We start from the raw sequence: 117,377 nt of genomic DNA, 5'->3' as shown, positions 1-117,377 counted from the left end.
GAGAGAGACCAGAATGTGTTCGTGGGGAGGGGGCCAGCGGCATCCGCAGTTTTCCATCTGTTTCCCGAACTCGGTACAGAAAAGCAGGTGCCCGGGACACGGACCGGCGCTCAGGGTCACGGGGGTCGGGAGAGGGGTCGAGAGAGGCGATTGTCCCGGTGAAAGGCGAGTGCAGACGCCACATCACAGTGTTGTCTGTGGCAGAGAAGGAGGCTGCTGCGGGCACGGCGGTGACGGCGGTGACGGGAAACGGACAACCCGGCATCTCTCCCCGCAGTGTCCCAGGGTGTCCAGCCTTGTGGCGTCTCTGGGCCACACAATAAATACACTACAACGTGGAATCACAAAAATGTCTCGTAAGTTTTTAAGTAACTTTGCGACTCTGCAGTGGGCCACATTCACAGCCGTCCTGGGCCGAGTGCGGCCCGTGGGCCAGGTGCCGTTTACACAGTTTGAGCCCAGCCCTGCATATGCTCCAATGACCGCGTGTTTCTGCCCACAGGTTTTGGCTTTGCTTCCGCCGCCCTTACTCTGTCTGTTCTCATTCATCTGCCTTCCCCCGCCACGAGCTCATGTCCCAGACTCGAGGCCCAGGTCCCAGAACCAGATCAGCTGCAGCTTTGAAAGCTTCCTAAGCACGTGCAGCGGAAATACAGACACTCGGAGCTCTGGACGGCAGAGGGACCTGGTGCGGTGACCGGGGGCAGCCCTTTGGGCAGGAAATGCCGCCCAGCGGTGACCGGGGACCAGCGAGGCAGCCGTCACTGTCCCTCAGGCTCAGCGACCTTTTCTGCCGGAAGGGAAGGACACAGTGAGGCCGCAAAGTGCTGAAATGAGGACAAGTTGCAGGCAGACCCGGGGGAGACTCTGCGCGTGTCTGCTAACGCCTTTTACTCGGGTCCCGGCTCAGTGGCCCGTGATGTCCTCAAGCCTGGCCACAAGCGGCACGCCTCCGGGACGGGGGCAAACGAAACTGCCTTACTCCTGCACCCTGACTCACTCCTGGAGAGAAAGGGAGGGCAGGGGGCGGGGGAAGCCGCAGCCTTGCACCGTCTTCCGCCGGAGGCAGATGCTGATTCGGCTCCTCACAGACCCAGGGTCCCCCGTCGGGTGCTGGCATTTTGAGTCACATGCGGCTCCATCTCGAGCCCAGGGCCGCCTTCCAGCAAGGGCAGGGATGGGCTTCAGCCGGTGGCCACGTGGCCAGCCTGTGGGAGGGCCTGAGGCTGGTTCCTGCCTCTGCAGCCAGTTGCAGTTCAAAGGTCACCCGAGGGGTCTCAGCCGCACCCTCAGGGGCCGCTGCTCCTGTGAGCACAGCTCAGGTGCTTCTGACCGAGAGCCAACACTCCGTCTCCCCGAATCATGGAAACTGTTGTCCTCTGAAAAAAAGTACAAACTTCTGTGTGCAAATAATCATTCAATAAATACTCATTAAATTAAAAGTCATTAAGTAAAAAATGATCACTGAGTAAAATTATAAAAATAATAACAAAGAAACTGTGTCACTTATTTCACACCTTAGAGGAGGGAGCTGAGTTGCCTCCAGGGGGCACCAGGTGTCAACTAATAATTAACACCAATTCAATTAGTTAATGAGTCAATTCCATTAATGCTGGAGGTTACAGCCAGAACCGAGGCCGGGGCTGAGCGGCAGGCTGCAGCTGCCCTGCTGGGCACCCCGTGAGCAGGCGGGGTTCCTCGGGGAAGACAGATGCCAGGGACAGGGCAGCTGCAGGGAGAGGGGACCCGGTGTGGGATGGGCTCCCTCCGTGAAAGAAGCCACAGGCGGAGTCTCCGGGGCTGCGTGGGGCTGGGGGGACAGGACCCTGGGCCCGTCACCCATTCAGGGGTTCACCCCGAGTCCGGCCGACTGAGCGGCACAGGGCACACCCCTCGTTCCGTTTCAGGAGGTCGGATTCGTGACCTTAAGGCCCCTCCCGTTCCTGGGTGAAGCTTTCGATCTGTGCGGATCACGTTTCTCTGGAGTTGCCAGAGCCGTGACCTTCTCTCCTCTTCCTCCTCACTCATCACCTCCAGCCAGAGCCGGGCTTGTCCTCACCCGGGCTCTCACTTCCAGAATGTTCTGCCCTGCTCCCGGGCAGACCTGCCTCCTTAGCACCCACCTGCTCCTGTAGCGGCCCTTTCTTCTCTGCTTTGACCGGGAGGTGTTTGTGTGAATGTGACGGTGTCGAGGCCGTGGCAGCGCATGTGGTGAGTGGGGGTGGGGGTGGGGGTGAGGCTGGGGGGCTTCCTGCCCGGGCGGAGGGTCAGAGCAAATGCCTTCCGACATCCAGTCGGGGTCTGGCGTTGAAGTCGGGGCTGCTGCCAAATGCGTGAGCCTCTGGTGCCCTCTGGTGGTGAAGGAGGGGTTTGCGCCTCCCCCTTTTAGGCCCTGTGGTTGGGATGCTGACCTTGGACACAATCTCGTCTAGAGCTGAGATTAGGACAAAATGGAGAAATTCTTCAGAAAAATACTTTAAAACTGGCTGAGAACAAAAGGGAAGGCAAAGGAGAGGCAACTTGCACTGTGAGGAGTGTGTGTGGAGAAGGAAACAGACAGCAGTGTGCTCCCCAGTGGGTGGGTGGGTGTGTCGCTCCTGCAGGGTGGGGGGGGGGGGCTGCTCCAGGTCTGGCCCGCGGTCCCGGACGTGGGCTCGGAGGCTGCGAGGGGCACCGCGGGGGCCGGTGGGCACGTCTGCCGCCCTCCACAGCCCACCTTGGTCGTCTCGTCACCACCGCATCTTGGGGACCAGGGACTAAGTTCTAATGAGTGGCAGACCATTTTCTTGGTCTAGGTTTCCATGTTACATGTCCACGTTTAAGCAGAACAACCTGCCCAGTAGTGAGGTCTCTGTGTTTCACTGAGCTCGGTCGTGCTTCCGTGGAAGTTGTTGCCGCCACAGCTGGACTGCTGAGCACTCACTCGGGGCCGGCTGCGTGAGCACCGTCAGTCACACTTCGTTCCCGACGTCCCGTTCCCGGCTTGCCCGCGGTGACACTGAGGCTCAAGAGACGGAGGGACCGGCGCAGCCTCCCAAAGCCGGCCGGCGGCAGAGCCGGGCTTCCGGCCCCATCTGGCTCCCGAGTCCCCGTTCTTCACAAAGAGCCTGTGCTCTGCAGAACCGCGCTGGCTTTGCAGAGGGGTGCGCTGCTTCTTGTAAAACTTCCAGACGGTGGGTTTATCGCCAACACCCTCACGTCTGTGGTGGGTGGACGACGTGGAGATGCACTTCTTTAATCAGCGTGGAGAGGACAGTCCGGTTTCCTGGGGCAGCGTGAGTGTCCCCTCCTTGCCCCGGGGCGGGAGCTGTGGGCGCATCGGCACTGCCACCTGTGTGGTTAACGATGCCGTGTCTCTGGTGAGACGGTTCACTCACGGGTGCTGTGATTCCTGTCAGTGACTCGGCAGAATTGATACAGAGGGTTGTTTCCCCGTTTCCTTACTTGGTCTCTCGGACTGGGGTGGCCCTGTCCCTGGTCTGCACAGTGACTCTCTACTCACACGACTGGACTCGAGCCGCTGTGTCTGTGCTTGTCATCCAAGCCGCAGCTGTCAGAGGTCCCCGCTGCGGGCATGGAATGTTCTCTGTCCCCCAGTGCACTGGGGTCACAGTAGGTCATAGTGACTTACAACCGACTACTCCCCTTTCTGTCTTTGGGGTTTTCAAGTTCAAAGAGAACCTGGTATGTGCCTGCCCATTCTGGAATCTGAGGAAATGTAACTCGAGTGTGCAAATACCCCCTTTTCTAGCGGTCGGGGCGTTCGGGCCGTCAGTGAGCGAGCAGAAGCCCCCTCGGACGACACGGAAACAGATCAAAGCAGGTAAACCGAGGCTGAGCAGACGCACCTCGGGGCCTCCCCCAGCAGTTGCTAACACACCCGCACACCAAACTGCCAGTCACAGCTGCACTAGCAAAACGTTCAGGCTCAGTCTGCGCATCTGAACTGTTTCCACATATTATTCTCCTGCTTCAGTTGAAAACATGTTTGTTTAAGGAATGATTGTTAACTTTAAACAAAAAGGGCTTAAAATGTCTGCAATGTGATCAGTTCTCTTTAAAAACTTGTATTCTTTTAATTAAAAGAGGCCATTTCCGTTCAGGAGGCAGAACATCTGATTTCAGTTCTCTGCTCTTCACATTTTTCTCTTTAAAGGAAACAAACAAACCTCAGCTCTTCATGATTCTTGGGACAAGTCTGTCACCTAGAACTTCTCGGTTTTCTCTGCCCGGTAACAGGGGATTCGGGTAGGTCACCAGGAGCAGGGGGATTACTCCGTGACATTCTCAATTGCCGGAGTCTGTGTGATTTAGAGACCCGAGTGTAGCGGGTTCAGTTTTAATCTGTTTCATGAGAAAGTGACACCGTATATCATGTGAAAAATATGCTTTCTCAGTTGGAACACAAAGCATGAAAATGCTCCTTTGAAGCTTTCAATCCATTTCCTGGGGTGAAGACGAAACCCCGTCTTTGCGTGTGTGTCTCGCGGCCCGGCCTTCCCGCACGCTCCACCGGGGGTGAGCCGCCTCTGAGGCCCCTGGCTGTCGCCTCAGTGCTCACCTGTGATGCCGACAGACCCTCTGTGTTCTGTACGAAAGTCAAACTCAGCTCTGCTCAGGACACACCGAGCATACGCTCATTTCCAAGTCAAATAGTCTATGTTTTCTTTTTTTTTTTATATCAGCAGGACTCATCCAGAGCTGGCGGCCCAGGCACGTGCTGGAGAAGCCTCCACGGCCGCTGCAGCTCCGGGTCCCGGAGACTCGTGCAAACACACATCGCAGGTTAGGGCCTCACGTGGGGAGCGGGGCTGACGGGAGCACCCGTCGGCATCTTCCGCGGGCACAGACGGGCGCAGCTTCTGCGGCTTCCCCGCCCCAGTGCGACCACTGGAGGCAGAGCAGAGAGTCTGGGGCGGGGCCGTCCCCTCCGCCAGCCAGCGCCCCTCCCGCTGTGGTCGGTAAATTTTCCCTCTCCCCGTCGGTCCCCCGAGAGGGAGGAGCCGGTTTTGGAATTGAGCTGATGACGATGAATAGTCATCATTGGAAGCTGTTTTCACAAAGGATTGTAAGCAGTTTGCTTTTAAAGAAGAAGTGAGGTTTGAAAGAGGGTGGCAGGCTGAAAATTAAAAATAAAGTGGTTGTAAAATGGAAATTTGTATATTATTTTTTATTATTTTAGAAAACATTTTATTTTTTAAGATTTTATTTATTAATTTGTTTAGAGAGGGGAAGGGAGAAAGAAAGAGAGGGAAGAGAAACGTCAATGTGTGGTTGCCTCTCGTGCGCCCCCTAGTGGGGGCTGGCCTGCAACCCAGGCATGTGCCCTGACTGGGAATCAAACCTGCGACCCTTTGATTTGGTTCTCAGGCTGGCACTCAGCCCCTGAGCCACACCAGCCAGGGCAGAAATTTTTAAAGGAACTTGACAAACTGTTGCTCTGTCCCTCTGGCCTGTTGGTGGTGACACCGCACACGGGTCTGAGAGGACACAGACCACCACTCCCTCCACGGAGTCTCCAAGGTGGGACTTGTGTTTGAAGACATTTAAATCCCGCACACCGCACGACGACTCTCTCCCTTTCATTCTTTTAAACCCTTGCTTATGAGCATTAAGGAATTGATTATCTTAATCCTCCAAAGACAGCAAGCAAGGACAAAATAAACGTGAGCCCTGTAAAAAGTATGTGCTGTGTGGAAGGGAAGCGTTGAGCATTTCGACCATAAACCCTTGGAAAATACCCTAGACATATATTTGGGACATTTACTTAAATCTAGTCTTTCACCACACACAAAAAAAAGACTTTTATTACTATTCAGGAAAAATTTTAAAGGTTCAGTGACATTTTGAATTTTCAACACACGAAATTCAGCACTCCAAACCAGTTCCACCTTTTCCATCAAATCGGCTCAATAGGGAACATATGGGCATCATTCGCGTGCGTCCAACCCAGCGCTCAGGCCCGGGCATCGAGTTCTTCCCAACAAGAGCGCAGGCGCCCACGACGCGCGTGCAGGGACCCAGATGTGGCCTTGGCTCCGGAACAGTCTGGGTCAGAAGCTTGTGTTTTTCCAGCCTCTACCATCCGGAAGCCCGAGTTTGGGTCGTTCGAGTGCATCCCCCTGACGATGCACGTGGGCTCCGGAAACGGGGACAGGTTTCAATCTCGCCGCTGGAGAAGCGTTTCACCCAGAGGCGTCAGAAGTGCAGCGTCCTTCCCGGCACAGGCGCCGCCGGGTGGGGGTGGGGGGCTGCTGAGTGCGCAGCCGCGGCAGCGGGCTGGGGTGCAGACTTAATCACACACTCACCCATCCCACGTGCGCGAACTGCTCCGCAGGTGGATCCGCTTTCTCGCGGCGCCCTGACCCTCGGGCGAACTGCCCTCCGCCGCTGCAGGCACGGCCGGCCGCCGCAGAGGGCGCTGCTCCGGGAACCGGTTCGGGCCGGGCGCTCCGCGTCCTGGCGTCTGCGCGCCCACAGACAGAAGCCTTGTTTCTGATGAGCGCGCACTGCTCCGCCAGGGTTCACGTCGTTGCTCCGCCCCAGGCGTCCGGGCCTGCCTGTCCGTCCTGGATGAGTGGGACGGCTGCTGCGTTTGGCCCGGAGAGGCCTGACCGGCGTGAGCTCCGGGACCAGTGTCCGAGGCTGCGGTCCGGCAGGCACCGACGAACGCCGGCACAGACGCTTTGTTCCTGGGCTTTCCACAGCCACATTCTGAGACTGCATTTCTGAGAAAACTTGGAGTATACGTTTTAACAGCATAACAGTCCCCAAAGGCACAGCACCAAGGCGCAGTGTTTTCCATCTTGTAACTAACTTCTAGGCGCCTCTTTTTCTGTTGTTACTGCTTTGTTCTTTAAGAACTTTTATTTTTGCTTCACCATGGATTTGTATTGTTGGATTTTGGGGTCTATCACTGTTATAGTATTAAACGAATGCTGTATTTGCTTATGTTTCATGGCTTGAAATATTAGCCGTTGTGGTTTCAGAGTGTAAAACATTTGATGTTTGCGTGGGTGGGCGTTGTATATAGCTCGCGCTTCCCAAGTTGAGCCCGAGGGAACCAGGCCGCCTGCCGGCACAGCTGCGCCCCCTGCGTTGGCGTCTGGATCTGCACGTTCGATGTGGGCGTGGTGGGTTCACCGTGGCCCCAGCACCCCGCCGTCGCAGCAAGGCTGTTAAAAGGTGCTTTCATGTCAATATTACACTCAAGCTTTTTCAAGTTCTGCACGCTACAATAAAAAATGATATAGGGCTAAAACCTTACTTTCTATGTATAATTTTATACAAAAGGAATTAAATACACATATAGAAAAACTGAATAATTTAATGGCGTTTTAAATTATATTTTGTGTATAGTGCAATTCCATGTAAAACCTTAAGAGGATTCACATGTTTACCTACTGTCGTCCTGGCACTGTAAAGTAACTGAACAAGCACCCCGTTTCTGTGAGTGCCGTTCCCCCTGAAACGGGGCTTGTGGGCGGGCAGCATGTGGGCTGGAGAACCCTTGGCACTAACTTCAGGGGAGATGGGCAGGCCTTCGGACCATCCGGCTCCTGGGGGGCTGCTGACCTCCAACCAAAATTGTCTGACCAGACTGGGGTGGCTCGTGGGGAGATCCCTCAGCAGAGGGCTCCCACGCCGCCAGCCTCCCACCTGGGACCCTTCGCTCTGCTTCCCCACTCCGTCCTTGTTGGAGCCTCTGCTGTGGGGAGACGCCGCCATGCCCTCTGGGGTGAGCGAGCCCCTCCTCCCGGGCGTCCGGCCTGGGAACAAACCGCCCTCCCTTTCCACCGGCACCTGCCCCAGGGTTTGGTTTGCGCGGCGGCTGCGGCCAGCCTGGGTTCCGCCGCACACTCACTTCCGGGGCTCTGCCCTCATTGGTTTGAGCAAAAATACTTCACCAACTGCCAAACTAACCTTCTTGTTTCTTTGGAAAAATATTTAAACATATGAAAATGGAGAACTGGATTTTTAGCAACTTTTCATTTGTATTTTTCACTTGTTTCACTTACATTGAAATCCCTTCAAATTATCAGTTGCTAAATTATGATGTAATGAGTCATGTATGGGAAATAAATGTCACCTCCCCCAACTAAATGAATGTCATTTGCTTCATCAGGTAAGTGCTATGTTTAATCTTGTTGTGGCTTTCATTATTTTACCAATACGTTCAATGATTTCAGTTCTTTTCCCTTCCTTATCTCAATTGATACAAAGACCCCTGCGGCAGAACTAGCCTCTGGGACAATTAGTCAGCGTCAGTGTGCCTGATGGTAGGTCCAGGCCACCCTTCCAACTCCTCCTGGTGTCCTCGGCAATGGTGGGAAAAGCAGCCCCTTCCAGAACGTGCCAGCTGAGCACAGGCAGCCTGGCCTCCACACATGGCCTCTTCTTCTCCTGTCCCCTTGGCCTCTCAGATGCCGCCTACAGCCCTGTCCCCCCCCTCCCCCACCATAACCCGGGGCTGCGTCTCCTGGAGCTTCTGGAGCCAGGGACCCACTGGCCAGGTGGCCGAAGGCCCTGCTCTGCTGTGGCCCCAGGGAGTGGCTTGCTTCTGTGCGGCCCTGTTCTCCTGAGCCAGTTGCCTATAGGCTTTGGGAGACCAGCCCGGGTGCGATCTGTCCCACACCCCCATGGCCCCCATTTTCCCGGGCACACACAGGGTATCTGTCACTGCTTTGCTTTTGGGGGCTTTCCCGCCGATCCCTGGCTTCCAGAGACTTGGGGTGGATCTCTCCATCTCCGCCTTTAAAATCAGCGTAAACGTGGCCAGGAGACAAGGCACTGAGCACCCTCGCTGGGACGGTGGCTGGGGCTGCGGGACACTTGTGAAACCTGCCTCTGCGGCTCTGAGCTTTGAAACGGCCCAGCGACCCTGGACCCAGCACGGTCGGGTTCCTTGGGCTCCGGCTGTGAAACGTTCCTCGAAGAAGCTGAACCACAAAGGCAACCAGGAAGGAGAGGTGAGGTGGCGAGTGAGTGTCACATGGTGAGGAATAAGGTGCTACAAACAAGATGGAGGTATTTATTCTCAGCTTTTGGGAGGGAGAGAGCTCGAAAGAGATGCCCACGCTGCACTCCGGGGAGAAGTAAGTTTCAGTTCTGCAAACTCTGCCAGGGGCCGGCCCAGCTGCGTGCTTCCGAGCCCGTGTCCCTGTAGCGTGCATGCGCGCACACACACGTGTGCATTTATCTGTGTGCAGCTGTGTCTTCTGTACATAGAATACTACACACGGGACATATAACACATAGATAACTCGTGTGTTCTCCTGATGACTGGACTTGGGAATGACAATCGCTCTTCCCGAGAAGTCTGGGGCAGACACGAGTCGCATGCATCTTCCTGAGTCTGCAGGTGAGACCGACTTGTTGAGCTGCGTCACGGAGTAAAAGGACACAGTAACTATGGGGACAAAACTTTCTCCACGGACAGCCACTTAGCTGTCGTTCCCCGTCACACGGTGCATCCCCGCTTTCCTTTTCCCGTCAGTGTCCTCCTCTGCAGAGCGGGAAGGGGACAGGTCTGGGGCTTTAGACTGAATTGTCCACGCAGCCTGTCCTCAAACACCGAGACTTGGGGTAGTGCCTACACCCCCAGCAACTCTCGTGATCGCCCCATTTGTCACCCAGTTTTCTGAGCCCGGAGGCTCTCGCGAGACTCCCGCCGGAAGTGGGTGGCTGCGGGCCGCAGCGAGGCACCTGACCGGAAGGCGAGCGGTGCTGCGGGGCTGTTGCAGCCCTGAGCTCCCCCCGCTCCCCTGCCAGACGCAGCTCGGCCCGCGTGGCCTCGCTTTCGGCTCCCCCCAGCGGCGCACGCCCGCCTCGCCCAGCCCGCGGAGGCCCCGCCCCACCAGCCGCCCCTCCGTCTGCGCTGCGGTTCGGCCGCGCCCCGAGGCCCCGCGCCCCCAGGCCCCCGCGCCCCAGCCTGCGAGGACTCCGCGGGCGGCCCACGCGAGCACAGCCATGAAGAAGAAGGTGCTGCTGATGGGGAAGAGTGGGTCGGGGAAGACCAGCATGCGGTCGGTCATCTTCGAGAACCGCATGGCTCGCGACACCTGGCGCCTGGGCGCCACCGTGGACGTGGAGCACTCGCACGTGCGGTTTCCGGGTGGCCTGGTGCTGAACCTGTGGGACTGCGGCGGGTGGCACGCCTTGCCGGAGAGGTGCTCCGCCGGCCGGCGCGGCGGCTTCTTCCGGGACGTGGCGGCGCTGGTGTACGTGTTCGACGTGGGGAGCCGCGACCTGGAGGAGGACGCGCACCTCTACCAGTCGTGCCTGGAGGCCATCCTGCAGAGCTCCCCCGCGGCCGGCATCTTCTGCCTGTTGCACAAGATGGACCTGGTGCAGGAGGACCAGCGCGACCTGGTTTTCGCCGAGCGCGAGGAGGACCTGCGGCGCTTTGTCTCGCCCGCTGGAGTGCGCGTGCTTCCGCACGTCCATCTGGGACGAAACCCTCTACCGAGCCTGGTCCAGTGTGGTCTGCCGGCTGCTTCCCAACGCCCGGCAGCTGGAGGCGAGCCTGAGCGGTTTTGCCCGCATCATCGAGGCCGAGGAGGTGCTGCTGTTCGAGAGCGCCACGTTCCTGGCCATCGCCCACTACCAGCGCGGAGAGCGGCGCGAGGCCAGCGGGGCGGAGATCAGCAACATCATGAGGCATTTCAGGCTGAGCTGCCAGAAGCTGGCCGCTGCTTTCCAGAGCATGGAAGTGAGGAACTCCCACTTCGCCGCTTTCCTCCGCGCCTTCACGTCCAACACCTGCGTGATGGTGGTGATGTCGGACCCGTCCATCCCGTCGGCGGTGACGCTGATCAACATCCGCAATGCCGGGAGGCACTTCGAGAAGCTGGATAGGCCGGAGCTTCCCGAGCGCAGCCTCCTTGCGCGCTGAGATCGCTGGATGCTTTTGGAACACGCTGGACAGCCTTTTCCACGCCCCGCCCCCATGCTTTTGGTGTTCACTACTGTCACGTGCTTACGAGTGGGCTTTGGTGGGTGTGCTGCTCACTGCCTCCCCCACTCCTCCACCCCCGCCCCGGGTTCCCTGTCTCTGAAACCGTGGACGCCGTTTACTTGGCTCTCCAGGAAGCTTGGAGCCGCCTTCCTGAGAAGCTGGTGTGTGCGCGCACGTGCGCGTCCTCGTTACCTGGTCGTGACCGACGCACACCAGCGCCCGCGCCCGCCGTCCAGTGTCCCTTAAGGACTGCAGAGAGGGAGCCTTGCTGTCTTGTCAGCGCGGCATTAAGGTGCATTTATAAATTCTTGGCTTCAATCATGAATAAACATTTGCTGTTAAAAAGTATTTGTCTAATATTTAATAATAGAAAACTATCTGATAATAGGAAGTATTAAAAAGGAAATTTAGTTTTGTGCCTTCATTTGTGACAGATTCTTGAAACAAATAATTTTCCAGGTCCTACTCTTGGTCCTGCCCCCTCTGTGTCTCCCTGGTCCCCCCCCAGCCCCTGTGGGAACATCCTCGGTCGCTCCATGAGCTCCTCCCGTGTCTCAGTGTTGTTTCCCCTGGTTTTTCATCAAAGACCCGACACGGTGTCCCCGAGGGCCGCAGGCACGGACAGCAGCCCGGACGGCGGAGGCCGTCACGTGGAGCCTGCGCCGTCGTTTGGGGAGGCAGGCCGAGGACGAAAGAGCTCACCTACCTGGCAGCACCTGCGTGGGGCACGGGCGGGTCCCAGAGGGGGCAGAGGGAACAGGTGGCTCCTTGGGGGACGCGAGGGGCTGCTGGGGACCATGAGCCAGGAGGAGGGGTGGAGAGAGCGAGCGCCGGGCGGCCCTGGGGGACACGCGCAGAGGCTGCCAGGGCTGGGGCTCTCGGACGGGCTGCAGTGTGACCGGTGCGCAGGCGCAGGCAACGTGTGGGCGACGCAGGTTTGTGCGACAAAGACCGGGGTCGTGGGTTCCGACTGCGCACGTGAACTCGCCCTTGTGAATGGGGAACCTGTTTTCCCAGAAAGGGCAACGGCCCCGGTGGCTCTAATGTCAGCCTGGCTCCCCCTCCCAGCGTGACCCAGAGAAAGTCCCAGCCCTGGGTGTGGCCTGTTGGGCACAAAACTAAGCAAAGCAACCAACTTATCTGGCTTGGCTACGATGCACCCTGCTGATCTGGACCTGCTGAGCCCCATGGGCACGGATCCCATGCCACCTTGGTTGGGGGGGGCACCTTCACAGAGCACGTCGGGGTTTCACATTGTCCTGGGGGTCTGGGGACATTTGGTGGGTTTGGAGGTGTGTTTCACCTTGGAAAGGCCATCCCTCAGGAGTCTGGAGTGCGGCTCAGACGTGAGCGCTCCCGCCCAGAGCTGGTGGCAGAACCCCACAGGCAGACCGTGAGGCTGCAGGTGACAGGGGACCTGAGGTCAGGACTTCCGGTAGGATGGGGAGGCTCTCACATGCCCCGCCCCCCCCCCCCCCAGTTCCTGCCTACTCTGCTCCTGTGGGGGAGGGCGCCTGGCCAGTAATTGTCCCTGGGCAGTGGGCTGGGGACAGTCCCCGCTTCTCCCTGTGTAGCGGCCCAGCTCCCATCACATGCTCCGTGGGGACCGGGACCCCCCCCCCCGTAGTCCTGGTGCTGTTTCCCAGCCCTGCGGGTCACTCTCTCGGGGCAGCCCGTGTCACCCGGCCGGTGGGCAGTGTCATCATCTGGGGCCGGGTGCTGGGTGTCTGGCTGCCCCTGAAACCGTGGGCAGGACCCGCCCTCTCAGCGGGGTGTGGGGGGCGGGGAGGAGTGGGAGACGAGGCAGGAGCCCGGGCCGTCCAAGGCACTGTGGGCGGTGGGTGTGAGAGACACACCCAGCGTGAGCTCAGGATGTGAGGGCCCGTGGGAGCTCCACGGATTAGGTGTTAGAAGAGTGTTTTGGATACATTGTGTTCAGTAAAGTACTAAGATAAATTTCACCTTTTTATCGCTTTCTAACGTGGTGACTAGAAAACTTAATTGCACTTGAGACTCACGTGGTCTCTCGGACGCCGTGGGCTCGTGGAGACGGGCAGGAGCAGCTGCGTGGCCGGTGCTGGGACAGGGGTTCCCGGAAGGACCGAGTGCTGGGCCCGGGGGCAGTTTCCGGACAGAAAGGGGGCTCGGGGGAAAGCAGGGCCTCCGCGGGCCTGAGGCCAGTTCCACTGAGGACACGCTCGGTGTCGGCGTCAGCAGGCGTCCCGACCGGGCTGAGCAGGACGGCAGGTGACACGTGCATAGTGGATGGCGGGATGCGGGGCTGCAGATGCGGGCTGGGAAGTCCGGAGCACCCTGAGCAAAACACGCGGCGAGTAGGGCGGGGGGCGGAGCAAACGGGGAAGGGGCGGACTCGCAGGGGAGCTGGCGCAGGCCAACACAGTTCGACACAGTTCGGTGACTTCTACGGAGCGCCCGTGCCAGGGTTCGGTGCTCTGTGAGCTTCTAGACACAGGAGGACCAGTCAGAATTGAGTGGGAATTATTTACATAAATGTGTTACTTCAGGCCTGAAACACTGTGCATTTGCAACGATAAATGCAAGGAAAATATCTGATATATAGGTAAATAAAAACTACACTGACGTGTAATCAGATGTTTCACCTGTGGAAAGACCGCCCTGCGAGCAGGTGGAGCTAGAGGGAGAGACTTGTGGTGATGCCGGAGACGTGCCCTTGGGGCCCTCCTCACAAACGCAGGGTCTTTGAGAACTGGTTCGCCGTCACAGACGCGGGCTCATCACATTTGGTGACTTCCTCCGGCTCGACGCAGTTGTGGCTCTAGCCTGACCGTCCCCGTGGGGCCGGCTGGGCTGGGGGGGCGCTGGAGAGAGAGCCACGAAGAGAAGCGATGCGGGTGGCAGCCTGTGACGGCCCGGCGGAGACGCAGACGGAGGACGGGGGCGGACTCCCCAGTGGGGTGGACAGCGGCGCTGCCTGCTGGGGGTCAGACGGCGGCCAGGAGCTCGAAATTCACTCTCGGGTCGTGATGGGAAGACGGCTTCCCGTTTGGACCAAATACCATCAGCTGCAGGTTTAAGGTCCACGGGTTTTATTATTAAAGGGAGCAGGAGACATGCTCGTGTGTGGTGGAAGGAGAGCGAGCGGTTTGAACGCCACACAGCGCTTCTGCGACAGACCGGTCCCCGCACGGCCGCGTCAGGCGCTGGGCGGAGTCGTTCAGACGCGGCCGCGGCTCCGGCTGCCGGTGGCTGGAAGAGCGCGGACACGGTGCCTCTGGAAGTCCCCCTGCGCCGCGGCCACACGGCTGGGGAGAGGCGGCGCTGGGTGGGCGGCTCCTGGTGACCCTCGCTGTGCCCTTGGGACTCGGGAAGCGGGCACACGGTGGGCAAAGGTGGAGGGGAGGAAAAAACTCATCTGCCCGACAAAACCTTGGACCTAGAGGGAAGCAGCATCGCTCCGGTGGCCAGGCCGACAATGGCCGCCACCTAATGGGGGCGGCGACCGCGGCTGGCTCCTTCTGCCCCCCAGGCAGCGCCTGCTCGCGGGTGTGAAGGCAAGTAGGTGCTGCGGGGCTGTGCCGCGCTGCGCCCTGCGGTCGGACACGCCCTGAAACCCTGCCTGGTTTCAGAAGACGTCAATCAGGCCAAAGTCAGGAAGTGTGTACAACGAGTTACATTTTAAAAAGTCTGGCAGTGAATACACTGCGAGTTAGGTGAATGCTGCTTCCTATGAAAACACCTCCTTCCATCTGTAAATATATCTGATATCCCATTTGGAAAAAAAATTCTAGTTCTGGAAAGAAGGGCATTAGAAGACAACCCGGGGACACGAGAGACCAAACAGACGCACCGTCCGAGCGCCAAGCACACAGTTCCCGGGACCTCAGCGCTTCCCGGGACGCGGCCAAGGCCGCCGTCAGCCCGGGGACAAGGCCGGGGCCAGCCGTCCCCACAGACGGAGGGACAGCCAGGGAGGTGGGTGGTCTGCATCTGTCGTGCCCAAGGAAAACCTTACAGTATTTTTTTTTTTTAAGTTTGAGAGCCTCTAGACGCAGCGGGGAAGAGTAGGGAAGGAAAATCTTAATGACGTCTGAAATAAGACAGAAATTCTTGCTTCTTTTACATCGATTTTATTTACTTGCTTAAAAAGACAAAAATAAACAAAAATAAGATCTCCAGTTTCCTTTAAAGACATTGAATTATGTCAAGCATAATTTCTCAGATCCCTGGGAGAAGCGGGGTCCCCTCGAGCCCGCGGAACGCCCCCTCCGGAGGGAGGGGGGTGGGCCGGCCGCAGCGCCGCCGGGCGGACGTTCTGCCTCGAGCGTCCCTGAAAACGTCCACGGGCTTTCTGCGTCCTCACCGACAACGCAGGACGGGAACCCCACCCCCGTGGCTGCGGCCCCGGCGGGAGGGCCCTGGCGACCCCAGGGCAGGAGGGGCCGGCCTCTCTGGAAAGTCACCTTCCGGTGCCACGGCTGAGAGCAGGGTTAGCTGAGAACGGGTGATGTTGAAGAGGTAAGTTTGGATTACATATTTGTGTGTGTGTGTATATATATTTCTTTTAAATAGGCATTAAAACATCGTCTTCGGGGAGCGCCCCCCGCATGGCGCACGCAGGAGCCCCGAGGCCCCGCAGCCCCCAGGGGCCCGTGAACGCGGTGGCACTCCCGCCCCTGGCCTGTCTGTCACGTCTCTTTCTCCCGGGGACGGTGACGGAACGCCCAGGCGTGCGCACGGTCGGGGCGGGGCGGTGGCAGGGTGGCGGCTCGGACTGCAGTCTGCACCCCTGCCGCTTTGCCCAGGCCTGGGGGCGATGCTGCTGGAACCGCGGCGCACCGAGGACGCACGCTGCGGGTCAGCCCGCTCCGCCGGTGACGGGGAGTCACTCCTCTCCCGGCGTGGGGGGACTGACCGGCCCCGGGGGGCGACAGCGTCCTGCTTCCCCGGGCGTGGGCTGGGGCGGTCTCCCCTCACAGCGCAGGAGAGGGGGGCGCGGGGGCCCTGGCTCAGACGCCAGGCCACCACCGACCGACCGCCAGTGCGGTCCCAGTCCTTGCCTGTCGCTCGGGGCGCTGACTCGCCCCTCCCATGAAACCAGGGCTCTGGGTCCCAGACGGAGTGCCACCTGGCCGCTCACAGGGCCACGGGGCCGCGCCGCGGGCCCCGCCCTGGAAACGAGAACACGCCGCGGGACCCCGCCGCGAGCTCACACGGGCTCGGCGCTAGGGACTGCGGCGCGTGCGCACACGGGCTTCGTCGCGCGGACGGGCGGGAGCGGGTTTGTTGGCGCGATGCTCCCGGCCCGCTCGAGGGCCCGAGGGGCGCGGCCGGCGGCGGGGCTCGAGGCGCTGGCCTGGCCGGTCCCGGCGCTACGTCACCTTCTGCAGCTCCTGCCGCAGCCAGGCGGGCAGCGGCTGCCCGAGCCGGTGCAGCAGCCTGGAGAGCCCCACGTTGTGGTCCCGGTAGTAGCTGGACAGGAAGGCCCTGGACTGAGAGGCAGAGGGAAAGGAGGCTGAAGGGAGGCGTCAGCCGGCTGCCCAGCGCGCGCCCTGCCCTGCTCGGAGGTTCGCCCAGGCCGTCCCTCTGTCTGTCTCCGCGCTCGGTCCCCTGCCGCCGCCACCTGGCGGCCGCGCAGCCGAGAGAGACGACACCAGCTGCAGGTCCGCTGGACGCCGCTGGCGCCCCCTGAGGCCCCGAGAGTGCGGGGCGGGAGGGACCCGATGGGCGTGTCTAACGCCGAAGAAGAACCGTGCGCGGGTGGGGTCAGCAGGGCGCTGAACTGCAGGGCCCAGCTGGTGCCGGCTCGCCTAGGGGGCGGTGGGGACGCGCCCCCATCACGGGCTACTGCCCACCGCTCGCCTCAGCACCGCGTCCGTGCAGGCTCTGGGCGCGCACGCTTCGTGCATATTGTCGCGCTCACACAGCGCATCCCAAAGCGCCCGAGTACTGCACGTGTGGAAAGGGGTCGCTGTCTGCTGTTTACGTTCCGGTGCATCCCAACCACGAACATGGTCTGCACACACCTATGGATCGCTGTCTCTGTCGGCCTGTCGGCCTGTCGGTCTGTCTTCTACGCGCATAAAACCACTGACAGCAGCGCGAGAAACAGGGCGCAGGCTGCTCCCGCTCGTTCTGACGCGGCGCTCTGCCCCAGACCCGGAGCGCCTTACCTCGGGGTCCATCGGCGGGTACTTCCGGCCTTTGCTTTTCCCGAGGCATTTGGTCTTCCCGCCTTCCAGCAGCTGACACCAAAAGCCCTTCTGGGGGTCGAACCTACGAGAGACGGAGAGGGCGTGACCCTCGAGGATGAGTGACGGCGCGGAGTGCGCTGGGCGCGGAGGGAAAGGGCCACGGGCAGGCAGAGGGAAGCCGCGCGCCCACGCCCACGGCTTCCGCGTGATCTGATTCACTCCTGCGAGTGCGACCGCGTTGGCGTGAGAGTCTGTTTGACACTAAATAACTGCGTGTGTGAATACAGTTCAGAGCATCGCTGCTGCACCGAAAACAGACAGGCATCTTGAGCCCAGTCTGATGTTAGCATTGGGTTCCACGTTTCACGTATTCGCCCATAAAAGATCAAGGACTAACCATCAAAGCCGCAACCCACCATAGAGGCCCTTTAGAAGATTTATTTACTCATTACTGTGATTTCCTTGTGTAAACACACTAACAGGCTTCTGAACTCACTCAGGGGCATCAGGGGGACCCGAGCAGGCGCACCGTTGGGAGCACACAAAGCAGACTTGGTTCTCGCACTGTCGTTTGCTAGTTACTGCATCGTTTTCCGTATGAGCGGCTGCAGGCCTCCGTGGGCCCCACCCTGCACACTCAAATGACTGAATATAATATAAATGCGATTCTGAGAAGAGGAACATGAATTCACCTTTCCACTTTGGAAAAATACCGTATTGTCTTAGGCTACAGCTCGGGGGAACCTGAAAGGGTGGAACGGAACGTGTTGTTCTTGGCGGCGGCGGCGGCGGCGGGGGCGCCCCGCGCTAACCACACGCGGAGGCGCGAGGGCGCCTCGTTTCCGCGCGGGAGGCAGAGAGACCCCAGCAGACCAGCCCGGTCCCCGTGCTGTTAAACTCGAACGCCAGTTTGCTCCCAGGGTTGCACAAAGTCACAAAAACAAAAAATAAAAGAAGAGGTGTGGTCTAATCGATCTGTTTACACTGAGATGTCAGCAAGTCCGAACGAGAATCCCGCTCAGGACGCACAGGACCGGACGTGGGGAGAACGAACCGGCGGGAAGGGCGCCGCCAGGGGCCGCTCTGGGGCGGGCGGTGCGCGCGCGCGCACGCGGCGGCGGGAGGGGGGCCGCGGCGTCCGGAGGTGGGCGTGTGTCCGGCGGCTCCGCGGCGTTGCAGAGGCGCCCAGCCGACTGGGGGGCACAGTCCATGGGCTGCAGGATGTTTGGCCGCTGGGGACCTCGGCTCCGAACCTGGTGCGGTGCAGCCGCCTCTGCACGCCTGTGACCTCGGTCACGGGGAAACTTTCCTCGTGGTTCCTGCCCAGCCTATTCTCAAAGATGTGACCTTCGCGGTCCGGGTGGTCCTCGTCCGTGTCGTCAGTTAGTGTCAAAGCATGGCCGGTCAAACGGAGAAAGGGGGAGAGATCCACGCCCACCTGCTTTTCCACCTGCTCCTCGCCCGGCCCGGCCCTTCCTGGGGTTTCTGTTCATTCCCCGGGAGGAAGGACAGCTCCGCCCGCTGCGCAGCCGGGCCGGACGCCGGCCCAGCTGGGTCCCGAACCGCAGCTCTGCCTCGGGGGGAGGCCGCTGAGCGGCATGGGGGTGACAAGCAGCCCACAGAGTGGCTGTGGTTGCGGGCTGGTGGCTTTGGGGATGGCCCGTCACGCAACCGCAGATGGCTGGGCACTGTGCGCGATTAGGTCTGAGCTGGTGGCCTCAGGTAGTGAATGCGGGGCAGGTGTGCAGGTGTCCCTGCCCCCTCTGCCCAAAGTCCTGCTGCGGTCACGGAGCTGATGACATCGTCAGCACTTTATCGCTGACCGTCAGTCACCTGGGGGACGAGACCAGAGCCTCCCACCTTTGTAACCTCGCTCTGAGGACCCCTTCCGCCCAGAGCGGGCACGTGGACAGGCTCACACGGGAAAGCTCACAAGAGGCCGTTTGAGATGCGTGGCGTCAGGGGGGCGCCAGCTGGGGGATGAGGACATCACTCTGAGTGCCTCTGGGCCGCGTGATGACGACTGAACCCACAGCCGGCGGTGGGGAGGCTGCGCACACACATCACTCATGACGGCCCCCAGTGGGAGCACGGCCAGGTGCGGGGACAGACTCACGTGAGTGCAGCGGAGTAGTTGTAGTGCGGGGAGACCCCCAGAAACCTCTGGACTTCGTCCATCACGGTGGCCGGGTCCGACCTCAGCTGCTGCCCGTCGATGATGAGCAGCTGCAGAGTCACGAACAGTCGCTTTACGAACAACACCGAGCACAGCATCCCCCAGACCGAGTGGCCCCCTCCCTGGGACTCGGGGTGGCATCCGCAGCGTGGCCCGGAACAACGGGCACAGCAGGCGGCACACGCTGCTGTTCGCCGCCCTGGAGTCTCCCGGGAGGTGACAGCTGACACATGCCACGGCGTGTCTGCGACCCCCCCCCCCGGGAACCTGGCCGTAAACCGGAAATAAGCACAGGTGTGTTCTCTCGATGTGGCGGTCCGGCAGAAACCCGATTTCCCACCTGTGCGGCCAGAGAACCATCCCGCTCACGAAACCCCGAGAGCTGACCCGTAGAAATGGTGGGGCTCGCAGGGAAGCCGCCCCACTCTTCTCCCTGCGACCGAGACCTGGGGCTCCGGGCCTGGCCTGGGCTGGGGCAGGAGGGTGAGCAAGGCGGGCACTTCCCTCAGGTCCTTGCTGGCAGTGCTGCCCCACACCCCCACGGTGACCGAGTGATGCCCACACAGCCGCGCCCCTGCGCCAGCCCCTCCCCCCCCGGCGATGGCCTGCAGGGTGCGCACAGGGGCCTGCAGGCCACTGCCCAGCTGGCTCCTTGGCTGTTGGGAATCGCCCTGCTGGGCTCAGAAGCTGTAACCCCCGCCAAGGCCAAGGCTAAGGCTGAGGGAGCGACCTTGGACCATAAGCCACCAAGGAGATAAAAGCTTATCTCTCTGGCAGGGGCGCCGCTTCTGCTCCTTTTACTTCATTCATAACTGGTCCCCAATGCTTGGTCAGTTAGCCAATGACGGGTAAGATTCCCCAAGGGGGGAACGACTTAAGACAGGCACGATCACATGGGAGGCCCCCAAGGAAGGACTTTGGGGGCTACAGCAAAAGAGGGTGATGGACCCTTGCCCCTCAGCTTTGATATAGCCTGAGTCCTCATTGTCTGTGAGAAAATCTCTTAATCTCCTGGCTGCCTTACTTCCCTTGCTCCACCTAAGCCTGAAACAATGACAAGGGGTGGTGCAGCCCTGTGCTGGAAAGGGTGGGTTCCCTGGGGGATCAGGCCTAAGAAAAAACATGTAAAATCCTGTGAAACCTGCTTTGTTTAGAATGCTCTCAGTTGAATGATAATGGTCCAAGCAAGAAGTGAGTTTGTTCCTCAAAGTTTTATAGCTCTTTAGCTATCTGAACCTGACTCAAAATAGGCCCTCAGAGTTCTTTGTTTTCTATTGTTTGATCCTTACTGCCTGGCCATGAGTAATGAGCCTTACCTGAATTCCTGTGTAAAGGGACCCAACACAAGCCATTGAGGAACAGGCTCTTGGCCTCTCTCCTTTGAGAGATCGGCCACCTTTCCTCCCCAAGCAGACCATGTCTTGGTAGACTTATTCTTATCCGTGGCGGCCGGGGGAGCCCCCCCACTTGGCTCATGGCTGAGAGGGGCTGCCTGGCAGTCACGGGGTCTCGGTGTGAGGGCCACCCACGGGGGCCAGCTGCTGCCAAAGGGAGACCCCGAGAAGGGGCTCGTGGCACTGGCCCACGTTTGGACACCGTGGCTGGCACTGAACACGTAAGAACGGCATTCCTGCCGCAAGCACGGCCGTCTCGGATCCCAGGTCGCTACCCCCGGCCGTGCTGGCCCCCTTCCTGTCCGCCGGCGCGGTGCGGTCCTGACGGGACACGCAGACGCGGGCAGTTTCAGGACGTTACCTGCGAGGCCGCGAAGTGGGCCAGCCAGCGCTCGAGGTGGACGGCGTACCAGCCAGGCGCCAGGCAGCGGTGCTGCAGGGCCTTGAGGGCGGGCGGGGCCTGGGGCCCGGTGGTGACCACGTCGTAGAAGTTGAACCTCAGGGCGGCCGGGTCCTCGTGGGAGCGCTGGTGCTGCGAGGGGGAAGCCAGCGTGAGGCCGCGCCCCGGCGCCGGCGCAGGTCGGCATGGGCGTGCGGGTCTCCTTCACGCCACGGAAGTGACCCACGCGAGCAACGGGCTTCAGAACAAAAACTGTGGTGAGAAGGGCCGACACCGAACCCCGGGCTCCGCCATGTTGCAGGTGCAGAGCCAGGCCTCGCACAGACATGGGGGAGGGGACGGGACGCGGCAGGTGGCCAGCCTGGAGGGTGTGGGTGCAGGACGAGAGGGGCGCTGGGGTTCCCTCGGGGTCCGATCAGGAGTGAGAGGGTGTCTGGGACCCGAGGGACCGCTCTGACGGGAGGAGCTTTACATCAGCGGGGGGAGGCCCATGCATCGCTGGGCTCATGGGTCCGAGACAGGTGCCTCTGCACGGCCCCACTGCCGCGTTCCGCTCCGGATTCTGGGTCCCCCCCACCCCGGCAGACCAGGCGAAGCCCGGACGGGCAGGGTCGCTCTCGGAGTCGCTGGGGAGCAGCAGAATGCCTGCCAGTATCGGTTCGGGGTCACACGCGTTTACTGGGGAAGTGTGGAGAAGTCAAGAAAAAGAAAGAAGAAACATTTCCATGACCAGTTATCCTACTATGGTCTTTAAATGTTCCCCGTGGCCGTCTTGACCTTGGCGTTGCTTTCTACATGCCAAGAACATACACAAACATGCCTGTGGTGCTGGGATTTCAGTCCGTGTCCACGGTCACCCTGCAAAGCCCAGGTCACCAGCCTCCGAGGGGCCTCACCGCCCCCAGCTCGGCCAAGAGGGCCTTCACACCCCGTCCCCTGCGGCAGCTGCCTGCCCTGCTGCCCCCTGCTTCACCAGGTTCGCGGTGCTCAGCATCTCAGGAGGAGAGGCCGCCGCGGTCCCCCCACGACTCGCAGCCGCCTGGCGCTGCCGCACGCACCCGCCCCGGGCTCAGGCCGGTCCCCGTGGGGCCTGCTCCGGGCACTGGGCTGCGCGCAGCACCCACAGCCGCGGCCCCATGTCGCCGTCGCCGCAGGTCACAGCGACAGCCCATGCCCCGCCCCCCGCCCCTGTCGCCTGTGCCGTGACTTTTTCACGGGGACACAGAAAGCCCTCACTCAGCGGCGCCAACAGGCGCTTGGCCGGCGGCGACAGAAGGCAGGACCGGGGCGGTTTCGCCGGGGGCTGGCTGGCGCGTGCGCACACGCGGGCCCCTGCGCTGCTCTCCGCGGAGGGAGGAAACGCCACTGGGCGACGCGGGGGTGTGCGGGGGTTCGCTGCACTCGGCCACCGTCCGGTCACCACCCGGGACATTCCACTCACCCCTGACCTGTTCCCACCAGGTTCCGATTTCGACCCCTGACCGTCTCTCGAGTCTCCCTGCCCGCCCCCCCCCCCGCCCTCTGTGCACCACCTCCGCTCGCTCAACCCACGCCCACCCGGCCCCGCCGCCGCACCTGGTACCAGGAGTACGCCCTGTCCGAGGGGTCGATGAGGATGGTGATGATCTTGGCCTTGGGGACCAGGGAGGCCGCTCGCTTGGGCGCCTCCTCCGAGTGGAAGTAGTTCGCGCTCTTCTCAAACAGAAAGTCACCGGTGACATTGGACGGCGTCGGGAAAAAGTCCATATACCTGGGGGCAGAGGACGACCACCTGACGGTAAGGTTTCCCTGCCGCACGCACTGGGGACATAAAGTGACTTGCACATTTTCCATTCACTTCTGTGCATTTCTAATTATCGGTGTGAAAGCAGCAGCCGGAATGCTGGCTGCTCTCTGCACCGGGAGTGGTTCGCACGGGCCTCGCCGGGGAGGGGGCCGGGGGGGCCGGTGGGCCGCTGGGGACGCAGGGAAAACCCTTCAGACTCAGCTGATGCTCTGTGCCAGCACAGCCAGATCCAGAGAAATTACGCTTGCCCTTGGCGAACAGCGAACGGCCCCACGTTGCCTAGCGAATGTCCCGAAACGGTACACTTCTGTTTGCGAACTGAACGCAAACTCCTCCTGCTGAGCTGGGCATGCGGGGCAGGTGGGGGTGACGTCAGAGGGGCTGGGAAGTGCGGCCACCCTCCACCCCTGTGCGCGCACGCGGTGGGTGCGCCCCATGAGCGCGGGAGCGTCTGTCTGTCCGTCTGGTCGCTACCCGCTCCCCGTGTTCCTGCCTGTGGTCGACAGCCCTCAGCCGGCTCCCTCCCCGCGCGCGGTGGGAGCAGCCCCCGTGTGGGATCGGCACGTTCCGAGGTTACTGCCGGGGGGGGGGGCGGTGTGTAAGGCCGAGTGCGACCCTCCTGGCAGCCCACCACCTCCCTAGCCCCCGACGTTCCAGAACAGCAAGGAGCGAGGGTGGGTGCCTAGAAGACACTGTGTTCCTCTTCGGCGTTTGTTAGGATGTTTCCCCAACGCGAAGGGGTGGGAGATTCAGCCCCATTCCTGCCAGACACCCTGCCTCTCCCTGAGCTCACAGCTGCGGTCGTGGCCCTGCGTTCAGTGGCTTGCCTGCGGCTCCCAAGTCCACCCTCGCTTTTTCCGGTTCGTTCCCACAGTGAGACCCCAGGCGCTGAGCAGACGCCAGCCGGCTCCCAGGGCGCCCGCCCTCCCCTGTCCGCCGCGTGTCTGACGGGGCAGGTTCCTGGGAGGGGGTCACGGCTGTCCCACGCGGCAGCGGGGGCCGCCCTCAGGGTGCTCTGTGTGCCCGGGGCCTGGGCGCCGGGGCCCTAATCTCTTAGGATATCAGGAGAAACCGAGGAAAACCCCAGAGAGAAGGTCTGCTCGGTATAGGCTGTGGGGTCCACTCTATTCCGTTCCAGGAAGAATACTGTGATGTAAATATCTTTTCACAAGCGATCAAATGCAAGCTGATGCTCCTTCTGTGTGCTTGCGTGACCCGCATTAGTACGGTTTGGGAAACGCTCCGTTGTTAGCACGACAAACACCAGCTTCGCTGACAATCCGCATGGCCGATGAGGGCGCGAGTCCCGGACTGGGACATAATACAGCCTACTGATTGCTTTTACCCTGGGCGTCACGGTGAAGACAAAGCCTGTATTTAGTGTAAAAAAAATGCTAGGCACAGTGAAATAATAATATGTTTAAGGAGAATTTTAAACATCCTTATGAATAATTCTCGTGAGCAATGCTCCATAATCTTTGATACCCTACCGCATTAGCTGACCTGAAAAATATCGTCATCCCTGCACCGCCCAAATCAAGTCGCAGGCGGCACCGGTCAGACGCGCGTCACTAGGGGTTAACGTCTACCACGCGGCGGCGGGCGCAGGCCTAACACACACGCGCAGCAGCTGCACGGGGGCCGCATGCCACCGATACGGGCCGGCAGCGAGTGCCCGTGTGCCGAACGCGGGGCGCGCGTTCCCTCACCAGTCGATGCCCTTGTGGTAGTTGTTCCCGTTGAAGAACTGGACCTCCTCGAAGGTGCGGGGGCTGGGCAGGCTGCTGACGACGGCCGGGTGCATCAGGAGGAACAGGTACAGGGCCGTGGTCCCTGCCGCAGAGAGGGGGGCGGTCAGAGGGGAGAGAGTTACGTCGGCAGGACTGGCTCTCAGAAAGCACCGTTCGATTCGCCAGCGTCCCGGTGATTTCCTCAAAATCGGCCAGGTACCTTTCGTGTGACGGCATCCTGGCCGTTTTTCACTGGTCCGCATGATTCTATTGGCCACAACTCACGATTTAATGTCGCCACTGGCCCACGTAGGCAGGCTGGCGCTGCAGCCCGCGGGAACGTAGGGGACCAGGGCCCAATGCCCTCCTGGGGTCGGGCAGCCACAGCACTAAGGGCGTCCCGCACGACCCTGAACCTGGCGGGTCCCCAGGTCCATGAGATGGAACTCGACCCCCCAGCAGGGGGTGGCTGGTGCTGCTCTGTGCGCTCCCCACAGGGAGGGCCAGCGGCGACAACTCTTCGTCAGAAAGACACCTTTGCTGGCCTCCCTGCACCGAAGGGGTGTGGGTGGGCTTGGGTCCAGCCAACGGGCACTTACAACCCAGGGAGGCAGGTTCCTCCCACCGTGAGAGAAGAGCCGGGCGCTTTCCAACATGTGAGGAAGTGGGAACTCAGGGAGGGCGGGCTTCCAGGAGGAAGTGTTGTTTGAGGCTGCACCTTAGAAACGTAAGTGTTCCCCAGAAGGTTGAAAGAGAGGGGCGGGATTCCGGAAGGATAGGCCCTTGAGTGCCCTGCCCTGGAGCAGGGTGTGGCAAGCGAGTGTGAGGATGGAGCTACAGAGACCGGCCGGCAGAACGCTGAGGGGCCCGAGGCAGAAAAGGGGAGGCCCCTCCACCAGGGAGTGAGTGTGGGCTGGACATTTAGGTAATCAGCCGTCGGGGCCGGGGCCACACCTCCACACGGAGAGCCTGAGGGTTAGTGATTATCCTAGGCTTTCGTTCCTATTTATCCAGTGTCTGATACAAACACCCGGGGAGGAAGCGGGGGAGGCCTCCCACCTTCACGTGCTCTAGGGGAGACTTCGCTCTATGCACCGCTGACCCCCTCCTGGCTTTCTGGGGGCAGCCAGTCCGCTGTGGGAAGGAGCCTGGCCCGCGGAGGCTGGGACTGCCTTCTGCACGAGTCCAGGCGACGCCTCGTGCTCGGAGGGCCCCATGCTAAGTCTAACCCTTTGGGAAGTCCTCCCCCGCTCTGGTCATGTCGCAATCGGACCCGGAACCAGGCCAGGAAGGGTGCCTCTCTGTGCCCGGGGCCCCAGCGACTGGGGTCTCACCGAGCCCCAAGCCTGGCCTGGAGCAGGTCCCGCTGCCGGGGTCCTTCCCAGGGCTCGGCCACGGAGACGTGGGGTTCACGTCCATCCAGCTCCACCTGGCGGCCCGGCAAACGGCGGCCGGGGGCCACTTTGTACCTTGTGTGGTGGCACGGGGTGCCCGAGCCACGTGCGAGCTGACAGCTCGTGTGGAGCCAGGGCCTTTGCACTTGCCTGGGCCCACGCTCCTGGCCACCGCAGCCTCCAGCGGGGCAGCAGCCCCGCCCACCGAGGCAGCAGCCCCGCCCACTGGAGCAGCAGCCCCGCCCACCGAGGCAGCAGCCCCGCCCACCGAAGCAGCAGCCCCGCCCACTGGAGCAGCTCAGAGACCAGGAGGGCTCCCTACGCCGCGCCCGGCTGGGCTTTGAGAACGGTCGCAGCTGCTTTCCACACCGGGACGCCTTTTCATGGCGCATAGAATAGTATCGCCTTTTTTTTTTTTTTTTTTACTTCGTCTCGGGAAAGCCACCACCCGGCTAAAAGCTTCATCATTCCCACCCCGGTGGGTGGAATGTTAAAATCGAGACGCGCAAGCTGGCGCCTCCATAGACGCAGGCGAGGAGGGGACCAGACACCCACGCACGGACGTGCGGCTCGCTGGTGGAACTGACAAGCAGTCACGCTCCGTGACAAGTGGCGGAAGACACGTCTCTAAATTAAATTTCCGACACAATTTTGCAACACGGGACTGTTTTCTGTCTCTCGTGGTTGTTCCAGAGTTAGCCCCGCTGCAAGGGAGTCGGCAGCAAATTAATGCCCGTTTTCAACCACAGCGGCGGCCGCGGCGGCAGATGTGGGGGGGGGGCGCCGCGCGGGTAACGACCCTCCTGGTTCGATTTACGTCCCCGGGGGGAGGGGCTGCCGCGCCGGGCCGGCGGCCTGGACGTGTCTGCCCACGACCTCCCCGGGGCGGCGGGCCGGCCTCAGTCGTGGCCACCGCCGGCCGGGCTGCGCTCTCGCCGTGCTCACTGATGAACGCGCTTCTCGCTGAAGCAGGGGGTTCGGAAAACAGCAGCTCAGTGAAAACTTTAATTAGCCGGGACATGAGCAACGTGGATAAAACTGTCACACCCTGAAGAAAGTATAAAATATTCTAATTAAAAATGTCCTCTGGCTGCTGAAATACGTTCCCTCCCCTACACTCTTGTCCCTCTGCACACGAGGAACCCTGGCTGGTGGGAGCCTCGGGTGCGCCGGAAAATAAGCCCAGGCCGCACTTACGCTTAATGATTATTCACACACACACACGTGCACGCACACACACGCGCACGCACACACACACGTGCACGCATACACACACGCGCATGTGTAGAACATGGGAAAGCAATAACGACAGCGGCTGGAACAGTCACTGCAAGGCTGGTACGCCGGGTCACATTGTTCGGCTCAAGCGCTTTTTAAAACGACTGAACTCAGGAGTTAATTAGGCCAAGCTGCAAAAAGTGGAAGTTGAAAATCATAGAGCAGAACGTGAACTCAGAGTTGTCAAAAGTCAGACATCTGTCCGATAGTTTCGGCGTCTGCTGCTAAGACGTTCGTCCCTGAGTCTGGCTCCAGCGGCGCCCGGGCCCCTCCGAGGACCAGGCGGACGGAGAGCGGGTTCTGGGCAGGGCGGGCAGGGGGACTGCGCGGGTGCGGTGGGGGACGGGGTGCCCGCCTTTCCAGCAGCGGTCCGGGGACGCTGCCGGACGACCCGTTCACGGCAGGGAGCGGCGCGCCGGGGAGCCTCACCTGTTTTCTGCGGCCCGATGACCAGGAACTTGGGTAAGTGGTCGCACGTCTTCTCTCGGGACCAGATGTCCTTGTGCCGTTTGTCGTCACACGGGTTCTGCAACGAGGGGGAACGGTGAGGCCGCGGTGCAGGGGCTGCCGCCTCGGCCGCGGAACGGCTCACGGCGCAGCGTCGAGGCGCGCGCACCCTGGACCAGGGGCGGACCCTGCTCTGGTCGGCCCGCTCGTTTCCACGGCGCCTCCTGACCCTCCGCGTCCGGGCGGAGGTTGCCCTCTGCCGACTCTGGCGTGGCTCCGGCCCGGGGGCCGAGATTCCGTCTCTACTCCTCAGCCGTTGCGGGTCTGCCCGGGGCCTGACCGTAGCTCCTCCGCCCGGTCCTTCCTGTTGCCCCCAGAGGCTGGACGGCCCTGCTGCAACTCCGCACGTGCCCACCGTGTCTGCACCGCCCAGCTCTGCCCGCCTCAGCCCTCCCCGCCCTCCCCTCCCACCCGCGGCCGTGACCCTCAGGCACCACCCGGCCCGCGACACTTGGGAGGACTGAAAGGGCCTGAAAGGGAAGGGACACGGTGTTTGGGAACATTCACTGTACTGGCGAATTCAAACACGGTGCTCACACAGTTCTTCCTCAACAACACGTGCGGGGCACTGAGACGACCACATCGTTTATCCCGGTGTTTAAAACGGCCGCTCATTTGTGGTCCACAGTGGTGTGCTTTGCCGGCCCGTCACCCCCACCTCCCTCCAGCCCCGTGTCCCGGAAGGGCGTCTGAAGACCGTCTCCCGCGGGTGGGGTTCTCTCGCTTTCCCACGAGACTGCCAGCGATCCTCCCAAAGCAGCTTCTCGGGAATGAATCCTAAGGCTGGCACTTTCAGCCGATCTTCTGTACCGGCCGCGGAGGTTCCCGCTGGGGTGCTTTCGCTGTGGGGTCGAGGCTAGCTCAGTGTAGGTTCTGCCAATAGAAATATTTTCAATTTGATTTTTTTTCTATATTGAAATGTCTAAATATTAGGCAGCAATATCTTCACAGCAGTTTCCCATTTAGAATGTCTTTTTTTTCTGACAAGTAATTTTTGGAGGTGAAACCTGTCAAATAAGTTGTCTTTGATTTCAGTTCTTCGGGCCATTTTGTCGAATGCAGGCTCTGCAGAACCACGGAATTCTCCACATTCCATCCAGCTCCCAGTGGAACTGAATCAAATTAAACGTAGGAGACACACCAGCAAATGCTCAACGCAGGAGAGCTTCCCACATTCAGCCTCACGAACTTGCTCTCGGCCAGGCACCCCCGGCCTGCAGGCCCGTCTCCCCACTGAGCCGTCTGCTCCGGAGGCTGCTGGGCAGAGCATGCCCGGCCCGCGGACTTGGTAGAAGACGAGGACAGGCGTTTCTTCGTAACACGGGACGTGGGTAAACACCTGGTTTCTTAGGTGGACACTTGTCACCTCTCGGGGCCCCTCCCCGGCGGGAGTCACACTGGCAGGTGTGAACCGTCGGGTACAACCCAGGGGATGCTCGGAGGTCGCCATCCGGGCTGTCACACGTCACCAGCAACGATTCCGTTCACGTTTCTCCGGTCTCCCGGTCAGGTCCCCATGGTGGGGGCACCGGTACCCCCGTCTGGGAGACGCGCGGAGCACCTGGGGACGCAGGTCGTGTTTCTCGCTAACAGCGGAGGGTTAGGGCTCCCGCGTGAGGCTGGGCTGTTTGAAAAAGCGGTCCCGACTCTGGCAGCCCCTTTTATCGGCAGATCTGATCCCAGGGAAAGATTGGGTCGATTCAAAGGAACGCAAAGACACAGTGAAGACAGACTCCATATGAAGCAGCAGGCGAAAAGGCGCTTTGCAGTTTATTCACACCCTCCGTGCTGGACGCATCCGCCTTGGAGTCTGGTTCTGGGGTCTCAGGCGACAGCGCTTTGGTTTCTGCTTTCTAGCCCACCCGAGCCCGGCTGAATGCAAAAGTCCCCCCCCCCCCAACTGAACCAATGAACAACACCTCAGAAAGGCAAGCCAGCAAAGGAATACAAACAACCCATGGAACAATCCAAGTGTATCATCGGAGAGAATGAAACGATTGGACAAAGAAGAAACTCATGTTAAATGCCAGCTCCACCACCTCCAGTAGCGCCCTACATAGCTCCACCCTCTGGTCCCTTCTCTCCCCGCCCCGCCCCCCCCCCAGATGCCAGTCACCTGCCAGAGTGGGTCTCTCTGCTCCGGGAAGAGCTCGAAGTACTTGCGGGCCAGCTGCACGGGGGGCAGGGTCTGCAGCCGCAGGTTGGTCCAGCTCTGCACGAAGTTGGCCAGGTGCACGAAGGTGTACGGGCCCAGGCGGTCGTTCCCGTAGTTGGACAGGTGGGTCATGAAGATGCTGATCTGAAAGGGGGATGAGAACGACCGTGAAATATCTCAGGCAAAGGCCCCCAAGTGGCAGAGAAGCTCTGGGCAGTAGCTCCCCCGACTTTGGGATTTCGTGAGAAGCACAATCATCGTGTTGGGGGGTGTTCCGGGTGGAACTGTAGCCCCCCCGAATTCATGTGTGGGAACTGTGGCCCCCACTGTGACTGTGCGCAGAGGTATGCCCCTGAGGGAGGCCGTGGAGGTTGAATGGTGGCGTCAGGGCGGGGACCTACCCTGACAGGTCCGCTGCCCTTGTGAGAAGAGGGGTCTCTCGCTGTCTCTCTCCCCTCCTCCTGCCCCCAACAGCCTGTGGGCGAGCCCAGCGACCCCAGCCTCCGGGACTGGGGGCTGGCAGATGGCAGAAGATACTCGCGTGTGTTTAAGCCGCCCGGTCCGTGGGGCCTGGCTGGGGCCGCATGTTCATTCCCACTCCAGTCGTCTCTCCCGAGCTGACGCCGAGAGTCACGGCTGAGGCCGGCTGGGCACCCTCCCCTGCTCTCGGGACGGCACTGCTCTCACAGCCGGTAACCTCATCCCCGCCCGGCCAGCGGGGAGGCAGAACCACCCGGTCCTGACTCAGGCGCCTCTTGCAGACCTTTGCTGCTGCAGGCGTGCAGAGAGGCTCACGGAAGCTTGCTTCCTCCCGGTCTGTGAGGCATTTTTACTGCAATAAAGGGCCTGACTTCATGCAGCCACTCTTCCACGCTCATGATCCTCCTACAAGTTTTCTGACCTCAGTATTTTCCGATGTGTTTTCGTGGATCAGAGACTAGGAAACAGTGAAACCTAGATCGATGGCTGCTGAAGAAACAGCGCAAACGCGGAACCTGAATGGGATGTGACCCGGTGAACCACCACAGGGCGCGCGGTGGAAGGAACGACCGCTCCGTGCGGGGGACGCGCACAGCCTCCATCTGAACAGCAGAGGGCGCCGCCGCGGCTCACGGGCGGCTCGCAGGCCGACCACAGACGCAGGCGCACTCGTCCCTCAGTCCACGTTGGTGTAAGTGCTGAGATTCACCTCGTCACTTGTGATTGAGCTCTATCAATATTTCAGAGCGGCTATTTTATAATTACGTGCTTTATTAACTTCATTAGAAAAGCAAAAGCAATCAAATGTCACGAATAATGACAGCGCAGCAGACGGACCGCGTGACCTGAGCCCGGGGAAGAGCGGTCAGCGCGCGCAGGGAGGGCGGCGCCCCCGTTCCCGCCGGGCTCCCGTGGGAACGAAGGTGGTTTTCCGCGCCCGCGGCACGATGACGTCGTCGTCGCGGCCTGGTGGGGACCGCCAGCTGCTCGGCCAGGTCGTGCGCTCGGCAGGCAGCGAGGTTCCGGAGACGGGCCGGGGGCGCCTGTGGTCCGAACGAGAGGAAGCCCGGCCCTGCCCAGAGCCCGCGCCCGGCGCCCCCGAGGGCGCGTCTGCCGCGAGTGACGGCCGAGACCGCGCAGCGCCCCCTGGACTGCGCAGAGCCCCTCGGCTCTCTCTGCGCCCCGCACGCGGAGGCGGCTGCAGGCCTGTCCGGGAAACCAGTGCACTGACGCGAGACCCTCCGGCCGCGGCTGAAGGCGGGTCGGGGACACAAGATAGTGACCGGAGGCGCGGAGCGAGGAGCAGCGAGTCCGAGCCAGTCCCCGTGAAACACCAGGCCTCAGGACACCCAGGGGGCAGCACAGCCACAGACCGCGCCCTGGGGAGGCCCCTGCGTCCAGGCCTCAGGTCTCCTGGGCGACCCGGTGGCTGGAGAACCAGGTCTGACCGTCCTGTGCGACACCTTCACCCCAACAGCTTCAGAGAGGTTGGCAGCCGACGTTTTCCTTTCTGCCTTTTTTGAAAATAAAAGACAAAGAATATCTGTCTGCAGAAGAAAATATAAAACCCATGTGAGTATTAGCTTGGTAACTTAAAGAGTGTCTTCTTTTCAGTGGAAATGCCAGAAGATAGATTATTTGGGGACTCTCGCACGAAAACTTCTGGGACAAGGGATGGCAGCGTTTGAGGAGAGTCTTGCGGAGAGACTGCAAATCCACCTTTGAAGGCGGAACCGCGCCCAACCCTCTTGCAGCCCGTTTGTCTCCCTGGGCTGCACCCAAAGCTGCTTACTCTAAAGGTCAGAAGAGAAAGGCTATTTTTTAAAGTCTTTACACAGCTTGTTTAGACAGAAGTTTAGATTAAACGCCCCGAATGCCAGGTGATAAAACGTTCTTCTTGGGGGTTCACGTGGCCCTGCTTGAGCTAGCTCAGGGTGCGTGTGTCCCGAGTTTTACACTGGCCGGTGTCTGTCCGTCTGTCTGTCTGTGTCCTCTCGACAGGACTCAACCCCAGAGTTTCTAGAATGTAACGTGGTGTCCGTGGTTGATGGCCATGTGCCTGCAGTGGTTCTCACGAGACCTTCATAAGCACAAAGTAATACCCATTTGACCCCAGTAACTATGCATTTAGCTCACGTCACCACTATGATTAAGAACTAAGGCTGTAAGCCCTGGCTGGCGTAGCTCAGTGGATGGAGTGCGGGCTGCGAACCAAAGTGTCGCAGGTTCGATTCCCAGTTAGGGCACATGCCTGGGTTGCAGGCCACGGCCCCTAGCAACTGCACATTGATGTTTCTCTCTCTCTCTTTCTCCTCCCCTTCCCTCTCTAAAAAGAAATAAATAAATCTTTAAAAAGAAGAGTTAAAGATTTAAAAAATTAAAAAAAAAAAAGAACTAAGACCGTGTAAAAAGCAGTGTGCTCCGGGGTGATTTCAGTTTCTCAGGACTGAAGTTATGATGAAAACCAGGCTGCAGGCGGAGCTCCGGGGGAATACAGTGATAAACCTGTGGACACCTTCCGCCTGCCGGCTCGCGCTGTCCTTCTGAGACCGAAGGTTAAGGCACCCGAGCGTCTAAAATCCGCATCTAAAATCCGACAGAGGCGCAGATAAAACCACTACCTGGACAGAACTGCAAAGACCACTGTTAGACCCGGGCGGCGGTCTGGTTCCGCTTCATCGCGGCGCTAACATAACTCGGCCGGCACCGCCCGGCGCTAAGTCACGGCCAGAAGTCCGGAGGGCGAGCAGGCCGCGTTCTGCCCACGAGGCAAACCCAGTGCCGGGCGAGCGAGGGAGCCGCCGCGGAAGGACGCTCAGCCAGACGCTGTGGGTTCTCAGTGGAGCCCGCGTCTCCTCGGAGGTCCCCTCTCTGAGGACGGACGTGGGCACCGCGGCCGCGACGGTCCTGGGGATGGCCTGGCGGGTGGTCTGTGGGCGGCCCTGGGACACGGGTCTGCGTGAGAAGTGCCTCTGGGGCAGCCGGAGCACTGCGACCCGGTGTTTCTGGCCCAATGGCTTGTGTGAACTACGCGACCTGTACGAGGTGCGACCGATGAGGACAGGGGGTGGGCCGAGGCCTGAATATGGCGACGGCAGCGGTGGGCGGTGCCAAACAGCTCACGGCCATCATTCCTTTTCCTGGACGGGACGCACCGCTGCCTTTCAGCGGGCTGAGCGGGCCCCTCCGCTGGGCGGCCCCCGTATCTGCCGCGATGCCCAGTCCCCCAGCGCCGTCTGCGGGAGGTGTGGCCGTGCCCCGTGGGTGCCGTGGTTCGCGGACGCACAGCTGAGCCTGGAATCACTGCAGCGCAGACGGGCGCGTGGGCTCAGGCACGCGGGGCCTCATCCCTCCTGTGACCGAGACCGGCGGGGACACTGTGTCCAACGGGGGGGTTTAGGGTGGGACATCAGGGGCTGATCCCGGGGGCCACCGCAGCGGCGTCCAGGAGGTCCCCGAGTTCTGCCTCAGCAAGCAGACTGGGCTGCTGCCTACGCCCCTCCCTCGGCCCTCCACGCCCCCAGCTCCGTCAAGACCGACCCAGCTGGGGACACGTCTGAGTTTTTCTCTTGTCCTTTGCAAACACAGGAAACCAAACTCGAAGGCTGCGGAGTCAATTCTCCACGAGAAACACAAAGCACGATTTCTTAACGTCAGATGCAACACGCAGGCACCCAGTCCGTGAGGGTCATTACCCGTGGAATAAACTCACTTCATGATTGATCCGGAGGCCGAGGAGAAAGGAGCTGTGTACACAGTGATGTGCACACCATGATGGCCGGGAATTAAGTGGAAATGACTGAGCTCCTCGGAAATGTGGGGGAAGCGGTGTCATCGCAGCAAACGGGGTAGGGGCACGCAGTAAGCGTGGGTGAGCAGGTGCCTCCCCGAGTCCTTAGTTGCAAGTGAGACAATCACCAGTTTTGTGCAGACTTCACTTGGCCTCTCTGTGAAGTTGCTAGTGCACAAAACATAGGAGGGAGGACACGGGGAAAATAAAATAGAAAACGGAGGTCTCGTCTGTCCGCGGGTGCAGCATCAGCCCTCCGGACGGAGTGAGAACGTCTCAGGCGGCAGCGGCGGGGCAGCCCCCTTCCTGCGGGGCCAACACGGTCCTCGCCCGGGTGTGGTGCGGACAACCGCAGCCCGAGCGCCGAGCGCAGCGCCTTCCGCTGACATTTAAAATCGTCTTTCAGAGCCAGCGTCCTTACTTGAGGCACACGTTAAACGCCTGCAAACAGTGCCTTCAGAAAGGACCCCAGCGCATGGCCAGAGAGGGAAGGGCCGTTGGGAGGAACGGCAGCTGCACGGGCCGCGCGGCGGGCACTCCCCGGACGAGCAGTGCGCATGCGAGGCTGGTGGGCCTCTGCCCCTCGACGGCCCGCGGGCGGGCGGGCTGCGGCGCGGGAGTCCGTCGTGTTTAGAAAGATGCGCATTGGCTTGTCGCATGACTGATGAGGCTTTTGGTTCCCGTCACGCGTGAAGGTAAACGGAGCGCAGGGCGGCGCCCCTGGTGGCCCCTGGACGGCCCTGGCTTTTCCACTCGCATCTCGGCAGACGGCAGCCTTGCGTCTCCGCGGGAGCCTGAGCCCGGGCCGGAGGCAGGGGGAGCGAGCGGGCATCCCTCGGAGCTGCACCGGCGGGCGGCGGGGACGCGGGGACGCGGGCGCGCTTCCCGGCATACGGATGCACGCGGTGCTGGGCGAGCATTTGGGGCGCCCCAAGCACCCTTTCCTCAGTCCCGGGCCACCAGTATTTACTCGGTGAGTACACCCACCTGCGCCCTCAGGCCCCAGGAACAGAGGACGTTTGTTCGCCCCGACCTGCACGTCGTCCCGCCTGTCAGTCCAAAACCGCGTCATCCGCTCGGAACTCACCGTTGAGGGGGACCACGCGTCCTGTTCCGAGAACGGAGCAGAAACTGAGCGGCTGGTTAACGGTTGATCTTCCCCACCGCATCCACCATGGCACCCTGATGCCGACTTCCTTCCGCGACCCGGCCACGCGGCTTATGCTCACTCCTGTGCGCTGGCTGACGAGGTGCTAGGGGAACGCGTCCTCCTCCTGAGAACAGGGAGTGGGCACCGCCGGGTCCCAGCGACCTCCCTGACCGTGGGCAGGGGGTCCCCCGGTGCACTCCCAGGGGCGGGGGGGGGCCTGGGGGTCGCCCCCTGGGCTCTCACAGACTTCGCCGCACGCTGGTCTAACTGGGAAACGCGCTCCCGGGGACAGTGACAGCTGTGTCACTGTGTCACTGTGTCACGACGTGCCCGCTCTGCAGAGCCTGTTAACCCGGGAGCGCGCCGGCCAGGTCCCCGCGCAGCAGTGGCAGCGGCAGGGCGCAGCGCGGTTTCGGTGAGAGCTGTCTGTGGACCGACCCGCGGCATCACCCCCGGTCCGGTTTTCTCCCGCTCTGCCAGACTCGGGAAAGCAGAGCGAAGCCGAGACACGTGTCAACACGTCCACACACACGCGTGCACACACACAGTGACGTTTCGGGTCTTTTTTTCTTAGGACGATGAATTAATTCTCCCACGTCTGCACTTTCACCATTCCGAGGAATTTTGACCTAACGTGGTGTTCTATTTTTACAGTTTTAGCTAGAAAGCAAACCATGGACTGAAATAATGTATTTCAAAAACGTTGTTTAATTAGCTAACGTGAGATGTGTCCTGATCTTATTAAGCTGAGAGACAAAGGAAATTTTAGGAAAAACAGGTCACGAACACAGGGCTCGGGAAGGACCAGGTCTTCTTCTGTGCCCTCACTATCACGCCCGCTCCGAATCCTCACCCAAACGGGTGCTGGTTTGACTCAAGCAGTGGAATGGAAAATATTTCTATATCTACTGTTATTTTTAAAATTCACCTATCAAAAAATTGCCCCCTCCTATTCAGGGACTTCCTGCAATGAAAAGTAAACACCAGCTGGGACAATAAGAAGCGTCCTATTGGCCCGCGGTCGCTATGGTGACTGCGGAGGAGGCGCAGGCACGGGGAGGGGGTCCGTGGTCGGTCACTCCCGGGCCGACCTGGCCTCGGGGCGAGGGGCTCACAGCTTTCCCGCCACCCACCGCGACCTGTTCTCAGAGACCTGCGTGTCTGATGCAGGTCAGTTCGGTGGCCAGTCAAGAATGACTGAATTCAGACACTACCGATTTCCCGGGGCAAACCTTTACTCGTGAGTCAAGACGAGTTTATTAGCACGAAATCAAAAGCTTATCGAGAGGAGCAGCAACATGTAACACTGAAGTGCTGGAGGAGTCGGTCGTAACTCACTTGGAGAGCAGATTGAAAACATGTTGACTGAAGTAGTCCGGCGTTATGAGGGCCCGTCCTGGGCGGCAGAGGGGACGATCCCGGGGCTGTGGCAAGGAGATGATTCAGGGCTGTTTTCCTCTGCTCACCGCGTCTGCCAGCCCCGAGTGGGCTGGCTCTGTGTCCCCCAGAACGGCCAGGGGTGGGCCCGGCGCCGGAGGGCACAGGGACAGCCTGCGTCTGGGAGCGGTGACTGGGTCAGAGCAGGTTCCTCCAGAGCCACTCAGAGCGGGGGAGGGGGCGGGGGGGGCAGGAGCATCCAGGGGTCGCCCAGGGCACAGGGGCATCCGCTCTGGATCCCCCACGTCCTGGGTGTCTCGGAAGTGCCGTGCCAGGGCACGGGCGTCTGTCAGAACAGAGGGAGGCCCCGCGGCGTCGCCCTGCCCCCAGCGCATGACTCACGCCGGGAGTGGGATCTGCGGGCTCACGCCCAGCGGCTTGCTCTTTGCCCCGGGGCCGACGAGAGGGCTGTCCCCGCAGTGGCGGACAAGAGCAGCAGTGTCTGGGCGACATTTGGAAACACGAGAAATGAACTCTCTGTCGAGTCTGTTCTTCTGCCGCGTCGACAGGTCGTTCGGTCCCACAACTGCGCACGCCACCTCGAGGCCACCACGTGTCCCCCCTGGGGCTGGACTGCGGCGGACTCCCGCGGCCTAGTGACCAACGGCGTGAGCGCCTGAAGTGCAGCCCAACGCCAAGGTGCCGGTTCACCGACTCTGGAGCCCTCCCCCAGGCTCGCCGCTCCCGCCCCGCCCACCTGCTCCTTCGGGCTGCGCCATCGGGACTCCCCGGCCCTTCCCGGCTCGTCTGCCCCTGCCCCACCCCCGATGGGAATGTGAGCCGCTGTGGCTCCTGCTGTCCCTCCAGCACCGCACCCCCCACCCCCCACCCCCAGCCCCAGCCGCCCCGAGTCCCAGCTGGCCCGGCCCGGAGTCTCAGCCCCACGCACCCTCCTGGGCGCCGACTCTCCTCATTCGGCAGCCAGACCGTGTCTCTCCAGTCAGAATCCTGCTGCCTCAGCCCCTGTCCAAAACCGTCCACAGGCCTCCCCTGTGGACAGCCGCAGAGTCTTACAAACATGTGGAAACCACGCCGTGAACACGTCTGGAACAACGCGCCGAGTCCTCCCATGGCCTGCAGGGCACTGCGCGCTCTGGCCCCGCGACCCCGCGGGTTTTATCCCCGACCCGCTCTGCGTCCAGCACACCGGACTCCGGAAGGCTCTTGAACCCCTCTGTGGGGCCGTTCCACGGGGAGGGGTCCACACTAAGGACGATCACAGGGGTCCCCGGGCGCCGGCCGGCCGGCACGCCCCCGCCCCGCCGCGCTGCCTCCTGGCCCTGTGGCGGCCCTGGTGCAGGGAGACGGGAGTGCTGCCCCTCGCCGGCGTCCATCTCCCTGCGCCAGGACGTGTTCGCTGCCCACGGCGCCTCCCTCCTCCGGGTCGCGGCCGGCATGAGGACCCGCGCATTACGAGCGCGGGCCGCGGGGGAGCCAACCCCTCGTTCCCCTCCCACAGAAAACAGAGGAAGTCGATAAAAATACTGTGGGTGCTAGACACTCGTCTTCTCTTTGCCGCCTCAAAATGGTTCCTCCTAAAATGCCAGTTAACAAGGATTTTAAAAGAGTTCTCCAAGGTCTGCTGACATATGTCTGTCATCACATTCATTATAATAAGCATGCAATTATTATAGCACTTTAAAAAGCATATTAAAGTTACAGCCACTACCCCCTGTTCCCTTCCGTAATTTTAACGTTCTCTCTAGAGCTGTTGTGTACCTGGTTCTGGAATGGGAGCAAAGAGCGGTTGGAAGAATACTAAACACAAACTAAGCGCAGGCGGGAGGAGGAAAGGGTCCCTAGGCACCCGCTGTGGCCGGGAACGGTTGAGTAACACGCGTGTCAAAGACGCCCCGTCACCAGCGGGACGTGACCTTGGCTCTAAGCTTCTGAAGAGCCCGAGTGGAACGGGGGGACCAGTCCGTTGTGTGGGTCCCCATTTCACAAGAATAAAACAGCAACTGCTCAAGAGGGGCCGCACGGTTTTCAGTCCTAGGTTTTCTCAGGAATCTCTCCCAAGATCTCCCCAGAGGCGGCCCTACCCCCGCGGTAAGGGGCGAGGCCAGCAGGGTGGCTCTGAGAGTCGCGGCAGTGCAGGCACGTGGCTCAGAGGCAGCGTGAGCCGGGAGCCAGCAGGCCGAGGCCTCGGAGGGGTCGCTCAGCGGGGACGTAGACCCCGCCTGATGGCCCGACCCTCAGGTCGCTGTGGGGGCGTCCTGGGGGATGCGCGGACTGCCCGCCCAGGATGGGGCCCTGAGCCTGGTCCACACGGCAGGGGCCAGGGGGCCAGCCGGGCACTGGGCTTCCTCTCTGCACGGCTCCCCATTTCCCGACCCCGACACCAGGGGGCAGGCACGGAGGCCAGTAAGTCCCATTACAAGTTAACACAAAGACACCAGACGCTGCATTTATTCCTCCACTGGCAGCCTCTGACCTGCCAACAGTCCAAGTGTGCGAAGCATGGCCGCCTGCCTGCTCACGACCGGGATGGCTCGCTCAAAGACCTCATCCCTCCTTGCTTTCCTAGGGTGGGACCAGGCCGTAGGAACAGACAACCGGTTCCCTTCTGTTTTCCTTGGACACAGAGCACACGTTATCAAAGGCACTGAGTGGAGGGGTAGAAGCCTGCGTGTCTGTGGAAGTGCGCTCACTTTAACTCTCCTCCACGGTGGTTCATCGGAGACCGTTCTGACCGCCGGGCCGGCTGCGGGAGGCAGGGAGCGCAGGGCGCAGCGTTGCTGCCTGCTCCCTGCGGTCCAACGATGCGGCGGCTGGAGAGTGCTGTGCGAGGCCGCTCAGTACCGAGAACAGAGGGGGGAGGAGAAACGGGAGGGGGGAGGGAGGGAGGGGGAGGGAGGGGGAGGGAAGAGGAGAAATGGGGGGGAGGGAGGGAGGGGTGGGGGGAAGGCTGGGAGAAGGGGAGGAGAGAAGGAGAGAGAGGAAAATGCAGGGAGACACAGGGACTGGGGCGCAGAAGGGCGCCGTTGCCATGGCGACAGTTTGACAGTTGGCCGCGAAGGGCGGGCAGCAGGGGCCGCCCTCCCGTCTGCTCTGTGCTCCCCGAGGTGAGCCCAGGTGTCCGAGGTTCGAGTGACCGGCCCCAACCCCGCGAGGCCTGAGGAGAGGACAGCTGCGTTCCTCGAGGAGGGTCGCCATGCCGCGGGGACAGCAGCTGGAGGACGGGAGGGGAGGCGCGGGCTCTCTTTCCGGCCCGAGGCCCCACACTCCGCCCCCCCCGCAGTGGCGTGGCCCAGACAGGCAGGACCGAGCAGCCGGCCGCTCCCAGGCCCCTGTGGGCAGTCCCTCTGGCCCTCGGCCACAGTGCCCCCCCCACCAACACCCCCCCCGCCCCCCCCGCACACGGCCAGCTCCTCGCAGCCAAGTCGGTCAAGAGTCCGCACCCTTGCCTCACTCCAAGGTCACAGCGCCCTCGGCTCTTCTGGCCCTTGTGAGGGTGGGAACCCTTGTCCGCTTCCGCGGGCCGGCCGCAGGCTCCCCCATCACCCCTGGGCCCCAGTCTCTGTGTCCCCTCCCCCGCAGCCTGCGAGGGCTGTCCCTGGGTCCCGCTTGTCTGGTGGGCGATGATGACACCGACGACGGGGCGCTCACGGTGAAGGTCAGGCAGCCGCTCTCTGAGGAGGAGAGGTTTGACCTGAGACCCGGGGGCGGGAGAACCGGCCTCCCCGACTCCTGGGGGCAGCTGCTCGGAGCCCGGAGCCTGGGGAGGTCAGCAGGGCAGCCCCGGGGGCGGGGGGGGGGGGCAAGCGTGCCGTGTGTCTGGGGGCGGGACAGACGTGCGGGGTTGGCTGCAGGGCGGCGAGTGGGGGCGGAGGGGGCCGGTCAGTGGGGGGAAGGCAGCAGACGGCCGGCCCGGCCCAGAGCTTGAACCGGGCCCTGAGATCCGGTGTGGGCAGCCCTGCAGGCCTTCGGGACGGGCCGGGCATGCCGCCCTGCACGCCCCATCCCTCCCCTGGCTCCGGAGACGCTGCGGCCGTGGGGCCGGAGCGGGAGCAGCGTTGCGGGCAGAGGGGGCGCAGGGAGGCTTGCGCGTGGGGAGCAGAGCCGCCCCCTGGGGCACGTTTAGGAGCCGCGCCGCCCATGCGTCCTCAGAGTTCGTTCATCCCCGGGGCCTGCCGTGGGCACACACTCAGAAGGGGGCGGTGTCCAAGGTCTCCGAGGTGCCTGGCGCTGTGCTGGTCTCCGGAAAGTCACTTTGCAGCCACAGCCACTGAGCCCCGGGCCGCCGACCACCGGGCCCCACACCCTCCGGCTTAGAGATGGGCTCCTCTCCCCGAGTCCGAGAGGCCGGCGATGACGCCGGAGCCATTACAACCCCCAGCGTGCACTTGCTAACGGTGAGCTCAGCAGAAGGGGGGCTAACAGCTGCTTCCAGTCCGGGGCCGTGTGACGTGGTCAAGTTTCTTCCTTATGTCCCTAGATATGTTTGTGAGGGGGCACCCTGCCGTGCGGCAGGCCCGCCGACGCAGGTTCGGTTCCTGGCTCCAGCAGGCGGCCGGGTGGGCGGCAGATGGGCCTCTGGGGGGGACTGCGGGAGGATGGCGATTTCCAGTTCGCATCTTTCATGCTCACTGGACGTGACTGCAGACCTACCAGTGAAAGGGAGTGTGAGCGGCTGTGACAGCCACTTAAGAAGGAGTGAAATTCCGCTGCTTGCACTTACGCTTTGAATGGCACCCCTGGGTGCCCGGAACTGTGATAACAGTGACCACTGCGCATCTGGGGGGACCCCGTCCACGCAGAACCTCGTCTTCGCATCGTCGAAGCCCCCAGCTGCTGGGTGGCGGCGGGCCCCGTGCTCACAGGTGCGCGGCCTGCCCTGCGCTTGAAGTCTCGCTGCCGCTCCAGCCTGCGGCTGTCCTCGGGGACCGGCTGCGGGGCCGGCCCCCTCTGCCGGGCATCGGGCCCAGCGGAGACCGCCCCGTGGGCCCCGGGCTGCAGATGCACGAGTGTCCCCCCCCTCCCGTGGGGGCATCAACCCCGCCCAGACTTTTCTGCTGAGCGGGTGGGGTTGGGTTTTTAAAATTCCCACCAGGTTCAACTCACTCACCTATGTTACCTACAGTCACGTGCCGTTTGGGAAGGCCTCCCACCCACTGTTCACGCCGCCAATGTCTGTGTGCTAACCACGGCGCTCGCTCTGCCCGGGTTTATTCACATGCTGAGCGAGGCTCGCGCCACAGCCAGTGTCGACGCTGAGGCCTGGCCCACGTGTGCCCAGCAACCGCTCTTCTCATCAAAACGAAAGGGCACAGGCCTGGAGACCAGCAGCCGCCCGAGGAAAACAGCGACCTCTGACAGCCACCGCTGAGGGCCTTCGTCCGACAACGAGGCTGCGTCTAACACGCCGTCTGCGCTTGACGGCTCAATCTGTCTCCCGGGGGTAAACGACTACGACAGAAGTGCCGCCACTTAGAAGCAGCTCGGAAGGCACCACAAGGCGGCCCAACGGAGAACGTTTTCAGACGCACACGCACAACGAACCAAAGCCTTCGTCTCCTTCCCACGTCATTGATGGGCAGGAGGGAGAGAAGCAGGCGAGCAAACCCCAAACTCAAACTCTCCCAGAGCTTGTGGGCTGCAAACTCCCCACAGATGATAGAAGTGACATTGGGTTCCACTTTCTCAAATGAGAGTTCTGCCCAGGTTACTCACGTTTTCTCTGAAAAATCGACACGCTTTCCTCTGTCTCATCTCACGCTCTCGCCCCCTTTTGCAGACAAACCCTGATGTGCAGGGAAACTGTACGACTTTGTCTTCAGAATGTAGCCAGCCGGGAAGCGCACCCCCTGCACCCCGACTCGGTCACACCCACAGACACACACACGGTGACACCATCCATCGTACCGCGGCGGCCTCGTCCGAGGTCCCCGTGAGGAGAAGCCAGAGGCGCGGGGGAGGAAACGGCTGAGACACTAACAGTCACGCGCCCTGCACTCTGAGCAGTAGGCGGCATCGAAACAATTTATTACAGGTTAAGCACCAGGTTTCCGATTATTGTTATTATTTTAAAAATCCTCACCGGAGGATATGCTCATTGACCCCAGAGAGACCAGGAGAGAGAGAAAAAGACCGTTTTCCTCCCGTACACACCCTGACGGGGGATCGAACCTGCACCACTCTGGTGCAGGGGCAGCGCTCCAACCCACTGAGCCCACTGGCCTCCGCGATTTCCAATTATTTTTCCATTTAAGATTCATTAAATCTCAAAGAAAGATTTAACAAATAAATACCAGCACAAGCTAACTTGAGTGACAGGACCCTGGGGACCTCCCTCGACGAGACTGGATAGGTGAAAACACAAGACTTTTTAAAAAATTCTTCAAAGAATACCCGCAAATAAGTATTGACATAAATACTCCTTAACCTGTCAGCACATAAGCCAGAATGGCACATGTAAGACAAAATAACTCGATTTCCTGAAACACAGACGCGTGGACTGAAGCAGGCGCGGGAAGGAAAGGAAACGCGGCGCTCGGAGAGACTCCGGAGCCAGCAGAGGCCGTGAAAGCAGGAACCCCGCGGGGGCGGGGGGGCGCGCGGACGGCCCGCAGCCCCTGGACTCGCCGGGCCCCACTGGCGCGGAGCGCCCTCCTCCCGCCGCCGCCGGGAGTTCAGCGACCTCGCTCCCAGACTCCGCTCAGCGCCAGGAGCACTGGGACGCGCATTCATACCTGACGTCACTCAAAACTGGGGAAAAAGGGGCGTGTCTACCGACCGACGCCCACGGGGGGCGGAGGCCCGGCTTTGCGCTGCTGGAAGGTGCTCGTGCGCAAGAGTCGTTCCGCCGCCTTCCATAGCGCGCCCCGGGGAAACGAAATTATCCAGTTGCACTCCACGAAATGGACTTCCCCAGTAAAGCTCCGCGGTGTTCATTTATCGTTCTAGGGGAACGAAATGGAAAAAAACAATGTAATTTCCTGACTTGTTCCTGGTCTGGAGCTACGCAGGAATGCAGACTGCGCTCCCACAGGGCCTGGGGGGCCCTGCGTGGGGAGGAGGCCTCGCTCCCTGCTGTTCCACAGGGGGGCAGAGTGCGGTCCGCAGACAAACCCGCGCGCCCTGTGGGGGGCGCTCCTCACACCCCGCACTCCGCCCTCCGCAGGGTGGCGAGGCAAAGCCTGCGCAGCCCGGCACGCGGGGAGGGCCGCGCCGTTCCTCTGCGCTCTCCAGGCCGCCGTGCTCACGGTCCCCACCTCCGAGTGGACAAGAGGGACGCCCCCCCAGAGGAGGCCAGGATCCCTGGACCCAGACCACACAGAGCCCTGCCGGGAGCGTGAGTCACTGAGCGCTGGGGGCTCACGTCCTCCGGTGACGGGCAGGCCTGCGAATCTCCAAGAAAAATGTAAAAAACAGGCGATGGATTGAGGGCCGACTGCAAATCCAAGGATTGCTGGTTTGATTCACAGTAGGGGCACGCGCCTGGGTTGGGGCCCAGGTCCCCAGTAGGGGGCGCACGAGAGGCAGCCACAAGAAGATGTTTCCCTTGCTCTAAAAATAAATAAATAAAATCTAAAAAAAAAAAACCCAAACAGACCAAGGGAAAAGGAGAGGTGATGGGGTCTTTCAGTGGAAACAGGGTTTCCCACAGTCTGTACCCTCTGCGGGGGTCCGCCCGCCCAGGCGGGAGGGAGGGCTGCACCCGAGCCGGGGCCCCACCCCCGACACACCAAGGGCCTGCAGGTCCCTGAGCCGGCAGGAGGCAGAGCTCCCCTGAGGAGAGCGGCGAGACTGGCTTTATTTTGCGAACACACACACTTCGGGAGCACACATCCCAGCCTCCCGCGACCCAGTTGGAGATGCGACTGATGGGACTGATGGGCAGGGTCAGCGGAGGCCCGCAGCTGCCCTTACGGGGCGTGACGCAACAATGAACACGTAACAAAGGAGAATGGGCCCGTGTTTCACGTGCTCACGACTGCACACCTGCTCTGGGTTACTGTATGTAGAGGCGTATTTCGGTGGAATACATAGTTGCTTTTATCCAGTCGTTAGAATTTTCCGTATAGTGCACGGTGGCTACAGAAACTCGAAATCGAAGTCATCAGAGAACACTTGCATGCCTGGGTATCAGTCATCGGTGATTCCTTCTCACCTGCTCTGAGCAGACCTGGGAGGCTTCTTGCAATCCGATTCGCCCTGCTGTATGTGTGACAAGCTTCTGAGAATTGTTCCCGCCCCCGGCCCAGCGTCCGTGCACCGGGAACAGGACGTGGAGTGCGGCCAGGTCTGCCCACGCCGAGGTTCGCCCCACAGCCGCCCACTCTCCACCTGCCCACAGAGCCGCGGGGGTCAGCGTGCGGGCCTGCCACCAGACACGGGGCTCTGAGATGGACACACAGGGAGCCAGAAGCTCATTAAGGAGCCCCTTGTGCTCCAAGGTCAGCTCCAAGTTCAATGGAATTTGCCAAGGGCCCCAGACGGGCGAGCGCTGGGGGTCTGGGCCCTGCTCTGCACCTGGGAACACCAGGCAGGTTTCCTGGCCATCTTCAAACATTCCTGAGTCTGAGCATCTTTGAACGTGTCCATTAAGAAAACCTAGAAAATCCCACTTTTATATTGTTCTTTGTGCGGGAGAAAACCGGAGCGAGCTGGGAGGAAAATGACATCTGGTGGGGCTCATTCGTCTCCAGGTTTTATCACCACGGGCGCGCCATCTGACACGGCCCAGACTTCCGCGCCGCCGTCAGCTGCTGCATATTTTATGGCGCAGTGTCTGGACTTGACTGATGGTGGCTTACCTGGCATAAGCTGTTTCACCTCGCCCGTGATTAAATTATATTTCTTCCTGTCTGAACAAAGATTATATTGGAACTACAGGAAGGATTCGGCACCAGGGAAATGCACGGCGGAGTGTGACAGTGGGGGCGGGGCAGGGAGACATCAGCCTGTGATGGGGTCCAGAAGGAAGCCAAGGAGAGGGCGCTCCCTGAATGTTAAGTGACGCAGCCCGGCTGCTCTTTGGCAGTGCCACCCAACGGCCCCCCAGCGTTTAATTTTCGGCTGCACGGTTCATTTGGGCGGGGGAAGCTGGTGACCAAGGAAATCGAGAAGCCTATTCCTGACAGGTCTCTGAATCGAAAGATCTCATACGTGGCGGTAACAGTTCATATGTGAGTCAAGGTGTAAAACACATCCCAATTTGCATTTTCCGTCTCACGGTGCATGAGAAAATAATGACACCTTAAAAGGCACAAGAAAATAGGATCTCAGCAAGAGTCAAAGTTAACACACACACACAAAACTGTTGGGAATGGACCAAGAAAACGTATCAGAGACCTTCAGCCACAGCGGAGGTGCTGGCGTATTCAGAGGGGGCGGGCACTCACGTGAAGCTGACCCTGGCCGCGGGCGTGGGAGACTGTGCTGGTCTCGGGGTGGACGTGGACGGTGGAACCAGACACACACGTGCGACCTGTCACGGTTACTGGACCCCGTCCCCTCGTTCAGGTGGACGAGCTCCCGCAGCAGAAAGGACGATGCCGTCGCCGACCCTGCTTTCCAGTGCTCCGGGGTGGGGGCAGTGCTCCGGGACACCCCCGCGGGCCGTCGGAGCGTTGGGTGTCCTTCGAGGCACGGCCCCACAGAGGAACTCAGGGACGACCCGGAGCTCACCCAGCGGCCGTGCGAGCCCGGCTGCCCCAGCTCTGCCCGGGCCCTGGTGTGGGGCCGCTTTCTCCTGCGGAGTCTGCCCACCTCCTCTCGGTCTCGGGTCGCGTGGCCAGTGCGCCCCTCCTCCGATCCTGCAGCCGCAGCTCTTGCTAGATTCATCACATGGGTCTGTGGTATCTGAAAGTAAACCTGCCCTGTGTTTCTTTATGCCTCCCAGTTTCCAGGTCTGACTGGGTCGGAGAGGAGCACGGACTCCCGGCGTCAGGTGAGACGCTACAGCAACAGGGCCCACGTTCCTGCGACGTGTCCTCTGGGACGGTTTCCATGATGAGGAGGAGTGCATGGCCCCGATGCAGCCGCGACCGCCCCCTGCAGGTTTAACCCACCCTCAGGTAACGTTGGTCCCTACTGGGCGCTGCAATTATGTCGCCCGTGTCTTTGGGAGCAAGCCTGGGGCTTCCCTCTGCTCCCTGTCAGGTTTCGTCCCGCTGGGTTTGGCCCTCGTCCCAACGGGCTCGGAGGCCCTGGGTTATTGGCACCACCGTCGGGGTGGGTCCTACCGCCACCTCCTCCTCCGTCCGTCACCGGCACAGGCAGACCGGACACTGAGGACTGAAACGGACAGATCAGCCGAACTCCACAGGGAAACCCACCCCGTGGGAGAGCCGTCAGGACGCCTGGCGCCTGCAGGGTTTCTGCGGTGTGTGTGCGCGTGTCCGTCATTGGGCCTTCGGTCCTCAGGGCCCGGGCCAGCGCCGCTGACCACGTGCCCGGGGGCCAGCCGTCCCAGATGTCGCTCTGCTGTGGCCACGAGCGTCAGAACATGGGGAGAGGAGCTGGTCTCCCCGGAAACAGCGCGGCCACAGGCCTGCCCTCCGGGGACCAGCCCTGTCGGAGCACAGGTGTCCCCCCGGGTTCGGGGATTAACCGTGCCGGTAACTCGTCTTCCCGTCCGCGGGCGCACGGGTGATTCCCCCGGCAGGCTTCTGAGGAGACGCCGGGAGCAGCGGTTTCCTCGGGCAGAGACGGGAGAGGCGGCTGGATCCAAGGACATCCAGTGCCCGGAGACCGGGGCAGCATCGCCCTCACTGCTGTGGCTGCCCAGGCCCAGGGGCTGAGCGGCATCGCTGCGTGGTCCCCCGTCTCTGTGGACACCGCCCGCCGGGTCCAGACCTCGCTCCGGCCCGTGGAGGGTGTCCCGTGTCAGCCACTCTCCCGGCCCACGCCGCACGGCTCCTCGCGCTGGGTCTGCCCGGGCCTCCGTCCTTCACCCGTGGGCCCTGTCCTGAGTTCACCACCAAGTCATAGTGATGAGCAGGTGTGGTTCGTGGCCGGACACAGGAAGCCCCCGGAAGGTGCCCCTGCCACTGCGCCACTGCGCAGCTCCGCGTGCAGCTGCAGTCAGTCCGGGGGGCCCGGCAGGCTTTGGGAGGGAGGTCGGCGGTGGTTAGGGTTCGTGTCGCTTTAATGGCTGTGCAGTGTGTGTGTGTGTGTCGGGGGGGATGTCATTAGTTGTACCAAAGCATTTTCATCCCCCACCACCCCCATCCATTTTACAATATCCACCTCCACATGGGGTAGGTTTTTACTTAATTTCATCAGGAATCTGAAATACCATTAAATACCAAATATGACTGTATAAATAACCCCTTTCAGGTGCGCCTGGAGCCTCCCCCCCCCCCCCAGTGCGCTGCTGCTCTGCCGAACGCAGGAGTGACTCTCTCTGAGACACCGCTCCTCCCGCGCCCCTGAGCCCCGGGCTCGAAGGCAGACACGCCTCGTGGAGACCTCAGAGGAGGGAGCGCCCCGGGAGGGAGACAGACAGAGGGGAGACCGCCCCGCACGGCCACTCTTCCCCTCTCGCGGCGGGAAGTGAGGTGGCGGCACTTGCACGGAGGCCGGACGCTGAAAGGACCCGACCGCAGGGAGAGAAGGCCCGGGTTCCCGCTCTGACCCCAGAGAGAACGACCGGTGGAGGCGCTGCAGGAGGGGCAGGCCTCCCGAGGCCTCGAGCAGGAGGCCAACCCAACCGAGGGACTGAACGTGCAGCACCGACCAGGCCGGGAAGAGCCAGCCCCCATCCCCCCGCCCCCCCCCCCCCTACCCCGCGCACGCAGGTGGGCGTGGTTGCTGCCCCGGGAGAGCGGAGCCGCCCTGCGAGGCCCCTGTGCAGCCGGACCTCCGTCCGCGGCACCGGCTGTGCGCACGCCCGCGTCTCCCCCGGCCTGAGGTCACCGGGGAGTGGGATCATCGGGAACCGCAGCCTCGCTTCTCTCCGGCGGGGCCGGTATCTGCCCACGGCCGTGGGGAGAGGACTGGGCACAGACCCGAGGGCTGCGCCTCCCCGGAGCCCCCGGTGGCCGCGCACGCAGCGCCGCGGGCACGCCTACCGGGTTCAGCAGGACGGTGAGGAAGAGCTCCCCGCCGCGGATGCTCCGGTCCAGCTCCTGCGGGCCGCCCGGGTACTCGCTGTAGAAGATGGTGTGCGTGAACAGCCCGCAGGTCTGCCGCGGGAGCACCTGAGGGCGGGACACAGGGGACACGGCCGCGTTAACCGCCGCGCCGCCACCGGGACCCGCGGCTGCCCACCCTACTGCGCGGCCCGGCTGGGGGGAGCCCGGGGCTCGCTGCGACCCAGAGCCGACTTGGGTGGGACTGTGGCAGTGGTGAGGGAGCTGGCACTTCCGAGCTACAGGGTGTGCCCTGTGCCGCCCAGTCGGCTCCGACCCCGGGCGACCCCATGAACAGGCGACGTGCCCGGGGTCCGGTCGTCACGGTCCCTCGAAGCCCCGGAGACTCCGCCTGTGGCTTCTTTTGCGGAGTGGGCCCATCCCACGTGGGGTCCCCTCTCCCAGCGGCTGCCCTGTCCCTGGCATCTCTGTCTTCCCCGACGGGCCCTGCCTGCTCACGGTGTGCCCGGTGGGACAGCTGCAGCCGGCCCCTGGGCCCCGGCCACGGCTCGGAGTTAACCTGCGCTGAGACCTGCTGGTGCAGCGTCTTCTGGCACATACATGTGTGTGTGTGTGTGTGTGTGTGTGTGTGTGTGTATGTGGAGCTTTTCCACTCAGCCTTACCCACCACCGGAGTTGTGTTAAAGGATTGGCAAAAAAATAAAAACTTTCTTAGGGCTCATTCACTCCAAGCGGGAGACTCTCGGAGGTGACATTTCTCGTGGCGTTAGGCATCAGGCCCCTCGGTCCTGAGCGGCGGGGACCCGGCCCTCCGGCTCTGGGACTCGGACCCTGGGTCCTCGTCGCGCCCACCTCTGCCTCGCTTGGCTTTTCCGGTACTCTGAATTGAAAGTTTAATCACAGAAGTAGTTACACAATCTAATGATTGCTTCTGGCATGTTCTGTAGTTAATTCTGTGGTAGATCTGAATATTCAACAGAGAAAGCAAGTGAGTGATTTTATTCCAAGAACTTATTTTGACTAATAAACTGCTCATTATCTATGAGAAAGATGCATCCAATTGTACAGAGTAGCTTTAATTGTATTTATTCTTTGTTCAGTTCTCATACTAGTTTGTGTTAAATCCAAGGCAACGAACGCACATCGTGCTGGTTAAAAGGAGGGTTTTTATTTCTCATCTGTCGGACGGTGGTGGGGCCTGTGGCCAGCGGGGCCTGTCGGACGGTGGTGGGGCCTGTGGCCAGCGGGGCCTGCCGCTCTGGTTTAGGATGGCAGGACCCATGCCTCCTCTGCCTCCTCGTTTCGGTGACGATCGATGCCGCCATCTGCACCAGCAGTAGCTCCATGTAAGTCTGAGGCTTCCAGTGCCAACTTGTCAGAAAACATTGACATTTTACGGGGAATAACGGTTCAGCTGTTTTGCGTTTTCTTTGGTTTTAGACGACTGTGATGGTGCAGGTGGACAGGGGGTGACTCTGGGTCACGGGCACCTGAGTGGTGCGCTGGGGAGACGGGCACGCTTACTGCACGCTTAAAGCGGGGGGAAGGGTTAGCTCACCTCGCTGAGCGCTGGTGGCCCATCAGGAGACGGGCTGTTTCATCTCAGGGTGAGGGAGGCTACGCTTTCTTTCTAAGGCTGTGAGTTCCCACCTGAAATGCATTTGGCTTTATTCTCATGTAAAGGAAATGATGCATCGTTCTTACATCAGATTATTGTTTTTTTAATTACTGTATCTGAAACGGAAGCATACACCTTCACCTCCGCAGTGTGCCCGAAGGTGCCCTCGGAGGCTGCGTGGTGGCGCCTGCGGACAGACTGCAGACTGTGGTGGTGGCTTGGGGGGTGTTTCCTTGGCTGGAACCTTCTCTCAGTGAAACCACCCACCGGACAGGCGCAGAGGAATTCCCCGGAGGGGAGGTCCTCGGGCAAACCTCCGCCCCGGAACTGCAGCGCGCCGTCCACCTGAAACCCACTCCCGGGTTTGCACTGGTCTTGCTCTCGCCACAACCACCCACTGTTCAAGCAGCCAGTGTGCGGACGGACCACGTGCTCCCGCGGGGCCCGTCACCGCCGCGGGGCGGCAGGATTCGGGATGCGCCAGTGTGAGGGGGTCGGGAGTGACGCATGCGGCCGCCCCTGCGCCCCGCGCCCCGCGCCCCGCCCCCGCGCTGTGCTCACCATGATGCTGTTGTGGATGAAGCCCCGGCGGTGCCGCGCCGGCTTCAGGTGCGGGTACTCCTCCGTGCTGGTGACCTGGATGCCCCAGACCTTCTTCCAGGCCGCGTACAGCTGCATGTGCACCGGGTAGACGCCCGAGTGGTGCGGGGACACCGCGTACCCCATGTGGGTGGGGATCCCGTGCTCCTGAAAGAAAGTCAGACGTCCGCCAGGGGTCAGTGGAGCGCGGTGACCCAGTGGCCACGGCCGCGGCGGGGGGGACACTGACGTCTGTGCCACTGTGGGAAACAGAAACACTAATAGTCTCGTCTTCCAGCAGCTCACCACCTTGCAAAGCTGACGGTGTGGCAGGCACAGTGCAGGCTTTGGGCACGTGGTGTGTGTGGCTGACACTGATTCTGGATTTTGGACACACAGAGTCTGGGGGGAGACAGAATGGAACGCGGCCCTTGCTGAGACAGGTGCAGGAAAAATATAGAAGAAAGTGTCATGAGTCTCACTTAGACAGGAGAGATGGAAGAGTTGGTGCGAGTGTATCAGTGAGTGTGAGAGTGTGTATGGGTGTGAGTGTGTGTACGGGACTGTATATGTGAGTGTGCGAGCGCATGTGCACACACGTGTTACCACATGCATGTGCCAGTATGCAGGCGAGTGTAACTGCATGTGTGAAAGTGTGTTACTGCATGTATCAGAGTGTGTGTGATGCTGAACTCAGGCAGAGAAGTGAGAGTAAACCACGAAGCGGAGAGCTGTGGCTGCTCACCCGCGGGAGGAATCCATCCATCCATCCGAGTGGCGTCGACAGAGCGCTCTCTGAGCTCCTTCCCGCCCGGTGCTTTGGGGAGAAGGACTAGTGACCCGGCGCCGGGATGCCAGAATGCGCAGGGGCGGGGTGGGGCGCGGGGTGGGGAAGCTGCTGCGGCGGGCGGTGGGAGGGCCGGGCCCCTGCCCTGGGCGGGGGCGGGGCTCAAACCCCGCACCGGCTGTGCAGGAGGCAGCAACGTGATCACAGTGGGCGAAGGAGAGGGGACGTGTAAGGCACACCCCGCCCCCCCACCCTGCACCCCCGGTTTCGGACCTGAGCGGCTCACTTTGTTGTTACGAAGCGCACACTCGTGTGAGATGCTTGCTTCGGGTGAACACCAGTCAGCTCTGAGGGCAACGGGTATAAGTTTAAACATGAATATGAAAAAATTGCCAAAGAATGGTTTTATATTGCAAGGCCCATGCTTTAGACCTGCAGTTTTCTGATTTTTGTGTCTTTATAGTTCTCCCCTTTAAGCGCTTCCCGGCTTTATGAAGACTTCTGGCAGGGCTGAACCCCCTCCACTGGGGCTGTAAGTGACGATGCCCGGTGGCGCGTGGGAGCTGCCGGATCCACAGAGGGGCGGTGTGGCCTGCACGACTCATTCGCACTTCGGGCCACGCGGCCGCGTCTGGCAGGACCAGCCAGCCGGTGGCCAGCGGGTCCCAGGGCCCCAGCGCCCGAGACCCGTCCACACACAGCTCCAGGGACGGCCCGGGCCACCCTCATGCCTCCGTCACCCCCCCATCCAGGGAGGGACCTTCACTGCCCAGTCCTGCTGCCTTCCAACACCTGTCACGAGAGGTGACTCTGCAGGGAGACCCCGTCATGCGAGCAACACTGTGACGTGAGCTGCAGCCTCCCGCCCGGTGGCGGGGGGGACAGCTCAGCCCTTCGGGTCCGGCAGCAGCCGGGGGTCGCCCTCCTCCCGGGAGCCGTGACCGCGGGACCAGGCGCGGCCGGGAGGCCCGGGAACAAAGCCACCTGGAAGCCGAGGGCGGGGCGGCCACGCCTGTCCCTGACGTCTCACCGGGGCGGGTGCTGGGGCACATGTGTCACAGGCAGCGTGAGCGCCCGTGTCAAACAGAGCTCACAGGGGCGTCCAGTGACGCGGGGCCGCCCACGGGACACTTGGTGTCCACCGCTGAGCAGGACATGGGACACTGTGGTGGGTGGTGGGGGCAGCTCACTGCGGGGGACCCCGGGGCGGCAGGAGGAGAGGACGCTTCGCTGAGGCTGGAGGGGTCACGTGCCGAGGGGACGCGGGCGGCGTGTCTGCAGGGCCGGGCGGTTCCGCAGACGGTATACGTGCCCCGTGAGGGGGCGGCAGGGACCTCGAGGGTGTGGCCGCGTCGAGTCTGGTTCCCATTCGCCGTTCCCGCGCAGAGGCCCGGGCTGCGCCCCGACCGGGATGCCGGGCACAGCTCTGGGTCACACCGCTCTCAGCCGGGTTCTCGCGGGTGAGCGGTGACAGTGCGCGTCAGCAGGCTGGTCTCCCCGAGTGACCGTGACCGCCCGAGTCACGGGCACCACCCTCATGAGTGTGCCTTTCGGTGGGCGCGGTCCCGCGTTTCAGAGCCAGTGCGAGCCCCGGCCTCGGCCTCCGCTCTGTCCCCGCGTGCGGCCGCTGTGGTGAGCGTGGCTCCTAGCAACGGGGCTGCTCTTCAGGGAAGGAAGAGGGTCCGCCCGTGGATGGAGCGAGGTCCCTGCTCGCCCGCGGGAGGGGGCGGCAGGAAAGCGACCCAGGACCCGGCGTGCGTCCTGGTCAAACCTGAGGGACACCGCCCTTGCGCCAGCACCTTCCCCGCGCGTCGCCTCTGCTGCCCGGACGGACGGTGGAGTTCAGTTCCGTAGCGAGAGCGAAGGCGCCAGACAGGAAGGACTTAGAGCCCCTAACGGTGTCCGCTCTGGGAGCGAGGACGGCGCCCAGGGCTGGTGCGTGCGCCGCCGCCAGTCGGCGGGAGAGAGGGGAGCGTTACCCCTCCCACTGCGACGCCGTTCCCACAGTTACCGTCGCGGAACCGGCAGGGGAGGGCACTCGCAGGCCTTCTGCTCTGCGCGCACCGCGCCCCTCGCCCCGCGCGCGCTCTCCGCAGTCTGGCGGGCAGCGGGGCGGGGACAGCGCCGACCCGCCCCCACTCTCGGCGCCCGGACGTCCACCCACAGCACGGACCGAACGGTCGGTCTTCTCCGTCTTCTCCCGCCCCCGGTCACGGAATAAAGCCCTGGTGTCGGTCGGCGCAGCGGGGGGTGGGCGTGTGCGCGTGTGTGCGCGCGTGTGTGCGTGTACCTGTGTGGGGTCCCAGAGGGCGGCGGGTCCCTGGGGCGCTGGCTCCTGCGCCCTTCACTTCGGGGCCCGCCCCAAACTGTGGAGAGACCCCCGAGATCACACAGAGGATGGCTCGGATTCACCGATTTAGACGCATCCCTCCGCGGACCCAGATTTGCACGAACTACTACTTTCTCCGGGCAGCGCAATCGTTTCTGACAGTAATTTTGAGTCCAGCTGAGATTTCCCTTAAGACTCGTCTTCCCCCTTAATGTCAGCCGAGCGGTTTACAGAAAAGTGTCTTAAGCCCTCGGGGCCGGCGGGAGTCCCCCTCTGGTTGGCAGCCGCGTCCCCCAAACACTGGCTGCTGTGACCTTTTGTCCTTGAGGGACAGCAGGCCTCTCTAAGACGTAGAGTAATTCACATCTCCGGCCGTTTTTAATTTTGTGGAACCTTCATTACCAAATGAAATAGGTTAAATTTCATCCAACAAAATGTAATTTTAGATTAATACATTGTGCCTACATGTTAAAAAAAACACATTGTGCTCAGGTAAGTCACTGCCTACGAAGATGATTCGATTCCTGTCCTTGTCTGTGGACACGCTGACATGCGTCAAACAAAAGTCCTACCACACTTTACATTCCCACCTTGTTATCGGCGTGTTAAAGGGGCACCATGCCTGGGAATCCAAGTACCAGAGCAGATCTCGTCTCAACACGACTTCACCTGGAGCACAACCCCGCCGCCGGCATTGTTAACCTGCGCCTATGTGCTCGGGGACAATTTCTCGGGTTTTCAAATCGCTCCGGTCACTAGGGGCGCGGCTGCAGGGCGCTGCAGTGTCAGCCCTGAGGGGGGGACCGTGGCACGAAGCAATGGCACCCAGGATGGCCAAGGAGGAGACAGACAGTCAGGCTGAAAGAATCTTTCAAATTGACAAGTGCCAAAGAGAAAAGAAAAAGAAAAGTGTGGTCACTGGTGCGTTTGATGGATTGTCTAATTTGAAAGTGTATGTTTAGTGTAGCTGGGGTTAAGTTTAAAAAGTCTTGAAAATCTTGGCTCTTGACTATTTCACAGTCATTTAACACTTGAAAACAAGTTCGGTCAGTGAAGCCATGAAGGTAAAATCTGCCTGTGGAGGCTCGTTATGGTATTACTGACCCCTTTAAGGGTCTACCCACAGAACCGCCATCTAATGGCTGATTGACAAGTGGGCGTGAAGTCCGTCGACACGCCTGAGGGAGGGGTGGGCTGCTGTGTTCAGGCTGTTCCATGCAAACACGCCCTTTGTGGGCTACAGATTTCAGATAAGGGGCAGCGCGAACGCAGGCAAAACTCGCAGCAGCTTGAGGAAACACCGGGTTCGAGCCGCGCACCAGAAGAACACACGTGCGGACAGAAGCAGGGCACCAGAGGGGGCCCGTTTGTCTGGAGCGATGGTGAGTCAGGGGGCAGAGGGGCGGGTCCCCACGTCCGAGGGTCCCCGGAGTCCCCGACCTGGTTTTATGACGAATCCCGGCCAAGTCCTTAAACTGCACGAGAAACAGAACCACAGGCCACGGGCAGAGGGCGGGTCCCCGCGTCTGTCCGCCTGTCTGTCCTCCTTCCCTGGAGGCCACATACGCGGTGTAGGCTTCCCTCGGATTGGCCAGAACTGTGTCCAGTGCCCCAGCCGGGAATGAGAGCTGGGAAATCAGCTCTCCGACTGGACTCCGCACCAAGGCTCTGGGTTCATCCGGAGCAAACACAGGACAGTGGGCACGGCGGTCTCCCCCTCCCCTTGGGGGGCGTGTTCTAACCCCCAGGGGGTGCCTGACCCCGAGCACAGCACCAGGCCCCTCGTCTACAACCAGCGACCACGTTCAGGGCTGCACTACGCAGGGACGGAGGACGGCGAGGCGAACGCGACGTCTGGTGTCTGTTCCAACGTGCACGTCAAACACGCAAAAAGTCATTTGTCAGTTTTGTCAGTGTCATCGCCCTGTTATTTTGAAGGGAATGATCACATACTTCTTGAAGAAATAGGGTGAAAATTATGGCAGCCATGATGATGGGGGTGGTGGTGATGACGAGGATGATGATGGTGGTGATGAGAGAGATGATGGTGGGGATGGTGGTGACGATGGTGATGACGACGGTGACGATGGTGATGACGGTGACAAGTGCCTTTTGAACTACTACCAGCCAGCATGTTGCCCAGTGTCACACGCACACAGAGGTAGTTACGCCTCTCATCCACTCCCCACGGAAATACACGTGGTGGGAACTGCCATCATCCCCATTTTACACGTTTGAAAATCAAAGCACAGCAACCGTCAGTCTCGGCCTGAGGCCGCCCACCCGGAAACTGGGCAGGACGAAACCTGAGCCCCGGCAGCTCTGCAGCCGAACCCAGGCGCTGAGCCCGGGGCGGGGGCCCGCCGGGGGCGCACTCCCGTCACGGAAGGGTCACAGCACAGGCCCCGTGTTAGTCAAAGGAACCTGGCCTTTTCTTCTGGATTTTGAGCCCAGTTCGTTGTTCTGTGTATTTTGAACAAAACTTAATGTTGAGAGGGAACGTTTATTCACCTTGAAGCAAGTGAACGAAACGCAACGGCCCTAAGCCACTATTAGCTCACCTCCTGGGGGGCCTCTGCCGTGGTGGGCTGGCGCCAGCTCCTCCGGCTCGTGTGGGAAGGGGACTCCGCGCCCAGGAGCTATGGAGCAGGAAGGACGTCTTTCCGGGCTTCACGCTCCACGGAAATAACGGCCTCGGGCCCCGGCGCGGCCGGGTGCGAGCCTCAGCAGGCTGGTCGCAATGCGCTCTAAGTGGTGCGGCCAGTTCCCTTCCGTCAGTTGTGGCTGCCGGGTATGGAAGTGCATTTCGCCGGTGGCGTTTAGTGCTCTGAGGTTAGACACGGTCGGCAGTGAAATCGCTGCTCGGTGGGGGAACGCTGCTCCAGATGAAATGGGGGTGTGGGGGTGGGGGTGTGGTTTGCCCTCTGCCAGGGAAACCGCATGGGGGAGTCGGGCTGTGGAGCTTTGCCGTGCGAGGGGGCGTCCCCCCTCTCCCCACCAGGACAAGGCCGGCGCGTCCAGGCCTCGCCATGACGCAATGAGAGGCAAGAAAAGCCATTTCTCTCTAAACCCATCGCTAAGCACCTTGAATGTTAATAGCTAATGGAATTCCCATTCTCGTTTGCGGGCTAAAAGGCCGCCCTGCTCGTTGCGCTGTGGGTCTGGGGGGAGCAGGCGCGGGGACCGGGCAGGCGGCTCGCGGGAGCCGGCTGGGGGGGGCAGTGCAGGACTCCTCGCCCTTCCAGGGGCCCCTGCGCTGTCGGGGGTGGCTGACCCAGAGGTCGAAGTATTGTCACTTGTCACGTGACACACGGACCACGACGCTGTTTACACGCTCCCGTTCTCCCTGTTAACCTCTCGGGTTTTCTACGACGTCCGCTCTCGCACAGACAGGTCCGTGCCCCTCGGGAGGCACTCCTCTTCGCAGCGCTCGCCTGGGCTGGCGGCACCGCGGGCGGTGAAGGGCGTCACGGACACGGGGCCCCGAGGAGGTTGCGGTGACCTTGGGGACACAGGCCGGCTGTCCCAGAGCCCTCGGGCCCTTGCCGGGGGCGCGGCACGCCGCCGTCTAGGAGCAGCCGGCCAGCCGGGCCGCCCGACATGGGGCAGGGGCGCTCCCCGTGACCGCGCACGTGAGCGAGAGCTGTCCTGGCCCCACGGACACGCTGTTCTACGTGCCGCCTGCGAGCCGGTGTCCAGGGCGCAGTCACGAGACCGCTCGTGGGATGGGCCTCGGGTTTGCTGCTGTCACCTCCCAACCCCCGACCCGCCGCCGTGCCCCCTCCCCCCCGACGCTGTCCTCCTCCCCCTCCTCACGGGATCCCCACAGCAGAGCGGAACGAGGACGCACTGTTCTCTGCACTTTCCCAACAACTCCAACAACGCTCTGTCTTCCGAGGAAATGCCGTTACCTCTTGATTTCGCCATTTTGTGCTTTTTTCAAATCTAAAAGCAGTTTTTGCAGACCCTGCTTTGGGATTTGAAACACTGATACAAAAAATACACACGGCAGACTGCACAAATTATCTGCAAAGCCACAGCGGGCTTCAGTCCGAGAGCTCCGCCCGGACACGGCGGCTCTCGGGGGCGGTCCCGGGCAGCTGCAGCTGCACTTCTGCGGCAGGGCGTGACCCTGGTGCCAGGCGGCCACTCGGGCGCGGAGAGTCAGGTTAAGGGGTCACGTGGATCGAAGCTGATGGAAATGCAGCAAAGCAGAAGTGGCCCCACCCACCGGGCGCGAGAACTCGGGGGGGAGCCTCCTCGGAGGAAGAGGAGAGAAAGGCAGCGCGTCCTCCCCACGTGGCTCTCAGGGGCGTGTGTGGCGCGGGCGTGGGGGGCTGGGAAGTGCTCCTGCTCGTTCAGGCACCCAGAGCCCGGGCGGAGCCGGCTCTGCAGAGATGTGCAGGAAGAGGGGACCCTTGGGGTCTGAACCAGAGCCCCCGAACCAGGCGCAGGAGCAGCACACGAGAGCGGTGACAGTGGGGACAGCAGCCGTCACCAAGGACAGCAGGCCTGAGGCCCACGGGGACCTACACGTTCTGGTCACGAAAAACCAGATGGGCTGACAGCACAGGCGGCCGGGGGCCGGTGGCTCAGCCTCGGGGTCCCTTTCAGGGGAGTTTGGGGGATTTTGAGTCAGATGTGACGGTGTCCGCGTTATGTGTAGACGGGGCCTGTGCGGCTGCTCCAAGGAGAATGGCCCAGGAGGGCCAGCCCTGACCTGGGGCCAGCCCTGACCTGGGGTCAGCGCGCCACTGGCCCAAACTGCTCACACTCGCGGGTTCTCCAGGCTTCTGGACGGTGGGGTGAGGAGCGAGGTGGGCCCTCTCCCAGAGAGACAGCCGTAGTGTGGACATTGTTTCTTAAAAGCCCTAAAGTCTTTAGAAAAATTCTGTACAGTAAATGAAGAACTATTTACTCGAGAGAACCTACTAAGACCGGTGAGAACCACGAAAGCGGTGTGTTTGAGCCACAGCCCACTCCCTGCCCGACCTGCCCCAGCTTTGACAAAACTTCTTCCCCGCTGGGGGGCACCCAAGAACTCGGGGCTCCTCTCTGCCTGGCTCCCTGGGTGGGGGGGTGGGGGGGCAGATTGGGAGCCAGCATCTCTTGCCCTCGGGCTCTGGGCACCAGAGCTCCGTTCTAGAAGGAGCAGCGGAGCCCCCGTCCCCCCGGGGCCCGTCCCAGAGCAGCAGCTGTGCCCAGACTCAGGGGACCGGGGAGACGGGCCCCTGACTTGTCCGGGTTCCAGCTCGGGGGCAGCGTGGTGGTTCTCAGCCAGGCGAGGCAGGCCGGGGAGACCAGGAGGCACCACCCCAACCCAGCTCCCTGCTCACAGTCTGGGTGTCACGCCCAGGGAAGAGGCCCTGGGTCCCCGACTCGGGTCTGGAGCTTCGGGGCCGAGAGTCCGCCGGGGAGGGCGGGTCACCAGGAGGCAGAGCCCCGCGGGCTGTACACCCAGGGCGGCGGCGTCTGCAGACGCAGGGGAGGTGCGGCACGGCCGCTGCGGGAGGCGGCGCTCTCCGCTGCCCTTCCCCGGGCCCTGTGTGCTCCAGCTTTGGGCGGGAGCCCCCGCCCGGCCGCCTTGCCGTGCGAGCTCTCAGGACGCAGGGGCTTCCCGAGTGGCTCCTCCGTGCACTCGGCTGTTTACGAGAGCAGTGTGAACGCCAGCGTTTTTCGTATCAGGAGGATTGTGTCTCATTGTGAACAACGTTGTACAGAGTGTAGAAATACATGTAGCGTTTTTAGAGCAGGGTTTAGAAGCTGTGCCTTTATTTCAATCCTTTGCTTTTGACTCACGAGTAAGATTTCTGACCCCTTGATAAAATGTCAAGAAAAACTCACATCGCTATTTAAAAGTGAGCTCTGGAGATCAAACGTGGTCTTTTTTCCTTGGGGATATTTTTGGTCTCCGGCGAATAGGGGACGGAAAGGCTGCGCTCATTTGAAGATTTTAATGGGTCTGCAGGCGAAACGTAATATAACCAAACCCCACTTCTTAACTTTTCCCACACGGACCTGCTGCAGAACGCACACAGGTCACCGGGTCCGGGCTGCAGGCAAGGGGGAGCCGGGAGCGTCTGGTAACGCCCTGTCCGGGGCTCCCACGCGGCGGCATCTCCCGCCCTCTGTCTGCCGCCCCCGGCAAGACACGGCTCCCCTCAAGTGACACGTGCACACCACGGATGGCAGCAGAAGGGTGCGGTCTAGTACGAGGGAGAAAATAAAAAGGGACGGGGGGGACGAGAGCAGGGTTACAGTTGCTCCTGTGGGAAACAAGGCAATGAACACAAGAATGAATCGTGTGTTTTCTGTGCTCTGAACCGTGAACCTGCCTTTGCCCACCTCGCATTTCCCCGGCCCCACGGGCACACGAGGACGGTGTCTGGAAACGACACACTCTGGGCTGTCCCTGCTTATCACTAGACTAACGCCTCTAGTGCACGCGCACACTCACTCACATGGCACGTGTACATGGGTGAAGCACGAACACACGTGCACACCGCATGCAGACACGCTGTGGATCAGGCATGACACACACACGACGCCCGCACGTGCCCACCTGGCGTCACACGCATGTGCACACCTGCACTGAGCATGACGAAGCTCTGCAGCAAACGGGTCTCCGACACAGAGGAACAGCCTCGCGATCCGTTTCTCTCACGAACTTTAGACATGTTTGTCACAACGGGAAACAAACTCGACCCTGAGGGAGTCTAGAGAAATTCTACAAATAAAACCGTCTCGATCAACTGTCTAACCACTTGCGAAACATCAGCACGAAGCTTCTCCGTCACTGGAATCCTTCTCGTAAACGCTGTGAGAACAACGATGCTTTTCACGGATAAACCCTCTGCCAGCCAAGGTCGTGCCAAGGTCAGTTGGTGAGGAGGTCAGGGTGGGACGAGAAAGAGATCTGAGCACACGGATCTCTCAGCAGCAGCCACGCGCTCAGTCTGAAAACCTCCGCCCACAGCTGCTCCGCCGACTGCAGCCCGGTGGGTGTCCCGGCCTCTCCTTCCTTCTGCGGACTGTGCTGCCTGCCGTCCAGGGCGGCCAGCAGCAGGCCTGGAGCTGATCGGGGGTTACCTGGTCCAGGGCTTGGGGCTGGCGTGTGAGCCCCTGCACATTAATTGTCTAAAAACTTCGTGGTTCAGGGAATGCGAAAGGCGATCATCGCCACTTCGGGGCAGCAAACTGCGGCGTGAAGACAGTGAACAAGCTGCCGGCTGTTCGAGCCCCCGTGAGGGGCGGCCGGGCCTCCCAGCGCACCAGTGTCTCCCCACAGCCCCCACCCCCTCACGTACGGGGACGGTGCGTCACGTGGACACTGAGAGATGGCGATTCCACGAGAAAGATGCCCGTCCCCTGCCCTCGGCTCACACACGCATGTCGCCCCGTGTGCACAGTTAGGGGCGAGGTTCTGCATGTCACACCTGCACAAGGACGACGTCGTTTCAGCGTGTGTGTTTCATGGACTTCGTCTTAGTTGTGATATTTTGACTACGCAACTTAGAATCAGATTTTTTCTTTCTAAATTATATTTATAGGTTTCCACCCAGCTCTTGGCCACGCGGACTTAATGAATGTAATTGTTCCGAACGGGCCTGAAATAGCCTTTGGTGCTCCCGACAAAGCAGTTACCGGAGTCTTCCCCGGGGCTGGGCGGGGTCTCCGAGGGCAGTCACCCCAGCGGTGGGGTCCGCCCGGGATCCGCCCTCCCGGAGAACCTGCCGCCCCCAGCGCAAGGCTTCGGCGTGGGGGTGGGGGGGGTTTGGGCCAAGGAGAAACAGTTTCCTTTCAGAGTAACCTCACTGAGAGAATTCGGCAACGCGCTCAAGGCAAGTTTATTTTTGGAATAAGGGAGTATTTACTTAATTTTACCGTGTTCTGAAGCAGCACAAAACTGGTTAGGCCTTCCCTAAGTAGATAGGAATATTCTTATAAACTCACATATTCAGAAATATTGGGCTCTTTAAAGCAAGGCGTAACTGCCTGCTCATCTGGGCTTAGATAGACCATAATTGGTTAAGTAACCAATTATGATGAATTAAGCCGTTATGACGAATGCAGTAAGTAGGTTACTGAGTGCTTACCAGTGGGCACTGTCCCAAGCAAAGCATTCGGTTCCTCGACACAATCTTAGCAGGTAGTCCCTCCTGCTCTCCTTCTACAGACAGGGAAACCGAGGCACGGAGAGGCCGAGTCACCTATTTGTTTAAGATGGAGCGGCCACGGGTGGAAGTCAGGATTCGAACCCACGCATCACGGTGCCGCGTTCGCAATGGGAACTGCCGGCTGCACCCGCCGCGCACACTGCGGGGAGGCGCCCACGCGGGGCCGCGGGCTCGGAGACCGAGTGGGTGCGCCCTGCGCGTCCTGACCGGCGCACCTTCACAACCCAGGCCTCGGGTGGCCGTGGCTCTGCGCCTCCGAACCAGCTTCGCGCCACACTGACCCCCGTCAGCCCCCGCTCGGCGCGGAGACCGGCTCCTGCGAGTGAGGACGCCGCCCCGAGGCCCGGGCTTTGCTGGGCGCCACTTTGTGAGCTTACCTGCACTGGTGCACCCGTTCCCTCCCCTTCCTGGGGGACGGACACACTTTGCCTCGTCTCCCGGTCAGAGTACGCTTCAGGCTTCTGCCTGAATCAGGGCTCCCTGAATGGGGATTCTCCTTGGAGCTCACATACATGCTCGCTGCCTCGCACTCTGGCTTTTCCTTTCTAGGTTCCCACACGTTACTGACACCCGTTAGAAATGCAAGCTCTTAGGCTCTGACAGCGTACTGAGTCAGGCTCCAGCCGTGTCTCGGTCTGCTGGGGGGGAGGGAATGCGCTAAGTTCCGGGACCCCTGGGACCACCGGTGTGCATCTGTGGCGCCCGGACTCCCTCCGCCCAGCCGGCCAGCCATCCAGCGACAAGGCTCCCGGGAGGCTGATCATAATGCGCGCGCTGGGGTGCAGTGGAGGAAGTGCCAGGGTCTTCACAGATGCAAGAAGAACCCTTCCATGAAGGTGGGGGAGGGGGCCTTCTGACAGTGGTCTACTTTTAAAATACGTTTGGTGTCACTAACAGCCCAGTACACCCACAGGCCTGGAACAAAATAGGGCATCTCGTGCCTTTCGCGCACGAGATGCCCTCGCCAAGGTTTCCTCTCCCGTTTCTACTGGGGTCGACCCGATCAGTTTTGCCGCCCACCGGGACATCGCGAGCCCTGGCTGAACGGGCACCGCGGCGCGCTCACCTGTGCGAACTCCTTGTTGAGCGTCATCTGCTCCACCAGCGAGGACTCGTTGCGGAAGAGGTGGGGCTGCATGTGGCTCCACATGTGTGGGAACCACCAGAACTCGTCCACCGACCGCAGCAGGAGGTCGTCGCCCTCGTCCTCCGCCGCCGTCCCTGGGAAACGGGAGGTCGCGGCGGCGTCAGTGACAGCCCCCTGTTAGGGTAAGGGCTACCTGCATCTGCCAGATTTCTGTCCTTCTGACCACCGACCCATCACTCCAATTTCGTGGCGTTCTAATGAAAAGAATGGCCCTCGTTTAAGTTACACGGAGGTCGGGGGGTCGTGCTGGGAGGGAGGAGCTGGGGGGGGGGGGGGGGGGGTGCTGGTTCAGGGCTCTGGGAGAGCAGGTGGGGTCGCTGCCGCTGTGCACACATGCTGCCGGGGCGTGGGGGCGGACAGCCAACTTTGTGCCAGAGTGTTCTTGCCTTAAACTCATCAAGCAAAAACTCGCTCCCTTATTGCATGCTGTGAGTCTAAAATTGAGCTTCAAATTTAACGGATGGGGTTGTTCATGTTTCCGATTACAAAGGTAACATTCGCTATCGAAGAGACGTGCAGAGCGCAGACTGGTGATGCGGAAAGCTCAAAGACAAACTGACTCGCAGAACAAACCAGCGGAAACATTTTGATATCTTTAAAATTTTTCTACTTATTTTTTAAAAGTTAATCTCACCCTGTATAAACACTTTCGTGTCTTTACATTTTTAACTTAACAGTATGAACATAAACATTTCCCATTTTGATAAAAACAGTTCATAAGATGTAAACAATGAATCTCTTAACACATTAGAAACACGATTTGAGAATTTGAAACTAACATTAACGCCTCACTCTCTGTTGGGAAAATGTGTTAACAGTGCCCACTGCACAGGAAAAAACTAGCTGTCACAGCAAAGTGAAGACAATGAGAATGCTAAGAGAATTCACTAAGTGCAGCTATCCAAGAACATTTCAACTATGAAATTATTGCAGTGTTTGTACTATTGTACAACATCCAGTTCAACTCCAAAATGTTCTGAATCACTAACATGAGCATCGATCCGTGTTTACGGATCATGTTACAGATCTGACTACCTAACCAAGTGAGTGAAGCGAAATGAATCCTGGCTTACAGCACAAGGTATATTTATTTGGCTTATTTATTCATTTAATTTTTTTTACAGGGGGCTGCTTGATTTTATATTCTTTACTTAAATTAAGAAAATAAATACGAAGGGTATTTTCAGAGGGATCCTCTCCCTCTGTGCAGCGTTCACGGATCATGCACCATCAAATGCCGTGGCCGGGGGAAGTGTGTCTCTGGTGCTGACCCATGCCAGGGTCCGAGCGCCTCCCTCCGCCACCTGCCCGGCTCTGCGATCTCGGACAGGTGACCTCTGCGAGTCTGGGTTTCCCGGCCTGGAAGTGGGGACGTACACGCCTGTGTCATGGCGTCCTTGGGAAGAAGAGCCAGTGAGGCCGATTTACAGAAGCGCCGTGTGCTGTGACTTGCAGGGAGCAGGCACTCGTAAATGCTGGGATCTCTTCTTTCTTAAGGACGTCTAGTGGTTGACACCTGCACTGCTCTGCGTGTCTGCATTTTTAAACACTCTTCAGGGTGTCCCCCGCCTGGATTCCCGGTTTCTGACCACCAGGGGTCCGACCCCTGCGCTCTCACTGCAGGGCCGCTGCTCCTGGAGCAGGGAGTGGGGAGCGGCCGTGCGGTTCAGTCACTGCTTCCACGTCTGCTCTGGGCGCGCCAGCTCCCGCGTGCGCTGCGCCAGGGCGCGAGCCATTCCCTGAGGCGGCCCCCGGTCCCAGGAGGGGTGAGGCCCCAGGCTCGGAGGCTGGGCGCCCTGACCAGCAGGACGGGGTTGCTGCTGCTGCTGCACGCAGAGGGAAGAGGCTCGGGCGGTGGTGCAGTCCCACGGGCAAGACGGGCGCAGAATTCTCAGCTCGGGTTAACTTTCTCTGACACCTCAGCGCTGCAGACGTGCAACCCATTGACTTTTGATCATCTATTGAGAATGCCAGCTACTGAAATCCGAAGGAAGAGATGGCTATCGTGCCCCCAGGGGGATTTTCGGCACAGACTGTTTTTGGTATAGAGTGCGTATTTCTCACAGCCAGTGCAGCCGCACGGGGCGTCCCGCCCTCCCCCCGCCTGGTGGCTGCCGGATGCAGGAGGGGCCCCAGACCCCACAGAGAGGATCACTTCTCTGTAACCTGCTGAGGTTGGCAGATGCCGCACCCCACAGCACCTTAGGACTTTTATCCTAGGCATGGTGTGTGTCCATCACCGCCGCCCACGGGGCCCCGAGGGGTGGCCAGAACCTCCCCCTTCAGTGGGCGGGCTGACTGCTGGGCAGCGTCCCCTCGCCCCATCCGGGTCACACAGCTCACGGCCTCGGGGACAGCTCCTGACACCCGAGACAGCCGGGCGGCAGATCAGGGGCCGGAGCCCACTGTGGCATTTGACGGGCAAAGCGGATTTTCAAACGTTACCAAATCCAACTAAATAAAGATACGGGTTTTCATTCATGGAAAGCGTATTTTTCTGCACGTAATCTGCACGTAAGCTCCAGGCGAGCGTACAAGCCGAGGCTCGTCCAGGCCCGTCTCCAACTCGGGCCACGGGCCTGGCCACGTCCGTGGCCCCCTTGGAGCCGCCCCTTCTGACCTCACTGACCCAGGTTCAAGTTCACGTCGTTATTAATCAGAAATGTAGTGCTTTTCTACTATGAAAGTTTTTTATATTTAAAAGCTTTTGTACTCATTTAAAGGTTTTTTTCCTTTTACTTTTCTGATTCCCTGAAAATATAAAGTGTCTCAATTCAGAAGTAAAATACTGAAGAATTCATTTCTTTGTCCCCACTTTGGGAGGCTCTGTGTTGTCACAGTACGTTTCTGCAAGTTCTTTGAGTCTGCCGAAGTGCGAGCAGTTTTGGCAAGATCTGGGCTCCAGGTCAATTCCCGACAGGCACCACTGTAACACCAAAATGAGACACATGAAATTTCAGTGCGTTATCGCGCGGGTGCCGGCGCCCACCTTACGGTTGCTCATCATGCACGGCTGCCGTAGTTCCTAAACGATAAGCTGGGTTCCACCCAGCTGGGTCCGGGAGAGACTGATTTTAAATACTGCACTAAATAAAAAGAACTGTATTGTGATAAAAGTTGATTAAAACCTAGCTATATTTCCAAAATTAGAACATAGAGACATGTGAATTGTTCACTGTTTGCTTTCTTGATAATAGTTGACTGACAGACAAAAACATTTTTAAAAGCAGCAACGACAGACACTTCCCTAGCACCCGATGTGCGCTGCTCTGGAGGGAGAGGCGGGGCCTCCGGGCCCCTGTGGGGACGCAGACGCGGGAAGGAGGCCGGAGAGGCTGCGCTTCTGCCCACGCAGCGCGGGAGACCCCGGCACCTGCTCTGAGCAGAAGCCGTCAGCTTCCCACACGGGTCTTAGAGCCAAGACCCCCCAGGGGCGTCCAGCCCGGGCCCACGGCCGCACGCGCCTCAGGATGGCTCTTCAGTGCGGCCCCACACGACATCGTAAATGCCCTTAAGACGTTAAGAGAGTTCTTTGCAATTACGTGTCGCGGTGTCTTCAATGTGTGGCCCACAGATGCCAACAGGCTGGGCGCCCCCGCCGCAGAAAAGCGAAAAGAAACAGAGAGGGAACGTAACTCTGACTTTTCACTTCCACATTGGAGAGTTAGTAGCTCTCTTTCTATGAAGGGTCTCTTTCTGTAGAACGAACTCTAGTGGGAAAGGCCACTATTCACCCAATTTGCAAGTACTACTCTCGAAGTAACTGATGGAGTCGCAGGGAGTGTACAGTTGACGAGGGAGAGCAGCCTTGACCGCCCGCAGAAGTCACGCCCACGAGCAGCGCCCGCAGCCCCTCCCCCGGGGGCGAAGCCGCCGCCGCCGCGCGGTTCCCAGACCAGGATGCGCGTCACCCCGAGCTCCACGCCGGCACTGTTTCGTTTCTTCTTAATCAGCGGCATGTCCCTCCTCCTTCAGTCTGGTGCACGAGGGACTGGCTTTCGGGCGGGCGCAGCGCGGTGTCGGTTTGGGGTGAGCGCTCTCAGCACGGGAAGGACGGGGGGGGCGCTGAACAGGGAGGACGCGTGGGGAGCACAGAGGGGGGCCGCGTGAGGGAAGCGGCATCCATCCCTGTTACGCCGGCGCGTGGGATGAGGTGTCTTCCAGGCGGAGAGGCTCGTCCCTCAGCGGCGCCCCGGGGGGACAGCAGAGACAGTGCTGCCAGGAGGCCGCCTCCTCGGGGTTCCCGGCGCGGCCCAGGTAGAGCTCCTCCGGGGACCGAGGCTGGGGGGTGGGGCGGGGTGCGTGTCCTCCGCCCTGCAGGGCACCCAGGGCTCCCCGCGCTCCAGGGAACCCACGTGAACTCGGTGCCCTGGAGCCCGGCACCCTGCAAACACGGGACTCTGCGGATGCATTTCATGAACTAGCCAATCAATCAAAGCTTCCTGCTCACGGGAGGAAACCAGACTGCTAGGACTTACGAATTCACCCATATCCCGACTCTCCAATGCCACTCATCACCCCAGCATGACAGGACACAGCGTTTCTTCCCGCGTTGTTGTGAGGTTAATACCAGCGTGAAGAGCTGATGAGTCCGTTTAGGAGGCACAGTGAAAACGCAGAGTTGGGCGTCTTCCTCGAATAACTGTCCCCGTGGGGTCAGCTCACGAGCTGCCGGCTCCCAGCCGCCGTGAGCTGTGTGCACGTTCGGGGCTGTGGGGCGGGAGGAGCAGTGACCTCCGTCATGCTGACCCTGGGGCTGCCCCACAGGCTCCGCGGCCTGAGTGTGGGCAGCAGAGGAAAACTGCGGCATCTACCCCCACACATGCCAGCCCGGGAACGGCTGTCCTCGCACCACCCAGCTGTTTGGACAACAGAGTGCTGTCCGTGGGTGCAGGGGTCCCGCCTTTCCGTCCCGAGTGAGCAGGTGCGGCCTGTGCAGTCAGGTGCCTTCTGACCTCACGGTGGAGGTCAGGAAACCCGGTCTCTTCCCCCAGCGCCAAGCTGGGGTCACTCTGCTGGGGCAGATGCGGTGACCCCAAGCAAAAGGGCAAAATGCCCTTTTAAAATAAGCAATCATTTGATGTATCACCTGGTCGAAGTACTAATTTTCCTCCCATTACTTTAAACAGATTTACACGCTTCGAAGCAGAAGGGAAAAAGCATTACGGAAAGGCCAGCAAGACGCCACTGCTCAGCGAGCTAATAAATCAGGCCAAGCCTCTTGGGAGAACACCGTGCAGCCTCTTGGGGTGAATGAGCTGCCTTTGGGATAATTAAAGACGCCTTCGCACGAGACATCTGTAATTCGTCCGCAGACAGCCGGCTCGCGGAGATAGCACCGCAGACGCGCTCCCGGAGACGCCGCGGGCAGAGTCCAGAGCGAGAGGGAGGCGTCCTGCTTGTGACTTGGAGAGCGCGGGCGCGCCCTGGAGCTGCGCCGGGACGGCCGCTGGTGCAGTTCTCGTGGTTCTCGGGAGGGACTCCCTGCCAGGCGCAGCTTCCTCGCACTCTCGCTAGGCCTACTGACGGTGCTCAGAAACTTAGGGCCGGTTTCCGGAGGGGAGGATGGGCGAGGGAGAGAAACGTGGGGACCTAGGGTCATGCAGGGGCGCCAGTCACGTTCGGAGGCTCTGGAGCAGCAGCCCAGACCCGGACAGAAGGTTGGCTGCAGTGGGTGGGGCCGGGAGGAGGTGGGGCCTGATTGTGCGGGGCTGAGAGCCACGGGGCGAGTGGGGGTGGCGGTGTGGGCCAGCGTCCTGGAAGGGCAGGTGCGCCGGGGGGAGGAACTTCCCCATCTGCTAAATTCTGCTGAGGCTACAACGTTGCTCTCCCGTTAATGAGTGTTTTCCGAGGGGACGTGATGTTTACAAACTGCCTGTTAGCTCGTCTGGCCGACAATTTACCAACAGTGTCCTCTCTAATTACTCTTACGATGTCACCATGGCCACCGGCACTGCACTTCCTCCCGAGACCCCAGGTGCACGGCCCCTCCCAGCTCGACGGTCACGTCCCTCTGCGACCGGAACAGCCGTCCTCCGCCCGTGGACCTGGCCGCTCACAGAGCGAGCCCCCGTCCGTGTGCCCCGCAGCCACCCGGGGCGCCCTGCTCGCCTGCTGCCGACCCCCTCAGAGCGCGCGCTCCTGGTTACGCGGCGCGGCCTGAGAACACCAAGCCCCCTCTTACCTGTGTGGTAAAACTTCCCTGAAAATCCGAGGTTGAAGGTAAAGTTTGCAACCTGAGTGCGCAGTAAATTTTGAGTCTCTAGTAATGCCTGAAATACACAAGAAATTGACATGATTTTAGAAAAATAAGCATGAAGCTTTGGGGCGCCTCTTTTTCACACGGGTGTGCACGAGTGAGACAAAACACGAACCCTGCTGCCTGGGGGGGGGGGTCTGACGGGCACCCGCCGCTCCCCTCTCACGCATCACAAGCACCACCCTCACCGCGGGCACGGGCGTTCGCCAGGTCCAGGGGCGCTCAGGCCCTGAGCACGTGCTAAGGGGCTGGGAGGCCACTGGGACACACAGCACTCAAACCGCTTTTACTTCTGCGTGAGGTTTCGGGGCTCCAGGTGGGTAGACTTATTTTCCTGGGGAATGTTCAGAATTACTACACATGGACACGTTGTCCTGTATTTGTTGGAACACAAGGATCACGTCTGTTGGCGTGGCCCTGTGGTGCCGTATTCAGCCGTGGTGGTTCTCCTGTCACTTTTAAGGCACGGTTCCTGAGTTCGAAGCGTGGGGTCTGCAAACCGAAGGGCGAGGGCCCTGTATGAGATACTGACGGCAAGTCTTGAGATGTGAACGGAGAGGACAGGTAGGAGGTAGAGGACTGACTTCAGAAAGAAAACTCTCGTAAGTGTGGCAGACGTTTCCCTAGCTTCTAGGTCTGTGATTGATCCGCGTTGACCCCTTGACCCCGGACAGGCTGCGAGTGCCCTGACGGGGATCTCAGGGTCGGCCCGGTCCCGGGACTCCCCTGCCCGTCCTCCCTGCGTCCACGCCTGTGGCCCGGCTCGGAGACCCTGCTCACACCCTGGGCTGCTCAGCTCGCTTACTGACTCAGATGGCTTTCTACTTCTTGTGGCCTTTTGGAGGGGACTGGTTTTGCCCTGGCAGACAGGAGACCCCCACTCCCACCCAGGGGCGTGGGTAAGGCGGATCTCTGGTGTCCACTCTCCCTGGGGCCGGGTGAGCGAGGGGCTGGGGGCGCAGCCACTTCTGCTGAGCAGGGTCGGGGCGGCCGAGCGCTCGCCTCACCACTTGTGACCTAACTGCTCACGTCCCCAGAGTCAAGAGGGCTCTCCTGCAAATCGGTTTAATTAAAGGGAAAAAAATAAAAAAATAGCAAGCAACTAACAGGCTGATGAGCTACATAGCGATGGTCTAAGATCACAGTTATCCTGGGCATAATTCTGGCCAATCCTGTTGTTCAAATATTATCGATTAAGTAGAAATGGAAAAAAATTACTTTGACTCAGTTACATGAAATACATCTTTCTCAAGAAGAACAAACTCAGTATTAAAAAGTGGGTGGCAGCCCTGGCTGGCGTAGCTCAGTGGATGGAGCCCGGGCTGCGAACCAAAGTGTCGCAGGTTTGATTCCCAGTCAGGGCACGTGCCTGGGTTGCAGGCCATGGCCCCCAGCAACCGCACATTGATGTTTCTCTCCCTCTCTCTCTCTCTTTCCCTCTCTCTCCCCCTCCATTCCCTCTCTAAAAATAAAATGAAATAAAATCTTTAAAATTAAAAAAGAAAGTGGGTGGCGTTAAAAACAAGCCCGGGGAGCTCGCTGAGCTGACGGGTGGGGAGCTCTGTGGGACGGAGCCGTGGAGCAAAGCCTGGACCTTCCTTCCCGGCGAGCTCCCTTCTCCGGCTTCTCACTTCACTGAGGCCCCGAGCCCCCACATCTCGAAACAGTTTTTAAAAATGTTCCCCCTTCACCCTCTTCCTCTCCCCTCCCACCCCAGCCACTCAGCAGTCTACCTCGGGGTTCTGGGGTCCCCCCTCCATCCGCACCTGCCTCTGCTGAGGGCCGGCCGGGCCAGGCCGGTGCTGGGGCAGGGAGACTGACCCGTGAGTGCCCGCTGCCCGGCACCAGGCTGCTCCTCAGGGCGGGCCACCGCTTCCCCCGAGGGCCTGCGTCCCCCGTGGCGGGCCTCCTGGGCTCCTCCCCCGCTCCTAAACCATTGCCCTCTGGCCCCCTGTGCTCACACTCCCCCAGCTCCCCACCCCTCCACCCCCAGGCAGGCTCAGGTCCCCAGCTGCACCTGCACTGCACCCCGGGCTCCCTGGGTTAGGGACTCTCGTGGGTCGCCTCGCTCCCCGCACCCTCGGCTCCCCCGCGAGGTGGGGTCATGCATCACCTGGCTCCCAGGGTGCCTGTTCCACTGGGGCAGGGCCCCGCACACAGTGGGGGCTCAGGGCGTGGCACACAGTGGGGGCTCAGGGCGTGGCACACAGTGGGGGCTCAGGGCGTGGCACACAGTGGGGGCTCAGGGCCCGGCACACAGTGGGGGCTCAGGGCGTGGCACACAGTGGGGGCTCAGGGCCCGGCACACAGTGGGGGCTCAGGGCTTGGCACACAGTGGGGGCTCAGGGCGTGGCACACAGTGGGAGCTCAGGGCTTGGCACACAGTGGGGGCTCAGGGCTTGGCACACAGTGGGGGCTCAGGGCGTGGCACACAGTGGGGGCTCAGGGCTTGGCACACAGTGGGGGCTCAGGGCGTGGCACACAGTGGGAGCTCAGGGCTTGGCACACAGTGGGGGCTCAGGGCTTGGCACACAGTGGGGGCTCAGGGCGTGGCACACAGTGGGGGCTCAGGGCGTGGCACACAGTGGGGGCTCAGGGCGTGGCACACAGTGGGGGCTCAGGGCGTGGCACACAGTGGGGGCTCAGTGAGCGCTGTTAACAGGCACTCAGCAGGGCATTTTCTCCCATGACTGGGTGCCCCGGGCTCCTCATTTCCAGCTCAGACCTCGAGTCCCTGTTTCCTCGGATCACCCTGCCCCGGAGCGGCCCCAGCTCGGGGTTCCCTGGCCTCCCCACCGGTTCTCCATGCTCCGAAAGCCCCAGCCGCCCCCAATCCCACCCCCAACCCCCTCACCACCCAGATGAAGACCTGCCCACCTGCCACCTTGGCAGGAAGCCTTCCACCGCGCCCTCCTGGAAGCGCCCCCTTCTGCTCTCCCGTGGGGGCGCCCTCGGCCACCTTTCTCAGGACGCGCACCGCTGTCCACTCCCCTCCCCGCTCCGCCCCCTCCCCTCCCGCTGGTCCACGAGCACCTGCAGGCCGGCCGGCCGTCCTCGCTGCCCCCACGTGGCTAAACGTGTTTTCATGCGTGTGGGAAGCACTCAAAACGTGATGGAAACCCCCATCGGGGCACGGCAACAGTAAACTGAATCAGGTCCCTCTGCTCGGCCACTGACGTGTCCCCGATGGTGAGTGCTCAGCAGGGTTCACGGAGCAGAGGACCCCGGGGGCCACGGACGGGCGCTGCATCCCCCCAGCACAGGGACCCCAGGGCGTCCTGTGACCTTGGGTCACAGGTCCCGGTGACACGTCCCCCGGGTGGGCGGGGACTTTCTCCCCTCGAGCTGACGAGGCCCCTGAGGAACCTGTGGGCTTTCCCCGCCCCCTGCTGTGGTCACGGCCTGTAGACAGGGCTCCCGACCCAGGCGGGAGTGAGAGCGGCCGTCTCTGTAAACAAAACCCAAACAAAGGACAGAAAAGAAACCCTGAGAGAGCCCAGCCTCCCCGCACTGCGAGTGGGCGGGTGTTCTTCGGTTTTCGGGACTCAAGGACGGCAAGTTCCCGTGTCCTCCCACGATGAAGAGAGAGGCACACGCGTGTTCATGAACACGCACAGGACAACCGGAGCTGTCCCCTGACCCCCCCCCAGCCCCTCCATCAGGCTGAGCTCACGCTCGAGGAGGGGCAGGCTCGGGGGGGCTCTGGAGTGGACACGTGCCCGGCGAACCAACCTGCTCCACGATGCCCCTGGCGAATCAGCGACCTCATCAGTTACTTGCAAATTGTTAGTGGTGCAGAAATAACCGTGTTGCATGCTGTTACTGGAAGTAACGCACAGAAGCTGCCCTGCAGTGGGGCAGGGGCTGAGGCCTGTGACGGCCTCTGAGAAAGTGGCAGTTCGGTTGAGGTCGGAGAGGGAGGGGCCGGCCCCACCCAACACGGGACTCGGGGGCCGGGGGCCCAGGCAGGTGTCAGGAAGGACCGTGGCATCTCCCAACACACCACCTCCCTGCATCCCGTTCAGCCGAGATGGTGCACCTTGCGAGTTTTCACAGCAGGCACCGCCTCAGTGTCCAGTCGGGGCCTGCCCTCTTTCCTCTTCAGGGGTGTCCAGCCCACAGCCCGCAGGCTGATTGGGTCGTCATCAACTCCAGCTGGTCTCCCAGACTGTCAGCCTCGTCCAGTGCGAAATCTCCAGCACAAAACCTCGCCAACCACTTCCAGCACGTTCCGTCAGTCCCAGTACCTTCTCCACACACGGCACAGATCTTTTTTTTGCATTCCAGTTGTGTTCTTACCTTTCTTGAAATAATAAAGTGTAATATGCTGAAAATGTGGCCTATTTTCTTCCATCTTCAATGGTAAAATGGCTACACAAAAATTCACCAATTTTGGTAAGTTTTTTTTAAATGCACGCTGAAATGATAGCTGTCGTAATACAATCTCACAAAACTGTTTCGAATGACATTAAAGGCAAACTAAGGTGCACGAGAGCCATCGCACAGAGAAAAACAAACCAACCCTTTGCCAACCCAATAAACCTCCTAATTATTATTTTACTAACGACGGATCATTTGACATTATAAAAACCTTATGAAGTGTTAGCACGTGTTAAAACAAGTCCTCCCTGGCTCTGTACCTGCATAAATGAGGTGGTAGCGCTTCCCCGGAAGTTCAAGGATGACCTTTCAGAGACCCCAGGGGGTCTCGTTTCATCACCTGACTCTGAACTTGGACACGCGCACGCCGCTCACCTTGGGCCAGGAAGGAGATCAAACTCCCTTAAAATCTCTCAGTCTCACCTGCGCATTGTTCTGTGTACATCTCTGGTATCAGTTCTAGAGACTGGGGGTCGCCTTCCTTCTTCCTGATCGCTACATCTGTTAAGCAAGACAGACACTCTTCTCCATGTCCGCGTTAATTACCGACATGTCCCATGTGCACATGATACATACACTTTTGGGGGCAGTTTCTGTGGGGACGTTTCATGGCCAGCAGGAAGCCATTTGCTTTCCCGTGTTAAGAGCGGGAAGACTCCGCGCCCCGGGGCGCGGCCGGCCGGCGGCGGCGGTAAACACCGGACCGCGCTCCCACCGGGGCGCGGGCGGCGCCCCACCGCGGGTGTGAGCGCCGGCGTCCGCGTCGCTAGCTGCTAATGAGGCCTCAGCTCCTGCTGCTCTGAGGCCCGACACTAACTTCACTTTAATGAGTTCATTATTTGCTGTCTTCTGAAAGGGAGACAACAAATTTTCTTTTAATTAAAGGTCAGAACACCCCGGCGGAGGGCAGGGAAGGGGTTCTCCGCGGCGGAGGGGCCGGGAGATGGGGCCGCCCGCCCGGGCGGCAGAGCAGGGCCGGGGACAGGCGTGCTGCCGTCTCGGGAGCGCAGACCGCAGTCAATCTCGGGGACGCGGGGCCCTACGTTGAAGACCAGGGAGACCAGCACAGCAGGGGGGCGCGTGTGCGGAAGGACGCGTGAAAGGGTCCGCCGAGCGGTTACAGCGGCTCCGCCCCATCACAGCGCGCGGATGCGGATGCGCAGGGGTGCGGCGCGCGGATGAGCCTTGGCGGGCGCAGGAGCCCCGGCGCTGGGACGCACGGGACGCACGGGACGCACGGGCCGCAGGGCAGCCGGGCAAAGCGCCTCTCAAACACTTGGTTGCAGGGTGTGAGGCGGGGGCAGAACCGCGGTGGGGGCGCTGGTTTGGTAACATGAAGGGTGAGTGGGCGGAGCGGGAGACAGAAGAACGTGCGCGCGCAGGGGGAGCCGCCGGCTGCCCGCTGGGCCGGCCCGCAGGTCAGGTGCTGTTTGCACCGCGGGGCCGGGCGCTGATTCATACACGGTCCTGTGAGCTGCGTGGGCTCTCGCGCATTTTCACGCAAATGAAACGAGGAGATTTAAGCGTTAACAACGAAATGGGTCATCTGCACCCCCCAAAACAGGGCGGTTAGGTTAAGGCCGGAAACGTTTTGTTCTGCTCTGATGACGCACGCGTCCCACACGGGGACCACTGTCGTCCTGCGCGCTGCTGTCTGATGGGGACCTGACTCTCAGGACACAGTGATGTGTCATTAACCCAGCATCTCCCTCAACAACTTTGTGCGTGAAGTCTGCGGGTGCATGTTTACGATTCTAGCGACGTTCCTGGCTGAGAGTATGTACGTTTTCTTGAACAAGCGTTGCAGGTTAGAATGTTTCCAGCTTTACAGAACGACAGCAAAGGTGGTGTAGAGTGTCAGCGTGCTGACAGCCACTGCGTCCGCATTAGTAGGCGCATTTGTCACAACTAGTGACCCGGTGTTGCATCACGTCTCGTGCAGAGCTTTCTCGTGAAACAGCAAATCGCCCAGCTGACTCGGGCCCCTACGGCCCAGATTTGGTGCCCCGAGACGTCTGTTTTTTCCCAAAACTAAAATCGCCTTTGAAAGGGAAGAGACTTCAGACCATTGATGAGATTCAGGAAAATACGACGGGACAGCTGATGGCAATTGGGAGAACTGTGTGAGGCCCCAAGGTGCCTACTTTGAGGGGACTCAGGCATCACTGTCCTGTGCACGATGTTTCTTGCATCTTATATCTCCTCCAATAAATGTCTCCATTTTTCATAGTACCTGGCTGGGTACCTTCTGGACAGACCTCAGAGAAGCCCGAGTTATCTGGCTGCACCTCACCCCCGTGTGTCTCTTGTCCACCTTTACTCTCTCTCCTCCGAGGTGCAGTGTCCCCCGGGTCAGCTGTAGCCTCACCTCCTTTGGACAGAGTCCTTCCTCTGTTCCACAACACTAATAGTCAGTCTGTGACAACATACATTAAAAAATAATCCGATGAAGTGGTTGTTCACAAAACAAAACAACTGCAACCCAATCTCTTGTTCTTGGGAGGAAACTTGGTAAGAGATTCGGTATAATTTGCATTTTGAATGCAATAGGAGTTATAGCTGCCATGTCACGTAATCATTTATCTTGAATAGCTTTTCGCTGGCTGACGTGGTTTCCTTGTTTTCGTGCGGAGAAACGGGGAGAGCGCTGGGTTTGTGGGCGCAGTTCCGATGGTCCATTCCCACGCTCCTTCACGACGTCCGGCGAATCGACAGGGGGCGCTCGGGACGGCCCGTCCGTGGGTGTCCTGCGGCCTTGCCCTGGAGCTCGCCGCCGGGCCCGCCACCGGCCTTTGTCTCGGGCCTCTTGCTGGCGAAGACCAGGCTCCCGTGTGCCTCGGAGCGGGCGCAGTGGGGCCCTCTGGGTGAGTGTCTCAGACGGAGGCCCCGCGAGGGGGCACGGCTGTGTCCCTGTCCCTCCCCATGGGCCCAAACTTCGCATCGAGGCGAGAACGCATCTCGCTGATCCTATGTCACGGCCACGGAAGACGAGGAGAACGCGCTGCCGGGGGGCCACGTCGGCCTGGGCTGTGCTTCCCGTGGCGTCGCCGCGCCGAGCGTGCAGTCTCTGGTCTGTCCTCGGAGCGGGGGCCCGAGCGTCAGTGGGTGGGTCAGGGGTGCTCACGGTGAGGTCTCCCCTCACAGAGGGGGCGGGGGCGGGGGGCCGGGAGGCCGGGGCAGGGGAGCGATGAGCAGACCAGTACTTTCCAACCCTCCTGTGTCCAGCCGTGGTGGCAACGTGGCCGGCTCTCTGGGCGTGTTTAAAACCCGCGAGTCAGCGTGCACCTGCGGTTTTCTTACCCACAGGACGAACGCCCGCCATTCTGTGTTGTGACCCAACAACACGGGCGATAAAGTTGTTTTGAAATATTAAAACGTGTGCTTTTCCGAGGCTGTATTTTATCAACCCAGTTCACTGGTGAACAGCATGGACGCCACCTCATCTGACTTCAAGTGGGAGTTGATTTGGCTGGCACCCTAAGCCGAAGGAGCGACAAAATCAGCTCAAAGCTAATTGGCGTAAATTACAGACAGCGCGGGAAAATCAAGGACCCCCATTTTAACATTTTACCAGATTCCCGAGTAGTTTAATCTCTCGCTCTCACACACTGCCTCCTGAGGATGGCTGCTGCTGAGCAGTCCGCTCAGAAACCAGGTCCCCGCAGCAATCAGCCCGCGACGACGAATCACGGGGACACCAAGGACCCCGAGGTGTGCTCGCTCCTCTCCAAGCGCGCGGCGGCGGCGAGGGCTGTGATGGATCCCGGCTCCACGCGGGCTGCCAGTGATTTGAAGAAGTCGGGAAAATGAAGGGAAACGAGCCGGGGCTGCTCCAGGCGGAGACCAGAGACGTAACGCTCTGTCCCCCTTGTCTCCATCTCTGCAGGACACTCATTTCCACGCAACAACTCCTTCTCCTTTTCCAGTTTTCCGCACCCGACTTTTTACACGCACCCGTCTTCGAAGAGCCGCATCTTCCCTCCGCCCCCCCGCCCCAGCCGTCGGAGTCTCCGGTGTCCTGCTCAGAGCGCTCACTGACCTCCCGTCCACCACTGTCTCCCTGGTCCTGGCGGCAGCAGGACCGCACTCCTGAGCCGGGTGAGGTCTGGGTGGGTCTCCAACGTGGCCCGTCTCCTCCGAGGGACCCGCAGGCTCTCCGACCCTCTCGGGGGTCTCACGGCTCAGCAAAACAGCCCCCCCAACAGGGCTGATGGCCGGTCCAAGCGCTGCTGTGTGAGGAGCCCGGCCGTCCACTCTCACCTCGACTTTCAGGGCCGCCCCACTCCCTCTCCTGAGCCTGCACTTCCCTCCGGCTTCTCCATGAAGATGCCGGAGCCGACACCGGGGCCTCGCTCCCAGTCCCAGGGTGCTGCTGGCTCTCCGGGCCCCGGCAGGCGGCGCCCGGCCTCTGGAAATGAAGGAGCGACCTCTGCGGGGCCTCCCCCTGAGGACCTCCGCCCCGAGGCCCTTACTTACTTCAATGGGGCAGCTATGAATAAAATAATGTAAAAACATAATCGCAAAATAATGTGCACTAACGCAATGCCATAGCCCACTAAAGCAGAAAAACTAATCGGAGGTTTTTTTAAAATCACGATCACACGTCACATTCTGCTGCTCGCTGACGACCAGCACGGGGACGCATCAGGCTCCTCCGCGGGGTCGTCCACGCAGGAGAGGCGGTTTCCGGCCGGGCCGGCTGCTCCGCCCCCGGCGCGGGGGTCGCGTTTGGTCCAAACTGGAGCTGGGCCGCGCCCGGTGCAGGGGACGCGGCGGCGGCGGCTTTCTGAGCCGAAGGCGGAGGAGACCCAGCGCCCTTTGCCCTCTGGACGCACAGCCGCACCCGCCCCCCCCCCCCCCGCGCCGCGCCCCAGGCAGCAGCGGCGAGCAGCGAGCTCGGCGAGCGCCGGGAGAGCAGCTCCGCGGGGACAGACGCGTTAGTCCAGGGACCGCTCGGGGCGTGGGCGGCGTTGCTTCAGCCCTGCAGATTTCCTCCTTTTCAGGGCTAATTGGGCAAAAAATTGCTAGGATTATTTCTAAATTGGTGATTGGAGAAGAGGCGGGAAATAGTTTAACCTTTTTCACAGGAAAATTAAGCGGCAACCTGTTTAATTACCAGATGATCAGTCTGAGATACAGTTGAATTTACCCGGGTGACTACCTTTCAGCCTTGCCAGGATAGGAGAATTTCCACAAGGACTTGATTCTTTAACTTTAAATTGCTGATGCTCTGTGTGGAGGGGGAGCTCTCCCCCGCACAGGCCACTGCGCTTACTCTGTGGCACCGGCCCGGCTGGGGGACGAGGGGCACACCTTCCTGGCCTGTGCAGCCCCCGGCGGCGGTGGCCGCAGGGTGAAGAGCGGGGGTCCAACATGAATGGGATGCACACGAGGATTGATAGATCACCCCAACAGGCTCGACCACATCTGAATTGCTCAGATTCTGTGAATGGAAATACGCAGGATTCAAAATCCGACTACTGTCTTCGAAAGACCCAAGCCTTGAAGTGACTGGGAGAAAGTACACAGGTGCCACCTTGCTGACGGACGGCCCCCACACAGGTTCTTCAGATCCGCTGGGGGGCGTCGATGGCTGACCCGCTGTGGCCCCGGGGTCCCCTGGGTCCCCCTCCACCTGTGACGCCAGGCTGCTCCCCCGGCGTGCTGGTGCTAACTCGGGGCTCTTCCCGTGAGACCCAGGACGCCTCTGGGGGCGTCCCGGCATCTCCTCAGCCGCTCTAACCGCTCAGAACTGCTGCAACCTGGAGTCGGTCCTCCCTCCCCGTCCCCTCGCCCACCGGGCCCCAGGTGAGCCCCTCCCTCTGCAGGCTCCCCGCCAACACAGCCCCTTGCGCACCTGTGAGACGTCTCGGCTCCTGGCCCCAGGCCCGATGTTTCCCCACAGACACCCGGGAAACACGGCCACGAGCACAGGTGAGGGCATGTGCTCGCACAGGTGAGGGCATGTGCTCGCACAGGTGAGGGCATGTGCTCATGTAGACACACTCGTGAATGCAGGCGCACTTTGCGTGTGCTAACCCAGCTTCTCTCTTGGCAGAAAAGTGAAGTCGGAATCCTGTCTCGAGTGACATGAAGGCAGCATGAGAGAGCGAGCTTAACCGGGAAGAGTTCCCAGGTGCTGGAGGACAGAGAGGGGACATTTGTCGGAGCTGGGGTTGCAGAGGAAGAAACAGGAGGTCCTCCTTCCTGCGTGATGGAGTTTGAGACTGAGGTTACCGGGAACAGGCTCCGCACAGCGGCGCTGCCCCCGAGACCATCGCCGCAGACTCGGAGACGGCTGTCGCCGGGCCTGGCACCGCTGGGGGCTCCCCCAGTCTGCAGGTGAGCCCGGGGACCCAGCGGCTCCACGGGAGAGGTCCGTGCCCGACGTCCTCAGCCAGCACCAGTACCCGACTTTCCTGACTAGTGGGGCCGCTGCCTCCCCTCCCCCCACGAAGGGGCCTTTTCCACCATCTCACTTTCGTGTTGGACCTTCTCACCGACTCCCACAAGATCTCTCATGTTCCCTCCTGTGGGAACGCAAAGGTACACGTTCCTTAAATGTGCGCCCCAGGGACAGACCCCGGGGACAGCATGGTGGGCCTCTTCCGGGGGGTGACCGGCCGCTGCGGCTCGGGGAGCGCCAGCCCGGGAGTGGCAGCCGGCCTTCCAGCCCCGCGGGAGCAGCCCCCCGACTCTCTCGGACGCCCCGCCTGCTGACCGGGCACTTCCTGCTTGCGGACGCGGCCGCACGCACCCCCGCGGCCCGCTCCTCAGAGCGCGGGTCTGCGGGAGACCCCCGGAGCAGGATGGGCGCTCCGGGGGCGGACACGTTCACGCTGCCTCGGTGGGGGCCAGGCTCCGGCTCCCACGCAGAGCTGACGTCACGCTGTGGGAGGCTGGGCTGTCACCTTCGGTGACACGTCGAACAGAGCTATCGGTCGTGCTTTCCTGGTCGGGCCTGGTTCCCGCGTCCCTGGCCTCCAAGGGTCCGCCAGCAGCAGACACCCACGGGTGGCCGGGGGCACGGAGGCCTCCCAGCCTGGGGGCACATATTGCTCCCCAAAAGGACTGTTACTAGTCACAGTTCCAGGGTGTGAGAGGTGGGATGTCACGCTCCATTAAGGTCGTACGACTTTAGAAAGAAGGAGGTTACGCGTGCCTTGGTGACACGAGGTCTCCAGTAGGGAATGTGTCTGTATCTGCACACGGACGCGGTCACACGCCCGCTCGCAGGCCCTTCCCACCGTCGCTGTCCCCTCGCGTGGCCGAGGAAGCGACTGCTGTCTTTCGCAGCCGCCCCCCGACCTGGGCTGCACCCCCACTTCTGACGAGTGTCGGAACAACGTTGATGGCATGGAACCGTGTCCTTGCCCTGCGTGCTTCTCCTCGCACTTGATTTGAAATTCGTCGGGGGCGAAGCGCCCCCAACAGCACCCTTTGGCGAGGGACGCGGGGGGTGTGAGCGGCTCTCGGACGGGCCCCGCCTCCGGGCGAGGGAGCCGACCTCCCGGGTCCTGCGTTCCCCCCCCCCCCCGGACACGGCCGTGTGCGCCGTTCAGCTCCCCACGTCGCTCTGGGATTTCAGAGCACAGGTTAACGTCGCCTCCCCCCTCCGTTCTTCCCCCCTCCCTCTCCCTCTCTCCCTCTCCCCCCTCCCTCTCTCCCTCTCCCTCTCTCCCTCTCCCCCCCTCCCTCTCTCCCTCTCTCTCTCCCTCTCCCCCTCCCTCTCTCCCCCCCTCCCCCTCTCCCCCCACAGTGCAGGACGTTGATGTCAGGACGCGGTCCTCCGCAGCGGAGCGCAGAGCCCCGACTCGGTTCCCCTGCCCTGCGCTGAGGGCGCCGCGGTCCGAGGGGAGCGTTCTCAGAGCCTGCTCGGACTTCAGGACTTCTGTGGATTCCTTTCTTCGGGGGCAGCGTCTCGAGGAGAAACTGGGCTCCACAGGAGCTCCTCCCGGGAAGGGCACCAGTGAGGCCGCCGCAGAACCCAGTTACATGCCCCCAGCAGGCAGCAGGGGTCCACTGCGCCTCTTTCTCTCTCAAGACGGTTTCAGGGAGTCAGAGCGGACGAGCTGAGGCCGTTGTCCTCCGTTTGCAGGCAGGGCCGCGCGGATCCCGGAGGCCTCCCCGAGCGCGGGGGCAGTCGCTGTCCGAGGCCCGGCAGCGGGGTCCCGGCAGCCGGACGAGGGGCGGACCCACGGACCCCCCCTCGGAACGGGCAGTGGGAACTGATCGGGGTGACAGCGAGGAGATGGGAAACCGGTGGGAAGGGCGCGGGGGGGGGGCGGGGGGAGCACCGCCACCCCGGGGAACAAGCACGGGCTGCACGTCGCCGCGTCCTCGCAGAGACGTGTCCTGGCCGCGGACGCTCGGGGGCGCGGCGTGCTGCTCGCCACCCTGCCCCCCTCCCTAGGGAGGGGGCTTCGGGTGACGCACACTCACAGACGCGCGTGACATTTCACGCCGGGAGTCACGTGGGAGAGAGAGTGCCCGCTCTCCCGTGAGCGGAGGGGCCCGTGGCTGTCCCGGGCCAGGGGCGGCCGCAGAGAGCCGCTGTCCCCCTCCCGACGGCGTCCTGGGCCCTGACGTCCGCGGGCGTCTTCCCGATGAGACTGCTCTGAAGCCCCTTCCCGGGCCCCTCTCCTTATCCACGGGCAGATCCTCTCTGTCCTCTCGCCACGTCCTCCAGCCCGTTGCCGCGCCGGTGTCACCCAGGTGCCCGGGCGTCCCTCCGCACCAGCCCCCCACTCAGCGCCCCCCCGCCCCCCGGCCCTGTCCCAGGGCGTTTGGCTCCTGACGGTGATGAGGGGGAGCCAACTCCGTGACGGCACGGAAGGACCAGCCCCGGAGAGGCCGCCCCTGCCACAGCGCCCCGGGGCCACCGGTCTCACAGGGCAGCCAGCCCCCCGCCACAGCCGCGGGACGGCAGCCCTCGGCCGTCGTAACTGGGGGCTGTTCCCCGAAACCCCGAAACGCCATCATTTCCAGCGTTGTCTCCCGTCTCTCCTGCTTACTCAGGGGCCCGCCCCCCGCCGTGCTCCCCACACGGCGTCTGTCCTTGGTGGGGACGCCTGGGTGGCAAGTGGCCGAGCCGCACGGTAGCAGGTGGTGCCCGTGGGGTAAGCAAGCGGCCTGGAGGGACGCTGTCTCTGGCCGGCCCTCCCTGCTCACCAGCTGAGCCTGCGAGGTCCCGTCGGGTTCGTCATCTGGAGGAAGTCCAGCGGGGGCTACTGTCCCGGGGGGGGTGGGGAATGTTCTCGGCAGGGACGCTGCAGGGGTGTCCAGCCTTGCGGCGCCACCGGGCCGCCGCGCTGGAGGAAGAGCTGTCCTGGGCCCCGCACCAAACACAGCACAGCGCGTATCGGCAGACAAGTCTCGGCAAGTTCACGGGTTCGTGTTGGGCCGCGGCCCGCACACCCCTGTGCGGCCCGGCCGGGCGACGCTCTGTGCGGGAGAGCGGTCCGCCTGTGTTCGTGGCGAGCGGCTGGACTTCTCGCCGGCGGTGAAAGCACGTTTTCATCCTGAGGGGCCACTGGAGAGGCCTTAATTGCAATCGAATAAACTAGTGCCGACAGTCTGAGACATTCCAAAGCAAATTTAAATTTAAAACAGTTAAGCATTCAGAAAGTAAAACTTCATTTAAAATATTGGTGCGGGCTAGGAACAGAATCTCTGGAACGCAGCGCACAGTGTAACACGCGTGTCCCGGGTGTGGGCGTGACTGGGCGGCTGTCTCGGGCCCGTGGCAGCTGCTGTTCGGGGGGCGGCTTGCGTCTGTCTGTGGGTCCACGCAGTGGGAGACGACTCCTGTTTCTGGCAGCAGGATTTCACACGCGCATCCTCCACACAGCAAACTGCTCCCTTTCCTCTCGGTGCAGGTCCGGTGCGGCGTTTGTAAGAGTGAGAGTTCCTTAAAATAATGAAACCAGGTAGGCAAACTAAAACACCTAAAGCAAGCAAATTTTATCAAATCAGTACTTTAAAGTGATATCTCATTGAATAGGCTGAAATAAGATTTTGGAATGTTGCTGTATTTGGAAATTGTGAAATAATCCGGAAGTTTTAACTATTCCTCTCACTTGTGAAATGAAACTGTCAAGAGCAGAATGGCGAGCAGGAAAATGTCTATGAAACTTTTACGTGTTTCACCTCATATCTGAAACGTTTATCATGTGTAGTGGCTTATTCTGTAACATTCAATTTGATGGAAAATGATAAACGAGGTTAAAATAAGCACCAGAAAACCATGTATTTATGGAGATCGATTCCCATGTAAAATTAATAGAGAAGCAAACATTGGCATTAGCGCCATAACATGGGTGAGCACACACACCCATCAATCGGTTCCTTACAGAAGAGAAGTTAGGTTCCCCCGGACAGAGGGGCTCAGACGTGTGGGCCGAACGCACGCATTGCTCCGGAGGAGACAATGTTTCTGTCTCTTTTCGTTTTACATAAACGTGGTTGGTTCATGCAACCTCCCCTCAGCAAGGAAGACAGATGCAGCAGGCATGCTGCGTGCGTCTCATAAAGCATTCTGAATACCAAGTATCTTTACAAAATGTCTTTTGCAGGAGTTATTTGCAAGCAAGTAGAAGCACTTGTATTACATTTCACTTGCAAAGCACTCGAGGTTTGGAACCGAAAGAAAAAATGCTTGACACCGAGTCCGGTGTTTTCAGCTGTATGCCCAGAAAACCCATGGGAGCGTGGCTTTGCAACTCTGAAACTTCTGTTTTTATGTTAATTCAGTGTTTTTGCACATCTTTTCCATAAATTCTATTGATTCCACTGTTTTACATGAGAATTTCTTTATAATTATTACCATAATATTTTAACTATCTTAATACATATTTTAAGTTCAACACATGATTACTAACACTGTGTTTGACAGCAATTATGGACATACAATGGGGGTCCTTGAAAAACTAACATATTGGGTTGGCAAAAAGCTCATTTTTTTCCCATATGATGGTTCTAGTACCGCTGAGTTGTCTTCAACCTCATTTGAAACAGTTTTGTTAAGATTGTATTGTGCCCTGGCTGGCGTAGCTCAGTGGATTGAGCTCGGGCTGCGAACCAAAGTGTCACAGGTTCGATTCCCAGTCAGGGCACATGCCTGGGTTGCAGGCCATGACCCCCAGCAACTGCACATTGATGTTTCTCTCTCTTTCTCCCCCCCTCCCCTCTCTAAAAATAAATAAAATATTTTAAAAAAGATTGTATTGTGACAGTTGTCATATCAGTGTGCATTAAAAAGGCATCAAAATTGGTGAATTTTTGGGTAGCCATTTTAATATCGAAGACGGAAGGAAATACGGAATATTTTCGGCATATTATGCTTGATATTTCAGGAAAGATAAAAATGCGACTGAAACGCATGACAACACCAGTGCCTCGTGTGGAGAAGGTGCTGTGACCGAGCGCGTGTCGGAGGTGGTTTGTGAAGCTTCCGGCCGGACGGCGCTCCAGGTCGGGCGGACCCGCTGCCGTGGACAGCGGCCCAGGGAGACGGTGACTGAGAGCAGTCAGCGTGCCAGCACGTGGGAGACAGCCGGCGCTCGCAAATACCTCCGTCAATACGAGTATTAGTGAGAAGGAAAAATGTGTCTTTTATTTTACGGAAAAAACTGAACAGACCCTTTGGCCAGCGCCACAGGACCCCCGATGGCCCCCAGCACCGCGTCCAAGTGCGTGCCCACAGGGGCTGGGGCCAGGGTCCCCGAGAGTCGCCCCCTCCCTGCAGCGCTGTTCTCAGCCCGCGAGGCCCGACAACACCCGGAACGCCCGTCACCGCCGGGAGGGCGAGGAGAACGTGGCGTGTGCGCTCGGTGACATGCTCCCCGGCCTCAGAGGAGGAGGAGGCCCTGCCCTCCGCAGCGGCGTGGGGGCCTGCAGGCGCCGGGCTCGGGGTGGAACAGGCCTGACTCGGAGACACACGCCTGAGTGACCTCCCTCACGTGTGCAGTCCACTGTGAAAGAGTCACACTCGGAGACCGCGCAGAGCAGCGGTTGCCAGGTGTTGCTGGGGGCAGGGGTGGGGGGGCGACGGCCCGAGGGCACAGGGTTTCAGTCCCGCAGGGCGAACCCGTCCTGAAGGCCGACCGCCCAGCACGGCTCGCACAGCCCCCTGGGCGGGCGTGTGTGGGGTCAACACCTGCCGAGAGGGCCGACCTCAGGCCACACGCGCCTCCCACCACGGCGCCGCCTGACCGAGAGCTCTAGCTGCGGAGTGCGAGCTTTGGAAACGACGTTTACTGCTGTGCTCTGCCGTTTGCAGAGGTGGGGAACTTCTCCACTTAAAGGGGTGTGCTGTGGCTCGATGCACTGCAGACTCCGCGGGGCGTCTGCAGCCACTGCGAGTGGACCGTACAGCTGCAGTGTCTGGTACAGGGCGGGGGTCTCTCTGACGGGCAGCGTGTCTCCCGCAGGCTGCGCTTCAGCACGAGGTGCGTGGGCGCCTCTGGGCGTCAACCCTTGGACCTGCGCCAGGGGCTCGGGGGGTACACAAGGGGCTGGGAGCTCGGTTGGAACCCCTGCACTGTGCAGAGCCTAAGAAGCTATCGACGGAAAGACACGCCCTGACGCCCGAGGTGTTAAAACGGCGCCGGGTGCGAATCTCGGCTTAGAATCAATGAGAAGTGGCGATGGGACTGTTGACAAAAATCAAAGGAGCCCTTCCAGCTCTCTGTTCCCTGCAGACCAGCTGACTGTTACGGAGCGTCAGGCGTGCGTCTCGCCGTTACTCGTGGGTCCGACCGTTTAATCTTCGCGGCAGTGGCAGCGGCCTGTTAGGCAGGCGCTGTCATCAGCCCTGTCCTCCGAATGGGGACGCGAGAGGCTGGCGATCGGGTGACTCGCACGAGTTTGCGGTCCGCGCCAGGCGCGCCGGGGTCCAGGCCTCTCTTCAGAACTGAGGTCTTCGAGTGTTATGTTTGTCCGGAGATGACAGTCTGTTTTCCTTCAGTGAAACGTACGTTCGTGCCCGGAAAACAAGCCGCTTCTGTTCAACAGATCAGATTTGTCGGAAGCAGAATCGCGAGCCCAGGACAGAATCAACCCGTCGTCCGTCTTCTCTGTGCAGAGAACGGCTGCTCTGCCTCGCGAAGGAAAAGACCAATCATCCCCCCGAAAGAGGATTTTAGCTTCCGCTGCTGCTGCTGCTTTGGAAAAAAAATCAGCCGCTGGTCTAGCCTGTATTTTTTCAGCAGGATAATTGGTCTCGTGCCGCTTCATGTTGTTACAATGTATTGAGGCAAAGGCTTATTCGTGGCCTGCCCCCGCCCCCGCCCCCGGCAGGCTCTGAGAGGAGGCTCTGAGCTGGCGAGCCCCGATGCCCTTCATCACGAGAAAAGGCGCAGCTGCTCCTCTGTCTGCCCCCGCGGCCGGGATGAGAGCCCCCGGTGGCAGCTGCGATGGCGGGGCTGCACTGAAAGCACGGCCCATGACACCGAGTTACACTGTTACCAGACACACCACGGAGCCCGCAGGACACAGGCCGGGAGTAGCAGGGTTCCGCCGGCAGAGCTGCTAACGTGGGCCGGTGGTGATACGAAACCAAAGGAAACCTCGGCGAGGAAAGCGTCGCAGACGCTCGGCACAGCACTTCACAACGGCAATAATGACCGTTTAATTCGTCTGGAAGGGACGGCAGCCCTGAGTGTCTCCGTGATGATCACAATTGTCTCAGAACACAGTGCATTTCTACAGGGAGTGCAGGAGGAGCCGGCGTCGCTTTGGCTTTGATTTTCTTTTGGTGATTCTTCAGCTGTGACCCCTTCCTTGGACTCCACTGGGGGTTACCACAACACAAACTCTGCAGCCCCGGCCGAAGAGGTTCTTCATAACCTGAGACAATTCACTGGTTGATTAATCAATCAATCGATCACTGTTTGTATCATCAGAGAATGACAGAATATTCAAAACCACTGGAAAAGCGTCCCCCTGCCCCCCACCAAGGCTGTCCCTGGGGGTTAAGGCAGAGCCCTGAGATGGTGGAGGGTGGCAGAGGGCGGCAGAGGCCGCTGCCCCACCTGCCTGGGCCCGGCCGGCCTGGCTGGGTGGTTTTAGCCACGCAGGCTCTGCCCGCTGCCCGCTGCTCTCTCCCGGAGTGACCAGGGCTCCATCCGCACCGGCAGACCCGAGCTGCCCGCTGCTCTCTCCCGGAGTGACCAGGGCTCCATCCGCACCGGCCGACCGGAGCTGCCCGCTGCTCTCTCCCGGAGTGACCAGGGCTCCATCCCCACCGGCTGACCGGAGCTGCCCTCTCTCCCTGCCGCCCAGTCGGGGGACCTGCTGCCGGCTCCTCCCGGCTGCCCCCAGGCCGGTGCCCCACTGACCTCTCCGGTCCTTCCCGCTCGGCCTGCGGGGGTGGAAATGAACTCAGGGCATGTCTGTGCTTGAGGCAAAACATAGCTTGTGTGCAAAAAGCTGTGAAATTATTCCGAGCAGAAGACCCTCGGCCGGTAACAGGTCTGGCTTGCACACACGCGTTAAAAGATGCAAACGCTGGGCGGACACCCAGAAAACAGGGTTCAGTGGGAGGTGCCTCCGCGGCCCTTGCTTCCCGCGAAAGAGAGGCGCGTTCTCAGGAACCCCCTCGGGAAAAGGAACACGTGGAAACAAAGTGAAGTTCTCTCCGCAGGATTCCTGGGCACAATGACTGAAAAATGGGCATTTGGCTTCCTTGTTCTCTCGACACTCCACACCCCCGATTTCGGGACTGTTCCTGGCGCGGAGTCGCGGGCACCTTGCTCGCCCCGCCCCGCCCCGCCCCCATTAGCAGGGGATCGCGCTGCGGCTCTGGGTGGGCCGGGCGCGCGGACCCGGAGGAAGGGAGGTCTGAGCAGCCGAATCCCAGACCTGTGCCTGGGCCTCTCCGCCGCCCCCTGCGGCCCCCTGGGTGCAGGCTGCGCCCCCAAGGGTTCCCTCACCCCCTCCCCGGAGGACAGAGGACGAGGCCGGCCTGCGCTGGCCCGGGCTCCCGGGTTCCTGCGTCGTGATGGGGGCGGGGAGGGGAGGCTGGCGCGTGGCTCCCTTCCCGCAACGTGGGACAGCGGTCCTCCCCGTGACGTCAGCCCGTCGTGACCTCGGGCGGCAACAGAGTATCCAAAACGGTGCGCTCGACCCGCTCTCCTCCTTCTTCGAGTCTCTTCCCTTCGGGGCTGGCTGCGATCCCTCGGTCCGGCGGCCGCTTCTGCCCGTGTCTGCAAACGTGGACGGACGGGCTGTGTCCCCGCCGCCGCCCGAGTGTCCCACGCCGACCCCCCTCTGCTCAGCCCCCTCCCTGCCCCACGCGGCGCTACGCGCGGTACCGGGCCCGTCCAGGCTGGAAGGAGCGGCGCCCAGCCGCCCCTCCCCCCGCCTGCCCCGCCCCCGCACGGGCTCCCCAGCCGCCCCCCCCCCCCCGGCCCCCGCCCCCCAGCCCAGCGAGTCAGCCCACCAGGCCGGCTTCTGTCCCCCACGTCCCCGCCCTGACCCAGCCCTGCTCCCACAGTACTCCGGGCCGTGGTGGCCTCAGATGGGCTGACGGGTCTGCGCGCACTCTGGGGCCGCAGGGGGAACGGACGAGGGTCACCGGGAAGCGCGGGTGCCGAGACCCCGCCCCAACCCGAGCCCCGGTGCCGCGGAGGAGAGGGCTCAGCCCCTCCGCACGGGCGGTCTGGGCCGCGCTTTCCCGGCCACTGGTCCGCTCAGTGTCGGTCCTGACGTCGCGAAGCCCCATTTCGCTCGCTCACTCCGACAGCGCGCAGGCAGCGCCTCCGTGTCCTCACGAACACCAAGCAACGTGGCGCCCATAACGAGGGGCGCAGGGCGCAGTGCTCAGTGCGTACGAGCGCGCCCAACTCGCACTGTCTTTAAGTAAAGACACGTCGTGCCTGTGGCGCCCACACCGTGTAGTCGGTCCCCAGACACAGCCCTTCTCGGAAGCACCCCCGGTTCAGGCCGCGCCGAGCGTCCCTCCAACCCCAGCTCCGGTCACGTCCCCCTCTGGCTTTAACCGACGGGGGCGCAGGGCGGCCGCCTGACCGCAGCGCCTGTTCTGACGGGCAGGACCCAAGTCTCCCCCCTCCGTCCCCCCCTGCTCCTCGTCTCCCCCGCCGTCCAACCAGCGCAGGGAGTCCGCACTCCCCGCCCCCGGGGCCGGCATTCCCAGCCGCACCTCCGAGGGGCGCGCGCCCGACGGAGCACATACCTCCCGCCACCCTGTATTCTGGGGGGGCCCCTCCCGCCCCCACAAACCAGCCCCGAGACTGCGGGCCACCTCCCCGCTCCCTACAAGAAGAAACACTGTCACGTGTTCCGTGTCCCCACTGTCCGCAGGGCCTGCGTCATGGTGGGGGGGGACACTGCACGCTGCCCAGGACCGTGGTGGCCGCCTGCGCTCCTGGGAACCGTGGGTGCCCGCCGCCCCAGGTGCAGAGCCCGCGGGTGCGGGGTGAGCCGCGCGGCCGTCGGGCCGGATTACAGAAGGTTAGTGCGTGAAATGCGAGTGTTTCCGGTCCAGGCCCAGCTTGGAGGGGTGTCACGGCTCTCTCCTCCTCCGCGCTGGTGGGGAGACGGCACGGCCCCAGACAACCGGCGCGAGGAGGAAGGACACGCAACCTCAGATTCTTCCCACAAAGTCACTTTTATCCAGAAAACAAAGTCAAAATAGAAACTGAATGCCAAGACGGAGACTGGAATTCTAACGCTGGAAAAGCAGTGGCTCCCGCCGACCTCGGAGGGCCCCGGGGTCACGGCGCCGGCGCCACTCAGGCTGCCGGCCGGCCCTGGTCCGCGGTCCCGAGGGGGCCGGCGACACCACCCCAGGGGGCCAAAAGGAGGGTTTTCCTCAGAGAGTGTGTGGGTGGGGCACGGAACCGTACCTGTGCTCGCACGCACACGCGTGCTGGCATGCACACGGTGCCCCGACCCTTCCCCGCCCGGGGCTCGGCCCCACGCCTGGCTCTGCTTCAGTTCTCCGTCCTCCCAGGGGTCGGGCTCTGGGGGTCGGGCTGCCTGGGAGGCCCCGCTGACCTTTGGGGGTCACATGGACGGTGCTGAGCGGCTGCTTGTGTTTCCACCGAGGGCGCCTGGCCTGGCCGCGGCCGGGCTGCCCAGGTCCGCCCGAGTCCCGGGGGACGGCCCGGGCCGCAGCTGGGAGGTGGAGCCCGCCAGGCCCCGTGCAGGTTTCGGGGTGGGAATCCCTCACAGAACCTGGGGGGGGGGCACATGGCCGCTTTGTGAGCTGTGCCTTTGAAATGAAAACAGAACTAGAATTTGAAAGAACCACAGTGAGCAGTAAACACAAAAGAGCAATGGGGGGGTCACTTACCCCCCCACCTGTGCCCAAAGTGACAACGCGGGGTCCCAAACAGAGCTTCACGCACGGCCCGTTAGAACCGGGGTCCCCGGTCCCCGTGTGCTGTGAGGGTTTCTCAGCAGCGAACGTTCTTCGCTGGCTGTGACCGTGTGTCATCACCGTGGTGACACAGGGCTTCGGGACGGGGAAACACGCCGCCGTGCTTCTGAACGAGTGTCACGGTTCCACCTCTGGGGGATAAACGGCCACCAGCAGACAAACACCCCAGCCCTTCTCAACCCTCTACCATCTCAGACTGCGTCTTGTTACTTTTATTTATGTAACTTTGCTGAAACGACGTGTCCACAGAGTGAATTCGGCTACACGCAGGACAGGGCAGGCGCCAGGGAGGGCATCGTGTCGGGGTGGGAAGAGGGGGACTCGGCCCCAGGGCCACCCACCGAGCCAGCGGAGCGTCCGCGGCCGGCGCGCTCCTCACCCAGTGGGTCTGACCCTGCGGGGAAGGGCCCCCAGCCCCACCCCGGCCCGGCCAGAGCGTCAGGGTGCGTCCCCAGGCCGCCGGGAGCTGCCTGGGTCTCGCCCCAGCGCCGCCTGCGAATCTCTCTCTGCTTGTCCTCAGTGTCGGGACAGCTCCCACCCCCACTCGCAGAGCCGCCCTGAGGTTCCAGGAGGGTCCCAGCTATTTCTGCACCGAACTTACCGCCGGTGTCAGAACCCACGGGGCAGGGCACCAGTCTGGGGGCAGAATCCTGGGGCGCATGGGCCCCACCGGCACACACATCGTCACCGCGCCCCGGCTGGGGGGCCGCGCCCCGGGTGCAGTAGGGGGGCGAGCTCCGCTGCCTGTGGGATAACGCACTCTGCCCCCAAAGCACCCGGGTGTGTGGGAGCAGCAGGTGCGTCTCAGTGCGGGACTTTCTTCCACAACCATGTCCCTCACACCTGCTGCGCCTTAACACGGGGAGTCCTGTGGAACCTGAAATCCTGACACTGAACCTGAGCGACGCCACCCAGTCAGCGAAAACAGAAATGGTGATGCTCTTGCCAAACGCTCTTACCTTCACGTCTTTGACGTTCATGCGGGTCCCCTCCTTGCCCACGAAGATGTCGTCGATGTCCACCAGGACGTACCTGTCCAGGGACAGGGCCAGCCTCCCCCCGGTCAGGAAGGACACGGCGTCGATGAAGATGAGCTTGTGCAGCCAGAAGTTCAGGTTGTTTCCGAAGAGCACACGCTGGACGCCGTCCTGCAGCCCCAGGTCCTGGACGACCGTGGCCAGGAGCGGCTGGCCGGGCTGCGAGGGCGCGCCCTGCCCCGCCTGCGGCGCGGCCAGGAGCACGGGCAGGTAGGTGGAGTGGTTCGACTGGAAGGCGGTCCAGTCCTCCCCGGGCAGGGGGCCCTGGTGCACGCGGGGCGCCTTGGCGATGCGCAGCAGCGGCGCCCGCGGGCTGACGAAGCAGTCCCGCAGGGCCAGGGGGCTGGCCAGGCTCAGGGGGAAGCCGCGCAGCGGGGCGTGGGGCGCGCCGTGCGCCGGGGCCTTGTGGAAGCCGATGATGCCCACGCCGTACTCCGCGCAGTACTTCTCCAGGAGCTCGCGGCTCCACGCGTCCATGCCAGCGTACTTGAGGATGTTTTCGAACACGACCAGGGCGAACTTGCCCCTGCCGCCCTCGGTGAGAGGCGGGATGTCGCCCCTGCCGGGGGCGATGACCATGTGGTACTGGAAGCGGCTGGACTCCAGGATGGCCACGACGTCCTGGCCCAGCTGCGAGTACTGGCTCTCCACGAACAGCAGCACCGTGGCGTCCGTGCGTGCGGCGTCGGCCGGCCGGGCGGTCCGCAGCCCCGCGGGCCGGGGCCCAGGCCGGTCGGGCGGGGGCCTGGCGCCCACGCACCCCGCCGCACCGGCGCCCGTTTCCACCAGCGCCCCCGCCCGCCGGTAGCCGGCGTAGAGGAAGTAGGCAGAGACGAGGACGCTGGCCAGGCAGGAGGTGGCCAGGAGCACGGTCAGCGCCCGGAAGCTTCGGCGGAGCCGCCCGAGGAGATGCATCTTCGGCAGCCGCGCTCCGGGGGCTCCTCCCCGACGGCGCCGCTAACGAGCCAGCGCGGACCCGGCCGGGACGGTGCGGACGCGGCTTCCCGGCGGCTCATGTGACCATGGCAGACCGTGCACGGTGTCGGGGGCTCGCGGCGGCTGGAGCTGGGGGGCGGAGGGCCGGGGGGTCCGCGTGCACCCTTCCTCGGGACCTGGGGAGGAGGAGACAGCCACCGCTGAGACAAGCGACCAGAGCCGTCCGCGCGCAGACCGGCTGGTGGGCGAGAAACCCACGGACCTAAGAGAACTTCCTTCCGCCTGGTCACTCTGCTAAAATCGTTGGCAGCCTGACGTGGATGTGCGTGACCTGGGCTTTACTGCTCAAGAGGGTGGTAGGTGTTTCGTGTTCTCGAGGATACAGAAACCTACGTGATTCTTCTAACACACACACACACACGTATATGTATTTGCGTGTATATTTGTACATACAATCTCTTTATACAGACCGTTTTTCACACCAGTCATCTCAGAGAAGAGGCAAGAACGCGAGCTTTCGTGCGGAATGTGCATCACTGCACACATGGTGCGCCCTGGCCCGTGGCCCTCCCGCACCCCCAGGGCCGCGTCGCGGGTGTGGGGGGCTGGGGCCGGGAGCCCCGCCCAAGGGCTGGAGGGCCAAGCCGGGGGGGGGGGGGCGGCTGTGTCTGACCGGGACAGCAGCGACAGGCTGCCCCCTTCCTGGCCCCTGTTCCGAGGTCAGACGGAGTGACGTGGACCCCCGCCCGAGGAACCCCCAGCCCGGAGTCTGGAGGGCTTCTCCCCCCCCACCCCCCCCCACCCCCGGCCGAGGAGCGAGGGGAGGGGGGGCCAGGGGAGGAGGAGCAGAGCAGCGTGGCCGTCCTCGGTCCCCGACGACTGCTGGCCGGGGCGGGGGCGAGGACAGAGCCGGACCAGCTGTTCCTGGCGCACCATCCCCCCTCCTCCCCCCGCGTCTGCGACCCGGATTCAACCCGGGTTTCCCACCGTTGGGCTGCGTCCCCAGGTCAGAGGTCCTCTGTCCCTGTCGTTCACCTCGTTCAGCAGAGAACAGCGTGGGGACCGTCCGAACCCCCTTCCCCGAACCGCTGCGCCTCCAGTGGACAAGGCTTCCCATCGTTATCAGTTCTGTTTTGTTTTCGGCACAGGTGACTGATTTTTACTGAACTCCTTTCTGTACCATTTTCCTTCATGCCTCTCAAGACTGTGTCCAGCTACTGCTGGAATCTTCCGTCCCAGGTTGCCGAGTTAGTGCCCCCAGGAAAGCAACCGGAAACCTTCACGCTGCCGGTCGGTGGCCCTTCCGCGGCGTGTTCGGTGCTGGAGGGAGATGAATCGGCCTGCCTTGTGAGGGTGTGTGTTTCATCACGTGGTAGACACATCGTCCCTGCTCTTGGTTTTTGAAGTTGAGGAATCTGAGTAATTAACGACTGTTCATATTTAAAAGATTATCAGATTAAATAAACATTATATTGTGTCACTGTTTCCATTTTATGTTTTTATGTACTCAGATACACTTTCCCTAGTTAGTAATTTAAATACAATTCAACCATAAGTTGAAATAACACTTGTTTATGTCCTAGATTTTTGGAAAAATATTTTTATAACAACTCAAAAGTCCACGACTTGAAAACTTTAACTACCTACAAAGCAGATTCCAGGTACATAAACAGGCCTGGCTTTTCCCTGTGAGAGGCAGTGAGCCGGTTTGAAAGTCTCCCTGGTGATTTCATACCCACTTCCAAAGAAGATTAACTCCCATGGTAAGGACTGCTTAATGCTCTTTTATCAAATGTGATTCTTTAAGGTAATCATCTGCTCTCCAGAAGCCTTCCCTGGGCTTCATAATTCACTTCCCTTTAAACAAACTGAACTGTGTTTCACTTAAAAGAAATGAAACAGAGCAATAAAAAGGCTTTGGCACAAAATACATAAATCAATTATGCTCTACCTTCTAGTTTTGTAAATGTTTGAAATTGTTCGGAAAGTTAATTTTTAAAATGTAAATTAAATTACATATATATATATATGACTAACAAATATAACAAATATTGAAAGAGGTTTGAAATTTCCAAGGGAGCTTACCCAGTCTTCAACGGTGTCCACCGCTGGGCCCCTCCGAGCTCACGCGCCTGATTTAAAAAGCCACTGAAGCAAACCGGGGACCCCTCCCCCTCCCCCCCCATGGCCCCACAGGGGCAGAAATCTATTCAATCCAGAAATGTTCAGTGGGGTTTGTTTAGTATTTTAAAAACAAAGTCAACTGGGAATTTAAAAAGAAACTGAGTGTGCGACAAGCTGATACTCTGTTACATCTTTATTCTGACATGGAGACTGACTTTGATTTTTTGAATACATAAAAGATGTCAATTTTGCATATTAGAACAGCGCATGATAATACACAACAGTGAAAAAGAAAGAAAAAAGCATATGGGATTAGAATCTGTCGACCAAGAGAATAAATAAAATTTAAATGCGACATTTAGCATTAGCGTGTTTAGAGCTAGAAGAGCGACAGATGCAGATCGTCACCGTTGTGGCGAGGGCGTTGGAACGTGTGGGCGCCCTTTAGCCTAAGGAGTCACCCCATCACCCCCCCACCCCGACCTCTCCTTCCCTAGCCAGACCGGCCCGTGGAGGCCGGCCAGGCTGGGGGAGAAGACAGGGGTGCACCAGGGGCGCTTTCTCCTGTCTTGGGCCTGAGCGAAGAGACGGTTTGGCACAGCCCCGGGTGCCCGAGAGCGGTGGCCTGTCATTTGTCCGCGTCTCTCACTGGGACACGGGGCTCTGGGAGCCCCTGGGGTTTCCAGGCTGAGAGCAGCTCCTTCTGTCCTGACGAGGCCAGGCCTGCCAGGCTCTGGGCTGGGGCCTCTCAGCCCCGCCCCCGCCCCCCGGGAAGGGCACAGAGGCTGGAAGTTAGTGTAAGGGTGGCTCAGGCCTTCGTGGTGAAGCCGCAGTGAAAATCCCCGAAGTGTGGGGTTCGGGGAGCATGCAGGTTGGGGAACACACCCACACACCAGGAAGGCCAGCTGCCCGGGGTCCTGTGAGCGGCTCCAGGGGACAGGGGAGCCCACGGGGAGGGCCGGGGCCTCCTTCTCGCAGCCAAGCCGGACCGAGGTTGAGCTGCTCCTGAGACCAGCACCTGACGAGGGGCAGCCCCCGGGGCCCGAGCCCTGGCCTCTGGGGTGAGAGGGCCGAGTTGTGGGCCGCCTGCTGGGGCACCCAGCGCTCGGGCGCTGGAGGAGGACCCACAGGCCTGCGGTGGGAAGAGTTCCGTGGGCCGACAGTGCGGGACGACACCCAGAGGTGAGCACGGGCACGCCCACCGGAACCCGCGGGAGGCCGGGCAGGTCTCAGCGTCTGCGGCGTCGCGGCCAGTGCCGCCTCCTCACGGCCCCCCGCGCGGGCGGGGGCGTCCCGTCATGGGCTTCGTTTGCCTGTGCTTCACGGGACTTTGCTTCACTTTTAGGAACACGATGGCAAATTAGCTCACATTAATAAAACCGTGGTTTTTAATTAAAATTGTGCCGTGTAAACATTTAACCATCTATTCCCGAATGTTAATGGGACTTCCTGCTCTCTTGGGGAAGGAACGTTCCAAAAATTAAAACCATCTTTCAGGAGAGACGCATGTTCTTCCAGACGGCGGGTCCCCGACACGGACAGGACAGTGGGGCGGGCGAACCCTCAGTCCCGCCCCGGACCACGCCCCCCCTCCCCAGGCCGGGGGCAACGGCGCCCCCCCCCGCCCCGCCCCCCGGCGCCCGCTGCACAGGTCGGTGCGCCCGCCCGTGGCCAGAGCCACTCTCCCCGCGCGCCCGCGACTCAGCGGCGACGACGACGACTCGCGCTGGCCTGTGTCCCAGCGCCCAGCTGGGCTCCTCTCTCCTCGTTCGCTCGTGACTTCCCTTTACTCACGGTTTTCCTCTCGTTTGCGCAAAAGGCCGGTCTGCGCGGCAGGGTCTGCGCTTCCCTCTCCACCGTCTTTTCTCTCCGTGCAAACAGTTTATCCGGACCGGGGCCGCCCGAGGCGGAGGGGGGCAGTTCCGCGGTGCAATTCCTGCTCTGGACGGACCGCGGGCTCTCCTTGCGGGGGGGGGGGCGGGGGGGGCGGGGCAGGACGCCCCCCCCATGCCTGAGACTGCAGACCCCGCTGGGCCCGCACGCGCTTCCTCCTGTGCTTGCCCGCTCTGTGCCCACAGACCTGGGCATCTGAGACACTCGGGCTGTTCTCGCACTGGCGTATTTCCCCCCAGGATTCACTCTGTCTCAGACTGCGGTTTCATGAGCACAGTGACAAACTGTCGTTCTTCCTCGCTTGGTCGTTAACTTTCTCCTCCTGTGATTTCGCAGAAGCTTCTTTCCTGGGGAGCTCTTCTCCAAGCCTTGGCCTTGCCTTCCGGGGGTGCGGGGAGCTTTTTCACGGAGTCTGGCTGCCCAGGACCCACAGACCACCTCTGCCCATGGAGGGGCCTATGTACGCTTCTGCCCTGTGCTCTCTACTTTTTAACAATTCAAGTCATACTTACAGCTGCTTTTCATAATACAAAGTAATGAAAAGGCTGGGACATAAGTATTATAACCAATTTAGCTTTCCCAAAGTTTTAAAATAGCCATCTAAAACTACCATAAAAATAGCAAAATTGGTGTTACAAAGAGTAAAGTATTAAAACCCTAAGTTGTCCTGACTGGTGTGGCTCAGTTGGTTGGGCATCGTCCTGCAAACTGAAGCTCTTTTTTTAAAAAAAGTTTATTTTCAATTCTGTTAGCATTTTGTATTACATGGGCCATGAAGTAGATTAATCATGTCTGGCATTTGCCTCCCTGCAACTCACAATAGTAACCTGTGTTTACTATTTCCTATTAGTGCCTCGTATTTATTTGAAAAGGGAAAAGGAGAGATTTGCTTTTTGAAGTGAATTATTTCTGTATTCCTAAACCACTTTTGGGTTGTCTCGCCTTTTCAACACTAGAGGGCGATATGTTCCCGCTTTTATTGCAGAAATGGACCCCAGCACCTGCTCTCCCAGGACAGAGTCCCAAACAAAAGACAGAAAGACGTGAACAGGTGAGCGCAGTGCTCACAGGTAACGGCTGCTCCCAGGCCCGGCCTCCTGCTGTGACGCGGGGAGACGTCGGGGGGCAAGCCCAGGTCAGGGGCAGGTGGTCCGCGTCCTTCCTCCTGTTTGTGGCCAGCAACCCGCATTAACTCGAATGATTCCCTGTTTCTGAATTCTCGCCCCTGAGTCTTTAATTTGAATCTTTTTTTGTTTGGTGTTGTGCCCAAGAAAGGGACAGATGAAATATTGCCTTTGCTTAACACCTCGCTAATTTGGGTGCATTTTTAATATCTAGATCTCTATCAGTAAGAGAACAGAAGTATATCTATAACTCAAAGAGGACATGCCTATTTTATTTATAAAGTAAATACAATAATATGCTTTTTTTGTTAGAGTTACCATTAAGCTTTGCCTGTTTCTATTATGCAAACATGTTTGTGCAATATTTTCATTTGCCCACCCCCACAAAAAAAAACAAACATGATTTCTAAGGATGACTGGACCCACTTAAGTGATTAACTGTTTAACGTCTTAAGAACAGAGGACATGGAGAGCAGCACATACACGGGAAGATGCATGTCCACTCCCCGTTAAGTGGCCTCCCAGACGCGCCCCAGTTCTGATCTGATGTGGAAACACAGAACACGTGAACTGCGTTAGAACGACGTCAGGAAATTGGGGTGATACCTTCGGTTTAGAATGTCCGTCTGACTCGCTAGGAGTCAAGGCAGACTCCTGGACGCCACGTCCGCTGTGCAGCTACCGCTGAGGCCTGTGAGGTCACGGCTTCCCTGCGGGTTCGCCGCGCACCTGGGGCCTGCGGGGACCCTGCTCCGACGCGGCCGCTCTGCGGACCGTCCGAGAGACGGCGGGTCCTTCCGAGTCTGTCCGCGCAACGAAATCCCCTCCAATTAACCGTTGTGGGTAAAATGTGGAAAATGTACAAAAGAATTTATCCCTATTCATGGTTTGAGTTCTTTCTCCAAAGTCAGTTTCTCGAAATGAGTCATTACAGTTTCTCAGAGGAAAGTACTTTTAGGGGCTAATGTGCCGTGAGTGCGTTCTGAAGAGGACGGCGGGCAAGGCACCGGCGGTGATTGACACGCAGACATGGGGGGGGATGGGAAAACGCAATCCAAACGCAGGTCTTAATTAGACCCAGTCCCTCCTTCTGCTCGGGCCTTGGCTGAGGCCACACACACTCGCACACACACGCACACACTCGCACACCACGAAGGGCACAGCTGCATTCGGACCCAGAGGCCGTCGACCAATGGGCACGGCCGATTGTGGGCCCACGCGCACATCTGGGCGGTGCTTCAGGAGCCGCTGCTGCCGAGGCCGGCTGTCCCCAGGGCTCCGCGGGCGAGCGCGGGGCAGCGGAGGGGTTGGAGCCCGAAGAGGAACTGCGACCCGGGCTTCGGCCCGGAGGCGGCGGGGCTTCTGCCCTCGGACCTGGGCCGCCACGCTCCCTGGCCGTTCCCCACGCGCCCGGGGGGGGGGGCAGGCCGCTTGGGGCCGCCCACTGTCACGTGCTGCGCCGGGCCCTCAACCCTTCAGAGCCCGCCGCTGCATCTGGCATCGACCTGCAGGCTCAGCGGGCCGTCCCGGGAGCGGTCGCCGCGGTCACCGCGGACACCGAGGTCCCCGGGCCTCCGGGCGGCCGGGCGCGGGCAGAGACGCAGGGGCCCGAGCGAGGCCGCGACGGGAAAATGGGCCCCTTCACCCGCGGACGGGCGGAGGGAGGGGAAAGAACGTTGTCTGACGTGTAACACTGGAGCTTGGTTTCAAGAAATCACGAAGGACTTCATCAACTATAAATTACTGTAAAACAGTGGACCCCCCGGCTCTCCACTGGGGAAGGGGGATGTGTTGCCCACAGCGCGGCACTTGCATTCCGGAGGCGCATCAGCGTCCGGGCCCTCCGACGCGGGCTGTGAGGGGTTCAGTCGCCCCCTCTCTGACCGGGGCGAGCCGGCCCTCCACCCTCATCGCCGCGCTCTCCCGCGCCAGAAGCCACCGGAGACTACGCGCCCTCAAACCCGTCTCAGCGCGCACTTCCCCGCCACCGCCTTCCTCACGCAGAGACGCCGGAGTCCCGGCCGCACAGACGCCCGGGGGCAGCGCAGGTCGTCCGGGGGCCGCACAGCTGAGGCCTGTGGCGGGGTTTGGGGGGGGTTCTGCTGGGGTTTCCATTACGTTGTCTCCCCCGAGCAGGGGACGCGGTGTAACACCCCGCACCCCCGGCGGCGAGCGGCCGCTTGGGACGGAAGGTAAACCCCTTCCATCGGACGCTCGGTCTCCTGCACAAGCGGCTGTTGACGCCGACGATCAAGGCCGGTCGTTAGTCACAGGGCCCGAGGCGTGGGTGAGGGGGCATTTAACGCGCGGAGAAGTGAGGGGACCCGCCCACGGCCGCCGTGCTGGCGCCCACGACGCTGAGGGGTCCCAGCTCCTGCCCTGCCCCCCCCCCGCCCCCCGGAGAGCTCCAGGCCACGTGCCAGGCTGCGGAAGGACTTGGGTGAAATGGGGGTGCTGAGATCTCCTTTCCACGACTTATTTCCTACCTGTACCTGTTCCGTGTCCGGCAATTACTCTTCCCACCGCCTCCGGGGCGCCCTTCATCCTGCACGGCACGGGGTGGTTGGTTGGCTCGTTCCTTCCCCCAGGGAGACGGTCTCTATCCGACACCACTGGCAGTCCGTGCCTGACATTTTTTTTTTTTTAAACCTAATTGCTTCGTACTTTATGTTAAACTTTAACTGTTAGCTACGGCAGGGTAAGAAGCAAGCGTGGCCATCAACCAGAGCCGACGTGGCTGGCCGCGTGTAAGTGTGTCCCGTGCAGAACTTCGCCCACCCCCCCCAGGACCCACGCAGGACGCACGGCGCTCTGGGACAGCGCGGGGAGAGCTTGCGGGAGGAGGCCTGGGTGGGGCCCGGTGTCCTGCCCGCGGTCGCAGGCGGCGGTTCCCGAGAGGCTCCTGTTGTGACACCTGCTGCCCGGGCTCTGGGGCGACCACAAACGCTCCTCTGCGGGCTTCTAAGGGAGGCCTGGACGCCGCGCCAACGTGAGTCACTGAGCAAACCGATCTGGTAGAAAACACCGGGAGACTCTGAAATGAAAACCATTTTGGCGATCTTTAGAGTATCTTGGGAAGAAAAAGAACAGGAGTGAAGAGGGCCTTGTTTTACACGGGAGAGCCGTACGGCCCCTTTAAGACGCACCGTCACGCTTACGGCTCCACTCGCGGGGTGGGTGACTCGTCTGTGCACTCGCGGTCCGGCCGCCGCCGGCCCCTCGCAGGCAGCACTCGTCCGTCCCCGGGTTCCCCCGCTGTGCTCCTGGCGGTGTGGCCCCAGGGTGTGGGGGAGGCCTTGGAGCGGACACCCTGCCCCCGGGGGCCCGCCCTCGCGGTGAGCGAGGGGGCTGTTCGGGAGACGCCGCCGGCAAACGACCGGGAAAACCCGCGGCAGCGCTGTTGGCGCGCTCCGCGTTCCCGCGTGCACAACAAAACCGTGCTCTCGTTCTCCCCGTTTTTTCCAAAGGTATTTTCAAGACCAGAAATTGTGTAAACAAAAATGTTTTACATTTCAAAATCTCCCAGTGTCCTCTACCCAACAGGCTTGCCAAGTGAATTGTTTCCACCAGAGCACTCAGCGTCCTTTCAAAACACTAATAAACAACTAATTAATTAATAAATAACCCTAGACGACGTCTCAGCATGGACACCGCAGGAACCACTGTTCAGTGCTTCACGAGCGCAGATTGCAGACTAACATTTCCATTTCCTCGTTTCGACCCAGTTTCACTTTCTGGAATTTGCCTTCTTGTCCTCTTCTACCCCGTTTTCCTTCCTCCAGGACGCCAGAAAATCAAAATACACCACTCACCACGTTTTTTCTGACAGTTTCCCACTCTTATCAAGACAGCTTACGGTTTGCGCTCCTTAAGATAGATGAATGCGAGTTAATTTTCAAAATTCTGATGAGTCACATTAGAATGTTAATTGGTGAAGTGCGACCCTTTCAGCTAGATTTATTGTCATTAATACGCACGTGTGCGAACACAAGTCCAGGAGCGAGCGCGGAGGAGGCCCAGAGAGCCCCCGCCCAGAGGAGGGGCTGGAGTCCGCCGGCGCCGAGTCCGGACGCGCGTGGTGCATCCCGGATTCCCTCAGCCTCGCGCGGCTCCGTCCCCCACTCGGGCGAGGCGTTCGCCGTCACACGGAGCCTCCCCAGCCATCCTGGGAAGGAGGCCTCACGGCCTCCACTGGGAGGCCGGGAGGGCGAACAGGCTTTTTCAAGGTCCTGTCTCGAGAGAGGGCGGAGCAGGAACCGGAATCTGGTGTCACAGAGGGTCCGCCTCCCCTGCTGCCTTCACTGGGCCGTGGCCCGGGTGACACCCCTTCACGTTTGTGTCCGTGCTGGCCGCTCCCCCGGATGGGCTCCCACTTCAGTCTCCACGGTCCTCGCCAGGGGAGGGCCCGGGCCGGGGGCGTTCCCCGGGGGTCTTTCCCGTTCAATCTTTAGATTTGTACTTTCCCGGACCGGCTCCAGGGAGCAGGGAAACCAGTGTGATTGAATTTATAAATCAATCTGCTTAATTAAGATATTTATCAGTCCGTTATCTTTGAGAGACTACCCCTCGTCAAAGGGTCCTTCGTGGACGTTGCTTTCACACCCCAGAGGGCACAGGCCCACACCCCTGCCTTGTGGCCGCACCCAGTGGTCTTGCGCCTGGATTGGCGGCCGGCCTGCTGGTCGCCAGGGACAGGCGGGTGGCGGTGGGCGGTGGTGGCTCTGCGGCCGGCACCCATACTCCCCGCAGCCGCACAGTGAAAAGCTCAGGAAACCTGGGAACCCACCACCGGCTTCCCACCCAAGGCAGAAGGTCCTGCCCTACCAGTCGTTGGGGAAGGTGCCCCCGCTACGGTGGGCACGGCCTGGGCTGGCTGCAAACTCACTGATCTCAGCATGCATTCTCTCTCCTGATGTTGCACAGACACACACCCCAGTGCCTTCCCCACGTTAGTCCACTGGTACCCACGGCTCGGACCACGGTCCTGAGACTCCGTCCGTTCACCTGGCATGAATCAGCACTGCATTGGTCTCATCGTAAGTTATTCTCGCGGAGTTGGAATGACTTTTGTAATTGTGGAAAACATTTTTTAATTTAATAAATACATGTATCTCTTCGTAATTTCCTTATTTTAGGTCCATTGTTCCAGCCAACTGAGTGGCGTTTCCATGATATTGGCTCTGACACCCACAGTGTACGAGGAGACAGGGCCTGGCTCTTCCACTGTGTGAGTTTCAGTCACAGCCTGAACTTTCGGGGCACGGGGGAGCATATGAGATAGCTTACCCACGTACGCCATTTTGATTACTTTAGAGCTATAAAGAGTAAAAGTGAAGTTGAAAATTACGTTTTCTAAGATTCATTGTACCTCCTACTTTCCAGAGAAAGCAGCAAACAGTGTGCCAGACCCCAAACTATAATTCACAGACCTGGGGACAAGAATCCCCAGGCAGAGCAAGTGTGCCAGTCACACCACATCTTACAAGACGTGGTGGCTACTCCTCGTCGCATTCTTCTGCAAGATGAAGGGATGTTCTCCACACAGAGCGCAACTTTTCGGGAGATCTTCCGAGCATCAGTTTCTCAGGATGGCACCTCCTGGCCAGCTCTGTAGCTGTCACTCTCGCCCTCTGCCCAGCACAGCGACCCACCCACAGCTTTGTCCTCGCTCTGTCCCGGGGCCTCCCGCGAGCCGCTGCGCCCACCGCGCATGCCAAGTGCGCCTGGCACACCCAACAGACCACAGATGATGTGCACCACCAGTATGAACACCACTAGACAGAAACGCATAGCTCCCTTCTCTCAAGGTCAAGGAGGACGGTCTGTCTAGACGAGGCGAGTACCTTGAGCACTGAAGTGAGTCCCCCCTCGACGGACCCACTTGAGCGTCGTTTTTGTGGTTATTCGGGCAACGTCCCATCCCAGGGAAAACGGTTTCATAGACTGGGGCGTCAGGAGCCCTAACACTTTAACCGCGCTCATAAGTGTAGTTTTCATTATTTTGGTTTTTTCTCACAAGTGTAATTTTTAAACGCCCACCTCGTGTGCCTCGACTCTTCGCAGGCGAGCCGTCCCAGCTGCGCTGGCGGAGCCGCAGGGAAAGGCCGGCTGGCAGCAGGGTGCGGTCTGAGCTCCAGGTCCGTGCTCTCGGCGCGGCAGCCGCGCACCGAGTCAGGGCTTCCCGTGCATCCCGGCCTCTGCTCCCCCTCCTCGGGTTAATCCTCCCGCCTCTCCCTCTGCCTCCGAGGTTTAAGTGATTGTCTGTCGGCGGGAACGACTATTCAGTACGTCCAGGAGCAGCACCCGTCGGAGGCGCCTAATGAAACAGGACAAGGTCCGGGGATCGGCAGTCCAGGCCAGAATTTCCGATGCAGAAATGGAGGCCGGCCAAAGCGTCGCGGGTAAGTGCGTCCCTCCCCTCTCTCCCTGAGCACGCAGGCGGCCTCCCGGCCACGCAGGGATGCTCTGGGTCTAAACTACTCAGCATGAAAGTGGTCTATGAGGGTCTAGAACACCGGGATGAGGATTACTGACATGTATTAGTATGTTATTTTTGTCAGTAAGTCACCCTGGCCGCAGGGGAAAGGTCCCACCGACCATGAAGCGGAGGAGACGCATGGACGGGGAGCAGAGGCCCCGCCGCGTAAGTCGGTGGGCTCGACACAGTTCTCCGGTGGGAGGAGAGCCAACGTGTTAGGGTCGACGTCACGACTCCAACGTGAACTTCCCAATTTCCCCGGCTTTCTCGCACTGCTGATGTGCCCTAGGCACTCTCTCTGGGCACGCCCCGCCCCCTTCCACGTGCAAACCAGGACCTCGGATGAAGGATCACCACAGGGTGACGTCAGCGGCTGCTCTGGACTCCACAAGCAAGCGTTTCCGCTGAGGTGGCGGAACATGAAGAGAGAAGAGGAGGAGAGAGAGAAGAAGGAGGAGGGAGGAGAGAAACAATTGAGGATAGAAGGGAGGGAGGGAGGGAGGAGAGAGGGACTGGGGAGAGGAAAGGATGGGAAGAGAGGAGAGAGGAAGAGAAGGGGAAGAAAGGGAAGGAGGAAGGAGGAAAAATGGAGAGAGAAGAGGGTGGTTCAGGAAGCATTTCTGCCCTGACTTTTTGCTTGAACATGCTGAACCCGCCCAGCTGGCTCTCCACTTCCGCAAGGTTATTATTAAAGCCAAATCCCGTTAAAGACCTTCAGGAGGAAGTTAAATATATTCATGAAAGCACAAGTTCACCTGATGCTGGGATGTCCAACGAGGGTGAATTTTTTTTAATTTGGGGGAAAAAAGAGTGTGTGTGTGTACTAACTTGCTAAAAGTTGCCTTCTCCCTCAAATTCTTTACATATTTAAAACAATAGTTTCTAAAATGTGTAAAGGCTGAGTTTGGTAGAAAAGTCTCAATTCTACAACTTAGGAGACTTATCACTTTTGGTTTCCCAAATGTCCTCAAGACATCATCAAATTAGGCTCTCAGTCATTCAGACGTATGCTTTCAATCCTTCATTTTCTCCTTATATGTTTAACCATGATACTTATTCAGTATTAATGAAGTACCTTAAGTATAGCTCTTGAAAAAAACATTTCTAAAACAGCCCTCACACGCAAATCTCCTCAGTGAGTCACTTCGAGGCCGACACGCAGGTTGTCACGTGCAGGTGCTTGCGCTGGACAGTTTCTCGCGGCCTGCACGGCCTGGGCACTCGGGAGCACGGACGCATGCAGGAGGGCGAGGTGAGCAAACACATCAACTCACACAGGCCAGCGCGTCACCAGTAGGGATGAGGAGTGAGTTACGTTTTAAAAATCTGCTTGTTTTGGAGCGCCTGCCGCCGCCGATATTTGGGTTTCGCTGTCCGGCTATTTTGGGCTCGGGGACGGTCTGTTACCGAGCCGACACTGTCCTGGAAGAGCACTCGCTGGAAAACAGACAGAGCGAGCCTGGAGACAGGACCGTGTTTGTGAAAGCTCCCCACTGCGGCCCGCGACACCTCTGACTCCCCAGGCTGCCGGAAACGCTTCAGGGCGGGCGCATTTCACACGCAGGGAGGCGCCGAGGAGGGTGTCCCGGAGCCTTGGAGAAAAGGTGGGGAAGCACCGCCGAGCACCGTCTGACGCCTGACCTGACCCTCGCACCTCCAACTTAACGCGAAGCGGCAGACAGCCTGTCTCCCGGCCCGTCCGGGGAGGGGGGGCACTCGCGGGGAGGGCTGGCTGTCGCTCTGGCAGTGGCCCTGCCTCGCCAGGTGCACACCACAGTCACAGACCCCGCGCGCTCCCCACCTGGGTGCGGGCGGGCCCCTGCGGGGTTTCTGAGCCCCCTGCGGGCGCCAAGGCAAATGCCCCGCACCAGCCTCACCCCGGGGTCTCGCTGCTCTTGAGCACACCCCCCACCTTCCCGGAGTTCCTGCCAGGTGTAGGCTGCATGCCCACTCTCAATAAGGAAGAAAACTTTGTTACTGTAGCATTTGACTCCGCTCAGAAAATACGTTTCTTCCTTAAGTATCCCACAGTAGGTACCAGAGAAAAACGTCTCCCTTCAGGACAGGCCTGAAGCATAATGCATTATCGATGGATTTCAGCCCAAAAGGAGTGGGCCTGCTGGGCCCACAGCTCTCCGTCCTGGCTCCCAGCCAGGGCCGATGCGCCAGTGGTGCTCTGTGTCTCCCCGCTGCTCCCCAAGTCCGGGCAGCAGTGCCAGCCAGCACCCCTGGATTGGAGAGAGCACGCTGGGTGCTCCGCTCCCCTGCCCTCCCCCCGGTAACGGGCACCACGTGGGCACAGGAAGTTTGGTCTGTGGGGTTTGGGCCTCAAGGCACCTTCTCTGCTCACCCAGAACGTTCCCGGGGACGGGGAAACGTGCGGCGTCTGGGGACACCCCTCCACGGGGCAGGAGGCGGTGGGTGGGCTTCTCTAGGAAGGAAGGTTAGCACTGAGATCCGAATGAAGACACCAAGTTTGTTTTAAGTCTAATTATAGAATGGGGGGGAGAGAGAACAGGTATAACAGTTCTAACACTCGGATGAAATACAAAAGGTTGTGAAGTGAATATATATGTATACATATATACACATATATGAGCATGGTTTTCTGTTTCGGTTATAAAATGTAGAATTTTCAAATTGTGATTATATATACTTATATATACAATCATCTCCATTTACTTCCTCTTGGTGTTTAGAAAAAATTATTTACACGGACACATTTCTTAGATACTAACTTCAGCTGGCAGAAAACAGAATGCAACCCGTGTGATCCGCAGGCATATTGAGAGGGAATAAAACAGCAAAGTCCTGGTGCAGGTTCACCCTGCGTGTCCGGGGGGGCGTCCGCCGGCCTCTGAGGCGGGGCTTCTCGCCACAGGCAGTGAGTCACACGCCTGCGATTTTCTCCCCCCAGGGGCTGTCTGAGCGTCGGTCTCGGTGCGGACCGACCCCCAGGAAGGCAGGGTTAGACAAACGAACTATTCTGTTCACCACGTAATTTCCCCCGACCTCCCCCATCAGCTTCCTGGGAGGCCCTGGGTGCCCGCGCTCTGCGAGGGGAGCCCTCCCAGGCAGACACCCGAGGGCCCTGAGCAGGTGCTGGGCGCCGAGCGGAGGCGGCCAGGGCCCTCCTGCCGAGCACCCTGTGACTTCTGCCCACGGGCCTCCCGTGCGGACGGGCACCGAGGGGCCGGGTGCCCCTGGCCTGGGCACGCCTGCTGCCTGCCGACCTCCTGGCCTGTGCTCAGCACCTCCCTGGTGCCTGGACGGGGCCGCCTGGCTTCTTTTTTAAAGAATAAATAAATATTATTCCTTTGATATAAAAAAAATCACCTTTTAAGTCTTGGGGGGGGGATTATTATATCCTAGCTTTGGAGAAATTCAACCAATGACAGTAACTTTTTTTCTTCATCAATTTCCTTTTGTGGCAAGAAACTCCTAGGATTTAAAACCATAAAGTTGGCGAGAAAAGCAAACAAAACAAAAGAAAACACAAACCCTAAAATCACTAGGAAAACACATCAATATTTCTACATGCCATTTGCTTTAAAACATGTGTGATCCTGAGTGGCTGAAAGGCACTCTGAGAGCAGGCAGCGGCGGAGCGGAAAGCGGCAGGACAGAGCTGAACGCCGGCAAGTTCTCCGGGGCTAGACCAGGGCTCCGGGTGCCCGTCCTCGCGGAATCGGATCGCCCCTCGCAAACGCTGTGATTGTGGCTGTGAGCCACAGTATCAGCAATCAGGCCACGTTAAGAGGAAGACGCAGGTCTGAGGGCCCCTTTTTGTTCCGTTTTCCCTCGCAGGCGCCGGCAGGGACGCGTGAAGCCCTGCCGTTGGGACCACGCGTCCTCCCCCGCAGCCGCCCGGTGCGGGGGGACGGGGACGCGAGCACAGGTGCGGCGCCGGCCTGGCCTGTGCTCCCGGCCCTCCGCGGGCTGGCGGCGCACGACTGGGGCTGCCATGGGAATGATGTTTCTTCCCCAACAGGACCGAGCCGGAGAGCGTCTCTTTCTTCAGAGCAATTTGCGGCTGTGTCACATAATTTCGCACGTCTGTGGCAGCCGCTTCTCCGAGGCAGACCGCGGAACCGAGCACGCCTGGCATCTAGCGTCCCGAGGCGCCGGGTTCCCATCTTGAGGGACCCGAATGCCATGTTTTCAGTTACTCTTCTGGGGGGACGCGCACAGCCCTGCAGTCTGGACGCCGAGTTCCCACACTGCGTTTTCGGTATGAAAAGGCCAGAGCTGTCACCCAGTGAGCTGTTTATCATGCAGATGTTCCGGCAACAGTTTAAAATATTTCAAGTTCTCCTCCCTCGGGCAGCGCTGTGTTTCCCGTTTGCGGCGCCGAAAGAACTTGTGCGCAGCGCGGGGACAGGGAGGCGCCGCCGCGCCGGGAGGGGGACGGGGCGGGGTGCGAACCGGCGGTGTGCCGGCGCGCCGACCTCTCCCCGAAAAAACTTCCCGGGCTCCGCTCGCCTGCCTGGCTACGCGGCGCGCGTTCGCCGACCGCGCACGCCTCGGTGTCCGCAAACGAAGCGACACTTACCTAGGGGAGCGTTTCTGGATTCGCCTGTCCCCGGCGGAGAGGTCCCGAGTCCGCGGGGAGCTGTCCGGTGCTGCGTCCGAGGGGCGCCGGGTGCAGCGGGAGCGCAGTGCCCGCGCCGCCGCCGCCGCCACCGGGATCGGGATCGGGATCGGGCTCCAGTCCCGGCCGCGCTCTCCACCGACACGCACGCTGCCCTTCCCAAGCCCGCCGGCAGCGGGAGGGACTCAGCCCGGCTCGGCGCCGGGAGCGCGCGGCGTCCTCCGGGACGCAGGGTTCCGGCGGCGGCGGGCGGCAGGCGCGGCGGCGGCGCGGGCACCGGGACCTCGCCGGCCAGCTGCGCCGCTGCGCGGCCGTCTCTCCGCCCCCCGCTCGGACCGGCGGGGCGGCCCTGCCGGGGATGATTGGCAGGCGCGCCGCTTCCTCCGGCGGATCGCGCGGAGGGCTGCGCGGCCCGGGGCCGCTGTGATGTCACCGGGCAGGGCTGGCGCGCTGGGACCCGCTCCCGCCGCCGCGCGCCCGGCCACCGGCTGCACCCGCACACCTTGGGGTGGACCGGGCGCTCCTCCCACAGTTGGGCCGCGGCCCACGGGATTCCAGAATGAAATGCCACTTCGCAGCCATGACACCGACAGATTCCATTGGGCAAAGGCAGAAAAGTTCAAGGTGGGGTTTTGGGTGACGAGTGAGTGCGAGCCACACCCATGGCCTCGACAAAGGCCGGCACCGAGGGCGACCGCTGGCGACTGGGAGGGGAGTGGGGAGCTGCGAGCTCCTGGAACCAGGAACAGTATTTCTGACCAAAATGCACAACAGACGAGAGAACGAGGGGCCCTGTAGGCGCGTGTGTGTTTATCGTACAAATTACTTCCTTCGTTGAGGTCGATTACAGGATCAGGATGGAGAAATTCCACCCCCCAAACCACTTGTCTCCTCGCCTCCGTGTCTCCTCTCCTACTTGGCAACATAAGATGAAGGTCCCCCGCCCTTTGCCCTCTACCAGCTCAGCTGGCTCCCGCAGACGCCACCCACGTCCGCGGCGGGCCGCACAGGGAGCTCTGGGACCAGGCCCCCGCAGGTGCTCTCCCTGACTCCGGTGCTTCCCGCCAGGCCCTGCGGTTCCCTGGGTCCCTCTCGCTGGTGCAGTCTCGGCCGCCGACCTGTGTGGAGTAGGAGGTGCAGGTGACGGCCGGGCCCAGCCCCTCACAGAACGGAGGGGCATGGCCGCACCCTCTTCTCTCGCCCAAGGCCCCCGGGGCGTGCGTGTCTTGGGCGACACAGTTCTGCTGGGATCGCTGGGGGTCGGTGACCCTGTGCTCCCACGGGTCTTCCGCGTGGATAATTTTCAAGCACCCAGTGTTGCTGGCCGTTGTGACGCACAAAGCTGTGAGGCCAGCAGGCTGCAGACGCCAGCTAGCCAGGGAGAGGAAAGCGTCCAGTAGACTCCAGAGAAGATCCACCAGTTAGTGAATGACGGACACTGTCTGCCTGTAAGTCATATTACAGATCGCGGCTCAGTTACTTTTTCAGGTGCACAGGCTGAAATATAGACGAAAGGGAACATTTACAGGGTGAAAATCCTAAAAAAAAAAGGGGGGGGGTCCAGGAACTACTTCTACCTTTTAGGAACCCTTGGGAGGCAAAGATACCTTGAAGGTCAAGTCAGAACTCCACAGTGACGCGCACCGAAATTCCTAGCAGGTCGACAGTCCAGCATTTCAGCAGGGTCTTTCAAAACAGCCCCCACTGGAACACCACCCCGCTGAACGCCAACGACCGAGAAACAAAAGGAAGTAAATACAGAACCCGGTTGAAGATTTTCCATCCTGTGGGGTTTCTCACATTAATGATGCCTTTTTATTTATTCGTTTGCTCATCATTCTTGTCTTATCTACACAAAATCGAAAAGAAACATTTAAAAAATACTCAAGTTCCTTATTACGGTGACATACTTGTACCTCACAGCTCAATGAACAAAGCCACTTCATCCGACTGGTTTCGGGGACTGGGACCAGACGACGACACAAGGAGGACCTCAAACGAAACCCACGGAGTTAAAATGCGGGTTTTCACGCGGAGTCGCACGCTCGGCACGGGGGTAACCGACGGTACGTGGGGGTCGCTGATCGGTCCCCTCTCCAGTATCAGTCCGTGAACACTGTTTGTGGCTAACTAAACACAGCATTATTGCTCGGGGTAAAATGAACAACAACGTGCAAGCACTTTGACGATGTAGGAGCTCCCTCTGCATAATATCAGGGACGGCATTCTTAACTCTCCTGGTTGGAGCGGTGTCCTGATACGCCAAAGGCTGCGAGTTCGATCCCCGACCAGGCACACGCAAGAATCAACCCCTGAATGCATAAGTAAGTGGAACAACAAGTCTCTCTCTCTCCCCTCCTCTCTCTCTCTGCCTTCCTCTCTCTGTCTAAAATCAATCAATCAATCAATAAAAAATATTTATAACGATCTAGCATAAAATATTTTAAAATATGTTAAATACTAATTTTAGAAACAATTCCAAAATTCTGACTGCAACTTCACGGCAAGAAAACAAAACAAGACAAAACACTTCACTGTCCTGTCCTCGCTGTGTACTCAGACATAAACTAACCCATGGGGACAGAGCCCTGCCCCCCCCCCCCCCCCACATGTGTGGGTGTGAGTGAGGAAACCAACCACAGGAACTTTCTGTCCTTCTTCCGGCGGAAGTTGGAGAAATTCCCTGTGTCCATGTGAAACAATAAAAATCAAATAATCCCAAAGGCACCTTGACTGGTTTTCTTAAATTGTCCTGTGCTTATTATATTTTCCAAGGAGTAAAACACTTATTTGTGAAATCACTGATTGTCATGGTTCCCTAACGTGCTGTGCCGAGGAAATGGAGCACGCGGCGACCTTGGGTGCTGTGGGGCGGGAGGCGGCGGGCAGCAGCCGCCCGGGGAAGCAGCACCTTCTCAGGGCGTGTCCGCTCCACCGGCCCCGCGTCCCACAGCGTGTGGGCCATGCACGCACGCACGTCAGGTGTAGGGTCCCTCTCCTTAGCTCGTAGCAACGGCCATCCTGCAAGCCCGCTCCCCAGCACTCAGAGCTACTTTTGTTTCGCAAAACACTGTTTGTACTCATTGAGTTTGGAGAGAGGGAGGCAGAGAGACATCGGCCTGCTGTTCTGCCCTCCACGTGGTTTTTTTTACTTTTCTTAAACATCCTCTGGAGTACAAAATAATTCCCCTTTCTCTGTTAAGACAAAGGTCCAGGCTTCAATGGGTCTTTGTTAAATTGGATTAAATTCATTGAACACATACATTTTTGAGGATCTGCATATTTTTATTCAATTGCTATCAAAATGTCTTTTCTCAACTGAGTTTCCTTGAAGTTCAAAAAAGTATCATATACATGGTTTTGAAATTGAAAAAATGAAAAACTTTGGAATTATTGTATAATACACACTCAAAATGCACAGAAAGAACATACAGTAGCCCTGGATGGTGCGCCTCAGTGGACTGAGTGCTGGCCTGCGAACCAAAGGGTGGTCCCCTTCCATTCCCAGTCAGGGCGCAGGCCTGGGCTGCAGGCCAGGTCCCCAGCAGGGGGCACGAGAGAGGCAACCACACACTGATGTTTCTCTCCCTCCCTGCCCCTCTCTAAAAATAAATAAGTAAATAAATAGATAGATAGATAGATAAATAAATAAATAAAACCTTTTAAAAAAGAACATAAAGTATACATCAGTGACCATTCAATGGAAGAAACAGAAAACAATTTACCACACATTTATTTAAAAAAGAAAGCTAATTTTTCGGTTGATATGTCAGTTAATTTTTGTAACAATGAAAGTCGGAGAGTGATTGTATCTACTAACAGAAATAGTAAAGGCTTCAGAAAAGTTCGGCACATTTAACAATTTCTAAAATTTCTACTCATTATTTTCTTTCCCATTAACTTCTTTTTTAACGGTTACTGAAGGCCAATTTTAAGTCCATCATTTTAAAATAAATAGAAATTTGCAAAGAAAATCCAAAGAAATTTTTGCAAGTACCTCACAATTTCTATTTTTAATACCCTTTTCCTGCATACACAGTTGAGAAGTAGGTATTACAGTTCTAAATGTACGTTTTTTATTTTCCCACGGTTCATGTCTCCGAATTCCAACGCAAGAACCGCTTCGGAGTGAGTGGCCGTGAGCAGTTCGGTCCACAGTCTGGGGTGGGGGGCCGGTGAGCTCGAGCGGGACTCCGGCACCACCGCCCAGCTGCGCCTCCTGTTCTCGCAATAATTTACTTTTCATCACGAGCAACTTCCCAGCTGTTCCGACTCACACGAGGGGCTCTCGCCAAATCTTATGTGGAACGAGCAAGCACGCGTGTAAGAGACACACAGCGCGACACTCGAGTTCGCGCCGCGGGCAGAACAGCCTGGGACTGCGCCGGGAGTGACGGGGGAGCCTGGGCGCGCGCGCGCGAAGGGGCGCGGAGTCCGCCGGGGTCACGCGCGCGCCCGGCAGCCCTGGGCCGCAGGCGGCAGCGCGCCGCGCACGCATGTGGATCTCTGGTGGGCAGGTTCTCGAGAGGGAGAGGGGGGAACCGCGGGCTGAAAGGGGGACCCTTCCGCCGGGGTCACGCGCGCGCCTGGTTCTACAGGAGAGCAGCCGGCGTGTCCGGCTTCAAATAAGCCCCGTGCGCGTGGGGCCCGAAAGGGCCAGACCGCACACACCAGACAGCCCACCGGTCCGCGACCGCCGCCTGCGACAGCGGCGGAGGCCGGCCGGGTCGTCCCGGGGCCGCCTCCCGTGTCTGCCGCGTGGGGGGCGCACTGCGCGGGGCGGGGGGGGCGGGGGGGCGTGGGGGCGGGCAGTGCAGATGAACTGCGCCGCTGCCCCACCACTGCGCGGGGAAGCCTCGGCGCGGTTCTCTGCCGGAGGCTGCAGAGAGGTCGGCGTTCACGCAGCCGCACGTGGGTCGGCCCAGCTCCGGGACGTGCCTCGGCTGGTGGGGGTCGGTGTGCGCACGTCAACAGTGTAACCCGGGAGTGAACTGAGGGCGGCGCCTCGGAGCCGGGAAACCCGCAGGGCGCCCTACCGCTCCGCGCACGGACGCGCGCTCACGCACCGGCCCGAGCCGCTCCGGGCCCCGCAGGGACAGGCGCAGCGAACGCCAGGCGCGCGCGGCCGCGGCGCTCCGTGGGCAGGGAAACCGCGCCGAGCCTCCCTCTTCAGGGCCCGCGGCGCTGAAATCCGCCGTCCGCTCCTCGCCGCCAAGGGGCGTTAGAGCGTGTCTTCCTTAGGTGTTCACATACCTGTGCACACTTAGTCCCACGGGCATTTGCAGGGCTGAACGGATGACACTGTAATCCCCAAAGGCTCCATCAGGTAAGTATTGCCACATTAAAACACGCATCGTTTTATTTTAGGGCTTTACTTGAAGTTTCCCCTTTCTGGATAGAACTCGCCACACGTGAAGCGATCGTGTGTTACCAGAAGTAAACGCAGTGCCCTGAAGACGGGGACGGATTCCCCAGAGGGGACGAAACGCAACCGGAGGGCCCCGCACGTGGGCAGCGGAACAAGAGGGCCTCTGTGCCCAGCCGAGCGAGGGGAGGCCGCACACGCGCCGCCGGACAGCGGGCAGCGGACGGCGGGCTGACGGATGAGTGTGCCCGGCCGGCTGGGAGCCGCGTGGGCGGAGGAAACTCCCAGGGAGACGACGCCCCCCCTGCCAGGGCCTGCGGCTGCGCCCGTGGCCCTGCTGCCGCCGCCGGTACCTCCGGCTCCCATAGAGGGCAACCTTGCACAGAGGATGGCGCGCCCACACCCTGCCGGCTGCTCTCTGCCGGGGACGCTGCTGAGACCGGGAGCCCGGCGTGGGCTTGCCCTCACCCTCCGAGCGGCAGATGCCGTGATGCGCAGGTGCCGGAGGAGGCACCGCATCCAAAGCAGGGAACAGGGACCCGGCGTCCTTCTTACTGGCAGATTGAGGCTCCCGCCTCCAGTCTCACCTGTCATGGGACGCGGTCCCCGGGTCTCAGGTGGCAGGTGGCGTTGTCTCCTGTGACCACGCCTACCTGCACAGTCACTCACTCCAGGGGAGATGTGGGTGAGGCGGGGGCTTCTCCGGGGGGCGGGGAAGAAAGGCCAACCGCAGGCAAGAGGAAAAGCACGTCTGTGTCTCACATCCGGCACCGCTGACCTCCAGGCTCCGGGTGGTGCCGTGACAGGGCACCAGGAGACCCCCGGTGGGGTGGGGGTCGAGATGAACAAGGGGGTCACCCACGGGGGAGGGGGAGGGGGAGGATGCACGGTCATTGGAGGCCAGAGCTCCCAGAGCTCCCTCTGTCACTGAGCACACCGGGCTCACGCGCCTCCCTCCCTCCGGGCTGGACAGCGCCCCGAGTCCCGCCCTCACAGATGCTAAATATGGTTACAGCCTGCGGCCTTTACTCTCCAGTGACCTTTATAGTCCCGGCTGCTTTGCCTTGAGCGTACTCTGAGGTAGCGAAGGAGGGACTCCGTGCATGCGTCACACCATCAAACCCTGTTGCTTTAAATATCCCACTGCCCGTGGGTTTCAGCCCTGGCGGCGCCGTGGGGCCTCGGGGTGAGGGGTGCGTGCACGCCCCTCGGCGGCGCCTGGGGCGCCCTCCTGAGACGGATGCAGCCAGCGCTCGGGGGCCCCTGCCTTGGGACGTCCTTCCCCAGACCGTGAGGATGACATACGGGGTTTCAAGACTGGCAGGGGATGAGTGGAGATAAATAAAACTGCAGGTCGTATTTTCAGTCTTTCTTAGTCATAAGAAATAGAAAAAGTAGACTTTTGATTCAGGGTCTTGCTTTGTAGGTGAAGGTCAAACCACAGTAAAATAAATTGTTTAGATGAAGTCAGGTCATGCTAATCAGTAAAACAAAGCTCATTACTTAGCAAGTGCAACTTCTCAGGCCTAAATAATTCATGTTTTCCATCTGCCGAAGTAACTACGGGCTGTGTGTGTGCATCAGTCAGCGGTCACGCTGGGGGTGACCTGGCCCGTCTCCCCACCTCGGATTCTCGGGTTGCGTGGGAGGCGGCGGCTCCTGCAGCAGGACCCGCTGCTGGGCCGGGCCCGGGCCTTTCTTCCGCTGCGGACGTGCGGGGCCCAGTCGCTGCTGCCCGCGGGAGTCTGCTTCCTCGTGCCCCCTTCTGTGATGCATCCCGCACAGAAACTGCGTCATCCCCAGGGCACTAGAGAGGCCTCCTGCGTTCACCAGAGACGTCCTCGTGGACTGTCCAGAGGCTCACCGTGACCCCCAGGGACTGTGGTCCCTGCGGCGTCACCGCGTTGTGCGGGTGGGGACACAGCGCCACAGCGGCAGGCCTGGACCCTGCCGGACTCAGCGGTCCCGCCCGGTGGCCCCCTGCCACGCCGCAGCGTTTCTCGGAGTGCCTCTGTCCACACGGCGCTCTGCGCTGGGACTCTGTGGGCCGGTGGCCTTGCGGGTGGCGCCCTGAAACCCTCGCTCTCCAGGGCGCTCGACGGCACGGGGGCCTGTCGCCCTCTCCGCGGGGCAGTTGAGTGGTGGTCCGGCAGCATCCCAGCTCTCACGCCCCACGCACGTGCTGTGCACGAAGGCTCCTCGTGCTGAGACAGACCCCGCGGCTGCCGAGGGCGGGTTCAAGTTGCCCGGAAACCCTCAGCCGTGCGGGGTCCTGGCCACGGACGTCTGCTGGCGGGGAGG

The 117,377-nt window shown here is 60.5% G+C and overlaps 2 protein-coding genes across 2 annotated transcripts; one reads left to right on the top strand and one right to left on the bottom strand.

Annotated features, from left to right (window-relative positions):
* Positions 1–9,963: 9,963 nt before the first annotated feature.
* Positions 9,964–10,894, top strand: LOC123814082 (ras-related GTP-binding protein A-like). The gene is given in 2 exon segments (XM_045831654.1): positions 9,964–10,404; positions 10,406–10,894. Coding segments are annotated over 2 exon segments (924 nt in total). The 5' UTR covers positions 9,964–9,969.
* Positions 10,895–16,295: 5,401 nt separating this feature from the next.
* Positions 16,296–93,510, bottom strand: NDST4 (N-deacetylase and N-sulfotransferase 4). The gene is made up of 13 exons (XM_045831427.1): positions 92,488–93,510; positions 69,670–69,757; positions 63,405–63,559; positions 51,028–51,213; positions 48,828–48,956; positions 29,912–30,094; positions 27,718–27,814; positions 24,596–24,719; positions 22,676–22,850; positions 21,062–21,232; positions 19,247–19,356; positions 17,110–17,212; positions 16,296–16,428 (listed from the first exon to the last, which is right to left on the bottom strand). Exons 1-13 carry the CDS (start codon positions 93,478–93,480, stop codon positions 16,309–16,311), a joined length of 2,634 nt encoding a protein of 877 aa, XP_045687383.1. The 5' UTR covers positions 93,481–93,510; the 3' UTR covers positions 16,296–16,308.
* Positions 93,511–117,377: the final 23,867 nt, after the last annotated feature.

Source organism: Phyllostomus hastatus, unplaced genomic scaffold, assembly GCF_019186645.2.
Source record: "Phyllostomus hastatus isolate PE091 unplaced genomic scaffold, TTU_PhHast_1.1 phas_contig_159, whole genome shotgun sequence".
Lineage (NCBI taxonomy): Eukaryota > Metazoa > Chordata > Mammalia > Chiroptera > Phyllostomidae > Phyllostomus > Phyllostomus hastatus.
The sequence above is the reverse complement of the archived record's forward strand: the minus strand, read 5'-3'. Positions and strand labels throughout refer to the sequence as shown.

Excerpts from the sequence above, each read along its gene's own strand:
- NDST4 (XM_045831427.1), bottom strand. The coding sequence starts at position 93,480 with ATGCATCTCCTCGGGCGGCTCCGCCGAAGCTTCCGGGCGCTGACCGTG. Across the intron at positions 63,560-69,669 it reads AGGGAAGTTTTACCACACAG|GGACGGCGGCGGAGGACGAG; the intron begins GTAAGAGGGGGC and ends CCCGTTTCCCAG. Across the intron at positions 24,720-27,717 it reads CATCGGGCCGCAGAAAACAG|GGACCACGGCCCTGTACCTG; the intron begins GTGAGGCTCCCC and ends TCTCTGCGGCAG.